We start from the raw sequence: 121,896 nt of genomic DNA on the forward strand, positions 1-121,896 counted from the left end.
GTTTCCAAGTCCGAGGACACTGCATCTACGACCAAGGTTACTGTCTATTTCAAAGGAGAGTGCAAGAAAAGCAGGTGACCATCTCACATACACAGAATACAGCTGAAGCTCCTGGTGAGAGAAAAGTTCTAAAAGCTAGGCTTCCCACAGCACTTCCTGGGAAAAGCCTTTGCAGTGTTTCCTAGAGACTAAGAAAGGAGTCACCATACATGAATAACAGGTCCAGGATCTCTTGGGCTGCAGAGTTCACCGAACTGCTAAAGGGATAAGAACTGACTTCATGTGCTAGGCCGTGGCTGCAGAAATAGCAGCGAGCTTAACGACATTGAAATATCATGTAAAAGAGTAAAAATGAGTAACAAACACCTTACCTCAGTGCCTTCAATTAGATATCAAAATGATTGACACAACAGAAAGGTATGGATTGCATGGGGGTGGGGCAAACGTTGCTGAGTAGCACCAATTCAAACCACTTCTGATTGAAGCAGGGGTGGGGGGGGGGGCATGCCTTGGGACTGGTTAAGCATTTGATGGGAAGCTAGTGGACCCAGATCATTTATGTAGATGCCTAGTTAACTTTGCTATACAGAGATGCAGGAGGTCTCATGGAAAAGAAAATAGCTGTTATGGGTTGAATTGTGTTCCCCTCCCACCAAATTTATATGTTGAAATCCTAATCCCCAGTACCTCAGAATATGACTTTATTTGGAAATAAGGTCATTGCAGATGTCATTAGTTAAGATGAGGTCATGCTGGAGTAGGGTGGGCCCCTCATCCGATATGACTGGTGTCCTTATGAAAAGGAGAAATTTGGACAGAGGCTGACACACATGGATGGAAGACAATGTGAAGAGACACAGGGAGAAAGTGGCCGTCTACAAGCCATCTAGAGAAGGCTGGAACAGATCCTTCCCTCACAGCTCTCAGAAGGAGCCAACACGGCCAATTTTGGTCTCACACTTCCAGCCTCCAGAGCTATGAGACAATACATTTCTGTTGTTTAAACCCCCCATCCTGTGGTCCTTTGTTATAGCAGCCCAGCCAGCTGACATAGTAGCAGGGCACAATAGCAGGGGGCATGGATCTCAGAGACAGGTTAGTCCTGGTCCACCCCTTGCTAGCTAGGGGACTTTGGCCAAGTCATTTAAAAACTCTTTAAAATTCTCAGCTTCCTTTTCTCTCAAATACAGATAATCAGGAGTGATACTCAAAATCCTTAAGAGCCCATAATGTGCGCTAAAGAGGCTGCTGAACCCATAAGTGGCCACAGGAAAGTGACTACTTTGTTCTTCAAGACTCATGCCAGTCTCGGAGGGCTAGTCAGGCACCAAGCATGTACCTGCTGAGGTGCCAGCAACACCTACACCAGGGCTCTGTCTGCTCCTTTAGGGTCTGGTCAAATCAGGCCAAGAAGACACATGGGGATGGGAGCCATGGAGGAGGAACCACTCAGGGTTCTCGGGCTAATGGGGGTTCACTGGCAGTTCACACCTGGTTCTCTCCTAGGCTGGGGTGTTTGGCTGGGGGAGAGGTATGAGGTAAGGGGCTCATTTAAGGGGCACTGAGCTGCTGTTACTTACCAGCCTGGTATATTAATGGAAGTATTTTAATATTTCAACAATCAGTGGGGCCTTCCTTACTTTTACCTGCTGAATATCAGGCCTGGGATAATTACAGATAATCATACAGTTTTGTGAAGATTGGATGAGACGATACATGTCAAGTGCTTAGCAAAATGCCTGGCTTATGGCAAGTGCTCAATAATTGCTGCTTTACATTCTTATTGAGAAGAACGGTATTTAAATACAGGTCAACAAACATTTATTAATCACCTACCATGTGCACTGGCCCAGACAATAGGAACATAGAGATGAATATGGCATAATCCCTGCCCTCAAGGAATCTATGCTTAGCAGAGCTGAGATACTCTTTTCTACTTCCCTGCTTCTCCTGCTGAAGGAAGATGGAGGGTCTTTCAGTATTCCAGTGCCTGTCATTGTTGGTTCTACCTTCCTATCCACACAAAACGTCCTCACTCATCCCTTGTTTGAGTTTTTCCTCAGGGACTCGCCTATGTCATGGGGTGGCTTAAGTGATCCCTGAACTGGTAGGTTCTAAGACAAACTAAACAGACAAGTTTGTACTGAGGCCTGAATTCAATTGATTTTGATTCTATGGAGATGAAAAATGCCAGCCTTGGTTAGTATCTGCCCAGTATCCTTTTCCCAAACAGGGCACCAAAGGATAATTTGTGGTTAAAATCAGAATTGTTGCTATGGCAGCTTGTTTCCAAAGATAGCGACCATCACATTCTTCCCTCCTGTGTGGACATGGCTCTACTCTGTCCCCATCTAGAGGGGGAGTTTATTCTTCTACCTCGTCTGAATCTGGGCTGACTTGTGAGGCACTTTGACCAAAAGTGTGGTGGACGTGACTCTATGCCTATAGGGCAACTTCCACGGTGCTACGGTCTGAATGTTTCTGAACCCTCAAAACTCATATGTTGAGATTCTAACCCCAAGTTCATGGTATTAGAAGGTTGGGCCTTTGGGAGGTGATTACGTCATGAATGCTCTGCCCTCATGACTTGAATTTATGTCCTTATCAAAGAGACTCCAGAGAGCTCGTTCACCCCTACACCACGTGAGGTCACAGTGAAGAGATGGCCTTTTAGCAAGTGGGTTCTCACCAGACACTTAATCTGCCTACATCATGAGCTTGGACTTCCCAACCTCTAAAACTGTGAACAATAAATTTCTGTTGATGTTAAGCTACCCAGTTTATGGTATTTTGTTATAGCAGCCCGAATGGACTGAGACACACTTCCACTCCCTTGAAACACTTTCTCTTGGGCAAATCCTTTGGGAACCCAGCTGCCATGTTGTGGGAAGCCCGACATGGAGACACACGAGTAGGTGCTCCAGCTGACAGCCTCAGCTGAGTTCCCAGCATTGACAACTAGCCATGTGTGTGAGCCATCTTGGACAGCCAGCCAAGTCTTCAGAGGACCACAGGTCCAGCCTCTGTCTGACTTTCACCAGGAGACTCCACATGAGAACCACCCAGCTGAGGCCGGTCAGCCCACAAAACCACAAGAGACGATGACAAATTGATATTGAAGCCCCTGGTTTGGGGTGGTTTATTGAATAGTAATAAATTATCAGAATTTTGCTCTTCATGAAACTCAAATATGGTCAACTTGTAAGCATGATGAAGGAGCTAGGGAATCTGAACTTCAGGGTTCTCACCGTAGCTCTGTCCCTAACAAGCTCTGGGAACTTTATCACTCTGGGCATCTATTTCTTCTCTTGTACAAAAAAGGGGTCCAGATCGCTATGATTCCCCCTACTTCTAATACTCTATGATGTTGTTATCTCTCAGGATGATGCAAACAGCCCCCTCACTAACCTTTTGTACAGAGTTCCACCCGAAGGTAAAATTCTGCTTCAATTTCATAGAGTCACAGACATTTGTGGTCACCCAGCCTAATCTGCTCATTGTACAGATGAGGATAAGTCACAGAGACGTGAAGGTGCCCCAACTTCCATACTCGCTGTTCGGACCCACTGCTTCTTTTCCAACGTTTTTGTCCAATGACTTCTTACTTCACCTTGGAAAGGGGTCATTGCTTCCCCTTTTTCAAATGTTCTGGGATTTGGTGAGTAAATTTGCCAATGCGTGCTTTCTATGTCTTTGAAGTCTTTGATTCTGCCCTGCCTGGCTTTCCACATGGACCTGGTTTTTCTTTTTTTTGTGTTTTCCACTCCCCCCCAAAGCTTTTTCTTTTACTTTTTTATTATGATAATATATATATATATATATATATATATATATATATATATATATATCATAGAACTTGCCATTTTAACCACATTTTAGTGTACCAAAGAGATCTAGTTTTCAGAGTTCATTCCCAGTTCCTGAAGAAGCTGATATATGACACACCACAGCTGAAGAAGCCAGTTCTGGAACATATCTCCACCAGTGTTCAGCTGCTTGGGGACTGTGGATAATAGACTGAGAACCTGGAGGACAGAGGACCGGATCTTAGCCTGGTCGTAATTCCCATGGCCTTGCTCAGTGTGTAGGACAAGCTCAAGAAGTGTTTGTTAAGTGAATAAATGACCCTGTATGATAAAAGAGAACCTCCTCAGACTTTCTTATATCACTTTAAGATTACTTTTACTGTATCATGGGAGCAAACAGGGTTAATAAACAGCAACCATTATGTCACATGTGAGCATATATGTGACTCTTTCCCCAAAGGAAAGCCACTTGGTGCAATAGCAAGGACATGATAAGCTTGTAAATACCCTTGTTGATAGTTTCTCTTTAGAAATCATGTTTACTTGCCATGTTGTGTTTCTGTTAGAGAACAAAGAGAAATTTGCCCTTTGGTGACTGAATGAGGTCACCGCATTATAATCGGTGTCACCAAGGGCTAACAATTCTGCCCCACAAATGTAATAAAAATGAGCAGATCACTGCCATCCTTTGAAATATTTGCTCAAACATACCCACAGACCAGAGCTGGGGGCTGCAACCAAACACCACTTGTCTGCCCTGAGACCAGCTGAACCACAGCCGCTCTGATCCCCACACTGTTTGGATATTGAAAGGAATTGCAGCTTTGGTGGAAAGCAAGACTATTTGTCTCTAACAGGAATGAAGGGGCAGTAAAACCCTTTGGCCTGGCTTTGTCTCTGGTGTCTTGAACCTCCTGTTTTATTGCAATTACAAGTCACAGAATAAGGCCTGGCCCAGAGAGGCTACTCCCAAACTGCAAAAGGTTCTCTTTGCTGTTGGGGTCACAGCCAGGCTGGAGAGGCTGCTACCAACTGGGAGAGGCACATCATTAGCTAAATGTCATGACCTGGTATGAGGGGGGAAGATAAAAATCAACATCCAGTGTTGTGAAGGACAGTCTAATGGACGATAAATATTTTACCAGCTCTGGCCATTTATATGGCATGCCACCTTTTCACCCTCTCTTGCAAATTGTTTTCTTTGTCCCCTCCCCAAGCCCCATTATTCTTTCATAGTGCAGAAGGAAAAACAACATTTCTGTCACTTAACTAACATATTCAGTGCACACAGCACGTCCTAGATAATGTTAATTCTCTTCTTTTTTTTCTCCCCTGCCCATCTCTACTGGATAAAAATGGTCCCCCCACCCTAAGACAAAAATCAGACAGGAGGACAATGTAGGTGATTCTATTTTAGACAGTTGTCAGACTTTTTTCCTTTTTAATAAGCTTTCCAGAGCAGCGGGGTCAGTCCCTCTCTTGGCCTGCAGGAGAGGCCAGTGGCCCCCAAGTCAGATGCTTCTATTTTCAGCTCCCCAAGTCCAGAGAGTGGTAACCTCGCCTAGCTGAGGGCCATGCAGCCGACCCGCCAGCAGTTTGGGCTTGCAGCCTCTCTACACTTCCATTTCCATAAATTTACATCAAATTTGTGCTGAATCATATCCTACCCCCCTTGCAGAAGAAATGAAATACATTATCAATAAGTACAACACATTTGAATAATCTGAGAGGTGAGTGACTTTCCCTGTCTCTTTTTCATTTAACTCCTTCCTTGGGCCACGAGTCACTCCACTCCCTCCACCAGCCCAGGTTGTCGGTCAATCTTCCCACCCACCCCTGCGTCCAAGGTTTTCCACGTTTCTCCCCTGGTTCTTCATTTTCTGGCCTCTCATCAGGAGCCCCAGGCCCTGAATCTCCCTCTGCCTCTCCTTTCCTATTTGGCTCCTCTGGCAGATGCCCTTTGCTGCTGACATCCTAGTCCCCACTCCTGGAACTCTTCCATCAGCAGAAGGAGCTGCCCCTCTGCCTCCCCTCATCCCGACCCCCTGCCCCACAATGCCCTAGCCAATCACACCCATGCCTGTGCCCCCTCAGGATGGCAATTGCAGGGCCTGGCCCACCAGGCCATCATCAGCCCCACTCAGTCATTTTGAGCACCTCGTGGAGGTTCAGCAGGGAGTGGAACTTCCTTCCACCCCCTGCTGCCTGACTGATTGGCAGCCAGTGGGGCTGGGGGGAGCAGTGGGCAACTGATTGTTTGCTGCTGGGCAGGGAGGGTTTACTGGAGGCAGAGAGAGGGCCCAGAAGCTCAGGGGGCTAAGAGACAGAGGAAGCTCTGAGTCAGGAAGCTGGCCAGGATCCCCTGCCTGTCTGTCTGGTGTCTGGCTGCCAGCCCTGATAGAAAAACGGATGAAGCCCTTTGCAGATTGTCCCCAGGTAGGGGGAAGAGGGGAGGTTTATCTTTTCCAGAATTGAATCCAGTGGCCCAGGGGACCTCAGGTCTCAGGGCTTTGCAGGAGGCCTGACTGCAGTGCACGCTGGGACCTGCAGTCCTCTGCCCTTGGATGAAATCAAGAACAAAGGAAGGCATTTAGCAACCAGCCCATAGGGGCTTCTGGCAGGACCTGTCAAAATGCCCCCCCTTTGACAAGAGCAAGAATTAGGGACCTTGGTTCACATAGAGCTAATTAAAAAAATATATTTATCTACCACTATAAACCACAGTCATTATGAATCATTTTCTTTCCAGGCTCATCAGACTGGGTTTCTTAATTCAGGCAGGAGAAAAGTGACTGGGGAAAGGAGTAGCAATGAATATTGCCCCAGTTGTATAGTTCAGAGAAAAAAATCTCTCCTGGAGATTTGCTTCGTTTCCTTTAATGAGAACTCTGACAGTTTTGCTTGGGCAGCCAGAATTGAACTGAAAATACTGTTGGGAGAAGCTGTATCAAAAGCTTGAGGGTTTTCCCTGTGTGTCTGGGTTTGTTGGGACATGGCCAGAGCCATCCTGCAAGTCAGTAGAAAACCTGCAACTAGAGGCTCAGGTTTCTAACAAGTTCAAGTCTCCCTTTCGTTCCAATCTCTCCAGAGATTTTTTTGTTTTGTTTTGTTTTCCATCAGTATCTGCTGGTTCCATTTCTTAGATTAAGCTATTTTGTAGTTTCTACATCGAAAACCCTCTTCAACTTTTGAAAGTGAAAAGCATCACTCAGAAGCATCTAAACACTTTCTTCTAACACTATATGTGCAAATACATACATACATACATACATACATACATACATACATACCATACATAAAACTGGCCCTGGGGCTAGGAATATATATGGAAAAATTGGGTCCCTAGAGGATCTTCAGAGAGCTAAGGGGATGTGAAAACAGAGGCTCAAGCCAACATGTCAATACTTAGTGGCAAATTTAAGACAAGGGCACCTGGTTTTCACCTGGTCCAGTGCAAATGGATTGTCAGATGGAACATTTAATGTGCTGCTTTCCTCAGAGGTAGGGATCATTGGTCAGCAGTTTTATTATTATTATTTCTTTTTTTTTTTTTTAAGTTAACCATGATATAATTAGCTTTGTTTTTGTCAGCCAGGGCTGCTGTTGATGAGGTATCTAGAAGCCTTCTGGTATAGGTGCCTAAAAGCTTAAATGGCATTTAATTATTATTATTACTCAATGTCAGGCTGCATAAATGAAAAGAGATAAAAAAGAATTGCTCGCAGCAACATTGCCTTGCTTTGTGATTTCATCACATCCCACAAGTGAAGCAGGTTCGAGCTGGCACATGGGGCATGAAACCTCTAAGGAGAACCCAGGCAACAGGAGATGCTGTTTCAATTGACTTGGAAGTTTCTCCACGTGCTGAGGAGGGAAGAGGCTTGCCACTCTTTGATTCACTTCACTCCCAATTTTATTTTTAAATACCTTAATAATTGGCTGACTTACTTCAGAGAAGGAAAGCAACTAAGAGAAATGGCGTCACACAGAGAGTTGTCTTAAAGGTACATGGCTTCTAATGTAAGATCCCTTGGCTCCCAACAGCTTGCTGATAGTGTGTCCTGCTGCCTGAAATACGAGTGAAAGCTTCCAAGGAGCAGCAGTACTGAAAGCCTTAGCTAAACATGGTAACTGCAAGGGGCAGGATGCCTTCCCACCTGAATGCCAGCCGATAGCAAGGTGCAGACCAGGAGGTGGCGGAAGGCAGATGGACCAAGTTATGTCCACTCTTACAGTCTATTTCATTGACAGGTCAGAATGAAACCAGATGGTTTGCCAAAGGGCAATATATTGGCAGACAGTACCTTGCTTCTTAGCATGAGACATCAGACTGTTGGGAACAAGGGCTTGATGCTGAGTTAACCCTAGACGTTCAGCTCAGGGATGACCTTCTTTCTATCTAGTTGGATTACAAAGAGAATGGATTATGTGGCCCAGCATGGTCGGAAGACCAGAAGCCTTAGCTGCATTCTAGCCCCTTCTTTTTCTTTTTATTTTCTAGAGCAAAATCTTGATGGTAAGGTTTACAAACCTTCAGTTCCCACAACACAGACTGGTCTGCAGTGTTATTGAACCCAAGATGAGTGTAATATTTGTACACAACAGGCACAGAATAAATGTGCTAACTGGGAGACGGACTCCTTCTCATAGTTTCTGGCCTGCCAGAGTCTGTTGTAGAATCTTCTTTAGATGAGGACTCAACAAGTCATGATGCTAGGGGCTATTGCTTTTTAAGAGCTGCTAGGCAGAGTTGAGGCCATCCAGGCTCTTTATCAGCAGTGTCACCATTTATATGTTATTTGTTGATATATAGCAAACCACCCCACACATGAATGGCTTAAAGCAACAACAGTTCTGTAGCACATGATCTGTGGGTCAGAAAATTAGACAAGGCTCAGCTGGGTAGCTCTGGTCTCAGCTAGGCTCATGCATGCATCTGTGGCAGCGTGGGGGGTGGAGTGGGAGGGAATCGATGGCCTGACTCATGATATGTGGCAGTTGGCTGCTTGTTTCCCTCATCTAGCAACACTTTGCAGGCCTCCATTTCCCCATCTGACAAATGGGGATAACATCCACCTCATGGGGTTGATCTAGGATCAACAAGGGCTAAAAATAATAAATAAATGTTGGCTGTGATGCTTTCACACCTGTCAAATGGGTTCACAACTTCTTTTCAACCTACCTGCTCATCTCCACAGGCAGTGTTTCTGCAGGTATGGAAAGCTCACTATTGGTGGTGGTCGGTAAGAGGATTTTAGGTGGCACAGGACAAACACCTGGAATAATATCGCCTCATGTGTGAGCCTCACCTGCCCTGTCATTTTCTTTCAGTCCTTCCTCTTCGAGGGCGTCTCCATTTGATGCTGATACCTTTCCTGACACATGCTAAACATCAAACTCAGAGCTTTTCGGCCTAGTTAGAATTCAATATCATTTTATTTTCAATTTTTACATTTGCTTTCTATTTATGACAGCTGATAATTTAAGAAGTAAATATAAGTAACTCTTAGTAGCTTGAACAACAATGCTAAATATATCACACGTGGTTCAATCATTCAGGCATTCAACAAATCTGTGTAGAGCATGTACTCTATGCCAGGCCCTGTACCTAGCGTTCATCAGAGAACAGAGCAAAGCCCCCTGCCTGGGTGCGGCTTACATTCTAGTGGCAGGAGCCTGATGGTGTTCAGGGAAAGGCTGGATTTGGGGATGTGCTTCATGAGGGGGGCACCCTGGTGCCCGCGCCCTCGCCTCCAGCCCTGGAGAGCGGTAATGCTGGGGTCAGGGGTTACCTCTGGGCTGGGACCCGGGCTGCCCCTTCTCTACGAACCCGGGCGCGATCCGAGGGTCCCGGGCAGCGCGGGGCGGGCCGAGTCCGGCCCGGCTGTGGCTGCGGCCTCGGCGGCCGCGGCTCCTCCTCCCCTTCCTCCTGCGGAGGCTGACGTTGAGTCAACAGCGCGGCGGCCGCAGGAGGCGGCGGCGCAGCGGGTCGGAGGCGCCGGGCCCTCGCGGGGCCCGGGTGGAGGCGACGGCAGCAGCGCCACGGGAGGAAGAATCGGACGTGGAGAAGGGCGGCGTCCATGCAGCCCGCCCGCGCCTGTAGGAGAAGGCCATGAACAGCGACCGGACCGAGAGCGACTGGCAGGGGCTGGTGAGCGAGGTGAGGCCGAGGCGCCGGCCAGGCGGGATGGGCCGGGCCGAGCTGCCACCAGCCCCGGGCCCGCGCCCCCGGGTGGCCGAGCCAGGGCAGGGACGCGCGGGGGACGCGCACCCGGTGGCCGCGGCGCGCTGTCTCCGCGCGACCCGCCAGGTGCGCCGTTCCTCCCGCACTTTCCGGTCTATCCCGGTGCCACTTTCTTCCACGCCATATGGTGCCAGCCTTTGGGGAGGGGCCTTTCCTCAGGCAGGGCTTGGTCCTGGATTGGAGAGAGAAGCCCGGGGATCCGGGAGAAGGAGCCAAGTCCCACCTGCCTTTCTGGTCACCACTGTTTTGGAGCCAAGCGATTGGACGCCCGGTGCTGAAGCGGAAAGGTGGTGCCAGGGGGGAAATCCGGGCCCAGGGTAACACCCAGGCCAGGTGGCATTACCTGCGGCGGAGGTTTGGGTGGTGGAGATCCGGGTTCTCTGTAGCCTTCATTCATTCACTTATTCAGTTAAATGAACACGTGTTACTGCAGGCCTACTGTATGCAAGGTGGTGGGCCATTTATCAAAGGAGTGAAACACAGGTGCTCGTGTCATTCGATTTGTGGAAGCAGAGAACACCATGCCTTCCTATGTTGCTGTACGCACCCCTGGGGGCCGATTTTGGACTCCTATGCTGTTCCCTCTTCAGTCCACCCTAAGAGGTTTTTAGGCTGGTAGGGGCTGCCTGACTTCTCCAGGTGAAAGGGAGTGCTGATGTCTCCTTCTCACAGGTGAGTTGCTTGTCCTGACTTAGCAGCACCATTTGTGATGGCAGTTACCCATGTTACCTACCATCCACTAGAAATTCTTCCTTTTCTCCCTCCTGAAAATTATTTCCCACCCCCAAAGCCCACATTGGGATTATTTTTCTTTACTCTTGTGCACACATGCAGGGTGTAATGGTTTGCTCTCTTCCTTCCCTTGTGGGGTGTTGGAAGGGAAACCATGTACTGTTTTTCCCTTCGAATCATTTTCTGGGCCTCCAGGTCAGCCTGGTAACAGTACTGAATGTCCAGTGTGTGCAAAGCATTGTATTTCTAAAGAGGAACGAGATGGCAGCTTATCCCCTAGTTTAGTTTGTTTACTCTTGGCCTAGTAGTTGAAAGCTCCTGACTTCACAGTATTAATGATACATTATATCACAGCCTGTCCCCATTTCCTCTAACTTTCAGACTTTATGTCAAGGGACAGATTGATCCTCTGGTCATCTTTTCACTTGCCCGCTCAAAAATCATACCCAGCAGTCACGGAGGCTGGAAATGGTTCTTCATAGATGTCCAGTGTTGAACTCTGAAATAGCAGCAGAATATTCACTATACCAAAAAATACTCATCAAATGCCTATTAGGAGTCAGGTTCATTGCTAGGTACTTGTGGTTCAGTGGTGAAGAAGAGAGAACTCTTTGTGCTCTCAAAAGACTCCTGAACATATAGTATAGTTTGGGAGGGAGTCACACTAACACTAAGAGAATACTAATGAATGGAACGTGCAGGATGGAAAACCAAAGGAAGGAGGTACACTGTATAACCCAGCGGTCTCCCTGCTAGGCTGTGGGTTTTATTTGGCTCTTTGTTCCAAGGGCCTACATGCTGAGCATCATACACAGCAGGTGCCCAAAAAATGCTTGTAGAATAAGTCTGAGGTGGGTCTTTCCGGAGTTGTCTTGCCTATCCCAGCTGCGTTTCTCCAGAGGTGTGCCTTCTTTCCTTCCACAGACATTCATTAAAGGCTTAGGCTGTGGAAGACACACAGTGAGGGGCTGGGGATGTGAAAATGAATGCAACATGCTTTCCGCCTTCACAATAGCTAGTAGCTATTTCTTGAGTCCATCTTTGATGTCAAGCATTTTTCCATGGCCTCATTCTCATGGTATAAGGTAGGAACTATTACTTTACAGAGAAGGAGACTGTGTCTCAGACAGGCTAAGAAATGTGCTCAGAGCCTCACAGCTGGCGGGGGCAGAGTTGGAACCCTGGTCTGTCTGACTCCGGAGCTTGGGATCTTTAGACCATACTTTGTATTTTAATCATCAGTTTTTCTGTCTGTATCTTCCACCAGACAGCAGGTTCTCCAAGAGAGGGGACTGTGTCTTATTCATTTCTGAATCCTCAGGAACTGGATTGTTCTCAGAATATGATCCACAGATCACCTGCATCAGAGTCTTTTGGGAGCAGAGTCACTTAGATTTGGGTCTCTCCCCAAAACTACTGTAGTGGATTGAAATCTCCCCCATGCCACAGCTAACCTCCCTTCCCCCCACCCTTGTGACTATGACCTTATTTGGATATAGGGTCTTTGTACATATAACTAAGAATCCCAGGATGAGATCATCCTGGATTTAGGGTGGGCCATAAATCTAATGACTGGTATACTTATAAGACAAATAAAGATAGATTTGAGGCCCAGCGATCCAAGGGAGAAGGCTATGGGAAGACCAAGATACCATATGAAGATAGAGGCAGAAATGGGGGTTATGCAGCAATAAGCCAAGGAATGCCAAGGGTTGCCAGCAGAAACCAGAAGCGGAAAGAGGCCTTGAACAGATATTGCTTCAGAACTTCCAGAAGGAACCAGTCCTGCTTACACCTGGACTTTGGTCTTCTGGCCTTCACAACTGTGAAAGAATACATTTCTGTGTTTTAAGCCACCCAATTTGTAGTAATTTGTTATGGCAGCCACAGGAAACTAATACATGTAGGGCATAAAAATGCCTGGGGGTTATAGCCCCAAATTTGCCTTTCTCACAAACTGTGGTTTTTCACAAACTGTGGGAATCACCCAGGTGATTCTCCGTTCTCCTGCCCACTCAGGTTTATTTAGCAGGCCAGGTGTGGACTGGGCCTGGCATGGAGAATTGTCTGGTACTCATCCTGGTGGGATTCAAGGAAGAGTGTGGTCAGTGGCCAGTGATGTTTCAAAGTGACTTTGGAAGTCAGCCCAAGGAACTGGGGAAGATGGCACCAGACAGCTGACCTAGCTGGATGGGCTTTTTGATGCTCTCACATCTATTTCTGCAGAAGTCCCGGCTTCTACCTCCTACCCTGGCTCCACCTCCATTGCCTTTCCTGCCCAGAGCCCTGTGCTCTCAATCAATCAGTTTGCTTCCTTGGTTTGCCTCTAGGAAGCAGTTTTCATTTACAACAATCCTACAGAGATCAGTTTGATTTTCATATTTTTAGTGTAACAAGCTGAAATTACAGCCTTCTCTCAGGCCCTGAAGTAAACACGGCCATGCATGTGAAAGAAGCATGGCTGGTGCTCTACTTTGGAAATTAAATGTCTGGGGAGGGGAAATGTTCTTCTTATCACCACCTGAGGTGATCTTTCAAAATCAAGGGGAAATCTTGAAATGCAGCCGGGCGGGCAATCAATAACTTTTTATTTCCAAGATAAAAGTCCCGGTCATCTCTCAGTCTACTGCCCTATGATTAAGCCATGCCTAATTCAATTTCACTATTTGGGTTTTGGTTAATTAATTAGATAGCAATCATTCTCGTATTCCATGAGTGTGTTATATATACAGTGGCGTGAGGTAGACAGAAGACAGTCGACCTGGGCCTCTACCTAAAGTAGAGCCGCTGACTTTTGGGAGAGGTTGAATCACGTGTAGTCCAGCCTTGTGGTTAAGGGCACAGCTTTGGGTCTTGATTGTTGACTGAGAACTGGGGTAAGTCTTGGCTCTACTCCTTTCTTAATGCAAATCATCAAAAACCCAACCCAAGTGTTTTAGCTCAGAAGGAATTTATTGGCTGATGTTGTGGGTTGAATTTTGTTCCCCCCCAAATATGTTCAAGTCTTAATTCTCTGTATTAGTGGATGTTACCTTATTTGGGTGAGGTCATTCGAGTAGGCTCCTACTTCAATGATCAGCATCCTTATAATAAGAAGAGGGAAATTTGGACACAGAAATGCACAGAGGGAAGACAGTATGAAGTCACAGAGGAAAGAAGTCCTGATGACAGAGGCAGAGATCAGAGTTATGTAGCTGAAAGGCAAGGAATGCCAAAGATCCCTGGCCACTACCAGAAACTAGGAAGAGGCAAGGAAGGATGCTCCCCTAGAGCCTTGTTAGGGAGCATGGCCCTGCTGATACCTTGACTTTGGAATTCCTACTCCCAAGAATATCAGAATATTAGTTTCTGTTGGTTCAAAATACCCTGTTTGTGGCAATTTGTTGTGGGAGCAAAAGCAAACTACTACGGCCGACGTGACTAATAATTCCAAGATGGGTTGACTTTGGGCAGAGCTGGATTCAGCACTCAGACAGATGCTTTCTCTCCATCTTTGCTTGATACCTGTCTTCAGTCTCAGCCTCCCATCCTCTCAAGTTCAAGTCCAGAGGGAAATCCAGAAACTCTTATGAAGTAGATGCCATAAAAGCCCAGGAGTTACTGCATTTGAACCCACTTAGATTATTCATCTGCCCTGGAAGAAATCATGCAGGAGTGTAGTGATCTGATTGTCTTAGGCCTTGAGTTGTGCACGGGACCCTGCATGAACCACATGGACAACAGTGGTTGGGACAGTGGAAGCTGTTTGCCAGAAAAGGGAGAATCACCACATTATGCAACTTCTCTGAGCCTCATTTTTCTCATCTTTAAATAGAATGATAAAGTACTTGTAGTTGTGAGGGTCAAAGGAAATCATACTTCTTAGTGTTCAGTTCTCCAACTGGCAAGTAAGTGTTTAGTGGCCATCAATACAATGAAAATGACCCTCAGGACACAAACGCAGGTGTTCACGGAATGAAAACGTCTTTATTTTGGCAAAACACCTTAATTTTGATGACAAATTCCCATGATAAGGGTGGTGGGAATGTAATCTGGACTGGAATCATGTCTCCCCCTTTCCCTGAATTTGTATTTAAGTTGTAGGGTGCTTAAATAGAACTCAGCCATTGACAGGGGTGATGGGGTAGAGGGTACACATCTGGTCTGCGCTGTTTTTGTTGAGTCACGATCTCCTTATTTCAGTCTAGAATCTGGTCAATGGTCACTGGAGGTCACTGTGGTGTCCTCCCTTGTTCCCCTCTCGGGCCTCTGCTGGCCCTTTGGCTGTCAGTACCATAGCCATGCTACTTTGGGTGAATGAAGAACAAGTGGATGTCGTGTTTCTTCACTGCTCTAGGCATGGGGGACTTCGCTCTAGTGCACACAGTGGGGGTAAGATCATATTCTGCTGCCCCCAAGTCACTCCTGAGCTGCGGAAAACTTTGGGAAACTGTTGGGCCATTGTCTCCATAGAGGCAATGAAAAAACAATGCACAGTAGTGAACAGTATGTCTTAGACACATATATAGGCAGTTGGTGAAGCTTGAAGTAGGAAAAAGCGTCTGAGAAGTGGAACTTGAACCGGATCCCTCCCCTTTGGTTGAAGAGGGCATGGGCCATCATGACAGGAAGCAAGTATGAACACTAGGCTGGTGGTTGGCCTTTGAGGAAATGCTCCAGATAAAGACTGAAACTAGTGGGTTCACGTATAGCAGACTTAAAGGTTGAACAGCCAGGGTAGACAAGATGGTGAACGACTTCAAGAGCAAAACAGAAGGGTGTGCTCTAAGGCAGCTGGTAATAGAGAGTCACTGAATGCTTTTGTAGCTGGAGTACAAGTCGACAAAAATACTTGAGATAGATTTGTTTCCACTGAACTCAATACTCACTGAGCCTTGTCGTCTACAAGCCTTTATTAACCATATAAAGACAAATTTGGTAACCTTGCTAGGACTCAGGGAAAGATAAGATTTTTTTCTCTCATCATCAATATTGTCAATTATTCCTGTTGCACGTGTATCATACCACTTACCATATACTTTTCTAATTAACCCTTGACTTGTCTCTCCACTGAACCCAAAAGATCTTCTTGAGAGTAGGGAACATATGTTACTAATTTGTGACCTTAGTTACTAATTTGTACCTTGCCCTTTGTATCTACTCAGTAAGTGTAGAATGTATGAATGCCTGGATGTTTGAATGAATGAAGTGGTAAGAAGATGCAGTACCAGTGGGAATAGAGAAAAAGGGATGTCTACAAGAAAGATTTTAAAGGAAGACCCTTACAGGGTTTTATAGCCAACTGGATTGGGAAGATGGAATAGAGTGAGTCCAACATGACCCTTGATTGGTGGCTAGAAAGTGGTGGTGCGAGGTGTAATGAAGGTTGCGGGGTGAGAGTCTGGTGAGAGAGAGGACACTGAGTTCCATTTAGAACTCTACATTGTTCACAGTTTCCTGGGAGCACTTGAACTCTCATGAGGCAAGCTTAGTGCTTACTGGAAACATTTTTGATGAGCAGCTATCTTCATAAAGGCAGGCTAATTTCAGAGTAAGTCTATTAAAATTAGCATGTGGGGGAAAGTGAGCACAACTGCTATTTTTAACTAATGGGATTCATGTTCTCTCCTGTACATGGAAATTCGCATATGTGCTTCTAAAATTGACAATTTCTACTCTTATTATGCTAAAAATTAATTTACTGACTTTCACATTGAATAAAATAATTGGTTGAAGATTAGAGACTTTGGCTAGTGCCTGAATGAAAATGGCCAGAGTGAATGACATTTCTTACTCACTGCCTGGTTTCCCACCACTAAAAAGAATCATACTGGGGTTTGGGGTACCTCATGGCAAAGGATTTTGCTTAGTGAAAAGTCTGCATCTCTCTCTGGCCCATCAGGTAAAATGGCACCATTCGTAGGGGATGCCTGGTCCCCAAGAACAGAAACCTTTGGTTGATTTTTTATTTTGAAATCTTCCTGTTTTCATTTCACCTGTTCTAATCTACTCTGTTTCCATTATCTTATGCTATTTTATTGTAGCACGTCTTAATCATGTTCAGGATATCAGATCATCTTCAAGCCAGTCTACCCTCTATACAACTAACCTATTCAGCCACCTTAAAAAGTAAAGCACTTTTCACCAGGTTCTCTTACTCAGAAGCCTTCCATGGCTCCCCATTGTTGGTATTCAAGGCCCTCCTCAAGCTGGCCTTATGACTCTCCTCCTCTCATAAATTGGCGGCTCCAGCCAAACTGATCTGTCGTGCATTCTGGCATGTACCTTATTCTCATACCCCGACCACAGCCTTTATTAGTCCTTCAAGGTGGAATAGAAACCCACATCCCTCACAAAATCATCCATGACCACCCGTGCTTGGAGGGAGCTCTTCATCCTATTGCATTATGTAGCTGAGGTTCAAAGTCATTCCCACAGCACTTAGGTGCTCCCTGAGAAAGGAAAGGCCTTCCCTGGGTGTGGATCTTAACTCTGACATGAGTCAGTGAACTCCTAAGAGAATGGACTGCGTTGGGTAGGAGACAGGAATTCTAGAATGATGAGCTTCATGCTATGGCTGAAGAGGAGTAGGACCTGAATGAGGATTCTGATATAGAATCCCAGAACCGACTCAGTGCTGGCCCATTTGCAGGGCCTTTATTTTGATTGCGTATCCTCATTTATGGAAAGAGACTCATGGATGTGCCTGCCCACCTATAGCTTCATTCATGGCAGACACACTGGCGGGGGGTTAGTGACACCAGGATGCATCCATCTCAGGGTTAGGTTAGTTGGGTGGCATGGGGGAGTGAAGGACAGCCCAGGGATATTTCAGTGGGACGGGATAGCAGGGGAGAAGGTCAGCCAGCGCTCAATGTACCAGACACGTATTGGGTACTATTGTGTGCAAAGCTTTGTGCATATGATAGTCGTTCTCAAGGGGTTTACAGTCCAGTGGTGATAGAGAGTAGGGAAAAGGCCACTGTGTGATGACACATTGTCATACATGCTCTGCAGAGTAAGGGAAAGTTAATTCAGATTGGGGGATTGAGGAAGCTTCTTGATGAAGTTGGCAGTTGGGCCAGGATTTCAGCAAGTGGAGATGCCTAGGAAGGGTGTTTTAGGACGAAGGAGGGGAGATAGCAGAGGTGGCAAAATGTAGCGCTTGTCTGGGAGATCCTAAATCGTTTGGTCTCTGGTTGGTGACACATAGTAGGGCGTCAGGTGTTGTTTGTTAGGCAGGCTTGAATGCCCTGTTATCTGTATAGGGTGCTGGGGTCCTGAATGTGGCCTTCATTCTGGAGGTGACCAGTGATATGCTTGTACCCTCTGAGCAGGGCAGAAGTGGCCTGGATGCGTTGGGAAGGTAACTGATTTGCCAAGAGTGTATGTGAGGGCCTGGGTGGGCATGAGGACTGAGCAGGACACAGGAGCCTACCTGTACCTGTTCCTGTACCTGTACCTCTGTCGCCTTGCTCTCATCCACTGTCACCCCACCTGAGTCTGCCTCCCGTCTCTTCTTTGCTCCTGAAAATGCCCCTGCCTAGGTCACCCAAGACAAGCCTCTTATTTGCCGCACCTAGTGGTCTTTCTTCGGGGCTGAACCTATTTGACACCTGGCTGTGCAGCCTCCGACACTCCATTCTTCTGTCCCTACATGCTGGGCTTCTGCATCCCTCCATGTGGCCACTGGACATGTCCCCCAGGCACCTCACACTCAGTGTGCCCTCCCTGAAGTCATCCTCCCTCTGCCTTTCCTATCCCTCCTTCCCTTCTTCCATCTCATCTCAATTAACATCACTTTGATCCTTCTTCCCCACTTATCCGACCCACCAATTTAATTATTATCAGGGCCTGCATCTTCTGCTTTTGTACAAGTCCTCAAGTAAGGACTTTATGTCACCATTCCCACTATGGCACCACGGCCCAGGTTCTCACCCATGCTCCTCAGAGTATTTGCAGCATCCTCTAAGATCTTTCCTCCATGCAGTTACTGGAGTTGTTGTTCCAAACACGGAAGTGATCTACCACTCCTGTGCCTGAAGCTCTGACGGCTGCAGAGTGAACCCTGCTCCCTCTTCATCCCTGGTAACTACCCCGTATCCCTAATGTTCGCCACCTCCCCCACTCTCCATAGAACTCCTGCCTGTTACCAGATCATTCCATACCCTGAGGCATCTCGAAGCCTTTGCTTATCTCCTACTTTCAAGCCCAGCTCAAATGTCACGTCCTCCACTTGAGCCTCAAGAGGTTCAGAAGTAGATGGTGTATTTCAGTTGGGAAAATGATGTGGGGGTTATTGGCAGGATAAGAAGGCAAGGTAATGTGGTTCCTGAGTATAGGGGACCCTCAGAGATGTGGGTGGTCACCAACATCTAGCAGAAGGCCAGGCACATGGTACTTTGCAGGTACTTGCAGAAGGAAGGAAGTGGGGAATAAAGAGAAGGCAAGATGGAAAGAAAAACAATTCACCTTGCCATTTGCGACATTCTCTCGGAGCCAGCCCTGCTCACCTGCTGCTGTGCCCTACTTCCAGCCTCTCCCCCAGGCTGATCCTGGCCCTGAAGGACCTGGGAGTGTGTCCATACGGCTCCAGCACATGCCTGGTGTCCTGGCCAGCTTTCTGGCTCAGACTGCAGTGAGTTTAAGAAGTCATCAAACTCCAGTATTAGGTAGCTGCATGGTCTTGGGCAAACGTCCTGTCTTCTCCACTTCTCTGCACTTTAGACACTGAGGCTCAGAATATCTGCTTTGTGTCTCTCATTGAAGGAGGATAAAGTGAGATGATGGGAAAGTGTGTTTTAAAGTCCCCAACCCTGTAGTGCTGAGGTGGTGGTCCTATTCTTGCCCGGGCTGTAGGAAAACCCTCCCCAGACCTTCAGAGATGCTTCTGCAGAGGGAGGTGATGTGTCAGCTGCCAGCTGTCAAGATGATGCCATTGAAAATTCATATTGATGGGGCACAGATTGACATATCTGCTTGCTCTGCCATCTGCAGACCCCATGACCAAGGCAATATTGGAGGTGGCAGGGATGGGACTCCCTTTTTCTAGCCAGTTCCAATTTGCTTTTTAATTTGCTCCAGCCTGGTGAGTGCTGTCAGGGTCAGTCTGTAACCTTTTCTTCTTTCCTAACGGTCTTCAGTGTGGCCAGACCTTCCAGCACGATTGTAGCTACTCGGTCAATTTCTGAGCACTGGCCATTCCCGCAGCCCCTTCTGCACTCCCCTCATTCACCTTCTGATTTTGTATCCTTCTGTCTTCCAGCCCTATCTCCTGCTCGAATGGTTCGGCCCCTTCCCATTCATTACCTCTCTCTGGTCTTCAGAATCATCTGCTGACCACTCTACTTTCTTCCTTTGTTGGGTTTTGAATAAACCTCCTATTAGGCCTATGGCAAAGCTCAGGAAAAGACACAACACTTACTGGCAAAGAAGTAACAGTAATCCCTCCCCCACTGGACTCTTGCAGGTGCCTCCATCAGCCACGGGCCTTCCTGCCTCCTGCGTCTCCTTGTACTTTTGCTTCCCATCCGTTACTGCCTGTTCAAGTGACTGGAAGCCGTACTCTGGTCCTGACGCTTCCTGGTTCAAAGACCTCCCTGGCTCCTATTGGCTCTCACTTTGGTTCAGACTGTGTTGTCATTTAAGGCCTTTCTTACTTTCATTCTAACCAGATGTTCTAGGCTTATTTTGTATTTCTCCTTTTCACATGTCCTATGCTCCTGGCAAACAGAACCACTTCCGGTCCCCATGTACCTGGCCTTTGGTCAGGTTATATCCTCTGCCTGGAACTCTTGTTCTCTCACTTCTCCTCGCTTCTTTCAAGGCTTGGTCATGACTGCCTTGCCCCCTAACTGAAAGCCCCCTTGCCTTCTGCGATCCCATAGCATCTACGGTGTTTCCCCAAAAATAAGACCTAGCTGGACAATCAGCCCTAATGCGTCTTTTGCATTAAAAATTAATATAAGACCTGGTATATTATATTATGTTATATTATATTATATTATATTATATTATATTATATTATATTATATTATATCCAGTCTTATGGTAAAATAAGACCGGGTCTTATATTAATTTTTGCTCCAAAAGATACATTCGAGCTGATTGTCTGGCTAAGTCTTATTGTCGGGGAAACACAGTAAGCACACCTCTGTGACCAGCATCTTCCTGGCCGCCTGACGTTGGAATTATATTCTTGTCTCGCTTCTAGCCTGGAGTTAACTCAGAGCAGGAAAGGGCTGATTCATTTGTGAATCGCCTGCTGTGCCCAGCGCAAAGTCCTGTGTGTAGTGAACAAATTTCAAAGAAATGACAAACCTATTGGGCTCTCAGTTAACACTTGAATTGAAAAACTACTGAATTAAAACAAGGACATCTTTTTTTTTTTTTTTGTCAGAAACCATTCTCATCCGTTTCTTTCCCCCAAAGTCCCCTTACTATATATCCATCTGATCTCACAGTTCTTCTGAGTTTCAATATATAAATTGTGATCTTTTAAAGGTAGTAAGTCAAATCTCCTTTAATAAGCGCTAAGGGATTTATGAATTTACTAGAAGTCAGTTTCTCCCTCCTTCCCTTCTTTTCCTTCCTTTCTGCCAAACTGGAATTTTATTGTATTAGATATACTGCTTGAAAAGAGTTAGGCAGAAGCTGTGGGTGGGAAACCATTGGGTTATAAAGAGTTCCTTTGTATAATGGGCTCCGACGTGTGTTATGGTATGTCTGAGCATGCGCCAGCCTTTCACACTGCTCTGGACCAGAATTTAAGTTTGCTCTAAGGAGAGCTGCCAGCCACAGTTGACTCTCATGCAAAGAAATTGTGTAATTTCTTCGGTTCCTATGGTCATCTTCTCATCACAAGAAATAATAAAAATAACTCCTTACATCTGTTTTTCTTCCACTGATACTCAAAAGGATTTGCTGTGTCCCAGGCACTTTGCTGAAAGTTAGGGTGCAAAGTCCAGCAGGATGTTGTCACTTTCCTCTGCGTTCCCTAATCCAATCCTTATAACCACTTAGTCAGAATGAGCAGAGGGTCCTCATTTTATAGAAAAAGAAACTGAAATCCAGAGCCCTTCTTTATGTTTATTCCGCAAGAAGCTGGTGTGTGGAGATAGGCCTTTTAACTTCAAGTTAAGTGTTTTTCCCACTGGGAGCCTTGGGTTCAGACCTTTTGCCCGCTCATATCACTCTGACCTAGCTCTAAACCCATGAACTGAACTGAAAAATGACTTTTGGGGTCTGGTTCCAGATTCCTGCCCAGACTTCAATATGGGCTGGAAGTTGAGCGAGAGTGGTGCCTGGAGACTTGCAGATGTGACCATATCTTGAAAAACTGTCAGGACACCACCTCTGCTGTTGTGGGCTGAAGGCAGGTGTGCCAGGTGACCCAGACCCATCCAAGCATGGTGAGAAAATCTAATCCTGCCAAGGATTCACCTCCCCACCTCCTCCTGTTTCACCCCCAGCACTTAGGGAGCTGTGGGTCTGCCCATGATGGACTGAATCTGTGAATGAGGAGAGGCTTGGAAAGAAAAGTGAGTAGCTGATAAAACCTTGGGTCATGGTAGATTCAATTTTAAATATCTGAGTAATAGGCATGAATTCATTGCACCCCTAAATTTAGAAAATATAGATGCATTTAAAAGAAAAACAAAACAAAACGAAACAAACCCCAAAAACCTAATTCCAGTACTCAGAGCTGACTGCTGTTTACATTTTAGTGTATAATATTCCAGACATTTCCCATGCCTTGATTTCTAAAGCTGAGTATATCATATGCTATTTTACTTTTTCATTCGTATGACATGAAATGCATGCACGCGGTGAATGCTCGGTGTCATTTTACGTGTGCACGTACCTGCATCACCGCCAGCCAGACCAACATGTAGAACATTCCTAGATTCCCAGAAGGTTCCGTTTGTCCTTTCCCAGGCAGCCCCTTTCCCAGGTAACGATTATTCTGACTTCTGTCACTGTGCGCTGGTTTTATAACTTGTTCTTCTTCCTGCTCAGCAGTAAGTAGAGAATAGCTTCCATGTCACTAACTCCTCATTCTCGTCGTCATAACCATCAGTCATAAGGCAGTGTCGGATTCCACGGTATTCACAAACCATGCATTTGTTGGACTTTGAGCCTGTGACTTAGAAATACTCATGGTATTGTTCCCCACTATCAGAAAGCCCAGATGTCCGACATTAGGGGTTCTAGTTAGCTCTAGAACTAAGTAGAACTAAATAGGCTGCAGAGTCAGTGACCTTGAGGTTTTCCTGGGTCTTTTTTTGCGTGGCCTGCTTGTGTCTTCCTTGGCTTGCTCATTTCTTTGAGTGCACGTGTGACATGTTGTATGTCCCACCGACCATGCGCTGGAAAGGGCACCTCACATCCTAGCACGCGGTACAAAGATTTTTCTAGGAGAGCAAATTCCAGGCAGCTGGTTCATCTCATTCCTCCACTTCTTTTAAAGAAATCGTTTTTAAGAGAGGAGAGAAATTCACCGGACAGCTTAAACAGCTGGGTTCAGAGAAACGTTCTTTTCAGGGGACATTGGCGGGTTAGGAAAATAACTGTTTTGGTTATTGGACTCATTCGTGAAGACACTGAGAAAAACTTCACTTGTCTCCCTGAAACACTGTCCTACTCGATGCTGAGTGGCTACGTCCTAATCATGGGGGTATTCACCACACACATCTGGGACACTTCTCCCATTTCACTCTCAGTTTAGCTCTTGGTTATTTTACTACCACTATTATTATGACCCCCACTCTGATTGCTACTACTACTCTTGGTCGCGTTATTATTACTAATAGCAGTAAAGTGATTCTAATGTTTTCCCATTGATTAAGCACTTGTTGTGTGCCAGGCACAACATGAAGTATTTTTCATATAATGTTCAGTTCAGGTATGTATTTGAAGGAAAAGGGAAACCTTTTACTGAGCATTTTTTAGTGTACCAAGTCCTATACTGGATGCTTCATATATGCAATTGGTTTATTCTTCACAACAGCCTTGGGAGGCAACTAGGGTTACCACCATTTTGTAACTGTGGTCAATAGAGCTAAGAGATGATAAGCAAACGTTAAACAATATGTGAGTAATGCAAGAGCTGGGATTTGAACCCCAGGATCTTCTGATTCCAAAGCCTGTGTTTTCCCCCTCTACTACAGCCTCACTGAATGAATGAATGAATGAATGAATGAATGAACCAACCAACCAACCAACCAACCAACGTGGTACAGTGAAAGACTCATTTTTAGGAAGTGTGTATTTTGACTTATGGAGCCAGAATGAAAATATTCTTTCATTTAAATTCTATTTAATACCTTGATATAGTATTTATAGACTTTGTGTTGTGGATATCCAATGTCACCTGTCGGTAGTGCCACAGGTTTCTAACATGAACTCAGTTACATATCTTGCATTATAAGGTGCCAGCTTTCCTCAATGTCAGTTGTTTGGGCATGTTGGCATATTACTTAGGATCAATTTTAATGTAATGCCAGAAACAACAGTGGTTCAAATATGATAGACTTATCTGCATTTCTCTGTCAAGAAAAATAACTTTGGAGGTAGGCAGTTTAGGGCAGATATGGCAGCTCACAGTTTGTCAGGGATCCAGGCACCTTCAGTTTCCCTGGTCTACCACTCCATTCTAAGCGTGAGGCTTTCCATTTTGTGAACCAATATATTGCCTGAAGGAGAAAGACATAAAACAAAGTGTGCCCATCCCCCTAAACTTCCCAGAAGTGAAACTTCCCAGAAGTTCCACAGGACACCTCTGCTTCCATCTTATTGGCCAACACTTGACACGTATGTAAGGGATCATAGCATTACCTATCTCATGGGGTCTCATTGTGAGGACCAAAACGAGCTAATGTGTGTAAAATGTCCAGCGCAGTACCTGATACACAATAAATGGTAGAAGAAGGTCTGCCGTCTGTGTTTTGACTTATGCTTCCATGGTCATATCTGGGATCTGGGTCCAGCAGGCTTGGTGGAACTTTCCCAAGGACTTGTCACTACTTAGTCTTTGTGCCGTCCCACACAAAGTGGACAGCACCCAGTCCTGAGGAATCCATGAAGATGATGCTTATGGATGATGATAAAGATACCTCTGAGTAAATGCCAGCTACATGCCTGTTACTGGGCTAAATACCTTGTTTCATTATCTCCATTCATCTTCTCGTAAATTCTGTGAAGTAGATACAATCATAGTCATCCTTTTGCAGATTAGGGGTCTTTGGCTCAGCAGGAGATGGATTAATTTGCTCAAGGTCATTCAGCAAGATGAGGCAGGACAGGGAATGAAATCCAGAAAAGTCAGACCCCCACGTTCAGGGTCTTACTTGGGACATCCACTGCTCTCCCCTATCCTTGTACTTCTCTCTGCCTCTGACATTTCTTTTCTTTTTGAAGTGGTCAGCCTGGTGATATAGTCAGCACTCTGTCTTGATGCGACTATCTGTAGTGATCCTGACTATCACTGAATTTTCTTTACTGAAAAAGAAATGCCCAAACCTTGCCATTACCTGCATCAGTTGATGTCTGTGTGCCCTTCTCCAAGGAATGTTTTAAGTGTCAGGTCTTAATTCCATACTTGGAGAGGAGTAAAATGGAGCAACCTATTTTATTGTCATTTAAATGCTCTCCTGATGAACTGTGATGATCTGGAGGTAATGGTGGTGGTGGACAAAATGACTATGAAAATGACTGTCAAGGAAAACAAGTAAAATTATGCCCAATATTGTCTTGTGGTCCATTGGTGAGGTGCAGCCAGTGAGGATTTCGCCATCTTCCTTGAAAGCCATAATTAACTCAGGTCACTCACGGGAGCCTTTTGCTAACATAATCAACCCATTTGCATAGTTATCACTGAGAGAAACAGACCTGGACAGAATCCCTGCCTTAAAAAGTGTTGATAATTTAACCTGTCCTCTGAAATCTCCAGTGATTTGAATCGCCAGGATTGCACACCCACCCATGATCCAGAATGAATCTCCACCTAACTTTATGCTGTCGGGCTGAGGTCTGAACTGACAGTTCTCACTGAGGAAAATTTCTTAATAATTAGTACTGCCTGGAGTTGGTGGGAAGTAAGAATGATGAAGCTGAAGGAAGGAAATTAACGGTTCTCAGAAAAATATGAGCAAGTTGTAGAGAGAGGGCAAAACCAGCTCCCAGCCACCAGCTTCAGCTGGGGAGACCTTCATCCTGGATGTGAAATTTGGGCCCAAGAGGCCCTTTCGGAAGACTCTGTGGTTCACATCCAGAGAGAACCACTAGCTGTAATGATCATGGTTGATTAGCATCTTGGCATATGGTGGTAAGAGCTCTATTTACTTGGATAATTAAAGTGGTGATGGATTTGCACGGCTGATTTCAAGATCTCTAGTCTGCAGATGACTGCCTTTTGGGGCCGCTGGGATGGAACACCTCCTTGCTTTAGAGTATCTGCACCTGACTCAAGTATCGGAGAGATGGGAGCCCAGGAGTATTTCCACAAATGCTCCCGCTTGAGTTGACTCCTCGTCTTGAGCGCTCTGGCCCTCTCATGGATTACTCACCCCAGCAGGGAGATAGTTTTCAGAAAAGCAGATCTTAGGATCTTAGTAGGAATGGCGATTGTTTTCTTTCTCTGAATAGGACCAACACAGTTCTTTTGAGTGCTATGATAATTAAGATTGGTGCTTTTAGGATTTATTGAGTACTTTTTTATTTTTTTTGTTTTGTTTTACATGCACTGTCTTATAGAATCCTTAGACTCTTCTGTGAGAGAGGCAGGACGCTGTGGCAGAAAAGGCATGGGACAAGCCTGGGAGCACATTTCACCTTTGCCACTTACAAGTTGCATGATTTTTTTTTTAAATCTCTTAGAGCCTCAGTTTCCTCATCTGTAAAAGGGAATAATAACGTTGACCTTTTGGGGTTGTGATGAAGTTTCATGATTTATATATGTGAAATACTGAATCATGTTTGAGCACTGAGTAGCCTCCAAAAATGATAATGGTTACTCATATCATCATTTATAGAAGAAGCAACTGAAGCACAGAGGGGGTGAGTGTCTTCTCCCGGCCCAGTGGTAGGGGATTGCAGTGAAACCCACATTTTACTCTAAATCCCAGATGCCACACTGTTTCTAGTAATGATGCCATTGTCTCTGTATCTCCTGAATACCTTTTGTAAAGGACGGTACAGAATCAATCCCAGTTTGGCAAAAGCAACCCTTTAAAAGTACCTCACATATGGAGTGGAAGCACAGCTACAGGTCCCCTCTGCCCCAGGGCGTTTGGGGGGCAGATCTGAGGGGTTAAGAGCTAAGAGATATGCAAGAGGGTCCTGTAGCTCATCCATAGTGGGAATTTTAGGGTCTTTTTGTAGTTTCTTTTTTGAGACAAGGGGAAGATGAGCCTCTGCAGGTTGACAGCTTTTAAAAGACAGTTTGGCCAAAAATTGTCCATGCCTCCCTGGCTTTTACTGCTACCCAGCCCTCAAGAAAAGCCCTCTGCAACTGAATCGAATTATCATGTAATGAAGTAACCAGAGAATCTATCATTACATGCCACATGTGACTGTTATATAATATGTGATTGCATATGCGAGGATTGGTGAGTGGGCTGTCGCCTGTATCCCGTGTACCCCAGGCCTCTGTCTACCTGGATGGAGAAGGGAGAGGCTCAGTGCCTGGGTAATTTTAGTGCTCCATCCTGAACATCTGATCTCTGAAACAAACCAGAACTGCACGCCCCACCATCAACATCTTGGCCCGAGGCAAGGTCAGATCAGCCTAGCTACGGGGAGACGGCAAATTCACCTTAGGCAAGCAATAGTGTTTAAAAATATGCTCTCTTCAGTGAATGAGAAGGGGGTTCCCAGCTCTTTTATGGCCAACTACAAGGCAAGCCAACCTTTCCCCCTTATGTTTCCTCCTCACCTCTATAGGCCACTCTTTGTAATGTCAAGCCTGGGAAGATGGGGAGGAAAGGGAAAATAACAGGAGTGAAAGGATTGAAATAGATATTCAGGCAAACCTTCCTTATTCAAAACTTCATTTAACCAGGACTGTCAGTGAATTCCACATACCCCACAGCTACTATAGTTCACATTACAAACTCTTCCAATTACCTGAAATCTCACTTAACTTAAACCTCAGCACATCCCCTGGGGCAGTCAAATAATCAAAGTTTGCCTGTCGGAAGAAATACAGGAGAGGGCAAGCCGCCATGATGACTCTGAGAAAGATTATTAAAAAAAAAAAAAAATTAGAGAATGATATTAGAATTGTTAAGTTACCAACTTGAAATTGCTGAAATGTTATCTAAAAACTACAGAGGTGAACACAGGTTTAGACAAGGGTTGCGGAAATGCTCAGGAAGCTGTACGGCTGGAGACTGGGGTAGAGACTGGCCGGAAAGGACTTCTAGGGAAGGCGCTGGTGAGTTGTGTTGCATGGTGGAGATTGCCACAGGCGAGAGGGCTTTGAAATGCACATCAGCGTGTGATTAGCCCCACGTGGCATTTGACGCTGTAGATGCCCACAGTCGGACTGGTGAGGTTAAGGATACGTGTATCTCCAAGTGACAGTCCTGTAAGCCTATCTGGAGGGGTGAAGACTTTCAAACATGAAGGTGGTGAATTGAGTCTCGTATGCCCATGTAATGTAGGGAGGTGTTCATTTTAAGCAATAAAAATGAGGTTAAATACAAATGTCATTTTGATAATTCTATAGGAACTATCCTGTGACCTCTCCATACACATTGAGTTTATGTAACTGGAATTTTCCCCCCTAAATATGACACTAAAATGGGATTTAGAGATTTAGGCTTAATAATAAATCGATGGCTATCTTACTAAAATACGTACATATACCTAGATATTACAAATATAACATATAAAAGGTACATACATATTTTCAGTTTAGTGAGAACTGAAATTCATTTATTTCTCAAATATTCATTGAGCACTCACTCTGGGTCAGGAGCTGTGCTCAGCTCTGGAGATACAAAGGTGAATGACCCCCCGAGTGCAAAGAGGCTGTGGCGAGGCAGACAGGTGGGCAGGTGGGTGTGATGCAGTATGTGGTGGTTTAATGAAGGTGTTCCCAGAATGCCACATGGCTGCCAAGAATCAGCTCTTATTCTGCCCATGGGGTGGCAGAGGGCTTCTTAGACAGGGACTTGTGTGTTGGGTCCAGGTCAGGATAAGAAAAGAGAAAGGGAGGGAGAACAAGTGTGGGGTAGCAATGAGGTCTGCAGGGAAAGTCAGAGAGGTGAACTGCGGTCACACATTGCAGGGCTCTTGTTTGCCAATCTCCTCATGAACACATTTTTCAAGAAGAGTGGCAGGACCTAATCTATGGTTTTCAAAGGGATTGGTACCTGGACGAGACAGGTAGGGAGCCAGGAGGAGGCCGTCATGATGGTCCTGGGCAGAGATCACTGTGGGGCTTCTGGGAATGGAGGGCGTGGTTTATTTGAGGTTGGAGATGTTGCGTTGATTGTTGAATCCTGTTTACCTGGAGTTGCTTATTGGATGGGCAAGGAGGTCTTCCTGGATGGGGGAGGGAGGAGAGGGTAGGAAGATGGCAGTAACAGAGTAGAAAGTAGAGGGGGACCAGGGGAGGAAACACCTCTAAGAGTGAGTCTGAAGTTGAGCAGTTTCTCAATTATTCCTAAACATGAACCCTTCAGCCATATGGGCTTATCATCACACTGAGAAACCGTTCTGGATTAGCAAGCCATGTTCCTGCAGCGGCTAATGAGAGCCAGCCTGATCCCATCAGTAAAAGTCTCCAAGGACTTGTTTGATGCAGAGGGTCACTTGGCAGAGAGGTCCCCTCCCTGACACCCCGCTACCTTCATCTCTCTTAGCAGTTATCTGGTTGTAAAGCCATCCAAATAGTAATGTAGTATGTCAGATAGTCATTTAATTATTATGATCTTCCTTGTAGCAATTATGACTTGCTTTATTGCAGATAACAGTAAACGGGTAGATAAAAGCCACTCAGTAGTGAAAATTGTGGGTTTGGGTTCTTAAGATGATAAGCGCAAGGCTACCTTCATGGTATTTGCTAGCGGGCATGAATTAGCATCGACAAATGAGTTACGGGCTCTGCTTTAAAAATATAATTGAAACGCAATTCAAAAGAAAACTGTTTTTGAGAGGATAATAAAAATATGTCATGATAGCTAGCATACATGCCGAAGACTAGGCATATTTTATCAAGTTTATTTCATTTACGTTTCACTGATTACCCAGTCAACTTGGTGTATGGTTTGTTTCCTTTCTCCAGTTGGTAGGTGTGTACCCCACAGCAGCCGTGTAAACTTCACCACTGTCTGTGTGTTTCTGTGCGTGATCAATAGAGTCTCCAAGATCAATTAAAATAAAAGGAATTGTTATTAAATACCCACTGTTTCTTTTTCAACCTTTATCCATGAACCACTAAAGGGAAATTTTCAGCATGGTTGAGAAATAAGCTCAATGGAATGGGTCTACCTAGGTTACTTTGGTGAACAGTTGTTATTTTCTCAGTTCCCAGCATTCATTTCTCTTTCTCAACTGCACCCCAATTGGGAGGGTGTTACCACTGGATATAATCTGGAGGGAGGATCGAGAAACACCATCTGGGTGTCCTGTTCTTCGCCAGGCAAAGGATGGCACGTAATCTGCTGTAGGCCAGTTGGAGACACCCTCGAGCAGAGAGACAAAGAAACGGAAACATAATGGGGTTCAGCTCTACTTGATTCAGTGGCTCTGCCTGGACCTTTCTTCACTGGGGCCCAGTGGTTCCTGGTCCTGCCTCCAGCCTCCCGAGTCGCCTCTCTGTCTGCCTGTTCCTAAGTCTACTTCTCTGTCCTCCTGCCTATTCTCTGAGTCCCAGTATCTTTCCAATACATTCCTATGTTAGAGTGTCAGTTACTGTTGCTTACAACCCAAAGATCCTAACTGATGTACGAGAAACCAGTCTGGCTCTGTTGCTTATTACCTTTATGCTGAAGGATAAGTTGACCTCTTTAAGCTTCATTGTCCTTATCTCTAAAATGGGGCTAATCATACAACCCATTACATAGAGCAGCCATGTGGATTCAATATGATATTTCAAGTAGAGCATTTAACACAGTTTGGAAAATAGTAATGTTCTCAAATAGTGGCTGCGGCACTTACTATTGTAACCAAATAAAGGTCTCTTTCTCATGATTATTGTTCCCAATAGTGCCTGGCACATAGTAGACATTAAAAAAATACTATTTTCTTCCCTTTATCTCTCCTGAAAACAAACCAGACTCTTGCTTTTCTGGGGGTAGAGAGGAGAGCAAATATCTCTGGCCCCTACACTACACATGAATTTAATAAGCAGAATTACATGTTGACTAAAGAGTGAAAACAGAGACATAAGGAGAACCGAGTGTGTATCCGTTAGCTGGACTCAAATGTCCAGAAAGTGGGACATTTTTCTGTGGTTTGTCCTGTTCAGCTCAGGGTGTGGTTGGGCCAAGTGACCCACTTACCCACTGATGTGATTCTGATACCAGCTGCTGTTGCTGAGGCTAAACCCATGAGTGCATCTGGTTGCCTGGGTAGCAGCCCGCCAAACAATATTGTGTTAGGCAAGGTGGTAACAGACCCCACATTAAGAAACAGCAAAGCCAGTACGTTCTTTGTTGGCCTGGCAGAGCAGATCAAACCAGGATCCAGAGATGTGTCTGCAAATTGGGGGGCCTGAACCCCAACCACCTTCTCCTCCTCATGTGAGCAACCTCCATTCTGGCCCAGGTCCAACTTGCGGGAAAGACAGTTGTCACATCATGGAACAGTCTCTCCTCCACATGATGTCAGGATGAAATTGTCTTCCTAAAAAGAGTTTTATGTCACTCCCCTATTCGGAGACCCTTAGGGCTCCTGCTTCCTAGAAGAGTAAAATGTGAACAGTACTTCCAGGCCCTTCTGACCTGGCCACCATCTATCTCGCTTTCCAGCTTATCTCACAAGCTTTTATTCCCACCGAATCCAGCCCAGCACACTGCTCACTGTTCTGACACTATGTCTCCTGGCATCTCACCTTTGTGCTTTGCTGTGGCGGTTTCCCTTCCAGGAGTATCGTTTGCTCATCACCACTACCTGTCACAACTTCCCTTATCCCCAAACGAAATGAATCTTTCTACCTGGTCTTCAGGATTCCTTTCAAATGTTCACATCTTCCTCCAACTCTGTGAGTACCTCCTTTGCTGATCTGTGATCACTCTCTTAGTGATAAAAAAATAGTAGTGATAACAGCACACGTACAGCACTTACTGTTTTCAGTGTTTATTCTTTTAATTCTCACATCAGCCCCATGAAGACACAATGACTATACCGTTTAACAATTGGGGAGACTGAGGTGCAGAGGCTAAGTAATTGATCACATAGCTAGCGAGTGGCAAAGCCAAGATTTGAACTCAGGCATTCTAGCTCCTTCTGCCAAGCTCTCAGGTGCTTTTCTCTGTGTCCTGGGAGCTTGGTTTGCATCTCTTTAGAGCATTTAGCAGAATATAGTTAGTAACTATTAGTGAGCGATGACCAGGTTACTTATCATCTATTGTTATCTATTTTGCTATAATAATCACTATTATTGCTACGTACAAGTCCCAGGCACCATTCTAAGTTTATAGGCATTGATGTCTCCCTAGCAGGAATGCAGACCTCAGTTTGGTAGTGTAGAGAGAGTGCTGAATTTGGAATGAGAAGAATCACAGTTTAGGTTTCAGCTCTGGGTCCTGCCGGCCAGCCTTGGATAAGTCGATTCACCGTTCTGAGTCCCAATTTTCTCCTCTGTGGCATGAGGGGCCTGGCTTTGATGATTTCGGTCTTCACTAACTATGAGTTTGAGAATCTGTAAAATGGAGGCAATACCACATATCCCAAGTAGGTTAAGGCTGTGGTAAAATAATATATGAAGTTTTCTCATTAATTAGCCATATATATTGAGCAACAACTATGTATGTAACATGGATTGTTCTCAGCATTGGGGATCTTGAATAAAAAAACAAACTCCATGCTGCCATGGAGTAGAAGATGTTGAAAGTAAACCAATAATTAGTTGTTTAACTCAAGTCAAGTGGTAAGTGCTGTGAAAGAAAGTAACAGTGTAAGGGGTTGAGAGTCTGGGTGTGGCAGACAGGGATGAGCTTCCTGAGAAGGAGACAGTACAACAGATTTTTTTTTTTTTTTAGTTTCAGGTGTACAAAACAATGTAATAGTTAGACATTTATACCCCTCCAAAGGTGATAACCCCCCACCCCCAATCTACCACCCCTCTAACATCGTATATAGCTGTTATAGTTCCACTGACTCTATTCCTTATGCTGTGCTCCACTTCTAGTGATAACATACATATATATGTAATGATATATACAAATGTATATGTAATTATAGTTGACATTCATTATTGTTCAGCTTCAGCTTCAGGTGTACAGTGCAGTGATCACGCATCTACATCATCCCTGAAGTGGTCTCCCTAATAAGACAAGTGTCCATCGGATACCCTACAAAACCTTTACAACATTATTGATTTATGTTCCCCAGACTGACTTCCGTATCCCTGTGGCAATCTGGTGGTTACCGATTGTGCTTTCTAATCCCCTCACCTTTCCTTCATCCCCACCCCCATCCCATCTAGCAACCCTCAGTTTTTCCTCTGTATCTCTGAGACTCTTTCTGATGCGTTTACAAGAGAAATCTGAATGAAGCCAGGGAACAAGCCACACAATCCCAGCTCAGGGAATGACCGTGCAAAGCCCCTGAGGTTGGAGTAGGCTTGATACAGTCAGAGACTAGCAAGGAGGCCTGTGAGGATGGACGGCAGGGAGCGGAAGGTGAGTGGAAGGATTGGATTCTGTTTTAAATGTGATGGTACATACACCATAGGGGATTTTGAGCTACCATATGTCACCATCTGTTTTCATTTAAAAAGTGTCTTCTCATTACTGCATGGAAAAGAAACCGTAGGTCAGTAGAAGCAGAAGGTTAGGCCCACTGTCCAAACAAGAGACGACGATAGCTTGTGTGAGGAAATCGTGGTGGGAGTGGGTGAGAAGTATTCGAATTCAGGATACGTGTCATCTTGTGCAGGGAGCAGCCACGGGGTTTGTGGACAAATTAAATGAGGACTGGGAGTACGAGAGAAGACACAAGGATGTCTCCAAGGGTTTTGGAAACCCAAACCTGGTTTGGACCGTTTCCCAAGAGGGAAGATCCAGGGAGGGGCAGATTCAAGGGGATAGATCAAGGTTGCAATGTAAGAATGCCTCGCAGATGTTCAGATGTCAAGTGCAGGTGAGAGGGCTGAGCTGCTGGTATCAAGCAGTGATGGCAAAGATGGCAGTGAAAGCCACTGGGCTGAATGAGATGACCTTGATGGCCATGGGGGTCAGGGATATGATTTGAGTTAGCCAAGAGAAAAGGGCTAGGGCCTGAGTCACAACTTCCACAACTATGTGTGCAAGTGCTCTTTGAAAAATGAAGTACCTCATGCCTGCAATTCAGCTGGTGAAGACCCTGGTGTGGTGAGCCTCTCATCCATCCAATGTTGGGCTAGCCAGAGCTCTTGGGGATATGGAGCTGGCTGACCACTGAGCAGACCTACAGGGAGCTTCTGACACCTTAGCCATTGCCCATGGAATATAGCACTGAAAAGTCCCCAGGAAGGCTGCCGGTCTTCCCAACAGGCCTCGTAATGCTATGAACTAAAATGCATTGCTTTCAGTTACACAGTTATCTCTAAGAGTGTCCTGTTAAAAGTATGATTTGCCCCTAGAGGTAATGCGTGGATCTGCTAATAATTTATTTGGTACCAATATAGAACAGTAGAAAGAGCCTAGAATTTGTGGTTACAAATCCTAATTGGAGCGGACCGTGTGTTGTTAGTTATGTGACTCTGGGAAAGACAATTAATCTCAGGTATTTTGTCCATAACATGGGAAAAACAGTATTTATCCCACTTGTCATATAATGTTGACTATCAAATGAGAGTGCTCGTGACAGTGTTTTGTAAGCTTTAAGTGCTATAAAAATAATATCTTTAATTTTGAGGAAGTTCATAAAACCAAATTTTACCATAGCACCTTTTGTTTCAAGCTCACAGTAACCTGTGGGGTGGGCAGAGCAAGCATTAATTAATCAGAGTTGTACCTCAATCCCCAAGAACTGGCTAATTATTTCCATTACATACTGGCCTTTATTCGGGTGCTTTTTATACCTACTCATCGCTCAAAACTCATTTCAAGCATCATCTCCTCAGTGTAGCTTTTCCCCGTTGCCCAATAACCCACCCCCTCAGCCCCACTCTTGTCTGTCTTGGTGCTTTTCACTAAATGTTTGTTGTTTGAATGAATAAATGTGTAGAGTGGCTTATTATAGAATGGTAGTTTTCAAACTTTTAAGACGGCAGTCCACCATAAATGTGTGAAAATATGCATGGATGTGTTTTTATTCCCACACATATATTCAAAAAGAAAAGTTCCACGAAACAATACTTACCTTTACTGCACGAGCAGTACGCTAATATTTTCTCTTCTGTTCTGTATCCTTTTTATTTTTTTTAAGAAAATGAGGATTGCAACTGAATTGATTTTGCTCCCCAGACTGATGTATCATGACCCACAATTTGGAAAACACTGTTATGGAATAGGCTGGCAGCTGGGAACCTTGTTCTTTGCAATTGGGCAAGTCACTGGGTTATCTGTGAGGTTTATCCGAGCTGCATCACTCATGCTAATTCTAAAGAATAAAGAAATCGAGGAGGCTGTGGGAACAGGCAAGTCAGCATTATGGCAGCTTGAACATTTACTGCATATTACGTACTTTCAGTTTTTTCTGGCCTCCATGAGGAAGTTGAAATCTAATAAGTGCTTAGGATTTGGGCACTTACTGTTTGAGAAAGATTTGATTTTAGTCACATGTATGTCGTCAAGACTCTGTAGAGATTTGCAAGGGTGACTTTCGAATAAAAGTCAGGTTCCCTCTTGAAAATCCTTGGGCCCCAAATGTTTCAGATGCAGGAGTTTTGGGCATCTGAAAGGAAATGCAATAAGCGTAGTGTGTAATTTTTAATCATCTCCAGTAGAGGCGTGGCCAGCTGCCAGTAACCAAACACATTGATTTGTCTTCAGCAAATGTGTGGATATTCACACTAAATATAAATATTCACATGCATAAAGGCCATAAATGACATCAGCTGAGGTCATTAACAGGCTATGAACACATTTTCAGTTTTCAGAACTTTGGGGGTTTCAGAAAAACCCATAAGGGGTTGTGGAAGTAAAATTTTGTTATCCAGGTATCATGTTTTTCCTTTTCAAAACAACAGGACCCTGTATCCCTTTAGGAGACCAATGTTTGGTTCAGTACCTAACACATAGAAGACACCCAGAAAATATTTGTTGACTGAATGATTGAGACCAACTACAGGTTAAAGAAAACTCCTGTTAGACCAAGCCGCTTTGAGAAAATAGCCCTCTAGTGTTTTTTTTCTTCTGAAGCCCTCTAGTTTCATCCTGTTTCTTATAAATGAGTGGAAACCTTATTGCTTCTACTTGGCTCCCTCACAAGTAGCAGAGGAGAGAGATGCTTGTGGATTCTTTTGTTTTTTTTCCCCTTCTTCTTTCAGGCCTTGCATCTGAGGGAAGAAGAGGCAGGCCCACTAGTTTTAGAGAGAGGAGATTGGGTGAAGAGATAAAGATTTTACCCATTTGTTCTGTGTCTAAAAATACCTGTATTCAAAATTGCCCTTTCTTAGCTTCCTTGTGCTAGAAATACTAACTCGATGTAGTAAACAACTCCATGAATGTTTTGATTTTCTTTTGGGGGTAAGGGCGGGTGGCACAGAATGCTTAGTTTGTCAGGAATTGGGGTTTCACAGGCTTAGCTCTACAAAGATCTGGATTCAGATTCTGGCTCTGCCAATCCCTTGGCACATTACGTAAACTCTTTCAACTTCACTTCTCATGTAGAAAATGAGCATAATTCTAACACAGTAACCTCACTGTGTTGTGGTGAGGATTGGAGGCGATCATACATGGAAAGCATTTGTCACAAAACTTTGTTTTTTGTTGTTGTTACTGGTAATAGTGATAATGTTAATCCTCTTCATCATTGTAGTGACTCAGCAAAAGCAAACAGCAAAGACAACCTCCACCATTTTCCTACCTCCCGTTCTTTGATATGGACTGTATTTATCAGGATGGACTAAGTTATGCTCTGGTGACAAATACCTGCCAAATCTCTGAAAGTGAACACCACGAAAGTTCATTTCTGGATCACACAAATTTCCCTGGGGACTCAATGGACTCTCCAGGGCAGTTGTCTGTGCCCTGTTGGCTCTATACTCTAGGCTGTTTTGTTCTGATGGCACCTCCATGGCAACACAGGCTTCCACAGTTGTTGCAACAGAGGAAGAGAGGCCTTGGGGATTCTTACGCTGATTCTTAAGTGCTTCCACCTTTGAAGGGACTTGTGTCCCTTCCAGCCCCATGTTCTTGGATAAAGCAAGTTATAGGGCTCTGCCTTACTTCAAAGCAGTGGGGAAGGACAGTCCCACCATGTGGAAAGGAGAACTGGAAATATTGGAGAGAGGCACTAACATCGATCACATAGACATTTGGCCTTTTCTCGTTCTGTCATCAATTGCTATGGCAAGCACAGCTTCAGCACCCCTTCTAACCAGGTAGTTATCCTGAAGCCCCTGCTATATAGAGTGTGGAATTGTCATTGTCACAACAGTTTTTGGGACTCATTGAGCTGGCTCTGTCCTAGACAAGGCAGAGGAAGCAACTGCTGGGCGCTTGGAGTCATACCTCCTGGGCTGGAGCCCCTCACCACCATTGTTTTCCCTGAAACCCTTCCCCCCCAGTGATATTGGATGAGGTGTTAAAATTGAGGGTTCCTCAAGTGGGAGGGCACCTTAGGAACCCTCCTGATTTTCCAAGTATGGAAGCTTAGGCCCAGGCAGTGTGTGTTTGTTTTGTTGCTCATGTTCTGTGGTTTTCCTAGGGTCCCAGCAGCTCATGATTAGCTAGCTCATCGTTACGCCTCCAGCTGGACGGTAGCCTCCTGCCTCTCTGTCTGGTGGTTTTCTGCTGTCTACTTCCTCCATGATTGTGAAAATTAGAAATGAAGCTTCAACCTAAGATTTGTTCTACTGATGAAAATAATTGCCATGGAATAAAATTTTTGAAATTCACTGTTCTAAACCATAGTAAGCAGAAGAGAGAATAGTCCAGCAGTGGCTTTCTAAAGACTACCCTTTTCTTGGTGTGGCTCCATCTTCTATACAGAATGTGTTTGCTTTCTTACCCTATAGTGGAGTCATAATTGTCATGTTTTCCATGCCCTGAGGGAAGTCAAACTGCAGTGATCCCGCTCCACAATTCTGGTCACTGGCTCTTAGTAGAAGCCTCTGTGCCTGTTTTCTACAAGGTACCTTAGACCCAAGGGAAGGGCATCTCTTACTGCACCATACAGATTCTGAGGCCTCACTTGGATCATGTCTTATGAGGGAAACGGCTGCTCACTTGGACCCTAAATGATTGCAGTTCCAGGTCAGGGAACTTGGATTTCCAGTTTGCCAATAAGTGGTGGTCCTTAGCTGTTCCCTCTCAGTAGATCGGAGGCTACAGCTGATCTCGCCTGCTGCACCTTAAGTGTTTCCACAAGTTGGGATTTTCTACCCCAAAGTCAGAAGACACTGATTATCTCTGGGGCCTCAGATTTGGATCTGATAAATTGAAAGGACAAAGGTGGCCACCTTGGTCCCACCAATACTAATAGCAGTGACAACGAGGCTGCTGATGACGGGCAAAGAACGCAGGCACAAGGGCAGATCTGTTCAGTTGTGTGTAAATGGTATTTTTTTCCCTGTGAAATCTCAATACCTCCCTTAGGACATTGCAGTGGAGATTTCTGAGCCACTCTCCTTTGATATTTACTTGTTGGGGATTTTACTCTTGAGAAATCACTGTGGCAACAGAACCATTTTGCCTCCATGAAGACGATGTCAAAGTCTTAAAATTCAGGACATTTTAAGGCAGGATTCCAACCTCATTACTGCTAGAATAAGATTCATCCAAGGTGGAAGCGTCCTTTCTTAGAACTCAAATCTGTCTCAGAATGGTTTTTCTTTCCCCTTTGTTTTAGAAGCTAAGCAATTACTTTTTTTTTTTTTTTAAGGAAAAAAGAAATTGTGCTAATGCACAAAACTCTCTTTTTCTCCTTTCATTTATTTGAAATTGAACTTAACAAAGTCAGTTCCGAGCGAGCACTATATATGAGTAATGCTTTTTGTCCATAAAAGAGCATTGACTCAAATGGTACGGGATTGCTGATTCTCTCTGCTTTGTGTGAGCGTCCATGATGACAGAGTGCTCATGTCAGAGTGTATAATGAAACTATAAATTGTTTTCATGAACGCTCTGAATTTGGTCTTTTACGGGGCAAATTCCAAAGGTATTTAGTGCCACATTTCACATATGTGAATAACACCAGACCGTGCAGTATAGCCAATAAAAGTCATGAAGTTCCCGTCAGGCTCACACTGGCCATGTGGTGGGTGATTGTCAGGTGAGGGTGCTTCACAGTCGGGGGAATGGGGAGAAGGAGGATGGAGACATCCTGTAACTCTGAGGAAAAGTTCCAGCAAGGTATATTGGACTGTTTGGGGATAATTCAAAGTGTGGCTAAAATAGTTAACTCATAAAATTAGTCTCTGTGTGGTGGGTGCCTGCATTGGAATCATGGAAGTTGTACATGTCTTGGCCACATTGGTGAACAAAAATTCTCAAGTGAGAAAATGTTTTCTGGGTTGCGTGGGCAGGTGCAATCTATTGCAGTGATTTATGGTTCAATTACATTATTTTTAATAACATATTTTGTATTTTTTTAATTATAAAAGCCATATGGGTTTATTCTAGAAAATTTAGGAAACACACAAAAGCATAAAGAACAAAATTAAAAACAACAACATGTAAATCATTTTGCTACCAAGAGCTAATTGTTAATAATATACAAAATTTTTATTAAATATCTTTGTATATCATTTTGTGAAATTTCACATAATCTTACCTGGATATATAAATCCTTCTTAAAACAAAATTGGGATCTAGCTACCTATTTATTTATCTATGTAATTTTTTAAAAGTATTCCACTTTTTTACTTATTTGTCAGTTAAATTATTTTATCTGTCCCAGTTTGCCAAAGCTCGTGAACATCCAAGATTTGGGTTTTGTCATGAGGAGAATACATCAAGTGCATATGTCAGTTACTGACAAATGTCTCTGGATATAAGATTTCTAAAAACAAACAAACAAACAAACAAAAGGCAACAGAACAAAACAAAAAAACCCTGTAGTGTGTGTTAAATCCAGTACGTTAAGTGGGGGCCTGTTGATGTTTTGACCAGTCACTTGGATTTGTTTGTTTTGCAGTACCTGGTGTGTAAAAGGAAACTGGAGAGTAAAAAGGAAGCCCTGCTAATCCTCTCCAAGGAGCTGGACACATGCCAGCAGGAAAGGGACCAGTACAAACTCATGGCCAATCAGCTTCGAGAACGCCACCAGTCCCTGAAGAAGAAATACCGGGAGCTGATCGTACGTGTTACAACGTCACGGTGACATTCCTGTTCCCTCATTAAGATAGCAGGGCATTTTAACATGCTGTTACTGCAAAAAAAGGGTTGAATTCAAACAGTTCCAAAGTGGAAAAATTAAGAAGTGAAAGTGCTCACCCCTATTTCCTCCGCAACCCGGCCGTCCCACTCGCTAGTCGTTACAATTATGGATCCAGACTGCTAGCTGGGGCACCTATGAACTAACACATGTACCTAGGAGTTTGTGTGTGCCCGTTTAGTGATTTATTTATTCATATGGAGTATTTTTAAGAGGATTTGTATTATAAATCTACGCTGTCTAATATAGAAGCCACTAGTTACATGTGGTTAAATTTCACTTTAAATTAATTAGAATTAAATAGAATTGAAAACTCAGTTCTTCAGTCTCATCCCATTTCATGGGCTCAGTTCTATAGGTGGCTGGTGGCAACCATACTGGATTGCGTTGCTAAGGCATATTTCCATGGTGGCTGCTCTGTTGGACAGTTAGATCCAGGACATTTCCATCATTGCAGAGGTCTGTTGGACCGCACTGTATAAATGTTCTAAAACTTGCTCTTTTCACTCAACACATTCTTTTGTCCATTTCTCTAGGCAATACATACAAATTTAGTTCACTTTTAAAAAACAGTTGCATAGCAATATTTCCATACTTTTTTTTAACCTTTCCCTTATCCTGGGCATTTAGGTTTTCTCTAAGTTTTCATATAGCAAGATTTTTAAGGATGCAAATTATACCTCAATGGAAGACACCAAGGGCAGTGCTATTTTGCATGGTTGCTTTTTTTTTTCCCTTACTGATACAACTTCTTTTTTTAAGTGCTGCCAGTATTACTAACATTTAACCATTTGTACTGGGATCATTGAGCTGTCCTGGAACAGCAATTGAGTAGATAGATTCCTCGGGTTAAAATAGTGTTGACTTATCTACGGACAGCATTACCCAGAAGAGTACCGGTTTGAGCATTTGTATTCCCAGATGGTACACAGGTGGAGGAGCTGAAGCGTTTTCAGATAAAAATTCTCTCCTAGGACTGGAAGTTCTCAGCTAATTTTCTTTTGAGCATATCCTTTCCTCACCCCCACCTCCCAAATTGTTCTGCCCATAAAGAAAACTCGAGTGTGTGTGTGTGTGTGTGTGTGTGTGTGTGTGTGTGTGTGTGTCCCCACTACTATTCCTTTGGATCTAACTAGTTAAAAGAGGAACTCAACTCAAACCAAATGAAATATTGTTTAAGTTTCAGCTCAGCTCAAAAATGATTTTGATAAATCCAGTTGGTTTATTTTAAAATGTTTTGGGTTTGCATAGTTTTAGGAAATATATAGGTTTGGTCCTAAATGGAACTGATTCCTTTGAGGTTTTTCCAAAATAACTCTGGTTCAATTTATAGTTAATTTTCTAAGAGTGTATTTGAGCTTGATTCAGCACATTGCTGGTTGCTGGGGCTGGGAGTGGGGAGGGTCTGGACTTAGTTCCTAGTTTGGTTCAATTCCTTAAATCTAAGCACATTTTTTTTTTCTTAAGTAAAATGTTGTTTTTTTTTTTGTGTTTTTTTTTTTTTTGTAGGATGGAGATCCGTCACTTCCTCCTGAAATGAGGAGACAGGTAAGACTTAATCCTGATCTTTGATAATGCTCAGATTGTTCGTATTGATGTCTTACAACAATCAGGGGGATCATAGAAACCCCACAATATGTAGAGAAATCTTTTCTTTTCCAGAATCCTTTTGTACTACTGTGGGGGAGTGAGTGGTGGGTAAATAAATACTGATGGCAAAGAGCAGTTGAGGTGGGGTGAAGGGTGAAAGAAACCCAGTGAAGTCCAAAAGGGTAGAGGAGGGCACCCCGGTTGAGTGCATTTCCTTTCTTGTTGGGAATTTTGTTGGGAAACCATGCGTAGAGGCTATAGTACTTTAGCTTGCTGCTCCATGGATTGATACTGTTTTGCCATTTAGCTTCTGCCACTTAAGACTTTAAAAAAATTTTTGTATTTTATTAATTTATACTTTAGTATAGTTGCATACAGTATTATATTAATTTCAGGTATAAAACATAGTGATTTGATATTTATATACCTTAGGATGTGATCACCACAATGTCTAGTAACCATCTGTCACTGTACAAAGTTATTACAATGTTATTGGCTAAATTCCCTGTGCTGTACACTACATCCCCATGACTTATTTATTTTATAACTGACAGTTTATACCTCTTATTCCCCTTCACCTTTTTCACCCATCCCTCCAGCCCCCTCCCCTCTGGCAATCATCAGTTTGTTCTCTGTTTCTATGAGTCTTTGTTTTGCTCATTTGTTTGTTTGTTTGTTTGAAGATTCCACATATAAGTGAAATCATTTGGTATTTGTCTTTCTCTGTCTGACTTCTTTCACTGAGCATAATACCCTCTGTGTCCATCTGTGTTGTTGCAAATGGTAAGACTTAATTTTCTTTTTCTTCCACTGTGTGTATGTGTGTGTGTGTGTGTGTGTGTGTATGTGTGTGTGTGTGTGTGTATCTCACATCTTTTTTATTGATTCATCTACCGATGGACACCAATCACTTCAGACTTAAAAGCCATATTACCAGCAAAACTCACAAGCTATTTATATTGTTTTCTTCAAAATGGTAACCAACATTGTTCACTGAGGAATCCAATTTTTACCCACAGATTTTAGATGCCCATTTTTATCAATGAACAAACCCTTGTTGATCTGTTTCTGGACTTTCTGTTCTATTCCATTGAACTTCCTGTATAGTCCTGTGGTTGTACCATATTATTCTGGTTTTACTTTATAACACTTTTGACATCTGTATGGGCTTCTCTTCTTCCCTTTGCTTTTCCTTTTCAGGAAGATAAAACTTACATTTTATCATTAATGTCTAAATATTGCGCTGCTTAATCTGAAATTGTTAGGTACCTTTGTTTTTGGTGGCTATGAGCAATCATCTTTGCCGAGATTGTTAGTATTCATGAAAGAGTTTTATAGTGTAAGTGAATTCACATTCTGTGACTTTATAATAAAAAATTTACATTGACTGAAGAGAATCTGATGATATTCCAGTAAGTCTGTCTAGCTGTATTCTTACAGCTCTAAAAAAAAAAAAAAAAAAGTTCAATGTCCTAAGCATTGGCTTTGTAGCTTTTAATATAGCATTGGGTTTCTGTCCTTTTAGGATTTCGTGTGGAGGTGTGAGCTTGCACCCTTCCTGCCTGAGTTGGGACCACTGACTTGCTGCATGAGATAGGATGTGTTGGGTCCAACAGACAAAAATTCTAAACTGCTTAAGCAATAAAGGAATCAATGATCTTCCATAACTAGAAATTCAAAGGTAGTTCAGTCTTCGATTGCTATAGTCATCATGTACTGGTTCTCTCCACTGTGTCACACTTAGCAAATAAAAATACAAACAAAAACACAGGACACCCAGGTGAAGTTGAATTTCAGACAGACAATTAATACTTTTCAGTTTAAAAGTATGTCCCATGCAACATTAGGGACATAGCTATGCTAAAAGATTATTCATTGTTTATCTGAAATTCAGATTGAACTTGGCATCCTATATTTTATCTGACCAGTCTATCACTGTGCCAATTTTAATGTCAGCTTCCTTTTAAACTTAGCATAAGCTTTCTTCTAATGATGATGCCCCTAAGCAGGAGAGCCAGAAAACCCAGCCAGGGAGTATAAATCCTTCCCTCCAGTCTGATTGGGCCAGTGTATGACATATTCCCATTCCTGGTCTACTGACATTCACCAGGAGAGTACTATATGAGGTGTGATCAAACAATATGGTGAATGTTTAAATTAAAAAAAAGATATTACAGTAAAAGACACATTGCCATTAATCCCCCTCAAAATACTCCTGCCTCGCTTTGAACACACTTATCCCTCCTTCTTGCCACTTTCTGAAGCAGTTCTGGAAGTCCTCTTTTGTGAGTATCTTTAGCTGCGCTGTCGTGGCTGCCTCCATGTCCTGAATCATTTTGACTTTGAGGAAGAACCAGAAGTCGCACCATGCCAGATCCAGTGAATAAGGTGTGTGAGGACACACCAAAATGTTTTTATTTGACAGAAATTGCCATACCAGAAGCGATGTGTGACACGGAGTGTTATAATGATGGAAGATGATATAACGTACACGTTAAAACACACCTTCTCTCAACCATAGCTCACATCTGACTGACTGCACCAAACAAGTTGAAATTTGTCACACACTGTTACTAAGGTACAACATGCCACTTCCCATATTGAAGGTCCCTGTTTTTCCGTTGGATGGCACTTTGCAACAGCATTCACCATATTTTGTGATCACAATGGAAACGCTCCATGTCACACATTGCTCCTGGTACAGCAATTTTTGTCAAATAAAAATATTATGATATGTCCTCATCCACCTTATTCACCGGATCTGGCACCATGCGACTTCTGGCTCTTCCCCAAAATCAACATGATTCAGGACATTGAGGCAGCATGACAGCACAGCTAAAGACACTCACAAAAGAAGACTTCCAGAACTGCTTCAGAAAGTGACAAGAACAATGGGATAAGTGTGCTCAAAGTGACGGGGAATATTTTGAGGGAGATCAATGGTAATGTGTCTTCTACTGTAATAAATTTTTTTATTTAAACATTCACTGTGTTTTATGATCACACCTCGTACATAAACTGTCTTAGATTAATCATCTGGGATGGAAGGGCTGTTAGGGAGCCAGCAATGACACCCACCGAACTACTTGTGTGTCCTTGGGAAGGTTCCTCTGGTGTCTAAGTCTCAGCCTTCTTATCCATAAAATGGGAATAAATATGGTGTCCAACGTATGTGTGGCTGTAAGAAACAAAGGAGGTAATATAAGTAGAGTCCTCAGTATAATACCTGGCACAGAGTGAGCATCAATAAATATTTATCATCCCTCTTCCTCCTCACCATTCCTTTATTCAAAAATCAGTTGTATGTTAGTATGCCTTTATCAAGATCCTTTTGGTTACACGTGGCAGCTTGAGGTTACACTTGGCAGCTTGGGCAGAGAGGAGGTTCCCGGCTTATAGGGCCTCAGAAGGGTTGGTTGAGCAGCCACCGTGGGAGGCAGAAATGCAGCCAGGCCTCAGGAACAGCTACCACCAGGACTCAGGTGTCCCAGACCCCTCCTCTGCCCCAGCATCCTCTGTATCAGCCATAATTTCTTTCTGTGGACTTGCTTTCTCTGAAGAATGGGAAACATGGCTGCCAACTGCGCAAGGGCTACTGACGTCACATCTTTGATCGCTAGAAATTGCTCCCCGAGTCCTAGGGCCAGGCTCAGGGTCAGTTGGGCATGGCCAGGCATCCTATAGATACAAGGCAGCCTCTACTATTGTCATGTTGAAGGGGTGGTGGGTAGACAGTGTTATAATAATCTGCTCAACATGCTTTCTTAAGACAGTCTTAGCATGACAAAGAATAACGATGGCAGCCAGTGTTTCTGCATATTCACTCTTGCAGTGTGCCAGACCCTCTCCCAAGCATTATCTGTGGACGATCTCATTTAATTCTCACACAACCATGTGAGGTAGGTGCTATTATTATTATTGCCCTCTGACAAGTGAGGAAGCTGAGGCATATGGAGGTCAAGGGAATTACCCAAGGGAAATGACGTAATTAATTGGCGATGGAGGCAGAGTGTGAACCCCTGCAAGTCCACAGACTCATGCTCAGAACCAGTATAACTCAGAAAGTACTTATTGGGCATCTTATGGGTGTCCTGTGCTAGTTTAGACAGTAGGGGCACAGGAGTGGAAAAAAGCCAGACCCAAATCTTGGGCTTGTGGAACTTGCACTGTAGTTAGGTTGACCATCCCTTCTGTTTGCCCAGGATTGTCTCCATATGCACCTCTCTCCAAAATGTCTTGGTTTAGATCATAAATAATATTGTTATCTCAATTTTAGTAGGGATGCTATGAAAAGACAGTGAACAAAATAATTAAAATATGTGGGATGTTAAGTGGTAATCGATGATACAGAAAGAAAATATATAGCCCAAAACAAACCAGCACAAGATCCTGGCTTAGTAGTGGAAGAAATGTCTTGATAATTAGTGGAGGAAAATAGTGCCAGGATTTGGAAAAATGAAGAACCTTACCTGTTTTAAATATGTATTTTAAAATATGTTGTTTACCTTTAGTTAGTTAATTTGTTTAAGTATGTGATTGGGTTTGGGGCATCCTAACACCTTACGTGCCGGCTTCATGAACTCATTGTGGGGAGGAAAATGCACCATTACATTTTTAAGTGCTGGTTACAATGAAACTTTCCATTTAGTAGACAGCTTTGGCCTACATGTGCCAGTATTAGAAGGGAAAGGCATAATTATTTTACAGGAAGTGGATAGAAACATGCACCCTGACCTAGTGTACCTTGTGTGAGCAGAAGGCACTGGAACAAGAACCAGCTGCCGGGTTAACAGATGGGACATGAAGGTCACAAGATCAATCTATTGGAAAAGAAGAAGATGCCGAATAGAACATCTTGTGCCCATTGGCCTTGAATCTGTGGTTTCCATTTCTTGACGCAGAAGAAAGAATTTCTATGGTCTCTCTTTACTGGACTCTTCCCCCATTCGTTTCTCGACTCAGGAAGAGACAGCTGTGCTTACTCTGTTATAGACTGAAGGTTTGTGTCCACCTTTTCCCCTCCCCTCCCAGTTCACATGCTGAAACTCTACTCCTCCTCCCCACCCCATGTGATGATATTAGGATGTGAGGTCTCTGGGAGCTAGTTAGGATTAGATGAGGTCATGAGGGTGGAGCTCTCATGATTGGCAGTGCTACCCTCCAAGGGTCACGAGAGAGCTTGCTTTCTCTGCCCTGCTCTCTTCCATGTGAGGACGATGGGAAGTCTAGAACCTGGAAGAGGGCCCTCACTAAAACCTGACTAAAACCCTCATCTCAGAGTTCTACAACTGTGAGAAATGTCTGTTGTTTATAAGCCACCCAGTTGATAGTATTTTGTGACAGTTGCTCAAGCTGACTAAGATACACTTCTTGTTGGGCTTTCTTCTTGTTTCACTTCCATTTCTCTGGACCAGTGGTTCTTACACTCTTGTGAATCAAAGATACATTTGAGAATCTGATGAAAGCCATGGGCCTTTCTTTGCTCCAGAAATGGTACATGTACTCACCCACAAAAATTTGCATGTAATTGTATAGATTCACAGACTCTCTGCAGCCCATCCATGGATCCTTGGGGTTCTTTGGACTGCGTTTAAGAGCTGCTACTCTAAATGTGTTGAGGGTTCTTCTCAGATATAAGTAGAAACAATACCACATTCTCCATCTTTGTAGTGCTTTGTGCTTTTCAGAGAACATGTATGTGTGCGTGGCTGGCTGGCTGGCTGGCTGGCTGGCTGGCTGGCTGGCTGGCTGGCTGCAATCTCCCAACTATCTTCTGAGGTCACACTGGCAAGTTATGTCTTTCATAAAGTTTCAAAGGCATGTCATGGGCATCATGGATTCAAATTTAGCACTTCCACCTGCTCGCTGGGTGATCTTGTGTAACCTTTCTGAGAATAAATTTCCTTTTCTTCAAAATGAGCATAAAAATGAGACATATGCATAAAGTTCTTACGAGGAATTGGTGTGATAATGCTTACTTATAATGCTCACTGCCTTGTAACAGGTGAATGTTCCATGGTGAGTGCAAAAATGGATTGCCTGTTTTAGAAATTTTTCCTGTGACTTGTCCAAAGTCACACAGCAGGTTAATACAGCAGGACTAGAATCCTATCTTGTGGTACAGCTTTCGCGATCAGGCGTTTTGTTCTAGATTGAATTCTTAGAATGTCTGAGTGGAGAGGAAGCATAATCAATACGTAGTGCAACCTATTTGGCAAGGCCAAACATTAAGTGCTTTATTCAAAGCCATCTGCCTAGACGTGATGGAGAACCCGAGACTGAGTTAGGAATTTTTACCTAATAACTGGCCATAAATTTTGCCTACTTTTTTTTCTTTTGTCTCCTCCTCAGAGGACAGACCAGAACTTTCATGTTTGTAGTTCTAGAAATAGAGTTGTCAAGGCTTTTAGGACTTAGAATCCTTTTCAAAACAACTCCATTTCCAATGGCAAATCATCCGTTAAAGAAACTGTGAAGAAATCATGACAGTAGTGATTGAGCTAATAGCTTCTCGTGGGACATGGAAATGAAAATTTCTTCTTGAGACTCCAGGCAGAACTGTACACAGAACACCTCTTCGCAGCAGAGGTTACCAGAAGATCTCAAACGACAATTTAAATATTTTTCTTTGGCTAAACAAGCAGTTCCTCCAAAGGAGACAAAGGGGAATTTAAATTATCTGGGTTAATCTTCTTATAAGGTGGGGTTTTTGAGGGGTCACTGCAGCACAGTTTCCCACGCAGACTCCTCCTTGAGTAAACAATCAGACCCCTCTTTGTCTTTTTCAGTTTTGATTTCCGGCAGACCTACCATGGGAGGCATTGCTCCTGGTCCAGGAGGGAGCCTCTGCTTTCTTTCCTTAAAATGTGATGGCTTATTTAGACGGTGACATGCGCCAGGATGACAACCCTGGAGAAATCAGAGCATAGAGTGGCCCTTTGTGCTATGGGAGGGAACCTTTTACTTCAGTAGAAAAGTCTTCTTGGTCAATCCTATTGAAGTCCCCGGTGACTGCAAATTAGAGTAACTTTGCATCTGTGTCCTGGTTTGGTGCTCAGAACCTCAAACTTCCTTCAAAGGTCTTGAGTGCTTTGAGAGGTTTCTTTCATCACACTTTGAACAGTACCATTTTACTGTCACATCAGGGAAACTGGGAAGACATCCAGGGTCCAGCCTGTGGGAAATCTCCCAAAACATAACAGTAACTTCCTTCTGAACACTAATGCCTCTTGCCACACAGGCCCTTTGAATCCTTGCAACAATTCTGTGAGGAAGGTGAGAGCAACCCCCTCTCTTGCCCCCCCCCCCCCCCCCGCATTTTATAGATGAGGAGATTTAAACTCAATGAATCTAAAGAATTTGTGAGCTGTTAAGGGAGCCACTAAGTGGCAGATGCAGAATCATAATGACCAAGATTAAGCAAACATTTATTTAAATAGCAACCTCCCAAACCTATTGAAGAGTGTTTGCCTGTGGGCTAGAAATGCATTCATTTGCAAGTGTGTGTTTTGAGATTATGAGGTGGGAGTAGGCTGCTGAGGCCTCCCTGCACAGCCGAAATATATATAGGGAATAAGCTCTCCAGTGGTTGTTTTTGGTAAATCAGAAAGCCGTCGCTGTAGCCGAGGTCATCATTTTGGCAGTTGCTATGAATAGGGGCCCTTGCTCAGCAAAGCTAGTTTCACTATAGGAGTCGCCACCGACCAAAGCAGTGGAGTAGAAATTGCAATTAAATTCGCTATCAATCACACCTCTCAGTCACACTCATGTTTCATCACGCATTTTTTATGTGTGTGTGGCCTTTTTTACATATTCTTCCTTCATCTAGTACTTTCCCCCATTGAAGGTGTGGTTTTAAGGGGACCAGGGTATCAAACTTTTTAACATCATGTGGCTGAGCAGTGTTTTCTAAATGAGGTCTCTGTCTCTTTCTCTCTCATACATACTCCTTTTTGCTTACTCTTATCGAGGAAGTGCCTGGGACAACGTTTTACCTGTCTCTGTTATATATTTTTTCCCTTCCATGTTTGAATTCCAGGTTGATGTGTCAGCAAATTGAGAAGTAACATCCAGGGCTTCCTGGTAACACATCATTTTTACACCATGGCGTAGAGTGACTTTTCCATGGCTAGGTTACTGAAAGGATGGATATGTACTAAATGACAAAGAATCAGGATGACTGAGGGATTGTTCCTGAATCATGCCCCCCCCCCGTCCCCACCCCCGTCTGAATTATATAAGGACTTCAGGTGAAAACAGGTTGCCTGCCTGCCCCTTTCACTCCTCTTTGTAGTGTCTGGGTTAGTGCCAGGTTGGAAGGTTAATCTTAAACTTTTCATCACTTTCTTTCATTTTGTTTTTTTATCCTCTACCCTCTTGGGTTCAATGAATTTAACTCACAAAAGCCAGATGATCAGGAGAAAAATAAAAGCATGCAATTTTATGAGTATTTTACCTGCACGTGAGTTCAGAGAAAATAAGTGAAATTCGAAGAAGTGGTTATAGTCTGGGGCTTTTATTTTAACAAAAGAAAGGGGGTTTGGGCTTCAAGGGATGACAAATTATGGGAAAGTGACTAGGAAACTTATGAGGAAACTGAAGGAAGGGTCATTTTAGTTAGGGCTCTTTACAGTGCCAGCTCTCCATGTCAGGTGATAGCAGTTGCTCTCCTCTTCCTGGTACCAGAGAGGACAGGACACTGTCACAAAGAGAAACGTATCCCCTGCTTGTAGGCAGGAAAAGGGAAGAAAGAGAACTCACTCTGTTGATTCTCGATTGCCTTCAGCTCAACATAATCCTATGACAAAGTGGCATATTTAGGAGTGGTATATTCTTATCCCTCCGTGTCCATCTTTTCATTTCTTACATCATAGAGAAAAGTGGTGTAGCGCGGATCCTCTTCTCCCCATCTCAATGATTTAGGGTTCTTCCGACCAATATCCTGAAATCCCTTTCTTGTGAGCCCGTGTTAGTTACTTGATCATTGAAAACAGGAGTTCTTCACGGTGATTGTCATTGCCAAATACGATATATCGTTTTTTAAGACTCTCCCATCACTTCTTATCAGTTTTTTAAAAAATGTATTGAATCTACAGTGTAAGCGATTCTGACATGTTTTTGTGGCATTATAAGGGAATTGAATGAAACAGTGATAGAAGCAAGAGCTCGAGTTCAGGATACAGTAGGACTTGAAGAAAGATGGGAGAACAGCTCCCTTTTCCCATGTGAGAAATCTGCCTCAGCGAGGATTTCTACAAAAAAGGGGTGCACTGGGGCGAGATACACACTGGTCTCTCAACTCCCAGATCTCTGCCTTCACAGCTATCAGGGTTTGTAGAGAGAATTTCCATGCACCTTACCTTTCCCACAGCAGGGGCTGGCCTTGGCAAAATGCTTCTGCAGACATCAGTTATAACCGGGGATTGAGTTGTTCCCGGACAAAGGAAGGAGTGTCGGCATGGAGAGCTGTAATACACGTTCAGCTGTGGGTCTCCCAGCTGTATTTTTATCAAATCTCTTTTCACTCCCTTCCCCATCCTAATTTTAATAGATACACTTCTTGCCAAAAAGAGTGACTTAAATATATGGATTCTAAAATATATTCCACTATATTCAGCATTCCTCTATGATCAGAGCTAAAATGTCAACCTTTAATATCGGCCCTGGCTAGATCTGAATATTTAAAAGAGGCTTCTTTTTAAGCCTTTTCATGTTTTCCTATTTATGCTCCTCCGTGCCCTAGAGCTTTAGAGGCAATAATCTCTAGGTTTTGTTTTTGTTGCCTGTGAATCTTTCCCAGCCTTGGATGGTCCGCCACCTTTCCCCTGACATTTCCTTTATGTAAGTGCTGCTGTTCTAAACTGATGGTCGCGGAGTCCTCCATAACACAGAGACAAAACACTCTGCATAGTTGATAAATTATAAGCAGGCCCCGCATGTTAGCTTGATGGATTGTTATAGTGAATACGTGAGTCATGGGTGTTATTTTTGGTCAAAAGAATTGTGTGAACTTTCCTCCTCTATTCTGAGTCCTTTGAAATGTACTACTTTCCTTTTCCTTTTTTTTTTTTTTTCTTCTTTAAAGTATATGTCAAAGAATTAGGTACCATATCAGAATAGTCATTTTCTAGTTTTCAAAGTTATTGTTGTGGAGTTGAGGAGGTGGAAGGACTGAGGAGAAAAGAATTGTGTGTTGACAAGTAATCCAGCCTGTGAAATGTAAAAGAAAATTGCAAGTCACCTGCTTTGAAGCTGGGGCACCTCCCCACCCCCAGCCTAGCCTGGGGGTCAGTTTTAAAGCTGGTGTTGATTTACTGAGAACTCACTTGGAGGAGATGCGATGCTGATTGACTATCATTTCGCAACTACTGTAGACACGCCTGACTTTATTTTGCTAGATTTCTTTTCAGCCAAGCTGCAGAGCAAATCATGTCTGACAAGCACATCAGTGGGTCTCCGAATCGTGGTTTCTAAAAGCAGCCCTGTCCTCTGCTTCATGCGTGTATCACTGGAAACTGAGGTATATACCAGGTGCCTGCCCTGCTCTAATGTCTAAATACCAGGGAGTGTCACTGAGCTCAGTGCTGTTCAAAGAGAGGCCCAAGGACCAGTGCCAGGCTGCAAGCTGCTCTTTCTGCACAAGCTAAGTGCGGACATTGAGAGTAAGTGTTCAGAAACTTTGATAGCAATCACACAGCATAATGTTATGTCTGTTGAATCTAACAAACACTTGGGGTCTTGATGTCTTCTTCGGTTCATTTTCCTAGTAATTGATTTTTATTATATTTTGTAAAAGTACTGGTCTGTTACAGGTAGAGGTAGAGAACCAGTCTTTCACCACTGATAGAAGGAGTTGTAACGTTTTAGTTACTGCAGTTCCGTTGGTGAGCCAAGGTCAGGGTCTTCCCACCCACTTGAGGGGCCTGAGCCATTATTAATTCCAAAAGGGAAGGTTCGGGACATTGCAGATTTTTCTTTTTTTGTTTTTGTCTTTTATTAAGTTTTCACTGTTACTCTTGCATGCATTTCTTTCTGAGCATCTCTTCCGCCATTTAAGAAAGGCAGGTTCCTGTGAAGGTGAATTTTGCTGTGTCTCTTGCAGATGGGGTGCTGAGATGCCTGACTGTGTTCAGGCAGCCGCTGGCTCCAGGAGGCGGCCTTCAGCCAGACCAGCCAGCCCTACTGGGGCGGCTCCTCCCTCCCTCCTCTGGGCCAGTCCCTTGGCCTGGGGGCCTGTCCCTCCACTGTTGGGAAGGGATTATGCATTCCGAGTTAAAACCTCGGAAATGTTCTGGAGTTCTGTGGAGGAAAAGCAGAGGTTGCCCACTTGTGATGGTTTCTGTTAAGGAGGGAGAGCCACGGGATGGAGGGGAGGAACCAGGCAAAGAAAATCAAGACTTGAGTTACCTCTCCGCTCTACTGCAGTATCTGGGATCGGTCTGCCCCTCCTCTCCACAGTGGCAGTCTTGCAATGCCATGCGGGAGAAGAAGAGAAGGAGGCCAGGTGCCTTTCCCACCACCTAGAACTTGCCCCCAGGGTAGCCACAAGGCTCGTGCTCACTGTCTCTTCTTTTCCAAGTCTTGGTTTAGATGTGGTCTTCCGTGAGCCATCTGGGGCCCTTTCCCCTAGCACACTGTTTCCTTTGCTTGCTTTGTTTTTCTCCATAGCACAGATCATCCAACTACAGGGTTAGGGTTTATTTATTGCACTAGAATTGGAATAATGCAATGTCATCTATTAAAATGTAAAGCTTACAAGGGCAAGGGATTTGGCCTGCATTGCTCATTGCTGCATCTCCAGAGTGTAAAACAGTGCCTGGCACATGCTAGGTGCTCAATTAATATTTGTTGTATAAATGAATGGATGAATAAAGAACAATGAAGATGCAGGATCACAAAGGAGCCAACTGTGTCCAAGGAGGCTTTTGGCCACACGCACCCAATGGTCCACTGTGGCTGAATTGGGGCAAGTGGAAGGGCACCATCAAGGTGGGGTAACCACCCGGTAACCAGCACCTAGTGTAGGTAAAGTACTGTTGTAGCTGTCCTGTGTTCATTATTCAGTTGTGGTAGCCAATCCTCCCAGGAAGTATGTATGCTTACTCCATTTTACAGGTGGGGAAAGTCAAGAGGTTAAGAAACTCACCCAGAGTCACCCAGGCTAGGAAGGGGCAGAATCTCGGATCTAACTTAGCCTATATGATTCCACGGAGAGAAATTTCCAAAAATAGTCCATTGGCAACAGAGTCTCCTGTTTCTTTGCTTTCCTACCTATAAATGGGGGTTAATTTTCCTTATCCTTCACCGCATTTTTATCTGCTGAGAAAGAAAATCTGGGAAAATTGGAATACAACTATTACAAGATATGAGCTTTGCAGATATGGGGTTGAAAAATTAGGTAGCGTTATTGAGGTAATATTCACAAATAAGTGAGTAGAAATCAGGGCTGGGTTCAATCCAGCCATTGGAGATGAGCGGGGTTTTTTGTTGTTGTTTTGTTTTGTTTTTTAATGCAGGACTCCAGGCACTGGTTTCAGTGTTGTTAATTATTATTATTATTCCAGATCCCTCCCTAGGCTGAGACCATAATCTGCAGGCTCAGCATAGTATCTCTTATTTAATATATATATTCATAGAGTATCTATGAGGTGCTTCAGGTAGATCAAGTAGAGAACACAAACTTCCTTGCCCTTCATGGAACTTCTATTTAGTAGGGAGAGGGAGACAGGAAATAAATAGTAAGCAATAAACCACAAAGTAGACTACATAGTATATTAAAAGATAAGTGCTATGGAAAAAAAAATAGTGTAGGGGAAGAGGTTTGGGAATTCAGGGTAGAGGTGGGCAGGTTGCAGGGGGTCCAGGTAGGCGCCCTTGAGACCATGAACTTTTAACAAAGACCTGGAAAAGGTGAGGGTGTGAGCCAAGGGGTGTTCTGGGGGGAGAGCATTCCAGTGAGAGAGAACAGTGCAACAGCGCTGAGCTGGGATCATGCCTGGTATGTATGGGGAATAGCAGGGAGCTTGGGGGGAGGCTGAATTGGGGGAGAATACTTTGAGGGTAGACACACTGGAAGCCCCGATAGATGGGATATAAGTGAGGACACAGTGAAGTGTCAAGGGTGAGCACAGGTTTAATCTTTATATTCTTTCACCTTTTTTCTCTTTTTAGTGCCTAACATAATACAGTATTCCTCAAAGTATTGAAGTCTTTGGAGATTTACCCACTATGGTTGTACTAGTGTCTCAATGTCTTTGGATCTGGGTTTCTTCAGCCATAACGTGAAGGGAGGCTACAAGATAATCTTTGAAATCCCCCTGTGTTGATTTCAGAATGGTTCCTTTCCAGGAGTCTATTCTGATTGCTTGCTTCCCTCCCTCCTCCTCTCATTCATTTATTCATCACAAGCTTTTAAATTATTTGCTGGAACACAAGTACTTTCTGGAGCAACCTGAGGAATCACAGAGAACAGAATCACTGCTTTTCATACTTTGTGGTCTTCTTGCTAAGGTTAGATAAGAATATGATAAGCAAGGTGAAAATTAGAGCAAATTACAGCTAGCAAAATACAAATAGTACCACAGAACAAGAAGCCATGGGAGGTTAAAGGAATGGTAAGTTACAGGTTTGAGCAGATGGAAACATGTACGTAGTTGGGGAGAGTCAGCAATTCCGGGTTTGGGAAACCCGGAGAAAGGGTAGGAGCATGATCCAAGGTGCCCACGTGCTCTGGGAAAAGGGCAGTGATGGTGTGAGATGAAGTGGGCTTCAGAGGGGAGGCTGGCTAATGGACAACCACCCACACAGGTCAGAGGCATCTGGGTCTGAGTAGGAGGCAAATCTTAAGAAAGGGACGACGTTATGAAGATGGGACTGGCGAAGATCATCCCGGCTGTTTGGCATTATGGGAACTAAAACAGGGGAATCAGTAGGTTGGAAAACCAGCCCAGGAGACAGTGGCATTCCTCTGGATCCTGACTTCTGAAATTTTGGCACATTACTCGTCTCTTCTCTGGCTGCGTCCTTTTGTGATGAAATTCTGGGCTAGGAGGTAGCAAAGAAAAGTTCATTGAACAAGATCCATTTGAAGTTAAAAAACTAAACAAGGAAATGAAACTTTTCCTATGCTGGTGGCCCAAATTTTAGAATTGAAATCTATGTCCACTTGCAAGATTTTTAGTAGAGTTCTTAAATTCCAGATTCCTCCTGAGGCTGGGACCATAACCTCCAGGCTCAGCATATTATCTCTCATTTAAAAAGTATTTATGGACTATCTACTAGATGCTCGAGGTAGATCAAGTAGAGAAAACAAAGTTCCTTGCCCATCTTTTTTTTTTTTTTTAAGTAGATTATGACTGACTCCTCCATTACTTGTCTATGGGCCATTTTGGAAACAAAGAATATCCCCAAATTGTGGTTCATGGCCAACTTCCTTTCTCTCCATGAGGTTGTAGTGGCGTGATTTGCATGTTTGCTGCATTCACGTATGTGTTTACTCTAATGTGCTTGTGTGGTTCAGCTGGTCTTGGACGCCAGCCTCTATAAACCTAATAAAGCCTCACACTTGTCCACTGCTCCATTTCTGATTGTACTTCATCATGTGTTGATATTTCCAGGCTAATCTTGCCCAACTATTGCGAGATTCTCAAGACCGAAATAAACACCTGGGAGAAGAAATTAAAGAACTTCAGCAAAGGCTTGGAGAAGTCCAGGGTGACAATAAGGTACCGTGAATATTTAAAGGGAAAAAGCTCTGTTGAGTAATTGTGCACTAGAGGTATATGGAGAGCATATCAGAAAAAATGTAATGCAGTATTTGCTGAAAAATTTGTTATACATTTTTACATTTGCAATGAAAATTCACAGTTGAGCATTTCTTATCTTTATGACATTACGTGTGTGTGTGTGTGTTTCTGGGTTGCTCTAAAATATTGTCGCAGCCCATTTTAAAAGTTTCATTATGTTCAGCTTGGTGGCAAATAACATTGTGGTTGAGGGCAAAATAAAACCCAAATGCTATACTTTCCCCCTTCTATACAAATAATGGATCTGTGGCTCAGATGATTTGGAATTATTCACATTCGGTTTTGAATTTTAAGCAGTCATCCTACTAATTATGTTCACATAACCAATTTATTTTATTGCTAAATTTGGCAATTTGTATGGAACATTGCTCAAAATCCACTGCTTGGTATTAATCAAACTCCCCTGTTGGCAACGTTAATTATAAAATATGAACTCATAAACTCCAAACTAAATGTGTGTACTCTCTCTCCCAGCTGAAGCTATGAACAAAAGTACAATTGAGAAAAGGAAGAAAAACTACCAAAGTTTAATTCTGTCTCCACAAATAATTTCCCACTTTGCCAAGACAGATTCGTTTTCAACTCCTTGCCAGAGGCAGCTTTCTCAACAGAGACGGCCCTTGGAGTTTAACTCAAGAAGACTACACGGAGGGGAAGAGGTGCTTTCTTAGGAAATGTCTTTTACACATGATTAAGTTCTTGGCAAATCGTGGTGATGTTCATAGTTTCCGAGAGTTATTGGTTGTTGGAAGGTGCCATTTTGAAAAATGTTCATGCTTTAAAAAAAAAAAAAAAAGCATTGGAAGTGATTGGTTACTCAAGAACTCTTCCATAACAAAAGATCAGAGAGGATTTTCTGTGCACTGCTGGCTTGAGCCAGTCCGTCTGTGGGAAGTCTTCCTCACACAGCCTCTTCTCCACTTAATCGGCCTTTGAAAATTTTTTTAAACCTGTTGGATTTAATATATATTTGAAAAATTAGGCTCTACTATTTCCGGTCATGAAATAAGAGGTCTGATTCACACAGGACAAGCTAATCAGGCGGCTGGTGTGGTTTTATGCAGCATTTAAAGGATTTAAGCTCTGTAACCTAGGTATTTGGTCAATAATTAAAGGCCACACCTCCTTAGTCACTTCCTCAAGTGATAACAGCAAGGCAAGGATTTCTAGAAAATACAGTGAAGTGTGTGTAGTAGTTTCTATTAAATCCATAAAAATACGGCAGGAATTTTGGAGACATTATAAACTCACAAATACTGAAACATTTTGAATGTGATTTTTGAATTCATGGTTCTTCTTGACTGATTTTTTTGTCTTCTGTTCTTTTCTTTTTCTTTCTAAGCTGCCCCTCACCTCCAACTTTCTAAATCCACCTCTGCCTCATGTTTTGGTCACTTCTAATTGTATCACCTTTTGGGCATGAGATATTTGAGAAATTAACATTTGCAACTGATATTTCAAGGAAAGAAAGGAAGGGTGTGTGTGTGCATGTGAGAATGTATGTTTATGTGTGTGTGTCTGGGTGTTTATGCATGTGTGTGTGCGTGTGTGTGTATGTAACACTAACCCCCTGGCCAGGGCTTCTGTTGCATTGGCACAGTCTGAATTTCATGATTTGCTTATGCTCTGGGTCTTTATTCCAGGAGCTAGACACATTTATCAAACTTTGTTTTCTCACCCAAGGTTTAGAATTTAGTGACTCATATTCACGGTCTGTGAAGTAATTCGCCTGCCAAAAGGTGCAGGGAAGGTGTAATCACATTCAGCAGACCCCATATCTCAGTGTCCAGCCTCTCCCCCTCAGAAAAGGCCAACTGCAGTGAGCCCCAGAGATTTCATTTATTCTCATTTGCATCTCGAGTTCTAGGGTTGGTTTATTTTCAGCCCTCCCATGAGTCACGGTCATCCTCCCACCTCCCCCCACCCCCAATCAATGTTAAGGCCAGATTAGTCATTTGATAATGACACCAGACATCTTGAGAAACTCAGAGGCCTTCATTCAAAGGTGCTGTGACCATGTGGTGGAGAATGGTTTAACCCTTCATTCCTCATTTTTTTATTCATCGTGTCGCTCTGCTCCAGCCTTTCTATGGTCCTCTGAATCCAGTCCCACCTTCTCGCCATGGTGGGCTAGGCCTTCCATTATTTGGCCCCATCTCTAAACACTAGTGCCCTCATCCTTCAGCCCTGTAGCACTAATTTCAGCCCCTCTGTTGAGCTCTACTGTTTTATGCCTCAGGGCCTTTGCACCTGCTGTTGGCTCTGTCGGCAACACTCTTCCCCTTTGCTTGCCCTGCAAACTCCTGCTCATCTTTCAGGGCACAGGTCCAATGTAGCCTTCTCTAGCTCTTAGGGGCAGGTTCTGTGCATGCCCACAGTACCCTGCGCTCTTTCCTCTGCTTACATGTGGGTGGCCCTCTACCCCTGAGATAGTCTCTTTACAGGCCGGATTCCTGACTGGTATACTACCGTATCCCTAGGAATTAGCATTCTTAGTTACTGACATGTAGACATTGTTTGATAAATCTATATTGAAAGAATGGAATGGAATAAATGACTGAGTGAATGAATGAATAAAATGCATAAATAAAGGGAATACAAATAAAACCGAAAGGATTCAAAAACAGAAAAAGGATACAAGAAAATAAGTGAACTGACTGCCACGCTGGTTATCATAAGTCACTCTCTTTGTGGCATGAGGAGTAGTTTAGAAATTTGGAGAAAGGTGCTAGCAAAGCGAACAGTTTCCATTAAAGAAAAAAATCAAACCAAAACCAAGCTCAAGGTGTGAGACCTTGGGAAGGCCTCATGGAGAGAGAGAAGAGGGTCCAGTGCTGAGCCTTGGTGGACACGAGGTAAGGTCCACCATTGGCTAGGTGAAGCCTGTTTAATTCAGGAATACTAAACGATCGCTGTTGTCAGTCGGACTCCTAACTTCTCCCTTTTCAAACGGGGGCTGATGGCATCATTTTATGAGCAACCGTTGAAGTGGAAGATTTTTATCTCCGTGTTGCCATTTTAACTGATGACCCTTATCCACATTTGGGAAGCCCAGCTTCTAGATGTTAAGTACATTTAAGAAACAAGGTGATAGGAAATTACTTGCCTTGGATATTTTAAGGTAGACTAATTTTTCCATTTGTTCAGCTAGAGCCTTGTAACCCTACATGCCATAAAGCATTTTCAAACAGCCTCTTGAAAGATTTGTTGCCACCCTTGCTTATATACAGCTTAGCACTCACATGGGGTAGGGGGTTGGTTTGTGAGACATCATGGGGGTACTGTGATCAGATACCACCTGCCATCTCTCTGAACAGTGCCCAAGAATTTCTCGGGGCTCCTGGATGGAAAACCCCCCAATCCAAACCAGAGGAGAGGTGTAAAAAAGAAAAACCTACTAGACACCCTCCCCTGCCTTGATAATTATAGTTCTAAAAGGTTAACAGGAAAGAGAAGGCCTGTAGAAATAGAAGGACACATACCTCCACAAATCACCCTGGGAAAGCTTCTGCCTGGTGCTGAATTGTCCAGGTCTCTCAGTGTGTCCGTCCATGAGGAGTAAGCACCAATTAAGTACGTGGAAAGCCCCAAACAGTGCTGGGCCTCAGTCGGAAAAGCAGCCCATTGAGAGAATGGGAGCTCCCCATCCGGCCCCAGAGGTCTGCCTGCTTCCTCTTCTGGACATTAAGAAAAGAGTGGATGCAGGGAAGGGGGACCAGGAGGAAGAAGGAGGCCTCTGAGAATTTAAGAATTACGAAGAGTCAGTCGACAAAACTAGCAGAGCACGTGGGAATCACAAATATCCGGACGTAAGCTGGTGGACCAGCGAGGTCTCCGAAAGAGGAAGCCTTCAGTAGTTGGTAGTGCTTTGCTAATTTCCATGAGGTAAACACTGATGCCACTACCAAAGTGAAGGCAGTGGATTTGGAGTTGGAAAGACTGGCACTCCAGGACAAGCCAGCTCCAGTCTGCCACTGCCGGGTGGTGTAGTGGAGTAGGTCCTCAAATAACATCATTTTGTTCAATATAATCTCGTTATAACCTGTTGATGAGAAAAAACAAATAGATTCCCAGCTGGGGCCACTGTCTATGTGGAGTGTGCACATTCTCCATGTCTGCCTGGGTTTTCGCTGGGTCCTCCTGTTTCCCCCCACATCCCACACATGTGGACATGAGGTGAACTGGAGTATCTGCATTGTCCCAATCTGAGTGGCTGGGGGGGGAGGGGAGAGGAGTGGCCCTGCCATGGAAGGGCGTCCTGTCCGGGGTTGGGTCCCACCTGGTACCCTGAGCTGCCAGGATAAACTACAGCCACTGCAACCCTGCCCTGGAATAAGCAGGTTGGAAAATAATTATCTTACTTGTTTTTAATAATCTTTCTTAATTGGATGTATACTCACATTTATTTCAGTACTTAATATTATAAGGCTTTGGGTCTTTATTTAGAAGTTTGGTGATGTTTTTGTGACCAGACATAGGCCATGGCAACTTACCTATTGTTTATATCAATTAGCCTCTGGTAAAATTGGTTTCGTTACAGTTGTTTCACTTAAAGTCACAGTTTCCAAGAACCTATTGACAACGTGAAGTGAGGATTTATTATATAGTCCAATAGGTCCATCTTTGGAAATTTTTAGACCCAGGTTTATATTCCAGCTCTGCCAGTTACTGTCTTCATGGCCTTGGGAAAATCAATTTTCTCTTCAGGTCTCAGTTTCCTCATCTATAAAATGGGAATAATAATACCTCTGACAGAATTGTTGTCAGGTTACATCATTTATTCATCAACACATAATTGGGGACTTACTATGTGTTGATTAATATTCTAAGAGCTGAGGATACATCAAGGAATAAAAAAGACAAGGCACCCATTCTCACAGAGCTTATATTGTAGTTGGGGAAACAGGCAGTAAGAAAATAAAATAGATAAGTAAGATCATAAGACAGTGGTTAGTGCTGGGAAAAAAAGAAAGAAGGACAATGAGATTTAATAACTCTGTGTGTGTGTGTGTGTGTGTGTGTGTGTGTGTACACAATAGTAAGTGTTTGTAAAGAGTGGAGCACAGTGTCTGTCACCCAGTAAACACTCAGTGAAAGGTAAATGTTGCTGGTATCTTCAGCACGACAGGGGCCCAGATGGGCTTAGAATTCTCTTGTACAAGAATTCCACCAGAAATCTTTCAAGGTCTGCCTTCCTGTTGATCGGCTATTTCCAGTGAAGTGGGTATGTGCCTCCTGATAGAGACAGACATTGCGGGGAGAAGCTTGGCATCTGGCAGGTAGATCCCCAAAACTCAGCCCTCCTTATCACTACTCCAGACTTTGCCAACACCAAGCTTTTGTGCAGGGTTCCTGGAAGCTTCCTTGCATTTTGTGTGTCCCTTGTGGAACAAGCACCTAATAGACACACCCGGAGTGGCAACTCATGTTCCTGTTGAGAGTGCCAGCCGTTGGTTTTCTTGTCCATTTGCTTCTGTTTTTCTTTATTTACAGATTATGGCACTCCAGTGCAGAAGAACAATAATGCAGTGTGAGCTATTGAAAAGCAAGGAGGGTTAGACGGACAACTGCTCCTACCAGAGTCATGCATTTGAATTTCCTGGGCCTCTATTGGCCAATTTAAATATTGCTGCTTTTGTGATATCACATAAACACGGGGTTTTGCCCTTAATAATGAGTTTTATGTTACACCAGCTGACGGTCTCTCAGTACCTCTGTTTTATCTGGCTTTCAAAAGATAAAACCATAAAATGATAGAGTCCTTCTGTGAGCATACCTCTATTTGGATGGATTCAGCGAGCAAACCAATTAAGTCAAAGCCATGAGCCAATAAATACAGACCACTGAGCATGCAGGTGACTAATTAAAATATACTTTGGTTAAACAAAAAAAAGAGTGCTCAGCTGTGGATGTCTGTAATGGTCCAGGATGAGGAATCAGAGAGCTCTTTGTAAATGGTTTCTCTTTATGCTTCAGAGAAGCCCAGAGATGTCCTAGCCTGTAGGAACCCAAATAAAGAGGGCACTCTAATGAAAAGCTCTCACCTTGGGGCATCATAGAAATTAATTACAAAGAATTGAAATGAGTGATAAGGGCCCTTCACTCGCTCCAGGTCCATTACATCTTCCTCTAACTGGGATCTTGATTGTGAACTACAGCTAACACTCAGCTAGTTCAGCGAGCAGCCGGACTACTGCAGCATTTCCTAAGGTTGTATTGGCCAATAAATTAGACATATTTGTTCTCAGACACCCTATTTGAGCCTGTCCTGGCTTATGTGAGCTTATGGCCTGGGTGGCCCATGCGACCAAAGCAGCATGTTTTTGGAGTTCACCCCCATAGACCATGTGTCGTGTGGGAGACCCTGCTCGCTGCGCCATTTGTCGTGCGGGGTGGCCTGCAGGGAGTTACACGGGGTCTCTGCTCCTGCTCCCCACATAAGAATGCAGGATATGGTGAGGCCAAAAGGGAACACCCACGGAGCCATAGATATTCTCGCTGGCGGCTGTGTTGGAGAAACAGGAAACAGGAGCCACACGATTCTCAACCCTCACTGCGCCACTTGCAGGCTCAGCCACCATCTTCTTGCTAGCCCCCATTTTTCTGCTAGTGTAGCCACAGCAGTTATATTAGTGGCCAATGGCTCATTGGTTACAGCTGACGGCCAACTAGCCACAGCTGATGGCCATCCAATCACTGTTGATGGCCATTTACTACCTGAGCCAGCAGCTTTCTATGTGAGGCCGAGAGCCTGGAAACTGCTTTCTGGGGCTCTGTCCCCACACCATGCATTGTAATTATACTTCTTAGTAGAGAACCAGTCCTGAAAGGTAGCTCTGCCCAAGACTTATTGTGTGGTACACTATGTCCAAATTGCACAAAAATAAAAAAGAAATTGAAGCAGCTTTAAAACTGCTTGGTGGGACGCTATAAAGATTGTGGCTCTGGGAGCAATGTATGCTGAATTGTCTGAAGGTCATTCAGGGGCATCCTGACTGTGTGAGCTTGTGTCAGTTCTTGACTTCTCTGTGTCTCAGTTGTTCTCATGTGCACAGTGGAGGTTAGTAGTACTTGTCTTAGGGAAGGGGTTCAGTTCATCTCACCATATCTTTATTGAGAGCCCAACTACATGGTCTGGGGATAAGACAGTCATCAATGAGTCCCTGCTTTCATGGAGCTTCCATTCTGGTGGGGACAGTTGGACAGGAAGCAAATAAACAAATAGGTATAGCCTATCTCACAGATTCTGAGAGGTGCAGATTTCCACATTTGAACACCTCTGACATATCAGTGGTATCATGTAGTTGTGATTGGCACTTTTTATTCTTTCCAGAGGTGCATAATGGTGGGTCTTAAAGTTGGTGGAGACTTATGTTTGATGAAGTACAGTAGTCCCCCCTTATCCACTGTTTTGCTTTCAGCAGTTTCAGTTAGTTACCTGTGGTCAACCATGGTCCAAAAATATTAAATGGAACATTCCAGAAATAAACAATTTGTACATTTTAAATCGTCTGCCATTCTGAGCAGTGCGGTGAAATCTTGAGCCATCCCGCTGCGTCCTGCCAGGGACTGAATCATTTCTTTGTCCAGCGTCTCCACGCTGTACACTCTCCCCACCCATCAGGCACTTAGTACCCATCTCGGTTCTCAGGTCAACTGTCACTGTCTCACAGTGCTTGCATTCAAGTCACTCTTATTTTACTTAATAATGGCCCCGAAGTGCAAGAGCACTGATGCTGGCAATTTGGGTACGCCAAAGAGAAGTTGTAAAGTGCTTCCTTTAAGTGAGAAGGCACGTGTATGTGTATGTATAGGAAAAAACATAGTATATATAGGGTTTGGTATTATCCAGTTTGAGGCATCCACTCAGGACCTTGGAATATGTTCCCCATGGATAAGGGGGGACTACTGTACCATATAATATGTTAGGAGGTGCTAAGTGCTAAGTAAAAAAATTACTTAGAGTGTTGTTGAGTTCAGCCTGGGCAGAATGGGGCACTGTTGATAGTGGCCCTGGGAGGGGTAGCTGTTCATGTGCTCTTTGCACAGAGATCTGAAGGGGGTGTGGCTGGAGGTGGTCAGGTAAGCCAGGGAGGAGGTGAGGAGACCTGGTAGGCGGAACAAGCTTGGGGTGATTAGAGGCCTGGCAGGGAGCCAGTGTGTCTTTTGTGTGGATTAAATATGAAAAGTCATACGAAGCGCTTGACACAGACGCACTCCATGGTGGGGGTACTGTGCAATAGCATAGTCGTTGTGGAGAGAGAGGCAGCACAGCAGAAACTCCAGAGCCCTAGACTGCCAGGGTTCCATGCCTGGCCCTGCCATTTATAAAGTTTGCGGCGTGGGCAAGTTACTTGACATCCCTGTGTCTCGGTTTCTCACCTGCAGATGAGGGCAGTAACAGTTCCTCATAGGCTGCTTGTTACCCTTCCGTGGGTTAGTGTGTGTATGCATCTAGGACAGGGCCTGACATGTGGGAAGTGCTATGTGCGTGTTTGCTGTAAGTGTTAAGAGACTGACACCTTGTGTGAGGGACAGCATGGCCTCCTGAGCGGAGCACAGCCCCGGGACATGGAGACCTGGCTTCAGAGCCCTGTATCCGCCCCTCAGGGCGTTCTCACCTGTAAAGAGGACCGGACAGTGTCTGCCTCCAGGACTTGTGGGGAACATCAAATGATGTCATCCGTGCCGATGACAAGCAAGCTTCCCGTTGTGGTGGAGCTGACAGTGGGGAGGGCACGAGCAGACGAACAAGGTAATTTCTGTAAGTACCATGAAGATCGTAGGGCAGGGTGGTGGGAGGGAGAGCAACTTGGGGCGGGAGGGACGGCTTCAGCGATGGGGTCCAGGCAAGACTTCTTAAAGGCTGTGACATTTACCTGAAACCTAAAGGAGACGAATAAAGTGGGTTCTGGACAGAGCTGTGGGCAGGCTATTCCAAGGGCAGAGGAAGTGCAAAGGCCCAGAGGCAGGCAGGAGCATGGCACGCTTGAAGCACTAAAGGGAAGCCAGGATGGCTGGAGAGCAGAACAAGGGAGACGGTCGGAGGGGGGTCAGGAGGCTGGCAGGGAGCAGCTCAGGGTTAGATGTTAGTCCTTGTCAGAGTCTTTGGCAATTATTCCAGTGCAGTGAAAAGCCACTGGGTGTATCATGTGGAAGGAAAGCTTCGAACAGGTTGTTTGGCCCAAATTGGGTGCTCATTAACTGGGAACCATCAATACGCACTTAGGAGCACATGCCCGGTGATCTCCAGAGGCTGGGGAGGAGGAAAATGAAAACTGCTGGGTTTGTTTTTCTTTTTGTGTGTCTGTGACAAATTCTTTTGTTTAAAGCTGGAACTCTATTGTTATATAGGTTAGGAATTTGCACTCTAGTATACACAATAGAATTGCCCACTTGGAGCCGTTCTAAACTCTCGTGTTCAATTGTATCAAAGGTATTTTAAAGGTCAGGGGGCACTTGGAGAGGATGTGGCGGGAAACAACCGGAAAAGTAAAAGAAAAGATAGTCAGGGTCTTGTTTATCAAGTTGCCCTGCACGGCACTAATGAATGTTTAATAAATGCCTTTTGGTGCTGACCTCTCCCTAGGTGTGCTATTTGCATCAGTACACAAGGATTGGGGGTGAGGAAGGGCCAGCATCTCCTTACGGTTAATAATTCTTTCCTCCGATCCTCCCAGTAACCCTCACAAATGGAGAGTCACAGTGTAAGAACTGTAAGCATACCAGCTGTGACTGGGGATTGCACTTTTAAAGCTCTCCATCAAAAGGGAGAGTTACATTGACAGTGATCCTTGCATGGTATCTTCACATCATGAGGACGGAGACCCCGGAGTTGGAATCATGCCGTACACAGGCTGGGCAGCCATACATAGCTGTCCTGTCTACAAGAAAGCTTGTGTCTTGACTGTAGACTGAATGTGTCCCCGTAAGCTACATCTGTTGAAATCTAATCCCTGATGTGACAGTATTGGAGGTGAGGCCTTTGGGAGCTGATTAGGTGAGGACAGCAGAGCTGTCACGAATGGGACTAGTGCCCCCATACAAGAAACCTCAGTGAGCTCTTTGGCCCCTGAGAGCATCTATGAACCAGGAGGCAGGCTCTCCCCAGACACCAAATCGACTGGCACCTTGATCTTGGATTTCCCAGCCTCCAGAACTATAGAAAATAAACTTCCATTGTTTGTAAGCTACCCAGCCTATGGTGTTCTATACTAGCAGCCTGAATGGAGTAAGACAATTTCCATTTTCAATTAAAAAACACATGTCACTTGAGGCCCAGTGAGGGTAGATGGCTGCCCAAGACACATGCCTAGGATTAGCAGAAACAGGATCTAAACACAGACAGCACCTAGAGAATAATGGCTGCTCCTGCCCCTGGCTTCTCGTGGGGAAAATGGATTCAGGCAAAGGAAAACAAGACGGGGGAGAGAATGTTGAGGGCTGTGAGGGGTGACGCCTGAGAAGAGATCAAGGAAGGAGCAAGTCATTCCGACCAGGGGCCTTGACCAGGACCAGAGTTTGAGCAGGACATTGGCAGAGGAGTTGGACTCAATGGCAGGGTGGGGGAGGGGCACCCCAGAGCCATTTGGCCCCATCGTTTCACAGGCGTGTTCCTCAGCCACATCCCAGCTGCAGCTGCGCTTCGTCCATAAGCTGACAGCTCACACCCATAATTCATTCATAAACGTTTGTTTCCATCTGAATCACCAAACGAATGCATCTACGGATGGCAGTGTGCGCGCCTCGCAGGGCACTGATCCACTTCAAGGATTGGCACAGGGAGGCTGGCCGTGGAGTTTTGATGCCCGTGGTTGAGGGAATTAAGTGCCCTGAGCAGTTGCTTCCTAAGGCTTTCCAAGATGGGAAATCAACATCATCGCCTGCAGTCTACAGATAAGGTTGGCTTGGGGGATCTGCGTGCTCCAGCTTAAAAAGGTGGTACTTTCCCAGTGGGGGGGTCTTTGTGGGGAAAGTCATATGGAGGATGACAGTGATGGTCATCGTAACAATAATCGTAACAGCAGCTAACGTTTACTGAGCGCTTTTTATGTTCCAGGGGCTGTGCTGGGTGTGGTAGAGAAATCCCATCTTCTCTCCCTTAGGATTAAGTTCTGAAGGCAGCACCTGAGACAAATAGTTATGTCTATCCCAAATTCCCCTTGATAATCCCTTAAATTGTCCATAAAGTTCAGGGCACATGGTGATGTATGGTCCCGAACAGTGATATTATGTATAAATATGAACAGTATGATTTTGCCTAAAGGAATTATCAGTCATTCTCCCACCTCTGGGTCTGGGACGTTGAAAGCGGGGGTAGGTAGATTCACCCAATGTTTAAAATTTTTATTTCTCTTCCCCTCTTCTCCATCTCGCTCTCCCTCATCTTTTTCCTCCCCCTCATCTTTTTGCCAAACACACGTACAGAGTGCCAGAAATATATATACACATTCTAAGAAAGGAAAACTGTATTAAAATTGTAATAATATATACCGATAACAAAAGATGAATACAAGTCACCTTTGACTTCTGCAATTACAAGAGTTGCTCAAAGTGGTTACCATCAGCGTCCAGATACTTCTGATTACAGCGAACTACTGCTTGAGCAACGTTGACGAAAGTGTCCACTTGTATACAAGTTTTTGGCATCCACAGTATTTGAATTCCCCTAGGTTAAATGCACATTTAATGTAACTCCACTCTCTCTCACTTCATCCTTACAGCAAGCCTTAGCAGTCAAATGCTGTACTATTACTGTCATAGTTTTCCTAAGTCTCAGAGACATTTAGGCACATGCTTGAGGTTGCAGAGTTCACAGACTGTGGAGCCAGAACATGAACCCCTAGGCTGGGGACTTCAGAGCCTGTGAGCTGGTTGTTGGGAAGGCAGGCGAACTCTCCCTGGGGGCTGCCATTCCTGTTGCCATGGCCTCCTTGGCCCCTGCAGATAATTGCACTGGAGTGTCAGACCCAACTAATGATCCAGCTATTACCAACTTGGGCCTCACTTTTTAAAATAAGTGTTTCAACTAGTCTGAGATTTAATAGCCGATATTGTATGCACATTAAACACCAAATGATTGTTAACATATTTATTGAAGCTTAACAGGCATCCAGTATATAAAAGATGACTCTCTTATATGGCTGTCAGACCTCAATAAACATGTTTAATAATTAATCGGCATTAAGAAAACATAATTGTGTGATTCTAAATTAAGTGTTCAGTGAAGCATATTGTGAATGGAAAACCACAGTGGTGTTTTATTACTTAAAGTTCAGGCTGTCAGTCTGGCTTTTCATATATCAAGAAAAGAGCCCTACTTTCAAAGCCATGTTGCAGGCCTCCTGTTGCCTCATTCCAAAAAAAAGCAGGAGACTACCTGTTCCTAGACCCTTTGATTTGAGAAATATTTCTTATTTGGTTAGCTGTTTGTCTCTCTGTATACCAACTTGGGGTTCTGAAAGTCCTGAACCAAGAAATTGTGCAACATGGAAAAATTTTCACGCAATTTGCAGCTTTCAGTTGAATTAACCAGTGCAGCCACCCCCCTCCCACAAACACACACACACCTGCCACCCCTAATACAGTCAATTCTCATTATTTACTGTAGTTATATTCTCTACTCTCACTGCGAACACTGAATTAGCAAATACTGAACCACTGTTCCTAGGGGAAATACAGGATTAGATTTGTCGACCTTGAGAAAGAAGATGCCTACGGAAGACGAAGGGCTCTTGTGGCTAACCAGGCTCAAATTTAAAAGCAGAGCCTAGCAGCTGTTTCTAAGTGGGCCTCTCATGCAAGCCACCCTTCCAGGAGAGGCCTGCACTGAGCTGCCTGCCTGCACTGTGTTCCTGCCATCAACCAACCCTTACAGAGGAGTTCCTGGAATCATATTTCAACCAATAGGACTGAGAATTTCCACATCCAATTGAAGCTGTGCAGCTATATCCTCCATTAGCATCTTTACCAACCAATCAGAGCAGCTCTATTCTGATCAACAGGACAGTGCTTTTTGGACTAATCAAACTGTGAGGATTTAGACACTTCATTTGCATGAGGATGGACCTATCAGGGTCCAGGGGTGGGGACTTCTCTCAATATTAAAGTCAGCTCCCCTCTGAATCAGAGAGTGCACTTTCCTTTTCCACTGAAGGTTGAAGATTGAGTTTCCTGGCTGGAGCTGAAACACTGAAGACATCTCCCTGTAGCAGGGCAGAGTGGAGTTGCCTCACCCCAGTTCTGCCTCACCCCTGGTCCGCCTCACCCCAGGTCCGCCTCACAGCTGTGCTGTTCCACAGCAGTGCTGATTCATAATTGATTGGTAACACGACTGCGCTGTTCTCACAGCCATGCTGTGTCACAATTGAAATATTTGCACTAAATAAAGTTTCCTTCGTCACTGTCACTGTGCTCCAAATTAGGGACTCCTGTTGGTGTTGAATTAACGCCAACAACCACTGATTGACAGGTTCCTCCCAGCCTCTGGTCACAAAGTTTTTGTCAACGGATCAATGTGTAACGTGTTTTGTGTGTGTCTCGTTTCTGCTTAAAGTCACAGTATTTCATGTATATTGTTGACTCCTTAACATTGAGCTTACTAGCACTGTAACTCACCTGAATGAAGCTTACCTAACACGTGCATTTTCTCTACGATACGTCACAGTCTTCTAGGGCTTAGGAACACTAGACAGCACTTCAGCACTACCCGTGGGGGCCGTCTTAAACAGCAAAACACCAACAAACAAGCTTGAAAATGTGAGAAAGAAAATGGGACCACGAAAAAGACGCCTGTGTACAGGAGAGAGCTAAAACAAGAGGCAGAGCATCACCTTGCTCAACCTCAGGAACCTGGCTGATGGACGAGTCACAGTTTTTGCAACTCTGCGCTTGTCCTCACATGTTTGCCCATGATTCAAAAGTACCGTGAGTGGTGATTTTGAGATTGCAAATAAATTTGTGCCAATTCTCAAATACAGAATCCCTGAGTAATGTGGCTCAACTATAATCAGTTCCCATGAAGTACAGCCCTCTGTATACATCCTCTGTCAGGACTTTATATAAGCCTGTCTTCTGCCTGGAACATTGTCTGCCCAATCTCACTGATGCGTTAGTGACTAGAAGGTGCACAATAAGTATTTTGTCCTGTTCAACTGAGTAGTTTGCAAATAAGGACTCAAACTTGATGCTGCTTGAAATGCTCTTTACTTTTCTTTAATGATTATCTCTTTCAAAGTTCATTGCTGTTATTTATTATTTCAATCTAGTTAATAGTCTACCATGGCCTTTAACTTTCTATCTCTCACCTGCCCATAAATCCTTCAGAGAATTGAAAATAAAGCCACTTTCTCTACTGGCAACAAATCCCTCAAAATTCATGCAGGAACAAGGAAGAGTGTGCCTCAAGCAGGCACTGCTGGCTGAGATGGATCTGTGTGACAGCAAAAAACTGTCCCCAGGATCTCATCTATGTATGAAGCCCATCCACACACACCCAACAGGGAGGCAGGGGAGTCAGGCTTACATCCTCTTTAGAAGAAGTATCTGGAATCAGTGCTGTAACTGTAAAAAGTTGCTCTAATAGCAATCTGCTTGGCACTAATGGGCACAGAAGGGATTCTCTGGGACCACTGGATCTTCCTAGAATCTTGCATAGTTCCCATCGTGGTCCTACCTGGAAGGTTTGGAGCTGCACATGGGGCTTGCCCTGGAGTTTGGGCAAGCTAGGGATTCCGTGGGGATCCTTTGGAAAATTCCATTTCTGAAGACTGGAATCTTATCCCTGAGGATTTAAAAATATATAAATAGATGACATAAAAATGGCGGTGTGAAGTGAGCCTCTTGAAATCTATCCTGGAATTTACAATGAATTGAACAACTATAAATCCACAAAGGACTCCCTGCACAGCAGACAGGCAAGATGAAGAGGCCAACTACTGAAATCACCTAAAGGTGGGCGAATTGTGCGAACTGGAAGGTGGGAAGGGAGAAGTGTGGAGACGGGGCTACGCGGGCACAAGACGCAGACCTAGTTCAGTGCTCCAAGCTCGCTGCATCCCGGAACTACCGCAGCTGCAGGAGAGGGAAGAACTCGGACCGCTAGGGCTCCGCTTATGGCCCACAGGGCTGACGGGGCAGCATATAACACAGCTGAACCCAACGCTCACGGCAGAGACTTTGGAGCAAAGACTGAGGGAAGAGGACTGAAAATAATGGTTTAAGCCCTCACTGCCGAGCAGAAAATGAACTTAAAGACATGGAAATATGTGACTTAAATGACAGAGAATTAAAGATTGCAGTTCTTAAAAAACTCAACACTATGCAAGAAAACACAGACAGGCAGTTTAATGAATGCAGAAACACAGTCAAAAAACAAAATGAACATTTATCAAAGAGATAATGTTTTGAACCAAATAGAATTTCTGGAGATTAAGAACTCAATAAATGAAATGAAGAATGAAATAGCCAGCTTAGGTTGTAGAGTTGACCAAATGGAGGAAAGAATCAGTGACATCGAATATAGAAATCTGGAAATGATGGAAGAAGAAAGAGACTTGTGACTTAAAAGAAATGAAAGAACTCTACAAGAACTTTCTGACTCCATCAGAAAGAGCAATATAAGAATAATCGGCATACCAGAAGGAGAAGAACGAGAGAAGGGAACAGAGAGCATGTTCAAACAAATAGTCAATGAGAACTTCCCAAACTTGCGGAAAGAACTGGATCCTCGAATCCAAGAAGCAAATAGAACACCTAGTTACCTCAGCCCCAACAGGCCTTCTCCAAGGCACATTGTATTGAAGCTGTCAAAAATTAACGACAAAGAAAGAATCCTCAAGGCACCCAGGGAAAAGAAAATGGTAACCTACAAAGGAAAGTCCATTAGATTATCATCAGATTTTTTCAGCAGAAACTCTACAATCCAGGAGGGAGTGTAATCAAATATTGAAACTATTGAAAGAGAAATTATGAGCCAAGAATAATATATCCAGCAAAGATACCCTTTAGATATGAAGGAAGAATAAAGACGTTTCTAGACATACAGAAGCTGAGGGAATTTTCTAACACACGACCTGCACTGCAAGAAATACTGAAGAAGGCTATTTTACCAGCAAAAATAGGGATAATTAGTGACAACCAAAACACAAAGCGGGGAGAATAAAGGCCTGAACCAGAATATGGGAATGGAGAAAGTAAGCATGCTGAAGAAAATGGAATACTCTAAACATGAAGCTTTCTTTTACATAAACTTAATGGTAACCACTCAAAAAAATCCAGAACTGAAATATATAACATAATAAAAGAAACAGAGGGAAAAATCATAGAATATCACCACACAGAAATAATAAACAACAAAAAGGCAAAGAAACAATGGAGACATAGTCTTACCAGAAAACCAAAGATACAATGATAGGAAATCCTCACATATCAAAAATCACCCTAAATGTAAATGTGATGAACTCACCAATAAGAAGACATAGAGTAGCAGATTGGATCAAAAAACTAAATCTAATCATATGCTGCCTCCAAGAGACACATCTCAGCTACAAGGACAAGCATAGACTCAAAGTGAAAGGGTGGAAATTGACACTCCAAGCAAATGGTACCCAGAGAAAATCAGGTGTAGTCATACTGATATCAGATGAAACAGACTTCAGGATAAAAAAGGTAACAAGAGACAAAGATGGACATTTCATAATGATAAAGGGGACTATACAACAAGAAGACATAATAGTCATCAATATTTATGCCCCCAATCAGGGAGAACCAAATGTACCAAACAACTACTAACAGAACTAAAGGGAGACATTGACCATGGATAGATCATCCAAACAGAAAATAAATAAATAAATAGCAGCCCTAAATGACACATTAGATGAAATGGATATAATTGACATTTATAGAGCACTTCATCCTAGAACATCAGACTATACATTTTTTTCTAGTTTACATGGAACATTCTCAAGGATAGACCATATATTGGGACATAAAACTAGCCTCAGCAAATTTAAGAAGATTGAAATCATACCAAGCATATTCTCTGATCACAAGGCTTTGAAATTGGATATCAACTGCAAAAAGAAAGCAGGAAAAACCACAAATATGTGGAGATTAAACAACATACTTTTAAAGAATGACCAGGTCAAAGAAGAAATAAGAGGCAAGATCAAAAGATACATAGAAACAAATTAGAATGAAAATACATACTACCAAAATTTCAGGGATGCAGCAAAAGCATTTTTAAGAGGGAAATTTATATCATTACCGGCCTATCTCAAGAAACAAGAAAAATCCCAGATAAATAACCTCACGTTACACTTTAACGAACTAGAAAAAGAAGAACAAATAAGACCCAAGGTCAGCAGAAGAAAGGAAGTAATAAAAATCAGAGCAGAACTAAATGAAATAGAGAACAAAAAGACAATAGAAAAAATTAATGTGACAAAGAGCTGCTTCTTTGAAAAGATTAATAAAATTGACAAACCCTTAGCTAGACTCACTAAGATAAAAAGAGAAAAGACACTAATAAACAAAATCAGAAATGAAAAAGGGGAAGTTATCACGGACACCACAGAAATACAAAGGATCATCCAAGAATAATATGAAGGACTATATGCCACCAAATTCACTAACCTAGAAGAAATGGACAAGTTCTTAGAAACATATAGCCTTCCTAGGCTGAATCTTCCTAGATTTTCCAAAGAACTGGAAAATCTAAACAGACTGATCACCAGTAAGGAAATTGAATCAGTCACCTGGAACCTTCCCAAAAGCAAAAGTCCAGGACCAGATGGCTTCACTAGTGAATTCTACCAAACCTTCAAGAGGATCTAAAACCTGTCCTACTCAAACTCTTCCAGAAAATTGAGGAAGAGACAATACTCCCTAACTCATTTTATGAGGCCAACATTACTCTGATACCAAAACCTGCTAAGGATAACACAAAAAAAGAAAACTACAGACCAATATCTCTTATAAATACAGATGCAAAAATCCTAAACAAAATTCTAGCAAATCGAATACAACAATGCATTAAAAAGATTATTCATCACGACCAAGTGGGGTTCATCCCAGGGGCACAAGGATGGTTCAACATACGCAAATCCATCAATGTGATACATCACATAAACAAAATAAAGGGCAAAAATCATATAATTATATCAATTGATGAAGAAAAAGTGTTTGACAACATACAACATCCATTTATGATTAAAACACTTAATAAAATAGGTATAGAAGGAAAATATCTTAACATAATAAAGGCCATATATGACAAACCGTCAGCTAATATCATAATTAATGGTGAAAAACTGAAGCCCTTTGCTCTATGTTCAGGAACACGACAGGGCTGTCCCCTAACACCTCTGCTTTTCAACATAGTGTTGGAAGTCCTCGCCAGAGCAATCAGGCAAGACAAAGAAGTAAAAGGTATCCAAATTGGGAATGAAGAAGTTAAATTGTCACTCTTTGCAGATGACATGATGCTATATATAGAAAACCCTAAAGACTCCACCAAAAAGCTATTAGAAACAGCAAACGAATACAGTAAAGTTGCCAGCTACAAAATCAATGTACAAAAGTCCATTGCATTCCTATATACTAACAATGAAATCTCAGAAAAAGAAATAAAAGAAAAAACAATTTATTTTGTAATTGCAATAAAAAGAATAAAATACGTAGGAATAAACTTAACCAAGGATGTGAAAGACCTATATGCTGAAAACTACAAGACATTTTTAAAATAAATTGAAGAAGACACAAAAAAATGGAAAGACATTCCGTGCTCATGGATTGGAAGAATCAACATAGTTAAAATGCCCTTATCACCCAAAGCAATATATAGATTTAATGCAATCCCCATCAAATCCCAATGGCGTTTTTTAAAGAAATAGAACAAAATAAATTGTAAGATTTGTATGGAACCACAAAAGACCCCGAATAGCCAAGCAATCCTAAGAAAAAAGAACAATGCTAGAGGTATCACACTCCCTGACTTTAGCTTGTACTACAGGGCAACAGCATGGTACTGGCAGAAAAACAGACACATAGACCAATGGAATAGAATTGAGAACCCAGAAATAAACCCACATAAACATGGACAGATAATTTTTGACAAAGAAGCAAAAAATATACAATGGAGAAAAGACAGCCTCTTCAATAAATGGGACTGGGAGAATTGGAAAACTACGTGCAAAAGAATGAAACTGGACTGCTATCTGTCACCATGTACTAAAATTAATTCAAAATGGATCAAAGACCTAAGCATAAGACCTGAAACGATAAACCGCACAGAAGAAAACATAGGTACTAAACTTATGGACCTTGGGTTCAAAGAGCATTTTATGAATTTGACTCCAAAGGCAAGGGAAGTAAAAGCTAAAATAAATGAATGGGACTATATCAAGCTTAAAAGCTTCTGCACAGCAAAAGAAACCATCGACAAAATAAAGAGGCAAGCAACTGAATGGGAGAAGATTTTTGCAAACAGTGCCTCCGATAAGGGACTAATATCCAAAATATACAAGGAACTCATACAACTCAACAACAAAAAAACAAACAACCCAATTGAAAAGTGGGCAGAGGACCTGAAGTGACATTTCTCCAAAGAGAACATACAAATGGCAAATAGACATATGATAAAATGTTCAACATCACTAATCATCAGAGAAATGCAAATAAAAACCACAATGAGATATCACCTCACCCCAGTCAGAATGGCTATCATCAACAAGACAAATAATAAGTGTTGGAGAGGCTGTGGAGAAAAAGGAACCCTCATACACTGTTGGTGGGAATGCAGACTGGTGCAGCCGCTATGGAAGGCAGTGTGGAGATTCCTCAAAAAATTACGAATAGAATTACCATATGATCCAACAATCCCTCTCCTGGGTATCTACCCAAAAAATCTGAAAACATTTATACATAAAGACATGTGTGCTCCAATGTTCATTGCAGCTTGATTTACAGTGGCCAAGACATGGAAACAACCAAAATGTCCTTTGATAGATGAATGGATAAAGAAGTTGTGGTATATATACACAATGGAATACTATTCGGCGGGAAGAAAAGATGAAATAGTACCATTTGTGACAACACGGATGCATCTTGAGATTATAATGCTAAGCGAAATAAGTCAGATAGAAAAAGCAGAGAACCATATGATTTCACTGATATGTGGTATATAAAACTGAAAACAATAAAAGAACAAGACAAACAAATGAAGGAACAAAAATTCATAGACATAGGCAATAGTTTAGGGGTTACCAGAGGGTAAAGGGGAAGGAGGGGTCCTAGAAGGGGGTAAATGGGGTCTAATATACAGTGATGGAAAGAGAACTGACTCTGGGTGGTGAACACAGAATGTGAGATATAGATAATGTATTACAGAATTGTACACCTGATCCTATGTAACTTTACAAACAACTGTCGCCCCAATAAACTTTAATTAAAAGAAAACATGTAAATAAACATATGTTATGAAAGCCATGTGTACTTCTTTTAAAAGTTAAAAAACAGAGAAAAGAACTGATAGCATCCACAGTTTCTCCATTACCTAAACATACACATTTTCATATCTGGGGTATTTGGTCGTTTTTTATTTTCTTTTGCACGTGACTTCTGAGTATAATTTTAGTCGTACTGCATATAAAAGTTACTGCTCTGCTTTTTTCCCCACCTAACATGTCACCCTGAACTTGTCTGTGGTATCACGTAGTTCACATCACCCTCAGTTTAAACAGCTACAAACTAGACCATTGAGTCATTGAATTATAGTTTGCTAACAATTCCACTCTTTCAGACATTGTTTCTAGCTTTGTCCCCCCCACCCCACACACACACACACACACACACACTATTTCTGTAAATAACAGTGGAATCTACTTTCTTTTTTTCTCCTAAAACTAGTCCCTGTCTGGGATTATTCTTAGCCCAGATTGTCAGAAGTAAAGTTACTGGATCATTGAGTAGGCACGTTTTTAAGGCCCTTGATAATATAGCCCCATTTGTTAAGAGTATGGAAGCGTGCCCATCTCAGCGTGTGTTATTTTTTAATATCTGCTAAGTTTAAAAGAAACCCAGTTTGTTTCCTCACCATGGCTATGCGGCATAGGTCATCTACCTTCAAATGCCCAGGCCTCTGTTCCTATTAGCCTTATACCCTGTATGTATGCACACGTGTATGTGCATGCATGTACAAACTACAGTATAATTTTTTTTTTAATTCATGATGTTGGCAAGAAATGTCTTTGTCTTGTCCATTTCTCTAGCATTTCTTGAAAAACCTCCTAAAAGTATGCTTGGGGTTTTGTTTGGATCTATTCGTTTTAAATATCTCTCATTCTCTCTCTCTCTCTCTCTCTCTCTCTCTCTCTCTCTCTCTCTCTCTCTCTCTCTCTAATGGAAAATGCAGCTCTTGAGGATGACAATTGCCAAACAGAGGCTCGGAGATGAAGAAATTGGCGTGCGGCACTTTGCAGCTCATGAGCGTGAAGACTTGGTTCAGCAGCTGGAGAGAGCAAAGGAACAGGTTATTGCTAACATCTGTTAGGAGTGAGGGATGGGTCTGCACAGCTGGATGCGACAGAGGAGAGTAGACTGTGTCCCTGTGGCTCAGAGAGTAGGGGGTGCCTGGGATGAGAATCAGAGGAGGAGGGATACAAACTGAATGCTTTTCCTTCTTCGGTACTTCACTAGGTTCCCAAGCTTATTCTGGCTTCCAGCAAGTCTGCCCTCTTACTTTTGGTGCCCTTGTTCTGAACACAACAAGACACCCCCTACCCGCCGCTGTACCCCCACCTCCACCCTTGCCCTTACCCAGGATAGACAAGGAGGCAAAAAAACGTGACAAACTGGCCTTAATTTGCAAGTTTCCGCTGAAATGCTGAGCAATGCTTTTTAGGCAAAACCTCAACGGGTACAGAGCCCTAGTTAGGGAATAGCTACAAGAGCCTAGAAGACTTCACTATCCCTGTTGCTAATTGCTTTTGAAGAGCTGAACAAGATTTCTGGGTCTAGAGTGGTTTGCAAAAGCATGTATTTGTAAGGCACTAGCTGTTCCCGCTGTCTGGATTTGCCCTCTCCGAGCCTCTGGCTTTAGGGCACGCTGCCATTGTAAGGGATCGCTTCTGGTTTTGCAAGCTGCCGCATGCATCCTATCTTAGATAGTAAGTGTCTGGCAGGAAGTTGTCCCTGTCCTTTTAGCTTTTATCATATTCCGGGGTGTGGTGCTTGTGATTTTATAGCATGCGGGTGGTATTAATAAGCTCTCTAAAAGCCAGTCGACCAAGTGGAAGGCTCCATCTCCGGCCGTAAAGCCGGCATCTTTAGGACACCTGGAGTGAGGGCACTTCCTTTGGTTTCAGATTGAGTCTCTGGAGCATGACCTACAGGCCTCTGTGGATGAGCTTCAGGATGTGAAAGAAGAACGGTCTTCCTACCAGGACAAAGTGGAGAGGCTCAACCAGGAGCTAAACCACATCCTGGGTGGGCATGAGAACCGTATCATTGACGTGGACGCCCTGTGCATGGAGAACAGGCAAGTGGCCAAGCCCAGGCCTGCCCTCGGGCAGAATGCTAGCTCTCCACAGGCCTGCAGGCTGGGAGTTATTTGCTGCCCTATTTACCTTTGAGAAAATTGCCTTACAATGAAAGGAAAGTCACAACCCCCAAAACATGATATTAATGTCACGTATTAGTTGTAACAGTCAGAAAAGAAGTACCACACAACTACACACCTACATGCATACCCTTTTCTCTCTCTCCCTAGTTGGGCGAGAAGGGTAGGGAACCAGTGAAAGCTGCTTGTTATTGCGATCAAGGAGAGAGAAAAGAATAAGAAAATAAATTGAGAAATTCCCTTGGCTGTTTCTTTTCCCCGAGGCAAATTCCAGTGTGTGTGTGTGTCTGACTTAATGTTATGTCTGGTGTCGCCTCTTCCCGCCTTCTTTCCCAGTGGAATCATCTTAATGAGAATTATATGAAAACTGTGTTGATATCCCTTAGGGGATCTCTGCAGAGGGTTCTTCTGAAGTGGGGTTTCTGTGATTTGGGCATATTTGACCTTGATCGCATCCATTTAAGCAGAGGTCACAAAGACGCACTTTTCTCTGCCTCCCTTTAGGTGGTGAGAACGCATCATGTGTAAAAGATGGCTCTTCAGGCATGTGGTTTTCCTTTCTTCTCTCCTATCTGAGTATATGTTTTTTTACTGTGTCTCCAAACACTTTCTAGTTGTATCTATTTTTTTCTAGGTACCTTCAAGAGAGATTAAAGCAACTTCATGAAGAGGTCAACCTCTTGAAATCTAACATTGCCAAATACAAGGTAGAGGAATCATGACGACAACCATGATGATTCACTATTATACCTCTAAATGTCATTCTATTTTAATTCTCTTTTATGTGCCAAAGATATTTTAGTGCTTCCCTGCCCTCCCAGAGAGAGACCAGTAAGAACTCCACTAAGGGTAACTGGTAAGAGTTAAGTCCCCAACAACAAAACACAACAAAACAGCTTTTGCAAGATTTCCTTCTGTTGCTGTTATCAGGATAGGGCACACCGAGACCCCCAGAATCTGGACGTGGCCACTTGACAGCCTCGGTCCAGATGAAATTAGGCTTCTTACCCAGCTTGTCTATAAAACGTTCTATCATCAAATGCTGTTTGTCTCATAATCATCCATAAGAAAATGGTTCCGAGCGATGAAGAAACGAAGATTGGGAAATCACAATCTAAACAATAATGTTCACGTCACACTGAAAAGGCACAGTGTTTAAATTCTCCCCACTGTTATTTAGTCTAATTCCAGCACCATTAGTTTGATAATATCTATTTCTGCAGATGTTACTTGTAAATGTTATAATTAGAAAAATCTCCTGGGTTTCTCTGCTTTGAAAATAGATTGATTTCTCTTCCTGAGGGTGAAGTTTTACAGCAGTCTAGATGCTTGGGAGAGACTTTTCATTTTCCTGGCTTTTGACGTTGGCTTTTTTCTCAGAAGTCTCCATGCTGTTCCCCCTTTCCATTCGGTGGGGGCCACACTTTAGTTTATACCAGTCTATATGTATATAAATGCAGCCAAAGAAGAATACAGCTTTTAAAAATGTATAATTAATACATCATTTTGAAATATGTGCATATGCGTTCATTTAACATTTATTCAGTTCTGTGTGCCACGCTCGGGCGATACAGTACATATCAATTTCAATGTAAGAGTCTCTTCAACGAATGACACTTAGGTGGCACACATGCACTTCCGTTTCGTGTGTCCATGGCAGATATCACTAATTGACTGTGACTCTTTTTCCAGTCCAGCCACAGAATGATCTTTTGGATGCCACTAACGATCTTTTGGCATTGGTATGAAAGCAAACCTGTTCTCTATCTCGTGTCTGTTTGAAAGGGGTTTTATAACTAGTGACTTCGCATATTAGACTGAGTTCTTGCTTCAGATTTAATAATTTAACAAATATGCATTGAGTGCCTTTTATATATATATATGACAAACGCATTGCTGTCGTTCTGCTGGGCACCAATTTTTTGGGGAAAAAACAAACAAAACTCTTTACCAAGCCCATAAAAATCCTAGCTCTTTGGCAGGGACTCAGAATTTTCAAAGGTGGGCCAGCATTTGGAGTTTGCAAAGGGATCTTCTGTGCTGGATTGGAGGATGCATCTAATCGTAACTAGGTGTTTTTCCATTATTGGCTTTTTGACGGAGGTTTTTATTTTTCTCCCAATGCTGCTTTAGAATGCTCTCGAGAGACGGAAAAACTCAAAAGGCCAGGGTAAATCCAGCAGCAGTGCTCTGACTGGCGTCCTCTCTGCAAAACAAGGTAGGGTTCGTTCTCTGGGAGGGACCACGTACATCACAGAATGCTGGAGCTGACAGTCCACATTGCGTTTTGTGGACTGGGAACTGAGACGATCCTTAGAAACGTCTGCCTGCATCAGAGTTGCCTGGAGGACTTGTTAAAACACAGATCACTAGGCTCCCCACTACCCAGAGTTTCTGATTTAATAGATCTGTTTGGCCCAAAGAATATGTATTTCTACAAAGTTCCCAGGTAGTGCTGATGCTGGTTTGGGGACCCTCCTCTGAGAACCACTGCCTTTGAGATTTTCCTAATGCGTGGCCCTCATTTACATCCCTTCCCCTGCGCTGTGCTCTTCTCCCAAGAATGTTTTCCCGTCTCTGATCACCAGTTTAGTATCTCCGAGTACATGTTTCAACCTCATTGAATGTCTCTTTTTCCTGGCCTCTATGATCAGAACAGAAAAGTTTCATAGCTGCTGAGTCATTTTATCATGGAACATGTGCCTTTTTCAAAGAAGCATTTATTGATTGCAATTTTGTTCCTCCTTCTTGTCGATTCCGATGAAAAATAATGATCTCCCAAGAACAGTCCAGGGGAATAAATAGCTGAAAGCTTGCTTTTGACACTTAATATTTGAGAATTCAGTTTTAAACATTAGCCTCAATTTGAACATGTTCAACTGGCCCACTTTTGGGTTGTTGGCAGTGCAGACCAGCAACAGTCAGATGGCAGTCTTAACCAGCGCTCGAGTGGCTTAAAAAAAAAAAAAAATTCTGTATCTGCAGCCTGCCTAATAACCAGGCACTTTTCCAAGCAACTTCTTTTTTTCATTCCACTAGAAAAGAACACCCTAGAATTGTTTTTTAAAAAGAAAACTACAATACTCTATAGAAATGTGAAGTAGCCCATCTGAGTTTAGCTTTGGATACCCTTGATAGCATAATGTCTTTGAATGAGGAGACCCAGTCTTATCACTGCCATGTGGACTGTTAGCCATTCTCAAACATCGTGACAGACCAGTAAATCTGACTCAACCTTTCTAGATAACCATTTGGCAACCTATTATGAAATGCCTTAAACTGATCCCCTTTGAGCCAACAAGAAATAATTCTACATGTGTGCAAACATTTTGCTTCAATAAATTTCTTCCTATATCAGTTATAACAGAAAACACTGGAAACAACACAAATGTCCAGAAGTGATTAATCATTATATATCTATACATGAACTACCAAGCAGCCATTACATGTTATGTTTTAGGAGCTATTCATGATAAGGCATCTGGTTAAGTGAAAAAAGCAGAGCTTTCCCCAGTTTTGAAAAAATTTGTATAACTACATATAGTCGTATAGGAAATGGTGTTCAAAACTATACAGTGATTTATACTGTTTCTTTTTTTTCTGTCTGGTGGGAGTACAAGTGGTCATCTTTTTGTGTTACCTCTTAGTTTATCTACGCTTTTTTAAAACGTGCATATACAAAATATATTTTATAGTTTAGATAATCTCTGTAATTATCTTGCTATCCACTGAGGGCACCACACTCTGAGAAACTCTGACATTTGTCATTAGCGTGGCTGTGGGATGTTCAGCCAATGTTTTTAATCCATCTGCACCTTGCTTCCCTGTGCATGAAATGAGAATAAATAAATACTACTCCCCAGGTGGATTTTTGTTATTGTTGTTAATTTTAAGTCTCAAATGTGTTAGTCAATATGAAAGTGTTTTCAAACTGTAAAATACTGGACACATGCAACAGATTATTATCCTTTTAAAAATTGTTGATAGAAGTCCATGAGACTTCCAATTTAACCTGCGCACTGATTTTTATTTTGTTTTATTTTTGACACTAGGAGTGGATTCTTCAATACAACATAGTAGCATTAAGAAGCAGGGGATCTGTCATTATCCAGGAAGAACTGACACTGCTTTTCCTTCCAGATGAATTTAAGACTGAATTGTAAATTTTATATCCCACCTAGTTCAGGATCTGTTATCTGAGGATCACGGATGTAGTCTCCCAGCAACTCCACAGTCCATTTCTGATCTGAAATCTCTGGCAACGGCCCTGTTGGAGACGATCCATGAGAAAAACATGGTCATCCAGCACCAGAGGCAGACCAACAAGTAGGTGACCGGACTCTTGGGTGGAGGGTGGGCAGGAGAGATGTGAGGTGATGGCAACTGGGTGGGACTACAGGGTTTCAGGGAAGGGGGTGAGGGCTCTCAACTCTGGAGGGCAACTTATTAAACTAGGACTATATTTCTGCATTATGACAGCACCTTGGTTATCAGCTGGAGTCAGGCAAACAAATAATACTGGTCACTGTTTATTGAATGCTTCCTCTGAGCCACTCACTGAGTCATGCATATTACATGGGTGATTTCAATAGTACACTTCCCTGGGTCACTTAGCCTACTTCTCCCCAGGTCTCCTTTAGGGAAGATAACTCCTGAGTGCCATTTGAACCTACAGCACGACCTTGAGGGGCTCTGAATGCCAAGCATCACCTCAAAGGCAGGTGGGCCTACAAGGGAGTCTCATGTCACTCTTCAAAATCAGCACAAAAGATAGTGGAAAGGAACAATAATTAAAACACAATGTCTTATTTGGTTATTATAAACATATTAACTATGTTGGGCAAAATCAAGCAAATTCAAGTAAAAGTAGCCGTTAGAGAATACAGAAGCAAAATCGAAAGTGTTCAGAGAATGGCGAATAAACAATAACTTAGAGCAGCAAACATTGCAAACAGGGGTGGCTTCAGTTGCTCAGGGCCCCGTGCTCAGAAGGGCCCTGCACTTGGTCTAATGCTGCTGCCACCATCTTGAAATTCTTCAGTATTTGTGAGCAAGGGGGCCCCACATTTTCATTTTGCACAGGGCCCTGCAAATTATGTTGCTGGCCCTGCTTATACCATCTACAGGCGGAACCCAAATGAAAGTGTGGAAGAAGTGAGGCGGGCACCAAAAGCCTGGGCTTCCCACAAGAAAGGGAGGAATCAGGAATCCAGGGGCCTGGTGAGGCAACTGGAAAATGATTGAGAGTATTATAAAAACAAAATAGGAAAACGAGAAGACAGGAGTGAAGGGAAGATCGCGCAGGAGATTAAGATCTATATAAAAGAAGGCAGAGAGCAGTGGAGGGAGTCTGGGCAATCTCAAAGGGATGACAAGGGTAATTTATTGACAGAAGAAGTTTCAAAAATTCTTTTTAAAGAAATCTTAACCAAGGAATGAAACAGCCAGAGGCTGAAATGCCGATGTGTCTCAGGGGAGGGGCGAGGAGTGGGGAATCTCCCCAGAATAGGGATGAGATCTAATTTATTCAGGCAGAATCCCTGCAACCTCAGTGTTCCCGTCTTTGTCCTCACCCTATAAAGTACCTTGCAGGGCTCTTCCAGACCTTCTTGGATCTTCTAAATGCTAATCTGTTCTCAGTGGGTGACCTGAGCCCCTCTTTTACTGAGAAAACAGAGGCTGCTCATCATGAGCCCCAAGGCTTGCTGCCCCCTGTGAAACCAGTGTCTCCCCGCTACACACACACACACACACACACACACACACACACACACACACACCCTCACCCTCTCCTGTCAGGGAAGCATGCCTGCCAGCAGCCCTGTTATTCCAGGCCATCTTCCCTCCTCTGGAGACTGCCTGGCTCCCCTGTGACCTCTTCTTTCAACCTCTTCTACCTCTGTCCCCCCTCTGGCTTCTGCCTGTCACCTAGAAACTCACAGCTCTTCCTGAACCCCCAAAACCTTTCCTTAATTCTGCAGCTGCCCCCTCAAAGTATATTCTGGAAGCACCTATGTTAGAATTATTTGGAAGGGATGCCTGTTGAGAAATACAAATTCAGGGGGTTCAGGAGGGAATGTAGGAATTCTGGACTTTAGCAAGCCCGGGTGATTCTATGCACAGGAAAGAAAGATCAGTTCAGCTTTAATACCTCCCAAGACCTCTTCTGGCATTTTCTACTTTAGTCTTCCTTAGAAGGTCACCAGTACCCCCAAACCTCACCTTCTGTGTCTCTTTCTTCTATAATTTCTCTACATCCACATTCCCATCTGGAAGCCCATCTTTTTGGATTGCTCCAACTTTCTCTGCTGTCTCAATCCCTCCTCCCTCTCCCCTTCTTCCCCCTCCCTCTACCCCAGGTGCCCTCCTCCACTTTTCTTTGTTGTCAGGTCTCAGTTTTTCTTAGCCCACCTGGAGGACCACATTCCCCCCCTGTCTTTGCCTCTCATTTGCTGCAGACTCTTCTCAGAACTCTTGTCCCCACCAAGTGCAAGACCCACCTTTCCAACTGGACCGTCTATTCTTTAGTATGTTTTAAGACACTTGAAACTGCTTGTATCCTTTCACCCAGATGGTCTGCTTCTAGGAATTTATTATAATGAAAAAAATCAGAGTAATACCCTAAAATTTACACATAGGTGGTTCATTGTGGATTCATTTATAATAAAAATGGAAACAACCCAATGTTTTTTAATTGGAGAATGATTAAGATTATAGTAATTCCAACAGGTAGGATGCTATGTAGCCATTTATAGCATGATTTGAAGACTATTCAATGGGCTCTGCCCACCATCCTAATACCCAGTGTGACAAATCTCTATAGCACTTCAGTTTAAGTTGTCCCAGGGCCAGAATGTTTGTCCATCTCAGTCACTGTTCTCTCCTGGTATGTAGGACAATGCTGGGCCCACAGTGGGTGCTCATGACTATTTGATGAATGGATGATTGAATTATCTCCTATCCTTTGGTTCCTGTTCCCTTAATACAAACATCCAAATGGTCGTTGAGCTTTATGGTTTTCATGCATTCATTTACTCAATATATATTTCCTGAGTGTTAACCATGGGCCTTCAGTGTACATCTCCTACCTGCCCCCTCTGTTTTCTTCCTATCAGACCACCACCTCCTCCTTGGGAAGACCCTTCCATCCACCCTCCAGCCTCAGACTGCAGCCATGCCTCCCCCACCACCTACCTAGGCACTCCCACACCCCCCTGCCCACTACAGTTCTGATCATGACACAAGTCTCTGCTGAAAAGCCAGGCTGAGTCCCCACTGTCTGCCAGACGCGGTATCCACACTGCTGTTGACCTGACATTCCCACCTCTCTAATGGGTTGATTTCCTGATGCATCCCTAACATGCCCCGCTGCAACCATACACACATTCCCACGTTCCGTGGGCTCTCACCTCTTTTGAGAAAGATTGACATTTTCATTTTGCCAGGTTTATTTTAGCTTTAATGCATTTTTTCATTTTTAGCAATTATTTAATACTTTAGAACCATCTCGTGGTTCAGATTTTAAAAGGTTAGACAATAGACAGCAGGTCCTTGAATAATGTCATTTTGTTCAACGTTTCGTTATAAGGTTGATGACTTGTGTAAGAACTTAACTCTTGTTTATGTCAGTTATGCTATGGTAAAATTGGCTTTGTTTTATGTTGTTTCACTTAAAGTCAAAGAACTTATTGAGGATGTTAAGTAAGAAGTTACTGTATCTCAAACTGCTACCAGTTCTCAGTCACCCAATTCTTCTTCCTGGAAGAAACCACCATTCCTCATTTCTTATGGACCCTTCCCAAGACTGCATGTATACACAAATGCATTACCTACATATATTTATATAGACATAAATACTCATACATACAAATAAATATAGATATTCTATGGGGTTTTTCTTTGTTTTTTGTTATTTACAAATAGTAGCTAGTATACACACAAAAAAAGTTTTTTCATTGTTCTGTACTTTCCCTGTAACAGTAGCTCTTGAAGACTGCTTCATATCAGCACATAAAGCACCTAATACACCATTTTTAATACTTAGAGGGTCTTAAGTTTCATATTTTCAATGCATATTTTATTTGGGAGCATGTAAAGAAACTAATTATACAACAAATGGAGTGGGGGCTAAGAATAGAGTCTGTGTTTCGTCTGGTTGCTGTTATATCCCCCATGATTCAGCCTTCTGTAACGAAATTGATAAAATAGATTTGTTTTGGTGGAGCATGATACGTAGGAATAAAGACATTCTGTGCTGTAAGTGTGTTTTCCACTGCCTGACAGTTACCGCCCACCTCTTAAGAAGGTTCAGTGGAAGCCATCTTGAAGAATTGATGAGTAAACCTAGGCCTTTCCATTTTAAGAAGATGTTCAATTAAAAGGCATTTTGCTTGAGGTACTCGTTACCAGAGAGTTGGCAGTTGTCTGATTATTGCTGAAGAAGAGATGAGGTTCACTTGTCTTGTAAACAGATGGCAAAGCATTGCTAGATGAGGCAGATATTACAGTGCTATTTCACTAAACACCACACTTAGTTCTCCAGTCCTTCCCAGCAAACCACCACTTTGCCAGTGGTGGGGTAGTGTTGGGGTGGGTTTCTGAGGACATGATGGCCTTTTGCTACCCTTCCTGCTATGCCTTCCTCTTCCCCTCCCATGGCCAATGGTAAATGCCTTGGAAGTTCAAGATCTTGGTGGCAGCATGAGCTGTCACGGATCAGAGCAGAGATTCAAACGAAGGCCACCTGGGTAGAGGTGGGGGGCAGACTTATCTTCAGGTCTGCGTAGAGCCACAACCACGTGCTTCTTCTTCAGGCCCTGGCTCTCCAAAGGACCCTCACACAGGGATCCCTGCTCCCTGTGTTGTCCAGAAAGCAAGGACAGAGGCACAGTGGTGGCCAGTTCCAGAGTTACTTCTGTCTTTGCAGATCCCCTCTGATGTTGTTCTTATTAGAAATTGCTACTGAAAATCCATTTAGAGGCCTGACGTTCTCAGGATTTTCCTAGACTACTTGGTGGACATATGCTGAAATCTCCCTTATCTTAAAACAAACTCTAGCTAAATAAAAATTTTATTTAAAATCTCCCCTGTGCTTTAAAAAAAAAAAAAAAAAAAAAATCGCCTCTCTCGCCTGTTTATGCCTCAAGCTACTGCCCTAGCTTGTCTCCTATTCCCGACAGTACTTGAAGGGCACCTAATACACTGCCTCAACTTTCTCATAGTCTGCTTTTGTCTCAACCTTGTCACTGGGATTCCGGATTTTACCATCTCCGCTGTCCTGATACATTTCTCTCAAGTGTTGGACACATCTTCTAAGTAGCCTTTTCTAAACTTTCATCTAGAAGTATGACCACTTCCAGCATAAGACAATATTGACCACACTGGCACACCTGGAACGCTCTCTTCCCTTGGCTTCCACGGCCCCACATTGCCCTGGCTCTCCTGCTCCATCTCCAGCTGTGTTTCTCCTATCCTTTCTTGCCTTACACAGGAGGTACTCCAGTTCCCTGTTCTTCTGACCCCTCCCACTCTGTGGATGAGTACATTCACTCCCCCAAGCTACTCTCTCATCTTCGCAATCCCAGATTGTTCCTTTCTCCCATATGTCCAGATGGATATCCTACAAACACCTCAAACAACCCACCAACTCCTTATTGTCTGTTTCCCCATGCTTTTGGCTTCCCTACGTCCCCACTGGCTTGTTCCCGGCCACCATCATCTCTGACCTGAACAATACCCTTCTAACTGGCCTTTCTGTTTCTGCTCATGTTCCTTCTGGTCCCTTCTCAACTCCACATCAAGAATGCTTTTCCTAAACGTCATTATGCTGCTTCTCTGCTTCAAACACTTCAATATCTCCCGATTGCCAATGTATAAGTCGCAACATTCTCAATAGGGCAACAAGAGCTTTGTGATCTGGGTCCCTACCAGCCTCTCTGGATTCATTGTTCATTTACTCCTCACTTCTGCTCTACACGTCTCCTGAAGTACTTGAGTATTTCCAGGCCCAGGTGCTGATTCTGGCCCCTCCACTTACGAGCTGTGTCACGCTGGGCAAGTTAGTTGACCTTTTTGGGTCTCAGTTCCGTCATCTACAAAATTAGGATAATAAGAGCTGCCTCATTGATTGTGGCAAGAGACTAAGGGATATAATAACGATGTTGTGCTTAGAGTAATAGCTGATACAGAACAGGTGATAGATAAGCATCGACTGTTACTAAAGCTTTCCACTGGCATTGTATGTGTCTGTCTCCCACCAGGCTTTTAGTCCCTTACATATAGGAACAGGGTCTGCTTCTCTTCATTATCCCCAACAACCTTGTTTGTGGAATCGGTCAAACTGAATTGAACAGACCCTGTTCCTACTTCTACCATCTCCATCTGTGAACACGGCCAGCTATTAAGACTCAAATAGCCCTTCTCTCCCTGGGCTGCATCACACCACGTTCCGTGGACCACCTGCCATATTCTTTCAGTGTGAAGCCAATCAGGAGGTCCCTCTTTGTCATTTGAAGCATCTTGAGCTATATTTTGCAAGTCAGCTGTGGCTACATCCGTATTTCAATATGAACAGTTTTTAACGAGAATTTGCTCGAGGCATGAGAAGCTCACTTCACAGTGCTGTCAATTAGTGGGAACTGGTGAAGAATCTGCACTTCGCAGGCAAACTGAGGCTTTGCTTCAAATCCAGATTCATCACCAGCTGAGCCTGCACGTGGTTGTGGCCAAGTTAACTACCTAACTTCCATGCCTCTGCTTCCTAATGGGAGGAGTAGGGTATGGTAGGTCAGAGCACTGCACGTTGGGAATAGACAGAATTTTGAGATGAACTATGTGTCCTTGGGCAAGTTGCTTAACCTCTCTGTTCCTTAGGGTTCACGGGTGTAAAAGGAAACTAATAATACAATGTACACTGCAGGGCTTTTGTCAGGTCTGATGAGATAATGGTAGTCCGGTAGGTGTTCAGTGTGGACTCTGACTCATATCCAGGACTCAGGAAAGATTAGTTTTACTGTTTAGGTTAACAGTAGTGTAGTTGCCATGCTTATTGATATGATTACTATGACCACAACTTCTACTGGGTCCATTTAACTGCCTGTAGCCCTGCCTCAGATGCCTCTGTCAGGCCAAAGAGGAAAGCAGTCACCACTGACACACAGGCAGGGCCTCTGAAAGTAGATTGCTGGGGACACCAGCAAATTCACCTCACCCCACTTCTGGGACACGTAGCTGTGTTATCAGAGAACATCAGAAAAAACACAACCAAATGTCTCTTCACCACGCGTTCACACATTGCCCTGACGGCATCCTTCAGCGCCCACAGAAGAATTCAGCCTTATCTTTTGTTTCCAAGAGGCAGCCACATACCGATGATCTGATCTCGTTAAAAAACAGGCGTCAACTTGAGCGCTGCTGTGATTGCATCTCAAACCCATCAGCTGGTGAAAAGGGAGCTTGGATCAGGAGGTCTGAGGGAAATATTGAAAGCGAGATTACGAAGAATGGTGTTTATTAAAGGGTCAGAGACATGAAAGCAGAATAGACCCAACAAATAGAGTGAAAATTGAAAATAATTGATAAAGACTATGCAGAATTTAAGACTTAGGGAAACGAAGCAAAGAAAAGCTCTAAGTACCTAGATGAAGAAAACCACATATATAAGGTCAAAGAGTTTTTTTGTGAACTCAAAGGGAATATTAATTAAGATGCTGCAAGTCAATTCAGGCAAAATAAGGATGAATTCAAAGATATATATATATATATATATATATATATATATATATATATATTGCAGATATATACATATTCATGTCTCTGCATATATGTGGGTGTGTGCAGCTATCTCTGGCATATAAAGAGAGCCAGGAGAACAATTCCGGTGTTCCGATTTCTCCTGCTGAAAGGGATTGAAACTGCTATTAAGGATATTTCCGCATCATTTTAGCATCAACAGTGCCAAGAAAATCCCCCAAATAATATAAAGACTGTTTTTCCAATTTCCAGGCCAATGGAAAGTGATTGAAGTTTTAGATGACTATGAAATCATTTCCCAATATATTTAATTTTGTGTAGAGTAACGGAGGTGAGACCTGTTTCCACATTTCTGTCTTTGCATGCAAATAGACAAAGTTTGACTTCCAGGTGAACAGTATAATCTTTCTAAATACACCTTCCAACTTATATTTCAACGAATCAGAATGGTCACCTCAGAAAGCGATGTCCTTATTCTAGTGATTCTGCAATTACTGAGAGTTCTTTTGAAATGTCGGTGTTGTGGGGTTTTTTTTTAAATTATCTCCATTGATAATTAGAAGCCATGTGAAAAGAAAAGCATTTATTTAATCAAATACATTTTGAACATCTACCAGGCATTATGCTAGATATCAAGGAAGAATGTCTATCAGTATGACATAGGTTAGATCTAAAACGGCAGATCTTATTATTTTATTGACTCAAAGCAATATTACCAAGTATGTTCACCCATCCTATTTGTTAGACTTGGTTGTTTTCAAAACGCAGACTCACTCTCAAAGAATCAAGGTGTGGTACTACTAAAGGTGTACAAAATTAATTGTCATTTTTAGCAATGAGCGATTCCTAAATAGGAATTCTGTAAGATATTTGGGCAGTGGTGGAATAATTGTTTAGCTTTCCAGGGGAACTACCTTTGTGGGAGAGGACGCACTTGAATGGCAGCATTTATTTTTTTTAATTATTCACTTTATATTCTCGTATGTACTTTCAATAGAGTATATATGTGCATATATTCTTCACACACACACAGTCTCCATTTTTCACATATATCCTAAATCTCAAAACATTTTCTCTCTACTAGGGCACTAGTGGGTTTCTCATTAATGTGTGCTGCTGTTTTTGTCCCCTTCTCCAGAATCCTAGGGAATCGGGTGGCTGAATTGGAGAAAAAATTAAGAACTCTGGAAGTGTCTGGTTTGTGGAGTCTTCCAGGTAAGCAGAAGTCATGAAAATTGTTTTCCTTTTTTTTTTTTTTTTAAAAAAAGGAAGCTCTCACATAATTTGCAAAGAAGAGTCTACCTTTTCAATGTCGTTTTATTTGAAGAGTGTTGCTGAGAAATCCACCAGTGTTTTAAACGTAGAAACCATCATTTTGGGAGGAAATCAGAAAAATGCAGTAAACATGCATGCTCTCATCTACTTAACTATATGAAGTTTTGCTAATCTACGTTCGGAAATTGTCATTGTGTGTGTTTGTATGTGGTTTTCTTAAAAACTTGGTGACTGTGGTAAATTGTTTCATTTTTGTTACCCATAGGTATCTTAGAAAGATTTGTTCAATTTAATCATCAGTCCTAAAAATGTGTAAGAATATGCAAACATTTGTTCAATTTAATTGTCAGCCCTAACAATGAAAATAAGAAAAAGTAAATGCACTTCTAACGCAAATGCACTTTACAACCGCCTTCTCCTCTCGTCCCCATCCCATTTTTTACGTAGCTTGAAAAATCAAAATTTCCTGTGATTTTTTTCACAGTTTTACACGGTGTGAGGAAACTCTATTGTTTCACTTTAATTAACTATATTTATCCCATTTGTCTTGGTAAAATACCCCTCCATGAGACACCCCACCCTCACCCCATCGCCACCCCACCCCCATTAAGTATTCCCTTTTTCTTTATACTCCCCAGAAACTTGTATATATCATTTTCCACCGCCTCCTCTTGCCCTGGAAGCAATGTTGTACATACATATTTTAGTTACTTAACCTTGCTGCACAAATTAGTCTAGTCTCCCCTTGATTCTCATCAGTTGCTTCCCTGTAACGGTTGAGAAATGAAGATTGCCATAGGGACGTGGACAGCAACACGTTTTCTTAATGTAAATCTGAATAGCAGCCTGAGGTTGCCTGGCAGTGTGTTTCATAAATTGGTATTTTTAGAGGAGATTCCTTGAACTTGTTGTCAAAAGACCTAACAGAACTAATTAGTGGCGAGTGCCATCCTGGGGATTTGAATGAGCCATTTTGAACAAGAATCTTTTGATGCAGTTAAAACCTTATCTTCTTTGAAGGCCTTTCTTTTATTGCATTGAATTTCAACACAGTCGGGCAAATTTATTGGTTATTTGTGCAGATTGCTATTTCTGTGCATGTACTGGAGTTTTGATTTTTTTTTTTTCCCTCTCCAATGACTTAGTGAAATTTCACAATGTTTTATTTCTACAACTTACGTAAAAAGCTGGAAGTTGAATAACTGAACGAATACTGAGAATTTTCTGTCTCTGGTGTTGTTTGGTCTAGGTTAGCATGGCTTTGTGCAATAACAATTTTTTTTCCTTCCTTTTGCTGCCTGAAGGCCTGAGCTACAATGTTTCAGTAGGATTTGGGAGTATGTTCTATTTGAAATATCTTTGTTTGTGGCTTATATCAACAGTGCATTAATATCATCCCTGCATGGCAATAAATAGAAATGCATTCTCTATGTATCCTTGCACTTTCCTGATTAGAACAGTCAATCGAAATAGAGAATTCAATTAGTACCAAGCAAATATTAAATGGTAAAATTAGCTCTGAGGCACCCGGCTGAGTGGATTTTATGCCATCGTCATGTTTGTTCTAATCTCTGGCCTCCACATAGACACAAAGTGGGAGGACAGGGACAAGAGTGGCAATTTCCCAGATATGACACAGTTTATGTAACAATAACATGTCCCTGGTGCCAGGATGTTACAATGAAGCATCATCTTATCACATCTTCAAACCCAGTGAAAATAAGGGGGAAGGGCTTCTTCTGGGGTAAATCAGACCAGTCCCTCTGTCTGCTCCTTGTTTTGTGGCTCCATTTAACCTACTAAATAGTGGAACAAAAAGCAATATGTTCTTTTCCTCCTCTTCCACTTTTCCTCCTCCTCCTGTTCATCCTCCTCTTTTTCCATTTTGCCTTCCTTCCTCTTCTTTCTCTTCCTCTTTCTCTCCCTAAGTAGAAGCCAAATCCGAGTGTTTCAGCCAACTGGAGGGAATCGAGCCTCAGTAGTTTTAGAGAATTGCCAGCTTTCTTATTTACCATCATCTTCAAAGCATCAGTGTCTCCTCCAATAAGTCAGTGCATCGATATGTTGGTACCCTTGTGAGCATCAACTTTGTGAATTTAGTTCTGTACCAAGCATTCTAGACGTGCCCCTTGCCCCCTCCAAGAATCCACAGTGCCATTAGGGAAACAAGACGAATATGCATCAAGCAGTGGGAGGAAAGCAGAAAATGGCACATAATTAAGTGTTGAGTAATAAAGATGTTAGTGTGTGAAGTGTCATTGAATACTAGACTTGGAAGGGACAGTTGAGAGCAAAACATTCAAGGATGGCAAAACCTTGGTGTATATTACACAACGCCGTTTCCCACGACGGTGGCAGACATTGCTAATCAATCACATCGCTCTTCTTTGATGATCTAACATGTGGCCCCCAGAACAGTCTTCCGCTATGGCTTTCCATGAAATGACCCCCTGGTCTGAGTTGATATATCACAGAAAACATTTCCTGATATAGTCTGATCCCTTCATTTCAGATAAAGAAGCCCAGGAAGTTAAATGATACCTGAGGCTACAGAAGCTGGTATTAGAACCCAGGTATTCAGATCTTCATGTTAGTACTCCACTTGTAAAGGGGTCCTACAATTCAGGGAAGAGGGAGATGGGGTAGATCAGATCAGCTGGGGACTGGTTCGTAAAACCAGTTGGATTGGAGAAGAGGCATACAGAAGCCAAAATGATCTCTTCTGAGACTGTAAAGGCAGGGTAAAGAAGCCAACCCCTCATTATTACAAAGCTGGGCTTTGAGCATGCTATGATTTTTCTTTGACTCTCTTCTCCATCCCTCCTCCCTCTCTGCAACAGTACATAGTTCTTGATGTTGTTTGATAGAGTTGGGGCAAACGTGTGATCTGGTTGGGAAGTAGACACATTTAACAAATATCCCCGCCTGCATGGAGAAATCATCTGGATAGCAAAGCAGCTTCCACACTGTTTAACCAGTGCCAAAGAGGTGGAAAAGCTACGGGGCTCTGTCAAGGAAGCCAGAGGGCAGGCCGATGGACCACACTCCTCAGGAAGGAATAACCCTCCACCTTCTCCAGCCTCTACCTGTCAGCCTCATTCTCCCAGCCCTTTGCTGGCTTCTGTAGGGAGAATCGTGCTTGGGGAGCTCTGAAGGGAGGTGTGCTGGATGCACTCCTGCTCTAAAGAGAAAGCCAGGAAAAAAAAAAAAGAATTCTGGCAAGAGCAGAGCGTGGCTCTTTGGGCTTTTCATTTTAATTTTCTCTCTTCTCCACGCTAAGCACCAGCCTGAGGAGGAAAATGTGTGTGTTGAAAGTACTTGATACATTTTGAAGAAGGGGCTGAGGGGTGTTGTTATAAGGAATCAGGAGGGCTTCCAGAAAGCCAAACACCAGTTGAATGGAAAGGCCTGTGTGACCTTCTGTAACACATGAGTTGTGGCTTGACTCTGGGTTGTGGAGCCCCCTTACCCCACTCTCCATCTTCCAGTCCTGTAAACCAAAGTGAAACTATGAAACAGCAGACCGTCAGATTAGAGCTCAATGTAAGTCAATATAGATGGAATCTGGACTGAGTGAAAAACAATAGAATGGGGAGCCTTCTACGAAAGATCTTTGAATCCTTCAAATATTTTGCAAGAATAACCAAATCTTGGCATTTTGCCTTGAGATTAGGAAATGATCTCTCCAGGCAGGCATTTCGGGAGGTATTTATTTTTGCCCCAGTCCTCACTTTGATTGGACATGGATGAGTGGTGGCTTCTATTTCCCTTCACTGCATGCTTGTTGCCCAGCTCCTTGGAGAGGTTTGATGTTGCTGGTCCCAGCATTTTTGAGGAGGCATGATAAACTGATAATGCCCTGTGGTTGGAGAGAGGCATCAGACCTTCCGCCCTGGAGAAGTAAGTCCTCATGACAGGCAGGGCTGAGAATCTCAGCCAGCTCCCAACTCTGCCCATAATTCTGATGCTGTGGCCACCAGGGCCAAGGGTCTTGGAAGGCTAGTTGGGACACAGAGGGGCAGAGTGTGTCTCTTACTGAGTCCCCTTAAGGCTAGAGAGCTGCCAGCCTTTTTGCTAGAGAACGATGGGTCAAGAAATGCAGTCCTATCCCGGACTTGAGGACAGTAACCCTTGCCTTGGTGAAGAGAAACAGAAGAAGTCCAGCCAGAGGCATCTGCTATGGGTTCTCGGAAGCCATTAAGCCCTCAAGGTGTTTCCATATTGAGTCTTTGCAACCGAAGGGAGACCTGGCTGCATTGATTTCATTGTGTGAGTCTCTTAACAATATCCCAATGATGGTCTTTGGGACACCTCTCCGGACTGTAGCCCTGAAGATTTCTAGATTTTTTCCACAGGAGACAATAGGGTGCTGGTGGAGAACTTCAGTGTTGGCTCCTTTCAGATTTCTATTGTTCTGGAATGACCCTCAGATAGCAGAGAAACCAGAGTGCTATGGCTGCAAATAACATCTTCTGTCTGCCCAAGGCAGCAGCAATCACCCTTGCCCTGCAAGACGTCAGCATTCCCAGAATGCATCAGCCATTTATTCAGACATTTATCAGATATTTATTAAGCACATGTGCAAACTGTCTACTACAGCCTTGGCAATCAAGTCAAAAAGATATGGCCAATGGGAAGACAGTGTTACAAACAAATTGAGGTAGAGTCCAAGGTTCACCTGGTTCTCCAAAGGAGTGGGCAGATGTCGTCACACAAATACCACTCTGTGCTCTGTTGACGCTGAAACTAAAGTCAGAGAACTCGAGAGCCTCAGCCTTGAGCCCCAGAGACATTTAGTGACTTGGCTTTAGATCAAGTTTTGCATAGAGTCAGACGGCTAAGTCTGGAGCAGAGGCTGAGTCGTGGCCCGTGGGGCTTGTGGGTTTTGCACAGTGATTCCCACCAAGAGAGCCCCAAGGCCTCACGGAACCAAGTTTGGGATCCAGTTCTGCCTGTTAGGTTTTCCTAACTGCCGTGGCAGCATCCCTTTATGTCCATGTGTTTTGTATCTGTGTGTCTGTATGCATGAGGCTCAAGTCCCCAAGCCATGCTTCCCTGCTCCTCACCTTCATAACTCGCCATGACCTTACAACTAGGGTTATAATGCAATTTCCTCATGGCTTCCAACTTTCTCAGTCCAGGTAGGGAGTTAGATAAAAGCGTGTGGTTGGTCTGGGACTCTATGTTCTAAGGGAAAGCTTAGCTGTGATAATTTGGGGGACCTGATACTTCCTGACTTATGACAGAGTTATTCAATCTTAATGACCGAAGTGAATTAAATTAGATATAGTATATATGGCAGTGCTATGGAAGTTGCCTTCTAAAGCAATAATTTCAACATGACATTTATGGAGCGCTGACTAAAGGCCTAAGCGCTTTCCCTGGATCAGTTCATTAAAACCACCCGATGAGGTGGGTGCTGTCATTTGTCCTCATGTTACAGATGAGGGCTGTGAGGCTCAGAGAGGCTAAGTGACTTACCCGAAGTCACCCAGCTAACAAGTTCAGAACACAGACACTGTGGTGTGGCTCCAAAGCCTGCACTCCTAGGCACTCTGTTGTTGTTATTATTGTTATTGTCTCACCCCTATGAGTGTCAGCTGACATACAGGCTTCCCCTTAATAGTGGCATTGGAGGGCAGCCATGTCCTTAGCAGACTCTCAGGTCATACACAGCTGGCCTGGACCTCCCTCTCCCGTTCTCCCACTACAGAAAGGGCCTGCTGGCCATTTCCCTTCCACAGTGTTACCTCCGACTGAAAACAGTACTTTGTTGACTGAACAGCCAGTCCGTTGTGTGGGGTAGGTAGCCACAACTCCATGGAGGACCTAACACATCCATTTCCCCTTCTCCATGACAGGGGGCAAGGACACCATACTCTTCAGCGACCCCAGTCTCCCCACCATACAGAGGTCGCGATCCCCACTGCTGCAGTTCGTCGAGCAGCCCCCTGAGGACAAAGCAAACCCCAAGGATGGTAAGCACACCTCGATTTGTCCATCTTTGCCTGGCGTGTGCCTGGCACAGAGGAGGGGCTCACTGGACAGCAGGCCCTTCCCCTTCTCACAGCTTCTGTGGCCCTGTTGGGTCACATGCCTTGTGTTTCTTACGTGGGTTCATCTTTATTTGGAGCTTCTGGCAGAAGAACCACGAGCCCTGCGTGCCCTGCACGGTGGCTCAGAGGTTCAGTGAGGGCTCAGTTGGTGAACAACTTGGGTTCATTTTCCAACCCCAAGTCATAATGGCTGTAAGAACTTCAGCTAGTAACTTCAGCCTCAGTTTCCTTATTGATAAGTGATGGTGCCAACCTCAGGGAAATCTTGGCACATTGCCTGGCACATAGTAAGTGGCCTGGGAATCAGTTGTATGGAGAAAAATGCTTGCCCTCTACCAGGCATACTTTCTGGAGGGCAGAGTGTTCCGAAAGTGATCAAAGGCCCACTTAGGGTGCCAGGTGAGCCAACAGGTGTGAGAGCTAGATCTTCCCACGTGGCAGTCTTATTTCCCCAACTAAACTATCCTACCCATCTTTCTAAGTTTGGCTGTCTTCTTCCTCCATCCCCAGTGTGGTTGCCAGCATCCAAAATGGCCCCAAACAATCCCCCACCTCCTGGTATTCATGCCCTTGTGTAGTCTTCTCTTGTGTGTCAGGGTTGGTTTGTGTGACTTATAGAATACAGCAGAAGTGATGGTATGTGACTTCTAAGGCTAGGTCATAAAAAGCATGTGGCATCTGCCTTGCTCTCTCTGTCTGGGATCCCTCACTCTGGAGGAAGCTGGCTGCCATGTCATGAGGATACTCAAGCAGCCCTACCTGCTACTCATGTATGGAACTGAGGTTTCCAGTCATCAGCCATGTGAGGGGACCATCTGGGAAGCAGATTCTCCAGCCCCAGTCAAACCTTCAGATGACAGCAGCCCTGGTCAACATTTTGAACACAACCTCATGAGAGATCATTAGCCAGAACCACCCAGATAAGCTGCTCCCAGTCTCCTGAGTCTTAAGGGGCTAAGTTTTGAGCTAATTTGTTACACAGTAGTAGATAACTATTAATAATACACCCAGCATGCGGGTATTAATGTTCTTTCCTTGAACATCTGCACCTTTCCCCTTCTCTTGCTCAGAGTCATGCCTTCCACCCTCACCTCTATGAAGATATTCTCGAAATATTTCCCCCACCACGAGGTCCATTTGCAGAGTTGCAGTCCCACATTTCCCAAAGCTAAAATTTTCCAACCTAAATATTTTATGGACTTCTCAAGTGTGACCTCACCAACTCTCCCTGCTCCCTTGCTTTTTTGTCACCCTCTCAGCTACCCAGGCTTGAAACCTTAGAGCTGTCATTGAACACTGTCAGCTTTCCTTCCCCATCCACATCTGGTCTTTAGCCAAACTCTTTCTTCAGATCTTCTTGTACCTCCATTCCTGCCACCTCTGACTTGGTTCAAGCTCACTTTACCTCCTTGGAAGGACTTCCATCCTGGTTTTCCTGCCTCCCAGACTCTCCTTACTTCACTCCCATCTCCATCCTGCTGCTGTAAGAAGAAGCTTCTGCAGCTCTGCTTTCCATCCTGTTTGTACCGTGCTCAAAACACTCAAGTGGCTTCCGACTGTCTTCTACTTAAAATCACAATTCCGAGACTTGCCCTAGCCTGGCTTTCTAACCTTATCATTATCTGACATGAAAACTGTGTCTTTATCAAACTGTACTAGCCAGCTGCATCAGTCAGCTATTATTGTGTAACAAACCACCTCGAAGTTTAGAACTTAAAGCAGACAACTATGTATTATTTATCACGTGTCTTTGGGTCAGATGGGTGGGTCTGCTAATCTGATCTGGGCTGGGCAAGGCTCACTCACATCTGGACAGCTGTGTTTTGAAGCCTGTACAAATCACTCATCGTACTGCATGGAATGATAAGAATAGAAGGCAGGACAGGTCTGGGATTTCAACAGAAAGGTTCACCCAGCACATGCAGTGAGGATTCCTGGAGAGAGCCCCTGACTTGGGTGGGTCACACACTGGCCAGAAGGCAATGTTGGGTCTTCCCAACCTGCAGCATGTGGCTGTTTGCAAGGCTGGCCTGTAACACACTATGGCCCACTATGCATTCTGGAACATGTCTTGGCTAGTGGTTATTCCATGCCAGCAGCCAGTGTCCACATGGAGATCCAAAGCCCTCTATCTGCTCTGGGCTTGCTGAGCCCCCAAGTGGGCCCGGGCCTGCAAAACTGAAAGGGAGCATGAGCCTGGCTTGATTTTCACAAGAGCGGCATAAGTAATGGCCTGATTCAAAATGATAGCTTCTGAAGTACCATCATTAGCTCCCATTGTTCCAACACAGTCCTTCACCAAGCACGGGTGGGAATAAGGAAGCATTTATGTAGCTGCTGTCAGTCTGGGGTGGGCTCATCACCACTGCATCTCTGAATAATTCCAACTGAAAGCAGCTCACACTTGGGAGGACAAAGCCCATCAGAGACCAGTTAACAAAAAAAGACAAATGTCCCCTTTGGGCCAATGGGTGGCAGGGGGGGGAAACACATTTTTAGAGAACTAGCAATCTTTCGTTCAAAGAGCTCCTGTTTCTTCATGTTTTAGAGAAAATATTTGTCTTTCCACGCTGTTTGTGTCATAATGCATTTGTATCAGTCGATTGCCTCATCATTAATATGTGTATTGTTTTTAATAATAAGTATTAATGATACTAATTGTGTTTGCTAAAACAGCACAGAATAATTACTATTATTTATAGTAATATTTTGCTACTCTGGGCTAGTTCAGAAATCTTTTTTTTTAATGGAAATGGCAATGCTGTCTGCTCTCAAAGGGAAAATAAAATTCCCACCACTTAAGAGTTAACATCCCAGAATTTTGCTCCTCTGGTTACCTAGTTATAACTCAACAGTTGTGGCATTTTCAGTAATTTTTCTTTGTCTCCTGGTAATGACATGGGTAGGCATTTTCGATAGCTTTTGGATAAACAAAATGGGGGAGTGTGTTAGTAAATCCTGCTGGTGACCCATAATCCAACTCTGGAGCCTGGCCCCTCTATCTTTATGGTTCTGAGGCTCTTAAAAAGCTAGCCTTTCTCAGAAAAAAATATCCTTGATAGAACTAAACAATAGAATTATAGCCTTGTCCATCCCCTGATTATAGCTGTGTTTGGACCTATAATGATGACAACAGTATTGCTCTGCCCTCCCAATACTCAAAAAGAAAAGCTTAAAAGTTCTCCCTGTTAATCTCAGAGCCTTGCCATTAAAAAAAAAAAAAAAAAAAAATCGCATTTGGACATGAGTGGATTGTCACCTAAAGAAATGGCCCCAAGCAAAGCACCAGCAACCAAAAGCCCCCAGTGTAATTTAGACCACACGCTCACTGAGCTGTACATTAAGGTAGAGATTAACCTGACCCACAACAAGAACACTACAAATGGCCTAGGGGTTAGGTGGTTACTGGTAAGGTTAATTAATTTTTCAGGCACCAGAATATACTATTAAGTGTCCTGGAAGAAGTAATGTCATAAGAGTATTTTCCAGAAGGAGTTTATTCATCTGATACCAGTGAAAACTTTAACTGCAGAAAAGACCATCATTTATTCTTTTTGAACAAAACTCCTCACACTATGCTGGAAACTTGCTCATTTTGACTCAGTGTTTCCCCTGTCCCCTACACAAGCACTAGAAAAATTTTCATTTGTTAGTATGAAAATTATGCGATGGCTTCTCTGAGCTACTGCAGATGTAGCTAAATGTTTCTGCGAGTTAGAAATCTTTTTACTGAAAGTGCCATTTTAAGAACTTATAGAATAACCGCCTCAATACAACCTAAAACAAATACCATAAATTCAAGGATTGCTTTTATTTATTAAGGCATGGTATTTAAATATATGTACTAACATGTTCATTTATCCATGATTCATGTACATGTCCATAGATTGGAACATTTAATAAGCTATTGATTGAGCCTCCCCTATAGAACATTGGCAAAGTTAAAAAATTAACCAAGACTTTATACTTCAGGTGTTTTTTATAAGCCAACTCAAATAAGTAACAATTTAAGGGTAAAAAAGTAAAAAGTAGTAACTGCCCTTGGCGGTCCACATGCAGCCTTGTGGGGATTAGGGCACTGGGGACATTACTTCTGGCAGGTTTAATCAGATAGGCTTCATGGAGGAGGTGGAAGTAGAGAGATGACTCTTGAAGTTAGTCATCTGGATACATAAAGGAACAATGGTGGGGGAATCAACCACCTAAGCAAAGGTGCAGAGGGCAGGGCTGGGACGCCATGAAGGTTCCGTGTGGCTGGAGTGTACGGATGCTAGGAGGAGAGTTGGGATGTCAGGTAGAAAGGTCATTGGATGTTGGGTCATTGAAGGCATTCAGTGTCAGGCTGAGAGCGTGGGCTTTGTTCCTGAGGTAGTGGCAGCCTTTGTAGGTTTTACAGCTGGGGAAGGGCATGGTCAGATTTGTGTTTCAAGTTCACAGCACTTCTGGAACTGTACTGGACACCCACATCACCTGGGATCTTATTTAAAATGCAGACGCTGGACCAGTAGGTCTGGGGTAGGACCCAATATCCTGCATGTCTAACAAGCTCCCAGATGGTGCCACTGCTGCTGGTCCATGGAACCCCCTATGAGTAGCAAAGCTTTAGGCAAGGTCTTTCTCCCAACAGGATTAGAGCAGGAGACTAGAAACAAAGAAACGTGTTAGGAATTACGTTATCCTAGCTGAACAGATCTGAATAGTTATTATTTCTTTTTTTTTAATCAAGGCTTGCTTTATTCACTCATTTATACATTATGAATTTCATTGTGAGTACAACTAATGGTCTTCTTTTCAGGTACAATATGTACTGAGGTGAGAGAGTTCTCAGGAGAGTAATACATTGTTGTCCATGACAACATAGAGGCTTTGGAAAGTATAATGTAGATTCGGTTGAACTTCTGTCTCAGAGATTTTGTCTATGGATATCGAAAGGGATACAGAGAGAGAAAATGACTTGTGTTGAAGGCGAGAAACAAATGCATGTCAGGACTGGAGAGGTGTGGGCTGTGTGGCAGCGGGCATAGGCTGCCTGGCAGAGTTGAGACCCACTGTTCCCTCCGCAGTGATTCCAGCCTGCTGCCTACCACAGCTGCAACTTCTGCTACTACCCTTCTTCATCTCAGTAGTTCCATTTCAGTCTTAGCATCCAGCTGATCTCACTAATATTTCATTTCTTCTAGAGTTTCTCAGAGTTGTTGCCGGGGGTTGGCCTTTTTTAAGTTTCTTAACACTTTGAACACTATTTTAAGTAACTAAATGCTCAGAAAACACATCCAGTTATTTAACTAAACAGATGTTCAAAACATGTCCTATTCTTATTAAGAAATACCTTCAGGCATTGTATTCAAGTGGATCGCACGTAGAATAGTAGTGTTACATGTGGCAGAAATTCTAAGCTGCATTTTATTTCCAACTGTTTGGGTGATGTCAATGTTTTAGGTTGTATCTACTTAGATTTATGCACTTTTAAGTATGCAATCTTTCTAAAGTATATCAATAATCCTCAAAAATTCATATAATAATTATAAACAGTCACCACATACCTATCACCTGCCAGGGTCTGGGTTTATGAAATACCAGGAGTGGTTGCACTTGTTTTCCAGATGCTTACCTGTTCATTGGCTGAGGTGATTGATGGTAAGTCCTATTGGGGAAATATTCCTAAGCGATTTACATGGAGAGGCTTTAGAAATCTACGCCATGATTGGGGAGAGTCTGCACTGGGAAAGAAGAGTGGGCAGATGCAAGAAACATTTTTGAGTGTGTTGGTTCAGGCTGCTATAACAAAATATCATAAATTAAGTGGCAACAAATATTATACAACAAATATTTATTTCTCACAGTTCTGGAGGCTGGGAAGTCCAAGATCAAGGTGCTGATACTGACAGATTCAGTGTCTGGTGAGGGTCCTCTTCCTGGCTTGCAGATGACCACCTTTTTGCTGTATCCTCACATCATGGCTGAGAGGCAGAGAGAAAACGCATACGAGAGAGAGAGAGAGAGAGAGAGAGAGAGAGAGAGAGAGAGAGAGAGAGAGAGAGAAGTTGCGTGTCTTATTTTGTAAAATTAGTAATGCAAGCACATGTTTAAAAATTTAAACAGCACAAAAAAAAGATATAAAATTAAATTTAAAGCCTTTCTCTACCCTTGCTCCTGCCTTGACCTTCAGTCTGCTCCCCAGAGGCAACCTACAATTTCTGGTGTGTACCAGCAGGAAAAATTTTGTAGCTCGTCAAGTAGATCCAGAATCCCCTGTGGAAGATGAGATTCTGTCCAGGTTTCTGCTATTTAAAGCAATGTTGTAAGCATCTGCCACGTATGTCTTGAAACATTTGGGCTAATAGCCATAGGTAGGTTCCTCGTAATGGAATTACTGGGTTAAAGGGTAGGTGCATTTAGGATTGCCATAGATATTGCCCACATGCCCTTCCAAAGGGTTTTGCTAATTTTTATTCTGTACTCATACATGATTGTACCTGTTTCCCCACATCCTCAGTGACACTGAGCTTTATCAAACTTTTACATTTTTGCCAGTCCAGTTGATGAAAAATTGCATCTCATTGCGATTTAGATTTCTTTAATTTTGAACGGTTATGGATCATTTCATGTGTTTTCCATCCATTTGTATTTCTTTGTGAATTGCCTGTTTTCGCTCAGTACTTAAATACTTTTTGAAAATTGCGGTGCATTCAAATGAACGAATGCAAACCACAATAACGTGGATCAGCCTCATAAACACAAATCAGTGCAGACGCAAACCAGCACATACAGTCTGATCTCAGTATATGAAGTTCAAAGACCAGGCAAAACTCATCCTTCGTGTCCAAAGTAGGAAAGTGGTCACCACTGGCAGAAGAGAGGTGACTAGGGAAAGGGACTAGGCTGGGGGCCTAGACCAGATGTTTGTAGGGGGAGTGGTGGTAGTGTTTTATTTCTTGTCCTGGCCGCTGGTTACAAGCTATGTTCATGTTGGGAAAATTCACTGAACTCTAGACTTAGGATTTGTGCACTTCCGTGTCTGTTATACTTCCATCAGAAAAAAACGGAGAAGTGAGGAACTACTTTTTTAGGCATTCTTGAATAACTAAAATGTGCCAAGCGCTGTGAACGAGTCAGGTGAGGCCCCTGCTTACCTTCTAGAACAGGGTAAATGTGTAAAATGCTGAGCGCCAAGCCTAGCACAGAAAAGCACCTAATAAGTGGTATGATTCAGTTTAGAAAGGGGAGAAACCAAGTGGTGCAGGACCAGTGAAAGACAGTGTAGACTGGGCTGCAGGACACGTGCAGGTGAGGGAACCGTAGAAATGAGGCTGAGGCTGCACAGCAAAGCGGGAGCACAGCAGGTAGGACCTTGTGAAGGACCCAAGTGAAAGGAATTGAAACTTCTCCTAAAAGTGACTAAGTTCCAATAAAGGTTTTGAGCAGGAAAATGCACGGTCAGAGCAGGTCAGCTTCCTTTCTAACCCTCCTGCAGTTCGCCCTCAGCCCACCCCACCCCCAAGTTCCAGCTTTCAGCCCCAAAGCACACCTGCAAGCCGCGTGGCAGTGGTGGGGTTGCTGTCTGTTTCTATGGTGGAGGGGGGGGGGGGGACAGGAAGTGTTCCCTGTGTCCCTGACCCCTGTGGCCTCCACCCAGGCTGAAATTAGACTGTAAGCTCTTCCATATAGTCCATCACTCTGTGGCCTGAGGGCTAAGAAAATCTTGACTCTGGGAACCTCAGAGTCTGACATTGAATGCAGATGTCCAGGTGCTAAAAGTCTGCTCACCAAATGCTTCCCAGTCATGCAGAGCCACTCACTGTTGCTTGTTAGGTCTGGAAGGGACATCAGGGAGTCCTGCCCCTTACTTTGTTTCTGAGAAAAGGAGGTCAGACAGGTCCCCCTGATCACAAAGCAAGTGAGGAGGGAAAGGAGGCCTAGACACTAGCTCCCAGGGTCTGCATTCTCTCCTGTCCCCCTGCAGTTACAGCTCGAGAATCTCCATTGTATAGAGAAAGGGTTTAGGGACACCAATTTAGTTGGGGGCAGAAGGAGCTTAAAGCTGCTTTTGCATATAGTTTTATTTGAAATTGAGGAAACATCAATCTGTGTCAAAAAAATGAGGTGCTGGGGCGGCCGGATGGCTCAGTGTGTTAGAGCGCGAGCTCTCAACAACCAGGTTGCTGGTTCAATTCCCACATGGGGTGGTGCGCTGCACCCCCTGCAACTGAAAATTGAAAACAGCAACTGGACTTGGAGCTGAGCTGCGCCCGCCTCAACTAACTAGACTGAAGGACAACGACTTGGAGCTGATGGGCCCTGGAGAAACACACTGTTCTCCAATATTCCCCAATAAAAATTTTTTTAAAAAGAAAAGAAAAAGAAATCCTGGCCCCTTGAAATCAAATGCAGATTCCCTGGGCCCAGAGATTAGAGAGGGGCCCTAAAAGTCCCTATTAAAAAAAAAAATGAGGTGCTGATGGAGAATGGGGAGAATGGGGGACAAGACACTAAATTCCTCCCTAACTGCTGCTTCTGTTTTCCACCCTGAAGGCAAACAGAACCTCTTTTCATTTCTAAAGAGCCCCAGGTCTTTGCTAATCTACAGACAGTATAAAACCTTTGTCCTCTGCTTAAATATTTAATGGGCACAAGGAGCCACGCTAGAGAGAGGGAGGCAGGAGGAAACCAGGGGCCTGGAAAGGGTGGATTCTGAGCCTGGCCCAGGTGCTCCCTTTTCCTCCCTTAACGACACAGTAATCACAAAAGTACCTGCAGCTTTCTTTTTGAACTTGAGTCCTGTGTTCCCCTTCAGCAAGGGGGGTGGGGGAGGAGGCCCGAACGCATTTCAAGCTCAGAGGCCCCGACAGTGGGCAGGAGGTTGGGAGGAGAGGGAAGTGAGGGCTGACTTCCAGCCAGAGGTTTGATGCTGTCCTCCGTCTGTTCCAGGGGAGGTTCAGAAGCAAGAAGGAGATGAAAGTTGTGCCGCTGCCGACGTGTTGACAGCACCAGAGGATGCTGGGAGGCCCGCTGTCAACTCCCCAGCAAATCAGAGCCACGGGAACCAACACAAGCACTTTCATCCTTCATTACCCCAGTTACCTTCTGAGGAAGAAGACGTAAACAGGCTCGGAAGGGAAATAATGAAACTGACGGAGGAACAGGCAGCTGCAGAACCCGAAGGGGACGGGAGAGAGAGTCCTGTGGCGGGTCACAGGAACGAGATAGGGCTGTCCCGGCTGGGCCTGGCCTCCAAGGGGGAGCTCCCCAAATCTTGCCAAGACTCCTGTGAGTCCAGCCAGCCAGAAGCCAAAGCTTCCACCATGGAAAATGGCAAGGAGACCCCCGAGGGTGGAGGCCCACAAAGCACTCTGAAAACATGAAGGGGAAAGGGACCTGGCACGATGACACGCGGAAGGCCCTGGGGACAGTAAAGAACTACCATCAGAACAGCTCACAGAAGTCGCTTTCTCCTAAAACACCTCTAAGTCTGCAAGTGAGAAAAGACACAGATCCCGTTGCAAACTGTGAATATTCTGATGATGCCAGCACAGTTTGATTTATTAAATGCGGGTCCTCAAGCTTCTCAGTGTCATCTCTTTCTGCCGAAGATGCACTGCTGTGAGCATGGCCAGGCACAGAATTGTGTCCGCCATATGGCTGGTTTTCGGCATCCGTCTTTCTGTCAGCATTTGTTTTATTAGAGAGAAGATGTTATTCTATTAGCGTTTAATGTTGTCGATCAAAATTATGGGAAGAGCTTGAAACGAATGGGATTTTTAATCAGATCTCTGTCTTTGTAACGGGTAGGCGGCTGGAGAGAAAGGTGTAATTGAGCGTAATGGGTCCAGAGGGCCCACCGCTCCACTTCATCATGTCAGGGCCTGCTAGGACCTCCCATCATGGGTGTTCTTGGCATCCTGCCTGCGTGCGGTACTGTCTGTCATGGCACCGACTGGCAGGTGGAAAGGGGCTTAAGCAGGCTCAGAAGGTTGGGCTTCCGGTTTGCAATCCATGGCCCCTGTGGAGACCTGTGTGCTGACTGCTGCAGCTGAGTTTTCCAGCCTGTAATTCTGGAGGATTAATCGACCTGGATTGATGGGGGGATAAGAAGGGAGGAAGGGGACTCCAGGGGTGTTTTGGGTTTTGTTTCTGAGATGAGATGAGTGAGGGCCAGAACCTGGAAATGCTGCTTCTCTCATGCAACCTGTGCTGCATATAAGGTTCGATGGCCATGTGGGGTTGGGGCAAGATATAGCTGCTTAAGGCCAATCCAGTTTCCTATACCGCCTGAAACCTGGAACCCTTCACTTCTCCAACCGAGTGGTAAGGCTGCGTCCTCTGTGCAGCCAGGAGCAGGGATTTTAAAGACAAGACACAAATAACTTTGTTACAGCCTGGTAATGGGGATGTGGAAACCAGTACTAGCTTCAAGGGTGGGAAAGGAGGGAGTGGTCAACCCTACCTGGTCCTTTCCTTGGGAATAAATTAGCTTTTCTCAGCCGCTTCTGGCACCACAGAAAGTTGAAGGCTCATCAAACGACAGAACTTGCTTTGAGCTGAGCTCAGTTCATTTCCCCAGGACACCTGATCCCCGATCCCAACGCTCAGAACAGCCCTGAGAACCAGAATCATTCCCTCGAGGGACTCCTGCAGGAGAAAGAGAGGCTCCCAAGGTGGCAAGGGTTGAAAATTCATCCTCAACGTCGGCTGTTTATACCGGGCTTGTGAACCCACGTGTGCAGCGTGCACATGGGTGGCCAGCTCACCCTCACCTTCCCCACCACATTGCATCTCCTGGCATCGCTCTGCCAGCCGAGGAGGAGCGCTGGCTCCCGTTGAATGAAGGGGAACTGCAGACAGGAAGGCCCAGTCCTTTACCACACACACACTCCACACTTCTTGCCACTCACCAGAGGCCAATCCCACTGGAGGAACGGGAGCATGCCCGAGTCCTGATGCCCCACCTGCCCCAGTGCCACCTGCCCCTGCCTGCCTGGCCCCAATGCCCCCTTCCTCCCTCTGTGCTCCAGCATCTGCCCCCTCGCCAGGTTCACCCCCTCAGCTTCCCCTCCAGGGAGGCCGCTTCTGCAGCTGTACAGTGTGCACAGCCCAGCAGCCACAGAAATAACCTTCCTGCTGCACTAGGCCTTAACTGTCTGCACATGTTCAACACTGCTGCATAGGACGCCAGAGCCACCAAAGGAAAACACAGCCAGATTTAATACAGTAATAATAAAAAGAAAACTCTCTCCCTTCAGAAGCTCTGGTTTTGACACATAGCCGGCCAGGTGCGCGTCTTTAGGGCCCGTTCATCACCTTCTGGCGAGCAGGGCTTATAATAAACTCCAACACATTCTTCCATCATGAACAGGAACGCTGTGAGCGCCAGAGAGCCCGGGGGCAGGGAGGGGGTAGGGAGCGACAACCTCCACTGTTTACAGTCAGCCTGGGAGTTATTAGATGGCATTGGAGCCAATGAATTGATTCTGTCACATTCATGCATGTGACATTGTCCCACTTCTGCTATCCCAACCCAACATGGTTCTTCTGGTCCACAGACATTAAAGAGAGTTTCAGCAATCACTCACGGTTTCCTTTTGTCGTGCTAAGAGTCATTGTGAAAAGTGTGCAGCATTCTCTTCCTTCCTTCACCAGATAGCACTGTGTCAGGAATTCTCAGCTATAATTCACACTTTAAGAAACTTAAGCAATAGGGAAATGAATCATATTGCGGAACAAGAACTTCAGAAGTAGGGAGTTCCAGCCAGGGCTGGTTCATTCAAGAAATCCATGAAGAATCTGGGTTTCCATCTTTCTGCTCTGCCCGCCTCACTGCTGGCTACTTCCTCAAGCTAACAAGATGGCTGCAGCCGTTCCAGGCATCACCTTCTCTCACACATGTGTTCAGAAGCAGAAGGAAGTTTCTCCCCGTGTGTGTGTGCACAGACATACATGCGTGTGTGTGTGTGTGTGTGTGTGTGTGTAAGTGCAAAACACCCAGTTCTTGCCACATTTCACTGGTAAGAATTGTCACATGCCTAGGTCTAAACCAATCCCTGGCAACGGTGATGAAATTATGTGACAGATTGAGGTTCACCAAGATCACACTGTGAATTGGGGAGGGGCCCTGTCCCTAGACATGCAGACTCTAAAAGGGTGATCATGAAAACAAAATCAGGTCTTGAGAAGAATAACAGGGGTGGGAATAGATTTGAGTAGGCCACTAACAGCATTGTCTCTGAACCCCACATGTCTGTTTTTGTTTGATTTGTTTCCCCTTAAAAAGCCAGAATATTATGTTACTGATGAGTGGGGAGTTGGGGGGAGGGGTGGTCGTCGTTGTTTGTTGGTTTGTTAGTTAAGAAAAACGCCATCTCATCTCCTCTTCCCTAGCTTCTTTATCATCTGTCCTATTTTGTAGCTGGAACATTCCCACCTTTGTTTACCTCGTCAAGTGTGTCTGTCCTTCCATTATTTTTCCAGCTCGGTTGCCAGCAGAATGCAGAACAGTCTGGATAAATGAAACAGAGCTGACAGGTCTCTTAATGAAAGCTTGTTTGCACACACTGCATTTCTTGTGATTGCTCCGTACCTGAGAGCCTTCAGGTGAGTATTTTTACGTATGAGTGTTTGTCGTTCTTTTAATTAAGGCCTGTGGAAATGGATTGGTTTTTGTAAAGCAGGCATTTCTCATCCCTCACTCCTTTCCTTTCCAAGCGTCCTCTGCCCACCTTCTTCTCCCCCTCCCCCTTTCTTCTTCCCCTGCACAGCTAGTCCCCAAACGTCTCTAGCAGAGAGGCTCCTGAGAGCATCCAGCTTAATCTGAGCTGGAACCTCCTCCCAGCTGGCCATCGTAAGTAAGCTAAATTCGTTTTCCCATCATGGTTTCCCTTCTGTGCCCTTCCTGCCACACACACACCACCAGCATGATGTGAAGTGCTAAAGTGGGGATCTGGTATCAGTCGTTCACATGTTGGAGTGCATTTTCGGATGTGTTTTTCCTACTGGAGCATTTGCACCCCAATTCACCACGCGCCATAAAAGATTCAATCTCCTCTGTAAGGAATTTCAAAGACCAGCTACTTGTTCCTTGGAGCCATCTCCCCTCTTTAAAATGACAGCATGGCTTTGCCCCTTTTGACTTTCTGCTCCTCCAAACAAATGGGACTTTCTCCTGGCTTGATCATTTTCCTGGAACCCCGTGTATGGCGTGGTCCCCCACTTCTCTTTGAAAGTGTTCTCTATTTGAGTACCTTCTCCCTCTGCCCTCCACTTTCATTCTGGAAGCCTGCATTTAGAACAATCTTCCTCCTTAATGATATTGAGGATAACTTAGGATATCAAAAAGCTAAAGGATTCCCCTTAACTCCCTACTTTAATATATTCCGTTTTTTCCAGATACCTTTCTGAACAGAGAAAAATTTGAAGATCAGAGAGATGCAGGAGAGAGCTCAGGAGTCAATCTAATTAAAAATGAGAAGCAGAAAAACTAAGGAGGACCCGTCTCTCGATATTATGATTGCTCACAAAAATAAAACAAGTTGATACAGCATGAAGGCAATTTAAAATGATAGATATTGATATGCTGCCTTACATTTCATTCCACCTTTTTACTAAATGAGAATTTTTTTTCTTTTTAAGATACATGGGGAATGTTTGCATAATACTGACAAATTTGACTTTCTGGAATCTATGTGAGCCTAGGAATATATTTTGGGAACTTAGCTGAGGCCAGTGATAGCCTATTAAATTTAAAACAATTGGCTGAAAAAAAAAAAGAAAAAAAAGAGCAAGCCAGCTGCTATTTTTTAGTTAAAGAAAGAAGTAACTTCTATTCCTTTGTAGACCTTGTTTTACTGGCGTCTACGATCATCATACGTCATAACTATATCATTTTAGCTACCTGACATAAAAATGTGGTATTTTTCCTGATGGAGACGATTAATTATCTTTATTATTTGGGTCATTCTCTCTCTCCACCATCACTGAAGGCCAAGCATAGGTTGAGCATTCCTTCTAGCATATTGTAGCAACTTAACAGTTACAATCTGTTACCTAAAATTATTAGATCATGTGCTAGTCATGAAAATTATGGAGAATGTAAAGATTTTATGCATTTAGTCAAAAGCACCAGATCTAAAATCAGTTGGTTTATTTCCTGCAGTCTTTCAAGTTGACCAAAGCATTCACTGATTTGCTCTATTTTCTTACGTTTTTAGTGTTTCTGTATATATATGCACTGAAAAGCCCCACTCGGAAAAAAATTCACTGCAATTCTGAGAAAAAGCTTATCCTAAACATCTAAAGATAGCATTTCTAATTATTGTCTACATTGTGTTTAAACTGTGCAAACTTGAGCATTATTCTCACTTTACCAGCTGCGTCTAGGTAGAGTCATTACATCAAATGCTTCTAATTTTACAAAAAGAAATCAAAACAAGTGTGTGTTTAAGTCTCAGTGACAAATGCAAACCCTGTGAGTCAAATAGGCAAACTGATTAGCAAGCTGGCTGGGAACTCAAAACAGCAAGTGTAAAGAGATTAACAAAATAGACTTGTAAGAGGAAAGGGGTAAAAATAGCCTCCAGGGGCCAAGTGGGGTCCAAAGGGCACATTTGGGGGCACACATCAGGTTCCGTGCCAAGAACCAGATGCCTGCCTTTATGGTCCACAGTCTTTTCTTCATCTGAAGTCCCCTCCCCGCAAGAATTGGGATCACTGAGTTTCTCTCAGCCAGCCTCTTAATGGATGCAGAAATCCTTCTTACAAACCTAAGAGGTAACAACCATTTCTTTACTTGAATCCTTCTAGTTGCATGACACTCACTACCTTATAAGGTAGTCCAATCCATTCGTAGGTATTTTTCTGACCTTAGCCATTGTTATTAATTAGGCACTTATTAGATCCTTAGGTCTTTTTGCTATGCTATACATCTCTGATGAATAGCACTTGATTTAATCCTCACAATAATCCGATTGGATAGTCTTATTTTACAGATGAGAGAACCCAGGCCTAGAGAGGTGAAGTAAATTGCTCAGGTCACACAGCTTGTAAGTTTGGCAGACCTGGGATTCCGAACAGGCCTTCCACTGAGCCTGAGCTGTCAACCACTATGCTATCTGCATTCCTTTGCCCTCACGGTGAATTGTAATTTGTCCTTCTATTATTTCCTCTCTCTTTCTTGGCTCTGGAACCCCACAGAATGGTTTATCAATTCCATTCCCATTAATGGACAGAACACAAAGGAGTATGTCTGCTAGGGTATCTCTTTCATTTGAGGAAGGCTGAGGGTAGTGAAGAAAGAAACTAAGAATAGGTGCTATTCTGAATGTGCCCCCCCCCCCGAATTTATATATTGAAATCCCAACCCCCAAAGATGTTGGCAGTAGATAGGGAGGCCTTTGTGAGGTCCCAAAGTCATGAGGGGGAGCCCTCATGAATGAGATAAGTGGCTTATAAAAGATGCTCCAGAGAGATCCCTCGCCCCTTCCATCATGTGAGGACACAGCAAAATCATCAGCTAGGAACCCCAAAGAGGGCTCTCACCCAACCACACTGATACCAGGACCTTGGACTTCCAGCCTCCAGAACTGTGAAATAAATTTCTGTCGTTTCTAAGCTGCCCAGTCTGTGGTGTTTTGTGATAACAGCCCAAATGGACTAAGACAGAAGATAAGTGATGAAAAGTACCGGCCTCCTTCTGAAAAATAAGTCCATACCTCCCTTGGTGATCTTGAATTAACCTGTAAACTGGGCAGCAGAGTCGAAGATGGCACATTTGGTATTTTATTCCTTTCCATTGTGTGTCCCTATGTAATTGCTGCCTTGTTTCACAACTTTTAATTGTGGTGATAGGCAAACATATCTATTTGAGATCAAGATATTTAAAGACTCAGTTTGATAATTCTCTTTTGTGCTGACCTGTACCGTTCAAGTCAATGTTTCAAACTAGTGGGAACCTGCTGGTGGAGCAAAGTCACCAGGCAATAGCCGTTTTCTCTGGTTATTGCTCGGGTTCAAGTGAAGATTTTTCAACAACAAGTTAGTCCCTGTAAGAGGTAAAACTAACCACTGGGGATGAGTTTCTGACTAAAGTTCAGTTTGACTCACTGCCTTAAGAGTCTGGGAGAAATGGAAGCTGCCCCCAAGTGACCAGGGCAGAAAAGTGGCAGCTAACAAGTGGGTCTGCCCCAGGAGGTTAAAAAGTTATGATGAATACTTTTATTCAGCAAGTGAAGATGGAGACACAAAACTGACATAGTCTGTGTACAGATTATAATTTTCAAAAAGAGGCTGAAACTCCAACAAGCCTTCACTCAAAATTAGCCTGCCTTTGGACCCCTCTGCTTCCAACTGCCTTCGTGTCAAGAAGGAAAGCATTGTCCTGGTTGTGGAGAAGGCTGATAACTTCAGATGCCAACACCAAACTCCCTGTAACTTGCCCAGTGACACTTTCACTGGCCCTGTTTCCACGATTTGGGAAAATGGACCTGAGGTTGCACTGAGAGGCAGACGTGAGAAGCCACAGGACCCAGATAAGGTGGCCCTCACCTCAGGCCAGGCCGGTGGCTCCAGTACCAGAATCACCAGGAGCTTATTGGAAACAGATTTCCCTCTCTCCTGTTGGGTTCCACAGCTCTGGGATGTAGCCCAGGAAGCTGATTTTTTTCTCTCTCTCACTTCTCAGGACAACCAGTGACTAAACGTTGTTGACAGCAGAATGGGGGAGAAGGCTAAGGAGAAGTTGTAGCAGGATTTGGGAAATATCTTTGCTATTTCCAAATAGTAACTGAGCCCGGGAGAGAAGCCTAAACAAACAAATAAAGTAACCGAGGCCCTGATGCAGTACTGAGTTGCTGAGTTTTTAATGTGCAACACGAAGATTGCCAAACAACCCCCAAAGGGAACTGCTCTCCACAGGGTGTCCAGGGCCAGAAACAGCTGAAGACTCTGGGCATGGGGGCCTAACGGCAGGGCACATATTAGTCATAGGTGGGTTGGGGGGTCGGGGGAAGACCCTAGGCAACTTCAGGAGCACCTAGGAGGATCCTAAGGGGTGGGGTGGGTCCTTAGGGCATAGAGATATCTCAGGACTCATGAGGGTAGGGGTGTCAGGGTAGCAAGGGACCTCAAGCGTCTAGACCCTCAGGGTAGGTGGGCTATATGGTAGATGTGTAGGGGAGGTGCTTCTGCGGGTTCTCAGAGCTCGGAGTGGGGGCTACAAGGGTTGAGGGCTGCTCTCTAGATGGAGGGTGGTGTCTCAGCACGCATGGCTGGAGACTTCAGGGTGGAGGGAATTTGGGGGGAGACCTCAGCGATGGCAGAAGTGAGAGAGACCCTCAGGGTAGAAGGTGTCTCTGGGAGCAGAGGGAGAAAATCAAGGTGGGGTCGGGGTCTTGGGGCGCTTGGAGGGGTGTCGGGGCGTGGAAGGGGTCTGGGGAGCATCAGGGCTCTACCGCCGCCCGCAGGGTGGAGTGCACTCAGGCGGCCTTGCACTCGCTCTCCCGCCGCCGCTTCTTGCGCTCCGTGTGCTCCAGCGCTTGGCGCGCCCAGGGCGCGGGTCCGCTCCAGCCCACCGCGCAGCAGGCCAGCCGACGGCCCGCGTTGCCGTTCTCCAGGCTGGCCGGGTTGCCGCCGCGGCCCAGGTCGTCCTCGCCCGCATGCACCACCACGGCGCGGCCCACGATCGAGTACGGGCCGCTGAGCGAGGCGGCGAGGCCGGTGCGGTACTTCCAGAGGCCGCCGTCCCGCACGGCGAAGTTGCCGAAGTCGCCCGGGTGCTGCGGGTGCTGCACCGACAGCGGGTTGTAGTGCGGCCCGGTGGACTCGCAGCCCTGGCTCATGTCCCCGAACTGGTGCACGTGGATGGCGTGGCTGGAGCCATTGGGCTCAGCCGGGAAGCCCTCCAGCTCAAAGAAGGCGTCGAGCCGGGCGCCGGGTCCCAGCTGCCGGAAGAGCACGAGGCCGGTCACCTGGGGTTCGGAGGCGTCCAGAGTGGCGGATGGCCGCACCTGGCAGGCGGCGTAGAGTGTGGCGTCCGGGCCGCCCCCGCCCGCCGCCGGCCGCCCGGTCACCTCCTGCCAGATCTCCGTCACTTTGGCGTGAATGTCTCGGATGTGCTCCTCCGTATTGAAACTGGCGTCGGATGAAACATCTGAGCCGCCAGAGGCGCGGGCCACCAAGAGCAAGCAGGCACACAGCAGCGGCAGCATGGTTGGAGTCGGACACCTGCGGGCACCCCCGGGGGCGGGGCGGAGCTAGGCTTAGTCTTCAGACACAGGGAATCTCAGCGACCCCAGGTCGCTGATCTAACCCATCCCTGCCAGAGGGGCGTCCGCGCCCAGCGTGCATTCACTTGTTCTCTCCGCCCATGTTTCTCTAGGGTTTGCTGTGTTCCAGGAACTGTGTTAAGTGCTGTGGTTGTAAAGATGGATGACAGAAAAATCTCAAGACACTCGCAGGGATCTTTCTGATCCACACATCTAATCATGGTCCTCTCAAATCCTGTCTTCATGCTTGGAAAGTCTCAGGGCAATTGGTGTGTGTGAGGGGCGGGGAGATGTCTCAGGGCACATGAGGGGAAATCTCATGGCCCTTACAGATCGCCTCCCGCTGCTCATTTCCCGGCCTCATCCCCTGCCACTCTCTTTAAGCATCCTCCCTTACAGCCATGCCTAAGACTTGCTGCCCCCGCCTTCTTCAGCTTTGCACACCCTGTGCCCTGTCTCTGAAGTACCCTATCCCCTCTTCTGTGCCACGCTCAGTAGACTTTAAGATAGAAACTCTCTTTTATTCATTAGTATCCCCGGCACCTGGGCCTACACCTGGCAGTAGGAGACACTTAATATGTGATTGTTGAATGAGGAGTTCACTGAGGGACAGACATGTCATCAAATAATTCCAGTTCCATCCTGTGATTGCAGATGGAGCCTTGTACTAGGGAAGGACAGAGTAAGTAGTGCCCATCACCCTGGGGAACTCCAGGAAGGCTTCCCAGAGGAGGTGACTTTTGAGCTGAGTCTCACAAGACAAGTAAGAGTTTTTAAGACAAGTAAGAGTTTTTTAGCCAAGCCAGGTTGGAAGCTCATTTCAGGCAGGAGGCACAACGTGACATGTTCACTGGCTGTGAAAGGACACAGTTTGTTTTGGGGGTAGAGGAGAAATTCAGTATGGCTAGAACATGGCCTGTGTCACCCCAGAGGAGTCGAAGATCAAGAGGGAACTTTGAGCCAGGGAACAAGGGGCTTTGCTGTGCTAAGTGTGGATATTAGCTATGCGGCTTGCACTGGTGGAAGTTTTTAAGCAGAAAAGTGGATGATGAGATAGCTTTTATGTGGTTCCTTAAGTCTGGCAGGAGAGAGGATGTGAGCTGGACTTTGTGGATGGAGAGTACAGAAGAGATGGAAATAGCCTAGGGAGACACAGAGAAGGAAAAATCGAGACAGTCAGAGGGAGAGGAATTAGGAGGCTGTTGCGGTAACCCAAACCAGCAATGATGAAGGCTTTTTCCAAGGTGAAGGCAGGAGACGTAGAGGAGGGCATGGGTTGGGCAGACATTGTGGCCTGGCAGGAGGGAAGGAGGGGGAGCAGCTGAGGATGATTGAGTTACCAGCAGGGGTGACTGGGTGCATGGATGGTGGCCTCAGGCCCTGAGAAGAAGGGAGAGGGAGGAGATGCTGGGGAGTGTCCAGCTGGGATGTTGAGCAGATGGTTGGAAATGGGACTGTGGCACTTGGAAGAGGTGCTGTAGCTGGGAAGGGTTCTCCTTGTTGGCTGCACATCAATCAGGTTCTGGTTCTTAAAAATCAGAGGCCCAGGCCCTGCCCTAAAGGATTCTGATTCAGTGGGCAGGAACTTTTAAAAGAAAAAAAAAGAAAAAAACAAAAAATGGCTCCATCAAAGATTCTGTAACCCAGCTAGGGATTTTAGAATCAGACAGATTCAAATCCCAAGCCCCTACAATTACTGGGACATCGTGAGAGCAGGAATGACTTTCTTTCACCTACTTGTAAAATAAGGCCAGTAATATCACCAAGCATCATGGCGTGGATCAAATAAGATATTACATGCCGGGCTATTTTCACATTTTTTTAAGTCTGCCCACAGGGATCAGTGCTGCCTTCAAAGAACTGGTTTGATGGTCACCTGCACTTTCCAAGGCCTTCTCCAACCCCAAAGCAGGTGCCATCCTAAAAGTCAATGCCAGGGTTGAGTATTGGTTCTTTCCATCACCCTTACAGAAAGGCGATCTAGTAGGATGATTAAAAGAATGGATTCTGAAGCTCGCTGCCTAGATCTAAAGCCCGACTGCCACTTACTTTCTCAGGGTTAGCTGTGATTGTTATTTTTATTGCAGAGTAGCGGAGAAAACGCTGGACTGCGACCTCTAGTCACGCGCCACCTCCTCTGTGCCTCAGTTTTCTTATCTGCAAATAGGAATAACAACACTTCCCTTAGAGGCTTGTTCTGAGGCTTAGAAGAAACAATTAGGATTACTAATATTTATTGAACACACATGCCAGGTACTGTTAAAAGCACTTGGCATGTGTTAATTCATATGAGCCTCACGAAAACCCTGCGGGGTGGTATTATTGTTACCCCCATCCTGAAGTGTGGGGAAACTAAGGCACAGAGAGGCGAGTGTCTTGCCCAGAGTTACACATTGAATAACAGCTGACAGCAAGAATGGAAACCAAGCCCCAGGCTTACAAACCCACACTGAACAGCTCTCATTTAAGGCACCTAGAGTCTTGTACCTAGAAGTCTGGTACCTAGAAAGTTCTCAGTAGATGACAGCTCTTTTCTTAGCAATCGGATATAAATTACTGATAGAGATTTCAGGCCCATTAGCTAAGAGATGTTGAAGCTACAGGAGGAGGAGCAGCCTAGGAAAGCCTCCAAAGAGTGGCAGGTAGGAGGAGAAGCCCAGAAAGTGACAGCAAGGGAACCACTTGTGACATAGCCTGGTGTGGCTGACTACGCGGAAGCCCCAGGAACTGGCGACGGGAATGGGGACCATCCCTGCCAGTCCTGGGCCTCAAGCTTCCCATCATCAGGGACCACCCCCTTCTTTCTGAGGCAGTCCTGCTCTTCAGGAGGCCTCTGCCCACTGGAAAGTTCTTCCTTGAGAACACAGAGCAAAAACAGACTGTTCATTTTCAGGAACGCTTGGGTAATAATTAACATGTTATGGAGATATTTTTCTTTTAACAACAAGAAAATTCTTCCTGAACCCCAGGTATACTCTGACTCCTTGTTTCTTAAGCCTTTGGCTTTTGTCCCTTGAGGCCAGCCTGCATAAGCCTCATCGTCCTTGGACCGTCTCCCCCTTAGTTTGAGCTGTGGGTCACCAAGTGGTTTTTTTCAGGGCCTGCTGTGTGCCTGGTCTGGAGGAGAAGAAAGATGATCAGAGAAAGGGGACAAAGGAGGTCACCAAGTGTGTGCCTCCTTCCTGGGCCTGGATCTGGGAAGGTGGCAGCTCTCCTGACGTCTGGTGTGTTCTAATTCCTTGGCTCGCTCCTAGAAGGAGCCTGTCTGTGAGCCTGAGCTGCCAGGCCCTCCCCTCTGTGCCTCCCGTAAGCAGGTGGCTTTCTTCAGTAGCTCCTGCCTCCCGAACCATGCAACATCCAGAAAGGGCAGCCTTCCTCCCTCAGATTTCTCTTCCTAACACTAAAGTCATCTCAGGCTGGCCTTTGCAGACCCAGAGAAGAACAGTTATTTCTCCCTATGGCCTTCCTCACCCCTTTCCCACCTCTGTTGGAGCAGCCAGGCTCCATCATTCAGTGTGTTTCTCTCTCAAGATGCGCAAATACTTTTCCAAGAATGGGCCCAATGCCCCACCCTGGTTTCAAATTTATAACAAGCACATGCTGAGAAATCGAAATGAACCTCAACTTGGCACCCACCTTTCCAGCTCTTCCAAGAGAGCTTTGCCGCCTGAGAAATGGGGAGCAGGACCCAGCCACTCGGTTGCAGGAATGCAGGCTGACTCCTGGGGCTTGGCTGTTTGTGGCTGTGTGACAAAGCCAGCCCAGGGGAGTGGTCACCCTGAGGAAAGAAGGTGATTGGGCCAGTTCGGGAGGGAAAGCAGGCCAGGCTGGCCCTTGTTGAATTGCCTCACACCCTTTTCCTCTGTCTCCTCCTCCCTCAGCCCCGGGTTCCCTGGCCAAGTATTCCTTGTCATGACTTCACCAGTTTGTGCAGACGTAGCCAGTGACCTTCAGCATGCAGCAGCAGGGGAATAAAAACTAGACAGAAAATAGCCTGTTTGGAGAGGTAAACAATGGGTTCTTTCTTGAGAGGCCCTTTGCTCTCCCCCGATTTCCTCAACTCTTGACTTATTTTTGCTGGATGCTTCTATGATGCAAATGGGCACCTGACAGATATGCTTGATGTTTTCCCAGAACCGTGCTGCCACACCTGTGAGACGTCAGCGGCGGGTGGGGTAGCAGTTGCACAGCCAGGCTGCAGACTCCCAGCTGTGTCCTCTCCTCATGGCGAGCTCCTGACCAGCCCCCTGTGCGTCTCTTTCCCCATCTGTAAAACGAGGATATAATGCTAACTGGTCCCTGGCCAACGGAGGCCGTCATAAATCGTTGTCATCACCGTTGTTGTCACTTACTAAAGTTAAGGAGGAGTCTTTTTAAAAAGTATGTGGTCTGGGGGAATCTTGAGCCGATTCCTTCCCCAGTGGCATTTCTTCTTTTGCTGCCATGATCTTTGCTCATTCACAGCAGCTTCTGCCAGAAATAAAAGCTTTTATTTCCCAGAAAAGCCCACATGGGAAAAGGCAGCCTGTCTGCCTGCCTGTGTGTCCTCCAGCCTTCCTTCCACAAACATTTAATGGGTGCTAGTCCACGCCACGTACTGCGCCGTGTGCCGGGGACCCAAAGCTGCACGAGTCCTTGTCTTCTGGGGGTTCATACTCTGGGGAAGGAACAGCAGTGTCAACAGATCCATCCAGTATAGAGTGGGGAGTGCAGCTGGGGAGGGATGGCTGGGGCCCCGAGAGACACATACACTAGTCCTGGCCGCAGACAAGCTTGTTCAAAATCCAGATTTCTGAGCCCCACCCCAGGCTGAGTGAGTCAGTTGCCAGCAGGAGCTTCCTGGAATTCTCTTTTCAAAAAGCTGGTCATTCTAGTGAGCAGCCAGGTTTGGGAACCAGTGCTTGGCAGGAAGAACTCAAACTAAAGATCTTTGTCGGGGGCAGCCATTCTGGAAGATAAGATGGAGACTTCTGGGAACTCAGAGACTCCTGGGAAATTCAGAGACTCCAGCCGCTCGGCCCCACCATCAATCCATCTGGCTCACTGAAACACTGAAGCCTCATCTGCTCAATCCTTGCCCCTCTGCATTCTGC

At 44.2% G+C, this 121,896-nt stretch overlaps 2 protein-coding genes across 5 annotated transcripts; one reads left to right on the forward strand and one right to left on the reverse strand.

Moving 5' to 3' along the window:
* Window positions 1–9,487: 9,487 nt before the first annotated feature.
* Window positions 9,488–108,112, forward strand: CCDC149 (coiled-coil domain containing 149). Of its 3 annotated transcripts, XM_074321903.2 has the most exons (13): window positions 9,488–9,966; window positions 40,219–40,380; window positions 41,968–42,006; window positions 56,664–56,771; window positions 78,265–78,381; window positions 79,217–79,389; window positions 80,105–80,177; window positions 81,604–81,688; window positions 83,652–83,796; window positions 92,360–92,436; window positions 93,801–93,833; window positions 98,358–98,474; window positions 107,481–108,112. In XM_074321903.2, exons 1-13 carry the CDS (start codon window positions 9,919–9,921, stop codon window positions 107,912–107,914), a joined length of 1,611 nt encoding a protein of 536 aa, XP_074178004.2. In that variant the 5' UTR covers window positions 9,488–9,918; the 3' UTR covers window positions 107,915–108,112. The 3 variants fall into 3 exon arrangements, with proteins under 3 accessions (XP_074178004.2, XP_074178013.2, XP_074178019.2); XM_074321912.2 differs by lacking the exon at window positions 93,801–93,833 and having other exon boundaries at window positions 9,747–9,966; XM_074321918.2 differs by lacking the exons at window positions 93,801–93,833; window positions 98,358–98,474 and having other exon boundaries at window positions 9,747–9,966.
* Window positions 108,113–115,375: 7,263 nt separating this feature from the next.
* On the reverse strand, window positions 115,376–120,569 carry SOD3 (superoxide dismutase 3). 2 transcript variants are annotated; one of them, XM_019743917.3, is made up of 3 exons: window positions 120,440–120,556; window positions 118,853–118,960; window positions 115,376–116,762 (listed from the first exon to the last, which is right to left on the reverse strand). In XM_019743917.3, exon 3 carries the CDS (start codon window positions 116,744–116,746, stop codon window positions 116,015–116,017), a length of 732 nt encoding a protein of 243 aa, XP_019599476.2. In that variant the 5' UTR covers window positions 116,747–116,762; window positions 118,853–118,960; window positions 120,440–120,556; the 3' UTR covers window positions 115,376–116,014. The 2 variants fall into 2 exon arrangements, with proteins under 2 accessions (XP_019599476.2, XP_019599477.2); XM_019743918.3 differs by lacking the exon at window positions 118,853–118,960 and having other exon boundaries at window positions 120,440–120,569.
* Window positions 120,570–121,896: the final 1,327 nt, after the last annotated feature.

The sequence above is a fragment of the Rhinolophus sinicus genome, chromosome 1, assembly GCF_057876585.1.
Source record: "Rhinolophus sinicus isolate RSI-liver-muscle chromosome 1, RSI-T2T, whole genome shotgun sequence".
Taxonomy (NCBI): Eukaryota; Metazoa; Chordata; class Mammalia; order Chiroptera; family Rhinolophidae; genus Rhinolophus; species Rhinolophus sinicus.

Coding starts and splice junctions, on each gene's coding strand:
- CCDC149 (XM_074321903.2), top strand. CDS start 9,919: ATGAACAGCGACCGGACCGAGAGCGACTGGCAGGGGCTGGTGAGCGAG. Junction 79,390..80,104: donor GCCCTGTGCATGGAGAACAG/GCAAGTGGCCAA, acceptor ATTTTTTTCTAG/GTACCTTCAAGAGAGATTAA. Junction 98,475..107,480: donor CAAAGCAAACCCCAAGGATG/GTAAGCACACCT, acceptor CGTCTGTTCCAG/GGGAGGTTCAGAAGCAAGAA.
- SOD3 (XM_019743918.3), bottom strand. CDS start 116,746: ATGCTGCCGCTGCTGTGTGCCTGCTTGCTCTTGGTGGCCCGCGCCTCT.